The 118729-nt window shown below is 46.4% G+C and overlaps 3 protein-coding genes across 3 annotated transcripts; 2 read left to right on the top strand and 1 right to left on the bottom strand.

The window, feature by feature from the left end:
• Positions 1-2325: 2325 nt before the first annotated feature.
• FRMD4B (FERM domain containing 4B) lies at positions 2326-87443 on the top strand. Its single transcript, XM_074151241.1, has 23 exons — positions 2326-2487; positions 23926-23991; positions 24750-24844; positions 27028-27120; positions 31294-31378; positions 43367-43423; positions 44418-44440; positions 58511-58594; positions 59787-59852; positions 60899-60956; positions 61883-61969; positions 71510-71586; positions 72671-72809; positions 73339-73480; positions 74315-74448; positions 74537-74656; positions 75923-76151; positions 79371-79427; positions 80771-80918; positions 82119-82244; positions 83043-83848; positions 84432-84564; positions 85851-87443. Exons 1-23 carry the CDS (start codon positions 2326-2328, stop codon positions 85969-85971), a joined length of 3108 nt encoding a protein of 1035 aa, XP_074007342.1. The 3' UTR covers positions 85972-87443.
• Positions 87444-99535: 12092 nt separating this feature from the next.
• LMOD3 (leiomodin 3) lies at positions 99536-105649 on the top strand. Its single transcript, XM_074151967.1, has 3 exons — positions 99536-99988; positions 101901-103253; positions 105124-105649. Exons 1-3 carry the CDS (start codon positions 99698-99700, stop codon positions 105148-105150), a joined length of 1671 nt encoding a protein of 556 aa, XP_074008068.1. The 5' UTR covers positions 99536-99697; the 3' UTR covers positions 105151-105649.
• A 2263-nt stretch (positions 105650-107912) lies between these two features.
• ARL6IP5 (ARF like GTPase 6 interacting protein 5) lies at positions 107913-118164 on the bottom strand. The gene is made up of 3 exons (XM_074152184.1): positions 117842-118164; positions 109978-110195; positions 107913-109653 (listed from the first exon to the last, which is right to left on the bottom strand). The coding sequence occupies exons 1-3, from the start codon at positions 118015-118017 to the stop codon at positions 109481-109483; spliced, it is 567 nt and encodes a 188-aa protein (XP_074008285.1). The 5' UTR covers positions 118018-118164; the 3' UTR covers positions 107913-109480.
• Positions 118165-118729: the final 565 nt, after the last annotated feature.

Raw genomic sequence — 118729 nt, forward strand, 5'->3', positions numbered from 1 at the left:
GGCCGTTCCCTGCACTGTTTCTGTAATTACAAAGCTCCTTTTCTTTTTCTTTTAGAAATGGAACTTGAAAATTGGATTTTCTTTTTTTATCTCTGTGTTTAAATTTGGATATGACTTGACCATAATGCACAGATGCTGTTGGAGGTTTTCCTGGCTGGTCCTTCTCCAAGGCAGTGCTATCCGAGGGAATGGCAATTACCCGCTGCCAAGCCTGGTGCTGGTACTGGCTTAAGCTATTGCAATAACTCTCTACATACTTGGCACAGCTCTCTCCTGGTGGAAAACAGAAACTTTTTCCATTTTGTGTGTTCATGTTGACGTTAAAAGTCCTCTAAACACAGAACAGTGATGATGGGCAACACTGGAGGAGGAGGAAGGCTTCCTTGTGGCCACAGGCTCTAAGACAGCATTCAAAGTGGGGAATAAACCTTTTGGGATGGGTATATGGATGCTAGATTTCAATTGCAGAGCCCGAGTCTTTACTTGACTCTTGTTATAACAAGCTGTACCTCTCTCTGCACCGACTCACTTTGTAACAGCTTCTAATAACGTTTGAAATGTGGTTGTAATTGTTTTCCCCATGTGAAAACAAGTCTTGGAGAGATTTAAACTCCCTGGCAGCAGCACAGCCAGTAGATAGCAGCACTAAGAGGAGCAGAGCTGCTCTTGCTTCATTATACATAAGAGGAAAAAGTGTGATGCTTGGAGACACACAGGTCCAAAGCCTGTCAAAAACAGGCAGTCATCTGTCTACAGAACTACATCACCCCAACTACAACAGGGATTTGACTATGCATGGCCACAGGCTCTTGCAATATGAAGAAGATTAATATTGAATGAAACGGGTTTTGTGAATACTTGTGCTGCACTACAAGCATGTAGGGTTGTCTTCCTCTCATGAAGAGCATTTGGGACAACACTTCTGCAACTCTGGTGGAGGGGCTTTTGGCAGACAGTGCCCTTGGGGAAGCAGCACCAGCACCACCGTGGGATTTAGCTCTCCCATGCAGCCTTTATGCAAGCTGTTCCTGGTCCCTTCTGCTTTGTTTCATTGCACAAGAGAGTACTCTTAGAGAGACGTTGCCTTTGCTGATGGTTTTAGCCAAATATCTGCTCTTTGAGGAGTTCCTTCAGCAAGCTGTGGATAGTGACATGTGGGACCCCCTGTAGCTTCTGTCCCAAAAAGCTTAGGAAATGTCAAATCCTCTGAGGGGTCTTAAAAAGATTAACTGCCCTTTGACTCCCACCATCCCTTAGCTTTTAATAGCAAAGAGCTTCACAAATGAAAGGTGCGGCTTGTTGACATTGACAGTTTAAGCCCCAGAAGGGCAGGGTGCTGCTTAATTTTATACCGACTATCGAGGCAAGGCTGGAGTCTCTTGTGGGCTATTATTTCAGTGTTTATTTGCTGTGGGCTGTTTGTGAAGAGCTCAGCTAGAGCAGGCAGCTTTGTTTTTTCTCCTGCAGCAAGTGCTGCATTAACGGAGTTATGTTAGTTTAAGGAGTAGAGCAAAATCATCTGTTTAGCAGGTGTTGAGCATTTAATCGGTACAATGCAACAACCAAGGGGGGAGGCGTGGAGCAGGGAGATGGCTTTGTGCTGTGGGCATCCACCGTGATCTGAGCTGGAAGAGAAGTTAGTGCATCTATTTCTGCAGGACTATTTTGATCGGGGTGTTGTTTTTTTTTTCCCTTTCCTTTCCTCCACTTGCTGGCTCCTGGAGGTGCTTTTTTTTCTTTTTTAAAAAAAAATAGGATTTCTAGTGTATAATTTGAGCATGGGCTCAGCCGGGAGAAAACGATGACAGCTTTGTTCCCTGTGTGGCAGATAAGGAGGTGTCGGAGGCAGAGAGTGTCGGGTGTTCGGTGGGAGCTGTGTGCGAAGCGCCTGCCCGGCTTACCGACCTGCGGCGGCGATTAGTGCTTCCCTTCCCTTCCCACTGCCTCTAAATGGGGTTGTTGTCAGGGCATATGGCAAAAAGGGTTAAAATTTAATTAGAAAACATCGTGGTAGCTACCGGAGCTTAACGGAGATTTATATAAGCCGCTAAGAAGGACAAGGCTGCTGTGTGAGCTGCTGGTAGGGCTGAGCTACTGCAGCCGCTGGCTGGGCTTCAGGCGCCGGGGACATGCCTGGGAATCTGCCCAGGAAGCGCCGTGAAAGAGGAGTTTGTTTGAAGGCTTGACCCTGGCTCTGTGCAACACCCCTGCCCTCCGCCCGCCGTATAAAGCCGGGCTGCCGTCATGCCAGGCGTTTGAAGGAGGGAGGGAGAGCCAGCGGGAGCCAGCCAGGACGGGGATTTTGTTTCGCCGGCGGAGCGACTCATGGCTTCGGTGTTCATGTGCGGGGTGGAGGATCTGCTCTTCAGCGGCAGCCGCTTCGTCTGGACAGTGACGGTGGCAGCGCTGAGGAGATGGTACGCTGCCCGGCTGCGGGCTTGCCGGCAAGCCCTGCGAGCATGGTGTGGCCTCCGGGATGTCTACCAGGTAAAAAAAAACAACGAACCAACCCGGTATTTGCCCCAGGTTTTGTTAGAAAAACATCATTCCACCTGATGAACAAGTGCCTGCTCACCTGTGTGATGGCTCAGTGCGCACACCCCAGGTGAAGTGGCTGGGACGGGATGAGGTGAGGAGCATCGTGCCGGAGCCCCAGCTCACGTGAAGATACCCGGCAGGTTTATCTTTGCTTTTAAACAGCCAGTGCTGTGCAACTGTCTCAAATTCAGGGTTTGGGGGAGATATTTTCTATGTTAAATATGGTTTCTATCAGCCACTTTACTTAAAACTGGTTTGGCAGCCGAGTGCCCCCATATTGCTGGGAGCCCCTTTCGCTGCTGTCACTGTCCTTGCACTCAGGATCTGGGAGACAGATCTCTCAGCCTGCACTGCTGTCGGGCACTCAGGGCATGATGCTGCTGTGGAAGAGACCAGCTGTAGTTTTTCCTGCTGTTTGTGTCACTGAATAGCTACAGACTGTAATGGGAGAGTACTTCGTGTTGTAAAGGGATTACTGTCTGGGAGGGCTGCAAGTTTTAAAACAACTGTCAGGAGACTCTCCTTCCTGCAGGGAAAAAATACAGTGCCGTACTTGCAGTTACTGTGGTATCCAGTTGCAGTTCGTGTGGTGTCACTCTTTTTGGCATCTGTATTTATTTTTGTCTCGTGTAAACTTGCGCTGTGTGCCTGGTCGCAGTGTCATTGTGTGTGTCTGCTAGATTATATTGAATATTTCAAAGCTGCTTCTCCCCCCTCCCTGGTGTGTTGCAATACAGAGAGTGACACAGCTTGTAGCAAACAGCTCTCCAGAACCATTAGGATGTAACTTCCATGGGAAAGGAATGCTGAAATGATACCTGTGCCTACTTAATCCCAAAGAGATCTGTTGCTATTTAGCTTTAAGCTATGCCCAGGAGTTGGGAGACCAGCTTTACAGTGATAGAAGTGCTTCCATGTGCTCAAATGCATCTTGACGTCTTATACAGATGATGGATGTAAACACTTTGTGATATATGTGACACGTGTGTCACCAGGAATGTGGATCATGTATACTTAGGGATGCAGGAGTACAGGCATCATTGCTGCCCCCCCTTTGCTAACCTGAAGAAATGTGGGACACAGCCCTGGCTCCCTCCTTTCTCTGTAAATAAAATCCAGCTACACCTGTACTGTGGGTATGTTATTTCTGGAGTCTGTTCACATAAAGAGCATGGAGCTCAGGCTGCCTTCGCTCCCTGCTGCATCCCCATGGAGCATCTCCATCTCTCCAGGGTTGGGATAGTGGCTCAGTAAGGACCGGCTCTGACAACAGCTGTATTCAGCCTGTTCAGCTGAGATTCTCTGATGGTTGGCTCAAAGTGAAAAGAAATTTTTTTTTTCCAAAACAAAGCACAACTGTATCTCTGCCCAAACTTACTGTGTCCTAGTGGCTGTTGGTGTGGTCTGTCTTGCCTTTATGAAAAGCATCACTGACTTGTGCCTGCCTTCTAAAGTGGAGATGTGAAAATGGGTAAAAAGATTAGATTTGGTCCTCCTGTCATCTTTCCAGCCAGTCCTTGAGCCAGGGGGATGGATGGGCAGTGCCCCTTCCCTGCTCCCCTCTGCCTACAGCTTGTCACAGCCCCAAGGAGAGCACAGGCAGACTGCTGAGGACACGCAGTGAGTGACCTGTTGCTACATGCCTACTGCTCCAAGGGTCATCCCTGGGAAACGAAACAAGGCAGGAACAAGGTGACTCTCACATTTTAATGTCAGGAACTTCCTAGTGTGCTAATTTGGCGTGTATTAAAGAGAGATGGCTGAAAGAATGCCCTGCAGCTCTTCTTGGGTTGTGCAACGCTTTGCTTTTTGTGCTGAAGTCTTGGCTCTTCGCTGTTCAAACCACTGGTGGTATCCTGGTTGTGTCTGGTGGGCACAGGACTGAGCACACAGCATTACATGTCACCCATCTGTATGGATATCAGAGCTCTGTAAGAGTTTGAATTGAATATTATTTTTCTTCTCCATTTTTTAAACACTTCAAACTATGGGATCATTTAGGGACAGTAGCTGGATGACCCCTGCATGCAGAGATGTGCTCTGAGCCGTGCTGTGTTACCCTTGTTCACCTTCAGGCTCAGGGGAGGACAACACATAGTGCAGAGCTCTCTGAGGAGGTGGGTGTTGTAGTGTCTATGGGACCAGGCTCTAACCTTAAACATGAGATTCTGTGTCCCCTCACTACCATAGATCCTGCATTACCTTGGGCAAATTGTCTGCCTTCTCTGTGCCCCTCTTCTTTGTCTGTAAAATGGATATAACAGTGCTCTCCTACCTGCCAGGGATGCTATTTGTCTTCTCAGATTTTTACTGAGAAAAGTGCTGTAGTTAGTGCAGCCAGATGAAAGCATGGTTTTGCCTTGTGTTCTTATTAATATTGGCACCTGGACAGGTGCTTAACAAAATCCTTTCCCACCTTGGCTTCATCAAGAATGTTCATATTTCTGTAACTCTTTCATATTCTTATTCCAGCTGTGAAAAATACCACAGGTTGAATATAAAGGCTCTTTTGACTAAATGTGTGCTTTTTGCCCTCTCTGAGGCCTCCCTGGGCTGTGCCTGGTGTAATAAACCAGGAAACAGGTCAGAACTTTGAGCTACGTGCGAGGGACATGCAGGCAAGGGTGAGGTGACAGGTACTTATGCTGGTGGTCAGCCCCGGAGGCTTCAGTTCGCTTTCATCCATATTTGAGGTTCAAGTTATTTTGTGGCTCAGTGGCTATTTTTGGGCGAGTTGGACACTGCTAGCAGGTCTCTCTTTAATCATCAGTACGTTATTGTGGTGAAAGAAAAGCCAGCAGGATTGCTTCTCCCTGGGCTGCTAAGTTTGTTATTGTGGTGGTGGTGTTTTTTTGGTCGGTCTTTTTTAAATATAAAAATGCTTGCTAGCCTCATTGGAGACCTGAGCTTGAGTCCCAGCATGGAGAAGCCACTGACACCTTCATGCTTCTATGCAAGGCTCTCACCTATGTCTTCTGAAGCTGGCGGGTGCAGAGGTTGTCACGTGGGCAGAGCTGCCTGCCCAGGGGAGGCTGAAATCCTCTCTGCCAGCATAAAGCCTTTACCTGCCTTAGCAGCTTTGAGTACATAAAAACCCAATCAACAAGAACAAACCAGCCTTTGTCACTCACGTTCTCTTCAGCCTTCTTGTTTCTAGCATGTGTGTAGGAAACATCTTCCAAGTTCTTACTGGTGGCTGTTTCGCCCGGTCACTGGTGTGGGGACTTCAGCCCCAGCTCAGGTGCTTCCCCAAGATGGTCTCTCAGGGACCATCCTGAGGTGCTCGCCATCATCTGTCTCATCTGCCAAAGGAGAAGGAGTGTTCTATTTGCCCAGAGCTATTCATCTGGAGGAGTTTGTGAGCCAAAGTGCTGGTGGGGTGTCCCATTTCACTCTGAAATAACCTCAGAACCCCTGCGAAGGGAGGAGGGTTGTACAATATGCGGATTTATCCTCCCGGCGAGCGCTTGAGTTGTATGCCAGGGAACATTGTCTTGTCTGTGGCAGAGAGCATCTGAAAGCCTGTCCTAGAAAAACCAGAGACTTGCAGAGAGACCTTATGGAAGAGCTGGCACAGACCTTCTTTCTAACTACAGCAAGTCAATACAAGCTAATGCTATTAGGGCTTGGAATAAATCCTAGGTGAGAATTCAGCATAGATGCCTTCATGCAAGGTACCCGTTTCCTATGAGGGAAAGGAGCAAGGGCTGTGTTTTGTTGCAGAGATCTGGCACATAGTGCTCTGGCCTGCTGGCCAGGCTTTGGGATCTTCCCAGAGGCCGCCCCTGATGCCCACAGTGGGACAGTGGGGCTCTTCTGGGTGTCCTGATAGTTCTTCAAAAATAAAGCTTTTGGCAGGGCTCTCCACATGCTGGTTTTATAGGCCACCTGTCTTAAATCTAATTATAGGGTAGTAAAACAGAAAGTGAAAATTTTATACAAATGAGGTTCATAAGTAGCCACAAAGCCAAAATCTTTCAGGATGAACATCTATCCCATGTTCAGTTATTTGTGTTACCACTGGCCTGACTTTCATTGGGATATCAACATTACCATGCTCTGGTGCCCATTTTCTCCTGAGGTATGAGTACCAGTTCTCACCTATACGTCCCACATCAGTCATTCCTCATCAGCCCCTATGCTTTAAGCATGAAAGAAACGTTGCATCAAAGTCTGTTTGCTAATGAAACTAACTTTTTATAAATTCAAAACTGGTCAAGTGAATGCTTTAGAGTCAGGGTTAAAGTGCATGTCAGTCAGTCTGCTCACTGGGAAGGGGAAAAGAGAAACCAGGCAAACTGTCCCCAGACTCCCTGCGGAATACGATAACATCGTGATTAAAATCTGCTGGACGTGAAACCAGGTATGGAAGCATCTCTGCCATCAAGCTGTTCAGTTACACTGGTAGTTTGGCTAACAGTCTCTGGTGTAAAAGTGTTAATTGAATTCATGTGGGTTTTTTGGACAAAGTGCTTTTTAACCTCTGAAAGGTCATTTCCTCTGTGTGAAGTGAAAAAACTTTTGCTGATGAAGCACAATAAACAAAGCTTTGTATGTGTGTCCGTCCCATACGTACCTGGGGTGGAGAAGCGAGAGAGGAAGCAGCTGAGTTCTGTTTCCTATGGTGCTAACGTAGTTGGTTTGGATAGTGAGGACCACGTTTCCTTTGCTACCACACCTTAACTTTTCATTATGAAAAATGCTGACGACAAATTGGATATGTCTTTTTTTTTTTTTTTTTTTTTTTTTTTTTCTGTTTCCCTTCTCTTTTCACCATGATGAAAAGTGGTGCTGGAGGGCTGGGGGTGAGCACAAAGTCAGGGCAGAGCTTTCCTTCCTCCACACCGGACAGAACCCAGGAGTGATGCTCAGAGGAAGGATCTCAGGCATCCTTGTGGGTCAGGGCTTTCCAAAGGAAGCTTTAAGACCTTTTTAGAGGATGCTAAATGTGTGTCCCTTCAAACATTTAAACTTGGGAACTGGGCATTATCGGTTGCTCTGGAAAAGCTTTGCTCTGACTGCTTTCACCCAGTTGTTTTTCTTCTCGAAGGGATCTGATCTAATGCTGTGACACTGCTTGTACATCACCTGCAGAGCTTTGGTTCTGCTTGAAACCCCTCTCCCATCTGAACATGACATGCAGAGGCTTTCCCTGGGACTGGGGTTTTGGGGGAGCCTCTCGTGGAGCTGAGAACAGGACTGGCTCTGGGCACTGCCTCCTGACAGCTTAGAGTTAAACTTGGCTTTACACGCTTCCAAGAGCAGCTTTCCAAAGCTGTCTGCCAGACATATTTCCATTTGAGCTCATGATATAGCGGTTTCTGTCCGAGAGAGTTTATTCAAACAAAAATACGATTTTTCTACCGCTCCTCCCTCTTCCCAGCAGACAAACTTCACAACCAGACTGTGAACTTCATCTCATTTCCTTCAGGGTGTTGTGGTGCCAGTTTCAAACAGTGCCTTCTATTCACTACCCTCTTTGGCCTGTATAAATATTTTTTTTCAATATGACGCAGTTCACAAAATACGTTAGATTTCAAATGTCGCTGGCACCACTTTTCAGAACCAGGCTCCTGCACAAATGTGTTGCTGCCTGAACTTCCCTGGATAAGTCTCCATTCCAGTCTTGTGCAGAGACTGGCCAGCCTGCTCTGACTGGACAAGAGTCTTATGAAAAGGCAAGTTAAAGTGTTTCAGGCACATTCTGTTTTTTCCATACTTCATTTTTTGTCCTTCTGAGTGTTCAGCTTTCTGTCACTCCTTTTGCTAGCGCTGTTATTGCAGTTCTTTGCAGTCTTGGATGGACTGTCCATGTGCTTAAAATAACACTGCGCTATCTTTGTCTCCTCATTTTCTAAAAATCAGGCCACCCTTGTACAGTCTGCATTGCTCTTAAAACCTCTGAGTCATAATTAGTGATTAGTAATTCTACTAATCTTCTGTACAGATGGAGGGCAGTTCATTCTCAGAGACTGCAAAGAGGATAAAGCTATCAGTGCTGGAATATATTAGCTTAAATACCCTCCCACACACAAATACACATGTACGCTATTCCCTGCTAATTGGTCTGCCATTCATTTAAACATGCATCAACTCTGTGTGTTGGGGAAGGAGAGATGGGGAGCACAAGGGTCATCAAAACGCTGAGAATAGCCTGGATGTGCTGGTTTCTAGCCATTAAACCCCATCATTGACAGTCTAAGCAACATTAGATTTAAGACTCTGATGTTTCTGTGGTTGGTTTTCCTGATGTAGAATAGATGCTGTCCTCGTGATGGGTGCCCCCGTGTTCATCTTCCAGCTCCCCATCAGGCGCAAATGTGCGGTGCCAGAAAAACTGGGAGTGGTGATGGAGAAGTTACTGCATACAGCACTAATAACACGTAGCCACTGCTAATTATGTGCTGTTTTCTGAGCATCCTGGTTTTACCTTTCGTTGGGCCAGTGGTTTCTAGGTAGGGTGTTGTGGGCTGGGCGGAGGGTGTATGGTGTGGAGAAGGCCATGCTTGTTATCTCATGCAGGAGGTTACTGGCTTGTGTATGGGTAAGGATGGCAAAGGTCTGGAGGATGGGAGTGAAGAAGCTGGAAGAGCAGGAGAGGGCAGCATAAGAATTACATAGCGTGAAAAATCCAGGCTGTGCAAGCAAGGAAAGAGAGGGAAGAGACCAGGGAGTAAAAAAAGTAATCCTTCTGACCCCTTTCAGGTGTATGTCAAAACCTCCAATGTCCAAACTGAGCATGAACTTGCAAGACGGTGTGGGAAAACAAACAGGTAGGAAAAAAAGAGGCACCAGGAGTGAATAGGAAAGGAAAACTGAGGTTGTAGATAGACAGGGAAAAAAACTTCTCCAGAAAGGTGGCTGCCCTTGCAAAGAGGTCCCTGTCATGCTGAGTGTAGAGTTGTTTGGCTGATGCCGGACTGGACATGCTGTAGTTGTTTTGGGAGAGCAGGTATGTTGGTGTGGATGAAGTCCATCAGGAATCTGGTTGGGCAGGCGCATGTAGCAGGCATGTAAGTGGGTGTTTGCTAAGCCGTAGCGAAAGTGGGAGTGAGTAATTCCTCTCTAATATCAAGCACTTTGCATCTGTTCACCTCATTCAGAGAGGTTGGGGTGTGCCGTTCGCTGAAAGGCTGTGTACCCTTTGGCGAGGAGTCGCGGCGCTGCCATCCCTAAACCCCAGCTCAGAGCTCTTCTCGTGTCCTCTGAACTGCAGAGGCTTTTCCCTGCTCGATGCTCACTGCTCCAACAGCTTCCCAGCGCTGTAACTTCCTACGGGTATGCTGTATTTCCTTTAAATTCTTATTTTTCTTCTGTAGAAAAATTATCCGTGGCCCAGATCTGAGCCGAATTGCACAGCCCAGATCTGTATTTGTTTGGAAGCCCCGGATTCTCCGAGGAGCTGTGTTCTTCCCCTCCTCCAGCTATTCCTGTCCCTATGGTTATCCCAGCAGGGCAGGACTTGGCACCACCCAGGTAACCTTCACGTCATTTCTCTAAGGAAAAATGACTCACTGTCTATTTTCCATCTTATTTTGGGTCTTTGGAGTCTGTGTTTTGGAGACAAATGTAAGTTTGTTGCTCTGAAATACTCTCCCAAAACTGTCTCAGCTGCCACCCCTTAGGTTGCTGGTGCAGTCTGGACCAGCTGGCTGGATCTGACCTGGCATCCCCCTGCCTGATGTGGGGCCAGCTTATGTTTTTTTCATGAAACCTGTGGTATTGAGCATTGTGTGGAGAGCTTTTGTAGTCTCCTGACTATGAGAACGTTAGCTTTTACAAAGTGACTTTGGGGAAAAATAAAACCAAACTTTCTGTCTGCAGGTATTTAAAAGGTGGATATTTGATCAAAGCTAGATCCTCTGCATCAAACAAGAAGGGCGAGACACCTCTGGCACCTCACTGCACCCCAGGTGTCTGGGGTAGCTGGGGCGCATTGCCCTCTGGAGGTGTCTGGATTGCTGGTAATTCACGGAGGCAGCCCCAGGCGGGGGGAGCAGGGCTGACTCACGCTGTTTGATCCCGTGGCCCAGGCAGCCCTGCTTTTCTTCCCGGTAGCCTCAGTAAGGCTCTGGCTTTACGCAGGGCTCGATGTTGGCCCCATGTGCTTGGTACGTGGAGCCTCTTGTTTGGAGGAGTTTAGCTGGACCAAGAGGGCTTGGCACCTCTGAAAGGTGGGAACCATAAGTCTCTGATCATGCTTTCCAAAGTGTGCCCCTGAGGTTCCTGCTACCCATTTTGATAAAAGCAAGTTAGTTGGTTTCAGGTGTTGAACTTAACTTTTCTATTAAAATATATCCATGGATTATAAAAATTGGGGTGGAAAAGTCTTCATGGTTTGTCCTCTTTTAGCATAGTGACTGCTCAGTTGGGAGCATAAATTACCAAAGGAGAGCGTCCAGCTAATGGGAAGAGCTCGTTCTCGCTCCCAGGTGAGATTTTCTTGGTGTGTGTCCAGAGCTCTTCACAAAACGCTACCAGAGCAGGGATGTTCCCCCTGGTCTGTATCCTCCAGCCCATGTTAGATGCTGTGGTCCTGGGCTGTGTTGTTCCCTTGGCATCGGTCTTCCTATCAGAACTTATGCGGCCAGAGGATGAGTCAGTGGTGTGATTTAAAAGCTTGGGTACCCATACTCAAGTCACGTAAAAGGAGATTAATAATGCTGAGCTGTGTTTGTGAAGGAGGAACAGCCCTGTATTTTAGATTTTGAAGTAATTGCACGTGTGAATTTGAGATCCTGTGCCTCTTGTGTACCTGCCTGGAGGTCAGATTGGAGCTCCGAAAGTTATAGCCTCCTGGATTTGGGTGCACAGTTCTTCTGTTTTGTATTTTGTTTCTTCTGTTTTCAGTGAAAGCAGTGTTATATAGTCCTCTGACATTTCTTTTGGAGTAGAGCTCACTTTTTGTGCCTTTTTGTGATACCTGTGCTCTGTCTGACACAGTGTTGCTGTGGTGTGTGAAGCCTTGTAGGTCAATGCACCGGAGCAGCAGAGATCAGGGAGAGGAGCTGGATGTCCTTTGAGTATAACTTGATGTTTCATACTCTGAAAGCAGTCCTGTGACAAGAACAGCAGGTAGATGATTTTCTTCTAAACCTCTACCAGCAGCAAATTGCACTCCTGAAGACTAACCCTGATGCCAGAAGAAATTCAGATGGATGGCCAAGGGATTGTAAACTCTGTCCGCACTCCTGGTTCCCTCCCTGAAGTGCAGTAGCCCACACAGGGAGGCACTGGCCCGAAGTGTGGTTTGGAAAGGCGCTGGGGAAATCTAGTGAAACGCTGTCCCTGGGGGTACCGGTTACAGCAGGGGATATCTTCCTTTACCCGAAGATCTTCAGGTGGGTAGGTGAGCCTCCCTGCTGCTGTGGGGCTCAGCCTCTGCTCCCATGGGTCGAAAGTGGAGGCCACTTGAAGTCTTAGTGCTGTGCCAAGTTTTAGCATAAAGGTCCCTTCTGTCCCCCGGGAGGGGAGGAAGAGCCGGAGGGGGCGATGGCAGCTCCCAGCACGCTCATGGGGGTCCTCAGCTGGCTACCACGGCGAAGGGGGGTGGCAGGGACCCACAGTCCCACAGTGAGGTGTCTCGCTGCCCCATGGCTGACACCTTGTACTATGTCTTAGGTTGGTAACGGCTTTTTTTTTTTTTTAAACAAAAAAACACCTTGGTTTTGTTCCATAATAAAGGGGTTAATATTGCAAAGGAAAAAAGAAATAATTATAATGCTTTCCCAGCTCGCCTCCATTTTTAACAATCACGTTTCAACCTCTTGTGTCCCCTGACTCACGCTGGAAAGGCTTTTGTTTCTGAATCTGTAATCAAAGCAACAAATGTGAAGGTCATTTCCTTGAGATTATATAGCAACGGAAGAAGTCCGGGATCGTGTCTCCCTTCTTCCCCCAGCTTGAATGTACAGAAAACATGAAGGTTTAGTACATGCATGCTGTTGAGTACTTCTTGAGTTTCTCCAGTCCTTTTAAAACAGCAGGGCGTGTGACTTGGAGGTAAGAGGCTGTATTTTAATTTCTGATGCTTAGCAGTGACAGATGATATTGTTTAGTGCCGATAGGTTGTCTGCTGACCTCAACATTGAGCTGTGAGTGCAGGAGAGCCGGCAGCCAGAAAACAGCACGGAGCAAAGCGAATTTGCTTTGGGATACTTGGGAAGTGCAGGCTGAAACCTTTCTGCTTGCTCTTTTCTTTGCTCTGGAAGACCAGTCCATAAAAATTTCTCTGCATCTTTTGCACTCCATTGTGGAGATAAGGGGCTGTTCGTTTACTCCCGGCATTTACAGCTGCTTTTTCCTGTCTTTGTGGTAAGTGCTGCCTTAGGAAAGTGCTAAATCCGAGCTTGATTCTAGTAACTTTGCAGCTGGGGGGCAGATCTGTAATGTCTGATTACAGAGAAAACCCGTTTTCAGAGGTTATCCTTATGGGCTGCTCTGAGATACAATTTAAATGGAACAAAGCACAGATTCATAAGTCCTGAGAAAAGGCGGTCAGTGCCTGGTACAGTAGCTCCTTTCAGCATGTAACTATTAAATGTCTCATCAGTAGGGTCCCCACCCCTCTTGCCCAAAAAAAAACCTCTTCATGAAGTGGTTGGCACTGGAGATGGCAGCAGTGCACATGGAGCTCGTTAACGGCCGTGGAGAAAGAGCCTTTGATCCGAAGGGCTTATTTTTCTTTAAAAGTGGAGTGGTCCAAATCTGTCAGCCCCCCTACCCCCCCGCAAGTGCTGGCAAGGTGCTGGTGGCAGGACAGGCTGGCTCCTTGCCACAGAAACGCCGCTCAGCGCCTGGAGCAGCCAATACCTGCTATTTTGACTTCTTCCAAAGAGCTTAGGATTTCAGGCTTTGCTTGTTTTATTTGCTTTCTCTTCGCATTTTTTTTTAAGAGTTGCAGAAGTTATAGGTAATTCAGATGGACTTGGGATATAGCCCCCTTTTTTCTTTCTTTAATTATTTTTCATTGCCTGCTTACCTAATGTCTGTTCAAGGCTGGCATCTGGGTTTCCCAAGGGGCTGCTGCCAAGCATGAGAACACCTGGAAAAGTCCAGGGGGAGCATGGGGACAGGATGGGCGATGAGCTGGGTGCAAGGACCCCATCGGAGCAGAGAGGGAAGAGATGCAAGACACCCTCAGACGATGTGGTGCTGCCTGGAAAGGATGGCAGATATTTGGTCAAGGCTTGCTCTGGCTATATGTTCTGTCTCAGGAGTCTTCCCTGAAAAACCCAACCCGGGGGTGAGCAGGCGGGGTGGTGGAGAAGCAAGAAGTGTGGTGGAGGGGATGGAGGAGCAGCCTGTGAGAAGCCATCAAAGAGATGGGGGAGAGATTCAGGGCTGGGAAGAGGTAAAGAGACATCAAGGGCAGGGTGTGGGTCTCTAGGGATGAGAAACTCTTCTCTAAGGGGATTTTTTTTTTTGTTTACTGTAACTATTCCCGTAACAGGGAAAGCTGAGTTTCTGTGTCTGGAGTCAGGGATGGCTTCTGGGGTGGGGTAAAAAACACGAAAAGTTACCAGCAGCTCTGCACAGAGTATCTCCTGAGGTTCATGTTGAGACTTAAGCAAAGAAGCAGGAGCTTAACTGATTTGCCTGCAACCTCCTGGTTGAGGAGCGAAGGTCAGAGCAGGTTGCAGGAAGACAGCCCGGTCCTGCCCCATGGTGGGTACCACTCGTTCAAGGGCAGAGGGTGCTGCTGCCTCCACACGGTGGCCTTTCTGGGGCCGACACCGCATTTGTTCTGTTGAGTAGCGACAGGAAAGCTCTCTGATCCCACAGGATCTTTCTGCTGCCCTTGAGTTCCCAGGAGATTGGTCTGGAACAAAACATCACCATGGGCTCGGGTGCGGTAATGACCGGACTGTGGTGTCTCCACACTGCCGGTGATAAGCATGTCTCCACCAGACACTAATTTATTGGCTATGTTCTGCCAAGGAAAGCAGATGTTGGATGGAGTATTTCATTGACTTGATATTTGTGGCAGATTTGTACTGATTGTTTCCTATTAATTTTCCTGATTTTTAGGATTAGCTGTAGAGTTGCCTGCCTGTTATTTTCTTGCTGTTATTTTAAATACATTGTGAAGTGGTAGGAATGGCAACATCAGCACTCGTAGAGTGACATGACCTGTTTGAGAAACATTTCAGTTTTGAGTATGAGACACCTTTATTTACTATAAGGAGAATACTGATGCGACAAAGGGTGCTGTTCCTTCAAGAAGATGGCTGACCTCTCCCCCCTCTGTCAAAGGGACTCAGCAGCTACTGATAACTCCGTTGGCAAGATCCTGTGGCCTTTGGCAGTGTCAGGAGAGGTGAAATGCTGTCTGGATGCTGCTTGTCAGCTGGAAAGTGTGGGGCCAGCAGAGCCATGAACCAGTACATCCCACTGCCTCGTGCCATGGGAACTGATGCTGCCTGTGTTCTTGTCATCCACATGCTGGTGAACACCCCCTGCACCATCATGTGGCAGCACCAGTGGGTACGTGGGTACCACCATGGGTAGCATCAGGAAAGGCAGCCACACTGCAAAATTTTCTTGTGGGGAGGAGAGGGGTTAGTTTTGTACATTGCACGCTCCTGGTAGAGACCAAGAAGCAGCGACTCTCCTGTTTATATTTTGCTCCTGGCAAAAGGCCTTATCTCCTGGCTGGGATACTGTATTTGTTATTTTTGAGGAAGACAGAATTAGTTTGTTCCCTGGATTTTCATTTGTCATTGGTTTTGTTTTCGTTTGTTTTGTTTTGTTTTTTTAATCGGTGTGATCATCATTACTTCTGAGTATTGCATTTCAGCATTTTGGGGAAGGAGGATGAGATTTAGAGCCCCACGACCCGTTCCAGTGAGTGGGATCTTTCTAACGACCGCAAGAGGCTGTGCCTATTGTCCTGTACAAATCAGCAAACCATCAACAAAGTGAGTGAAAGAGCCCCTTAGATTTGCCATCCCCTGCAAGGACAAATAGTAGAATAAATGGGGAAAAGGAGAATCGCATGGAAAGTGTGTTGGCACTTGGCCCTGAAAAGTCACTGTGCCTGCAGTGAGGGAGAGCACTTGGGCTGTTGCTTTGCCAGATTTTTTTTACTGGCTCAGCTGGTGGGGCTTACATGAAAGTCAGTTGATGCTCTGCAGGAGCCAGGTTTTTTTTCATCGTATCTTCAGTTCATGTGGCTATTTTAGGAAGGTGCCATGCAACCCGGAGAGCCTCTCACAGCCCCCTGTTCCAGGCGCTGTGTTTTATCTCCAGCTCTGCCAAACTTCAGCAGAGCCAACATTTCCATGGAAAGCATCATCAAAGGGGCATTTGTACCAGCTCACGCTTAAGTAAGTTTTCTCTCATCTTAAAACATTATTTCTATGCATGTCATATTCAGTCTGGTCTTCAGGTGTCTGTCCCTGCCTGTCTGTTCCTGAGACAAGAAGCACAGGGACATCCTGAGGTCAGGAATGACTCTGTACAGTCCCTGCAATTGCTGTGGGTAAATACCCTATGAGTGTTGGGATGGGCCAGATGGGGCTCTGCAGCCTTTGGGAAGGACAGGGGGTGGCGCTTGGAGTCACCCTGGTGAGGTGAGATGGGTCCTACAATGTAGCTTGCCATAGCACGAAGGGTGGGAGACATGGCCAACCACTTCAGTACATCGCTGGCCATTTAACATTAAGCAGATACTGGCTTCTGTTAAGGTTAATAGCAAGATAATAAATGATTTAAGGCAAAATCCTGGCCCTATTAAAGTTAACGGCAAAATTCATTGACTACATTGGAGCCAGGACTTCAGCCAAAGGTTTCTTTATGACTTGAAGATGAGGAAGGAGAGGCAGTATGTCTGGAGACATCGTCTGCCCCTGTAAAGCTGGTGGAAGCTGCATGGTTGCCTTCGAAGGCGATCAGGGCAAGTTTATCGTGTCTACAGCAGCCAGGCTGTGGTGCAGGTCTGGGCTGGTGTGTGCAGAGACCGGGGGGAAACATGAGTTTTTGGACCCAGAGCCAACCCTTTGTGTTTTGCAGGAGGTATTGGGGAGTCCAGAAGACTTTGAGGGGCGGGCGACTATGCAGAAGAGACATCCCCTGGGGGCTTTTGTGCTGTACCCCTTGCTGGCAAAGGAGGTCATGGAGAGGTGCACAGTGGAATGTGATGTGGCAGTGGTGTGGGGGCATGGTTCCCTTCCCTAGATCTTCACCCGTGGGAAGGTGGAGCGTTTCCAAGCCCCCACCCATCCGTTTCCCCCTGAGCACCTCCCACCATGGGACACTCCATGATGGGCACTTACTCTGGGCCAGGGAAGACCCATGAGCTGCAGACAGGCTGACAACAGGTGTGCATCAAGGCGCTTCTGGAAACCTATAAAGATCCTTTAAAAAGCTTCCACAGAAATGCTGGTATAAAACCAAACTCCTGTTTGTTATTTTTCTGCTTATTCCTTAAAGGTTTGAGCAACTCCGAGTGCTGGAACATGACGAGGCTTTGCTCTCCCAACAGACACACCAGGAAACTCTGAGGTCATTTCAAGTATTATAGCTTTTTCCCTCTTCCCCCCAGCTGCATGCAGGCCCCTTCCTTCCAGAAGGACAGGCAAAGGCTTTTATTTTCCCGAGATGTGCCTAGTTAGGGCAGCTCCATATTGCAGTACATTCTTGCATCTTATTTCATATTTTTATCAAGCTGTGCACATTTACGGGCCAGGCATAAGCCAGCCGGTTGTATCAAAGTCAATGAAGCGATGCTGGTCTAAGGCAGCTGAGGATGTGATCCTAAATGCCTTCAGGACTGAAGGAAAAAACCCCACCTAAATGCTGATGAAAATCTGAGGTCAGTGTAGGGGCTTCAATATTAAAGCTTTGAGATCTCTTACAGGCTTATGAGTTACAGAAGAGGGGTTAGGGGAAAAAAAAAAACCCTTACAGGAAATTGCTGGTGATGCTTTATAGCTGGTTAACTGCAGCTCAGATAGGGATTTTGAGATGAAATTCTCTTTTAAGTGCAAGGCTGGTTCTCTGGGCTCCTCCACCTGCAAAGCAGCGCTGCTGCCTCTGAGTCACTGGTCAAAAGCAGGACAGCAGGATTTTGCTCCCCCCCGGCATTCCGCAGGCTTTGTGGAGGCTGGGTCTTTGTGGCGAAGGGACAGCATGTCCTAACTGACCACTGCACCTTGTGAGTGGGGATATTGCAATATTGCTCTTCTGGTTTTTGTTATCTTCGTGATTTTATTCAGCTCTCTGACTGAGTCACTGTGACGTGCCTGTTTCAGAAATAAATGAGACGGCTTTTACTATCTGTGTTCTAATGATGCGCTGCAGCCCAATTTTTCACTTTTAAAACTGCAGGTTTAAGGCTTTGTGTGCTGGTCATTTATCTAGTGAAAATGATTCCCCTTTCTCTCTCACCACTGGATGCATCCTGTAAAATATCTTCCGGAGCTTACTCACCTGCCAGTGAAGTTTAATTTCCCGTTGTTCCCCTGTGAGAAGCTTATGGAAATAACATGCACAGTTCTGTGCAGCTGGGACCAAATCCCTGGTGCCACATTCTGGTGTTTTCTGGGCAGAGCCCCTGCGGGTGCTCAGTAACACCCATACCCGAGCAAAAGAGTTTATCTGAGCAACCTGGTTTAGTGGGAGGTGTCCCTGCCCATGGCAGGGGGGTTGGAACTTAAAGATGATCTTTAAGGTCTTTTCCAATCCCAACTGTTCTATGATCTTGAGAGGAAAGGAAGAGGAGAGCTAGGGTAGGTGGTTTTCTATTTCCAAAAGATTTCTCATGGATCTTGGGGTATTAAACATGTGAAGCCTCATTGGATGGAGGGGTGGTTTTAAAACTTCCAGTATTTAGGTGGATGCAGGACCCTGTCACAACCGTCCTGTCCCTGGGCAGGTCACAGTTAGCCATCGGTGCAACGCGGTCGTGCCAGAAGCCTGTGGATGTGGGCTGCAGAAGCCCAAATTATGGCCCATCCCAAAGAAGAGCAGCTGGGATGCATGCACAGACCTCTGAGCACTTCGATGGTAGAAAGAGTTTCCAGTTTTGTCTCAATTATATGCATCTTATGTATAATTCTCTCTCTTCTCTTTGGCCACAGAATTGTTAGGGTTTGGGTTTTTTTTTGGCTTTCCCTGGTAGCAAAGACTCCAGGCCTTCTTAAAACAAAAAAGGCTTAAAAATAGGAGTGAGTGACAGATGCAGCCAGCTATGCCAAGCCATCCCTCTGTAATTTGCCCAGTTCTTGGAGGTGAAATCTGGTCTGGAGGGAGTGCAACACGTTTGGGTTTGCTTCTGACCCGAACCCTTCATGACTTCCCATTCCTATGATATACTTCAGGAGATATGGGATTCTGGCAGCTTATTTTTTTGGCGTGTGTTTTTTTTTTTTTTTTTTTTTGAGTTTCCTGTTTACACCCTGTCTAATTACTTTTTTTCTTTTTCTTATTTTTTCCTAACTGGATGACACACATGGATGTTTAAAAATACTGCATGTAACAACCAGCTTCGAATAAGGAGGATGTTTCTGCTGAAGAGAAATAGCATAAATATCCTGCATATGTTTGCTTTTTTTTTTTTTTCCCCCCAAGTAAACATCCAGGCTCAGGATATCACAGGGAATTGGTTTAAGTAGCCAAGAAATAGGCTTTTTGTGCTCTGCCTTGACCTTTTTTTTCTTTTTAAAAGGACTGATGTTTTGGAAAATGCCTTCATGACTTTAGGTGGAGAATTTGTCTTAATTTTTGTGTCGCAAGTGAGATGGAGGAAAAATTGGGTTTTTTCCAGCTATATGAAACTTTTCGGAGCATTTTAACCTGCTGCATGGAATTGCAGTCTCACCCTGTGCTTTGATTTCCACACACAGATTCTGAGAACTGTGCATTTCTCCTCCTTCGTTATCTTCCTTTTTCATTGAAGATCTGGGTAAATCACTTCTTGCTGAAAGCCTGCTGTCTGTAAGTTAGGAGGGCTGTAGAAATGCAGTGATACCAAAATATTACATTGGATGGTGTTTGTCCTCTTTTTCATTCCTCTCCATGTTTTGAGGTTTTACTGCTCACTTGTGCACAGAGCATAGAAGTGACTTTGGGATGCTGGATTCTTATTTTTTCCCAGTATCTCAGTATGATTTTGCTGAAAATGAGGCTGTGTGTTACGTTGCTCCGCTAATTCCTTATTGGGAACGAGATGCAGGGATACTTTATGAATTTTATGCTGCTACTTCTTTTACTGGATAATAGCTTCAATATTAGCAGGCTTTTGAAAACAACTGCTAAAAAGACCAGCTTGGGGACATGTTGCAAAAAATGACAAAACATTCATTTGTACAGACAATGCAAAATCAATGAAAATAAGCTGAAAACATAGATGTGTGCATATATATATATATATCTCAAGACTGCTCACGCTGCCTCTTAACTGAGCCAGACAGCTGTGCTCATTTCCTGATGGATTGGTCCAGCTACATAGAAAATCAATTATATTGTTCAGATTAGCGAGGCGTACTGAATTAAAGATGAAAATTTATCTGCAAGGGGCTCTTGGGCGTTGGGGCTCTGAGGAGGAGCCCAGCGCCCTGAGAGCTGGGGAGTCAGACACGGGTCCCTTCCCAGAGCCCAAGGAAACACCCTGGGAGTGGATGTGCTGTGGGGAAATAAATTACACCCGTGTCTTCGGGGGAGTTAAAAATGAGTGCTTTGCTGCTTCTGCTCCGGGAGCTCAGGGGCTCCGGTTGCTGAGCTGGAGGCGCTCTTCCATGGCCAAATATATCTCCTGTGATGCTGTGATGGTGGAGTCCTCTTTTTGAAGCTCCCCAGCTTTTCTTCTTCAGGCAAAAGGAGAGGACCAGACTGTTGATACCTGGGTTGGAGCATGTGACGTTGCTGCACCGCAGTCGTGTCACACCTCTGTGTCATTGCGCTGGAACAATATGGTGCTGATGGAAGGTGATTGATACACCAAAGTTTGAGGTGATCTTGCAGCTGGGATAGCCTCTGGAGCTTTTGGTTCTGCCCCCTGTACGAACGAGGCTTGGAAAATGTGAGTACTGTCTTGCATAGAGGAGCCCTGTCTGCACAGGGGGGCAGCTCCACGCGAGGAGAGAGTTGTCTCCTGGAGATGACCTCTCTAGTGGGTGACATTCCTGATGCAGGATGGGCTTGTGTTGCTCTGTGATAGTAATTGGGAGTGATTTGCTTCTGATTGTGTTTGTAAGTGTGGAGTAAGCCAAGTGAAGTGCTCTCTGCCCCATCAGGAATGGGGTGGGGATATCTGGAGTGAGCTATTCAACAGCTGCAGAAACCAGGGTGCTAGTTGTTTAAGCCTTGGGTCTGCGAGAGGAGGATAAGGGCTGATGTTTGGACTGTCCTAGTTAACACCGCTTTGTTTAAGGACTGGAGCCTGCGAACGCAAAGCTGGGAGTCGCCCTGGTGGATTTGCGTTCCTCAACCAGGCTGTGGTACCACACGGTGAGTATCCATGTTGTGCCCCTCAGCCCAGATGGAGAAGGCATCTTGGCAGGGATGTAGCTCTCAGGTGTTCATGCAGGGACTGGGGGATAAAGGAGGGGTAAAAGCAGCAAATAAAGGGCTCCAGAGACCTCCCCCTTCCTTGAGCTATAGTCAGCAGCTTATAGGCCTGGACATGGCCCTTCATGGCCCTGGACAATGCTGTCATGTCCCACCATGTGACAGAGTGTTCCTGGGGTGACACAAGCCCATCACCACATGGAGACGTGTGTGGGAGCTGACAGGTTTGTCCCAGGAATGGCATTTCACTGTGCTTTATCGCCAAACAGCCTGACTTCTTCTGCAACTTCTTGATTGAGTTTTCCAGTACTCTGGGAAGCAGCTGTATGATTTCTTCTCAGATGAGATTCCTGGAGACTCGGGTACTAAATGTTATCTGTATCTATATCTGTAAATCAGACTTTTAAGCTGTGTCCTTGTGTTTTCTCATCAATAAAATCAGGGATAATTATATCTTGCCTATCTTCAGGGGTGTCAGGAGGCTTAATTACTTTTAAGGTGCTTTGCAATTACCTTGGATAGCTGAATAGAAGCACAGATTATGGTTGGTATTTCTTTTATGTTTTAATCTTTCCGGCAACCTTCCTTTCTCCTCAGCACAAGGCTTTGTGGATGTGTTTGCTATAATAGAAACCTTTTTTACTTAACAATAGACAACTGAGGCAATTAAAAGAGTCAGAAGTGATTAATGTGATTTCACTGGGTGAAAGCTAAAGCAGCTAGCAATTAAATAATGGCAACCCTTGTGCTATCTCAGAGCAACAGATGGGGAATGATTTAAAAACACTATTGGATCAGACACTTCGCAACAGGGGCAGATTGGTAACAGTATGTCAGAGCCAGAAATATGCAGCACCTTGAAGGGTGCGCTGATGACATGATTAATTGATGGTAACGTGCGACTTATTTATGATGGTGTGATGGCAGACCTGCAGCTCTGGGGAACAAATGGACCCATGATCAGATCGTAATGGATTTAAGGGCTCCCGGTGGCGTGTTTCGTGAGCGGATAAATGGCAGGGAGGGTGCTGGAATCAGGACGTTGCAGGTTTGCTCCCAAAATCTGAGGAATAAAGCGCTAGAAGGTGGTACCCTGCTGGGAGCATGGGCCTGGGGCTGGTGCAGCTTTGGGCTCATGCCTCTTGGGGGTCCAGCACCATGGGGTGAGGCTGTGGGGACATCGCTGCCATCTCCCCAATGGTGCAGTCTCCGCTCTCTACCCCTGCACGCACAAGTCTCTCTTCATCTGGCCCTTCTCTAAAAATCCACGTTCACAGCAGTAGGAGAAATGAAGAGGAAGGGGTTTCTTCCAGCTGGACTCACTCGGCAAATGGTCCTTTTACCAGTAGTGCTGTTTTGATGAGTGATGTGATGGTATATGTTTGGTTAGTGCTGTGAGTAGCAGCGCTGCTGCCACAGATGCCATAACTGTGTCTTCCCAGATGCTAGACAGAGTTGTGCCCGCGGATGCTCTTCTCTGACCTGTTTGCAGAGCTCCTCAGGAGGGGACTCCCTCCTGGCTTTGGGTCAAAATGAGCTCAATTAGTTGAAACAATAAAGCTTTGTTGGTTTGGCTTCTTGCGGCTGACTGGTGACAGAAGAGGCTGTGTCTCGGCAGCCCTTGCTGTGCAAACAGCCCCGTATTGAAATGGGGGCAGCCCCGGGGGGAGGCGGGAGGTCTCCTTTCAGTTGTACTGCAATTGGGTATAAATTGTATTTATTTTTAAGTCTTTATAAGGTTTGTATGTGTGGCATCCTGGTGCAGGAGGTGATGAGGGGGTGCTGGTGGCAGTAGAGCTCAGCCCTGTCCTTGTCCCCATCCCTGCAGAGCCAGAGGGATGTGAAAGGAAAAAACACACTGTGTGTTGCTGTTTAATCCCTATGGGACCCCCTGTCTAAGCAAACCACCCTCGGCCTCTGCTCACAGATCAGAATTTATAGTCATCGAGAAGCTTGTGCTGTCGAGAAAATGAATTACTCTGAAGCTGGGAGAATAAATATAAAAGCCAGGTTTCCTTCACCAGTTCTTGCCTGGAGAGTGCTGCGAAGCCTGTCCTTGTTAAAGCTAGCAAGAAGTCCAGAATTAGAACAAATTTTAAATAATGTAAAATCTTTCATGGAAATGCATCAGATTTCAAAGGGCAGATATTAAAAGGGCCTAATGTGCAGCTATTTCTGAATTGCCGTCCTCTTAAAGAGAGAAAGATGCGTTGTTTGTGAGAGAGAAAAGCGACGTGGAATAAGTGGTCCAGATACAATGTCAGAGGTTGCAAAGCTCATCCGGTTCTTAATCATTCACTTCAAGCATCTGTCTTGGTGTGTGCAACCACCTAAATGCAAATCCTGTGGAGGCAATGATTTCTAATGCTTGTGAAAAGTTATCCAAGGGAGAGCATTAATGTGCTGGAAGAGACTCCAGCTAGACTAGAGGCCAGGTCTGTCAACAGACTAAATCTAGGCTGACCCATCTGCAGGGAGGGTTGAATAGATGGGGGGGTTTCATTGGGTCCCTGGTCATCTCTGCTCCCCACTGGGGCAAAAGGCCATTGCTGAAGTGGCTATGGTACTAGCCAGGCTCAAATTAATCCTCAAATTAAATTCTCGCAGCACTTATGTCAATTTTACCTGATCCTGAGTGCTGCTAAGCACCTTTAATTCTGGTTTGATGTTGATGGGAGCGGAGAGTGCTGAGGCAGCTTCCCAGGCCGAGTCCTTGGAGAAGGACGCTCAGCTCCGGTAGGGAGCCGATTCCCTTACCAGTGCAGATTAAACGCTTGCTACGCACTGTCCTTGCCCTGGGCTGCAGGTGGGCCACTGCAAGCCAGGAAAGTCGTGGGTCCTGCTGTTCCTCACGGGGCTGTGTTGCTGTCTTTGCAGATGACAGAGGGCCGGCACTGCCAGGTGCACCTCCTCGATGACAGGAACTTGGAGCTGCTGGTTCAGGTAAAGACACCCCTTTTTTTTTTTTGGGTACCGATAGCACAGTGCCAGATTTCTCCACTTATTTTCTTTAGCAGGGTGATTGGGGGCTGATGCGTAAGTCACCTTCGAGGAAAAGTTGTATCTCTTACTAGAGCAATTCATAGAAGAATCGGGCATGTGTTCAGGCACTCGCATCCCTCCTCAGACCTGAATTAGCGTGAGGGTTTCACTTGGATGTTGATGCACAGTGGGCAAAATATCTGCCATCAGTTCTGCATTCAGCTTTTCAGCTGCTTTTGCGAAAATTCGTAAGAAATATTAAACGCAGCCCTTGTGGTGGTGTGTTTTTGTAACTTAGAAGGGAAGAAAAGTCTGTATTTTTTGGGATGTGTTTTCTTCCCGTAACAGGACCCAAAGCATGAGATCTTCCAGTACACTCTATTTTCTTAACTGAAAAGTCCCTCCTGCTGTAAGCTCAGGAAAGCCTGAGCTTCCACATTTCTCCAAGAGGAGAAAAGCAGCGGTCGGTCCATGCACTTCAGCTTGATATAGTGGGTTAAGTACATAATTACCTCTTGGTGCTCCGCATGTCCTGCAGCTCCAGGGAGACACCGTATCCCACTGCCCTGGGTCTCATGGAGCCTCTTCGGTATCAAGTTGTACAACAGGGCTTTAACTTGGCTGTGTGTACTTAAATATCAGTATTTGCAGAGAAAATTTTTATTATATATGAAAAGCCTGGACTGAAATGCATTACATTATTTTTATTCTTTCAATAGCCCAAACTTTTATCTCGGGAGTTACTGGATCTGGTGGCCTCCCACTTCAACCTGAAAGAAAAGGAGTATTTTGGGATAACGTTTATAGATGATACGTAAGTATGTTCATTTATTTTGAACAGCTGTGTGATTATTGCAATGCAAAACCTTATCCCTGACACTGTGGCAGCTCAGTGTGATGGAAAAATGACTTTTGCTTTTGAAGAAGAAAGATTTTCCTACCTTGTGCTTGTGCTGCTTGGCTAAGGAAAGGGGAAGGCACAAAACAGAAAATATTTGGAAAATATCTTCTGGGCATAAACCAGAGAATATTTGGAAAATACCTTCCTGACGCTTTCACTTTTCATGTTTGTCTCACAAGGTGGAAAAAATTGATTCAGCAATAATTTCCCACGTGAACACCTTCAGCTTTTCCGACTCTGCGCTTTTGGTAACAACAAAAAGGTTTTGCATTTATTTTCGAAATGAATTGCTGCTATTGCTTTCCACTTTAATCTCAAATGTATTATTGAGTCTTTTAAATTCAAACTTCCCTAACAGCAGTGAAATATGAAGTTAGTCCTTCTCATAAACAGCCTTCCTCTAGCTTTCCTATTGCTTTTAGATATTCAAGCTGTTCTGCAGACTACCAGAAAGAGCTGCAAAAGCAGCAAATGCTCAAAATGCACAACCCTCCCTTCCCAGCAGCTGGATTAGTGCAAGTATGTGGCAGTGTTGGGTGCAGGTGTGTCACTGCCAGTGCCTGTCCCCTGCCACCGGGCTGGGTGAGATGCCGTGGCCAGGCTCTGGAGCGCCGTAAGAAATCTTCCGTGGGATTAACCTGGAGTTAGCTGGGTTAACTGAAATCTCAGCTGGTGTTTAGACTCATCAGTCAGCATTGCGCTGAAATGCTTCCCCATGTTGGCTGAGTGCAGGACCAGCGTCTCCAGAGGAGTCACCTTCAGCTCCCCAAAGAGCTGGAGCAGAGCTGCTTAGGGCCCTGAGGAAGTGGAGTTTGCATTAGTACAACCCCTAAATAAATCTCTTCTTGTCTAATGGGAATAATATTAGTCCCTGCTGCTCTCCGTTGCCACTTTTTACGGTGTCCTGGATGGAAGCCTTTACCTACAGATCACGTTGGAGCTGTGTTTGGGGCCCTGGCCAAGGCAGTTTCCCATCTGCAGGTGCAGGACTGGCCCCGGGGAAAGGGCTGGTGTTTATGGAGCTGATAGGAGCCGCTTGCTCCAGAGCACTGACCGCAGCAGTGTGTTGTTTTTACCAGCCACTCTCATCTTGAGCTCTCTCTAGAATATTTTTGCCACATCCTTGTCCTTTCAAGTGCTGGAAAATACTTTCTTCCAGCTCTCTGTAAAAATCCCTTGAGGATGCTGTTTGCACTTGGCTAATTTTTTTTACCCAGAAGAGCTGCCATGAAATTCTTCGGGAGGTTTTTGGTTGCTGGCACTCCCTCAAGGTGAGCTTTAAAGTGCTGCCAGGGGATTACCTGAAAGCTGTTGGCATCCCCAGAAACACCAGTGGGGATCCAGAGACTGCGCTGGGTGTACAGGGCAGGGCTGGGTGCTTGGAGTGAGCCTGTGGCCTCTGGAGGGCACCCATGCCCCAGTCTTTCGGGGCAGCCACAGGCTCCTGTGTGGCCCCAGGATCCTCAGGGAGGTTTTATTGGGGCTTGGAGGATTTTAGTTTTCTTTCTTGCTTCCTTCCCATTTCAACCAGAGAAGCCACTGCAAAGAGAACTGTGTTTTATACACCTACCTCATTTAATGAACATGCCTGTGGTAAATCCCTCTGCTCCGTAATGGGGGTTTATGTCTCGCTGGGACTGGGGATGATGCAGAACAGGAGTGGGGGTCACGGCCGCAGAGCTGTGCTGTCCCCATGCAGCAGAAGAGACCAGAGCCATTTCTGCTGCAGGCAAACATCCAGCCTCTGCTGCTGATCAGATCGCCCTGCCAGCCGTGAGAAGTCAATGGAAGCATCCCCATCTATAGCAAAGGAAGGTATATCAATAATATTTAGGTTTTCTGGGTGCTGTGCTATGACTTGTGTGCTGCAGCTGGAAACAGGACTGCAAAGAGCATTCTCTAATGTCCAAAAGTGAATTACATCAAAATCTCAAATTTAGGAAAAAAGGAAATAATTATACAAGATGCTTGTCTGCCTCAGAGCTGAATCTTGCACTTCTTAAAGTAACACTTGGAGTAAACACAAGCACTGAAACCAGCCCGTTTCTGTATTTCCTGTCCCAGTTTTTAACCACCTCCCCAACCTGTTTCCGCAGAGGTCAGAGTGTCTGGCTGCAGCTGGATCACCGAGTCCTGGACCATGACTTGCCCAAGAAACCGGGCCCGGCAACTTTGTACTTTGCCGTTAGGTGAGTAATTGTTTCCACAAAGAAAACATTACCACTTGGGTTTATTTATCACCGGGGGTTTTTGTTTAAAAGACCTGATTACGGATTTGATAAAGGAAATAAATGTCAAAGCGATATATTATTTTTAGAAGGAGATTGGATCCTGGATAAGTGCTGCTCTCTTTTGTATGTAACTATGGGGGAAAAAAAAGTAGTTTGGAACCTGCTACTTCTCAAACTGTTACTGGGACATTGTTCCTAACTTGTGGTTTGGGTTTTTTTTGTTTAAAACTCCATATTTTAAAGATCATCTTTGCCTGCCTTGTCTTTAATAGTGCTAAATTTTAATACAGTTTGTTTAAACAATCATACTTACTTTTTCTTCTTCTTTTGTTTACTTAAGGGTTGTCTGTACTTGAAAGGGATTGCCTGTGGCTTCTTTGCTCATGCAGCTTCAGCCAGTACCCAGGAGAGAATAAAATCCCTGGCAAAGTGATGATTTTGGCCAATGTAATTGCATTACTTCAGGGCTTTTGCTGGCAAAGCTCTGCTGGTTAAGGGCCCAAAAAAACCCATGTCCTACGAGACAGAGCTGTGCTGGCAGAAAAGACCAAGCATCATATTCTTAGTATTGTTGGAGTTTTTGTTTTCCTTACAGTCTATGAGGAGAATGAGAGCAGACTGACCTCATTCGCTTTTCATATCTCAGTAAATTTATGCCTTGTGTGCTTAATTATTTGAAGCACTTCCAAGGCAGAACCTTTGGTGTAGTTGGGTCAGTTGGCACTGTCGTCTCACCATGTCCTCCGCACCCTGGTCATTGAGGGAACGACTCAAACAAGCGGCACTTTGTTTTTGCTGAATATGTGTTTATCTGTGATGGAGTTCAGAGCTTCTTTTCCTTTCCCCACTTTTAAAAGACAGGGAAAAAAAAAAAATTAAAAGGGATGGTAGAATCTTACCATGGAAGGTAGGGACCTTAAAGATCATTGAGTTCCAACCCCTTGCGATGGGCAGGGATATCCCCCACTAGACCAGGTTGCTCAAAGCCCCATCCAGCCTGGCCTTGAACACTTCCAGGGATGGGGCATCCACAGCTTCTCTGAGCAACCTGTGCCAGTGTGGGGTCTTCAATATATTCACTGTGTTTGAGGATCTGGGAGGCTAAAATCTATGACTGTCCAAGAAAGCTGTGAAGGCTTATGACTTGAGCATTTCTTTGTTTGGGATTAATGCTGTTAGCTCATGATGTTCATTTTGGCCCTTTGTTGTGATATGGCCCTCTACAGGACAGGGTGTTCAGAGACCTGGGCAAGAGCTCATGTGTGATGAGTGGGCTTGGAGAAATGAACTTCTAGAAGTTATTTTTAAGCCTGACTACTCTGGGGTTGTGAGGTCCAAACCAAGCAATTAGGAGCTAAGGAGGTGGGCAGTGAGTGAGAAGCAGAGCAGGAGGAGGGAGGGTACAGAAATAGTTAGCAATATAGAAACTGTCTGACTTGTAGAAAATAGATATTCCAACAGAAAAGCCACTTCAAAACCTGCAGCACTCTGTCACAAAGTTTTGGATAAGTAAGCGATTCCAGGCCTTTGCTCTTACGCCTTGGTGGCCTTGCCATGGCCTGTGCCTTGGGTGGTTAGTTCAGACACTTATCTCGTGTGAACACATTTGCTTTGTCATAGCCTACTCCTTAAATAAAATCCCATGAGAGCAGCCGAAATACACAGTTGTAGCTGTGTGCGCCTGTGGCTTGAATGGAAAAGCATAGTCGGGCGTGGGGCAAGTGGGATGGAGGGGCTGGGCAAGGAGGCAGGGCATTGAGCTGCTCTTCTCATAAGTGGCAAATGTGCAGCAGCATCAGTTCTCAGTCTCTTTCAGCACTGCACCAGAGTGTTTCCAGTAGCAATACTGGAAATGGAGGGCATCACCAGATACCTGGTTATGACCCTCCTTTTGTTCACAGCTCCCCAGCCTTGAGGTCTTCTTGTTCAGTAATGAAACACACAATAAATGCTTTCAGGTTTTAATTATTTTTCTTCAGCTGGCATAAATAAAAATCCAGACAGTAAGTATGGTACTTGTAGCTGGTTTAGGATTTATAGACTTAGAACATGCAGGTTTAGGCCCTGTAAAAATGTTATTCTAGTCTTCAAGGATGCTGACAGCATCGGAAATAAAAGCAGAACATATACTTGATGGTGTTCCCGAACATGTCTGTCATCCCCTGAACATCCTTATCTCTGTGGTCCAGTGTTCCCCATCTGTACCGTGGTGATAAAAGCGTACAGCTTGTACCAGGGAAGAAGGAGAGCACACAGACCTGGCTGGAGTGGGGGCAACACCTCCCCAGTGCCCTCTCCCTAAATCCAGACTCTGTACCACCAGTGACTGGGAGCTACCTCTCTTTGGAGCCAGGGGTACTATCCTGCTTGTGAGGATAAGTCACCCACATCTGACTCTTAGTTGAAAGAAACTACAAATGCAAATGACGTCATTGGTTGAGGAAAATCATCTTTTTTTGGTGCAGCGGAGGGAGGAAGGATTTAGCAGGCTAAGGAAGGTCCATGCCATGAAGGGCCGGTCTGGCAGCAGGTTGGGAAAGGACAAAGAGTGAGGTTCCTGCCCCCTGATTTCTGGAGAGAAACACTCCAGGTGTACTTAAAGTGAAGTTTAGCAAAGCTGTTGAAAAAAAATTATACGGGTGTGATCAAGAGAGGGTGGAAATACCTGTGGTTCCTACAGTTCTCGGTGAAAGGTGAGTCACAGAAATATAAAATAGCCTTTCAAATGTCTGGGGCAGGCTGCTGGGCTTGGGTCTGCCCCTTGGACAGGCTGCATGTCTGTAACATGGGTAAATTATCTCCTTATCCTGCAGAGGCATTCTGGGGAGTGCTTTAAAATTAATTTGATGGAACATGCTGTAGGAATGCGAAATATTAAAACAATTACTGTTTAATGTATTGCTTGTCTCAAGTCACAACCTAAATACCACATACGTTCCTAACGTGTGGCAGGTGCTGGCTTTACTGCTTCCTACCACATGCTCCAAGCTGCTGCTGGGGACTTTTTCCCATGTCGTGCAAATCATTTTCACCAAGAGATCAGTGGCTGGTGCTTGAGGGGGTGAGGAGCCTTAGGAGCACCATGGGGCTGCGGGAGGGATTGGCCTGGTTCTGATAAACATAGTGGGCTGCATGCCCTGTGTAGACCATCCAACCCTCCTGCTATCATAGGCAAGACATTGAGAAGCCCTGGTGTGACCAAAACTGCTGTTGTGGTGGTGGCCCAAGTCTTTGCTTGGCTGGAAAAATACCTGTACCTGCTGTTTAGCATGGGATGGGAGAGTCTGGACCCAATGCATTCATCTTCCTTAAGGAGCTGGAGCACAGGTATCCTGGTTTTTCAGATTCAGCTAAAGGAGGATTGACAGGACCACGTTCACACAAATTTTTCTCTCTTTAAAGTGACTTGGCAGTTCCACGCTCCTCAAATTATAGACGTGTTTTCTCCGCTCCATTTAATGCATCTCAGCGCTGTGTGGTTTGATGCCCCGAGTGAGTCAGAAGCGCGCAGACGGGTTGTGTGTGATTTTGCAGAGTGCCAGTGGCATACATGATGTTTGGTGTAGCTCTATAACAAACTGGGACCCATCTGCTAACCTTGGCTGGGCCAGAGTAACCAGTAATGGGATTGCTTTTGTTGGTAGTGGGGAGAGGAGGCTGGGGAGGAAGGCAGCGAGCGCTGCAAGACTTGTGGCAGTTTGTAGCCCTTCCACGTAAACCCCTGGTTTTAGGGCTCCCGTCATCATGAGGATGATCGTTAGCACTGGCCTGGCTTCCCAACCTGCAACATACTGTTTGGCGTCACCTTTTCCACTTCTGTGTTTTTATCTGCATAGGAGGGATGGGCTTTGCTGCTTTAAAGTTCAACAGGGTTTTCAAATGAGATGAGAAGTCATCAGATATCTACGATCTAGCGAACAAAGAGTTTGTCATTCCCTGTGTGCTGTCGGCCTGTGATTTTCCGCTTGTTCCCTCCTAAAAGGCAGGAAATTAAGTGCAGTAGCTCATAGTTCCTCTGTGCTATTTTATTGCTAGAGAACAAAACATTGAGGAAATAAAATGATTTGGGAGGAAGATGAAACCTATTCAAGAAAGTAACTGTTTGGTGGTTTGGGTTTTTTTAATTTGCAGGTTCTACATTGAAAGCATTTCCTTTCTCAAGGACAAAACTACGGTCGAGCTGTTCTTTCTGAATGCCAAGTCCTGTGTGCACCAGGTAAGCCCCAGTGTTCCTTATTGTGCCTCTCCCATTTATTGCTCCTCTGCCACCTACATGGTCCTGCAAACTAACTAGGACCTGTGCCTAATTTCTAGATCTTATTGAACTATTGAAAACTCAGCGTACTTTCTCTCCTCCTTCATTTAAATGCTGATGCTCCAAGCAAATGGATAAGGATGATGGTTTCCTTGTCCTGTTTTCACAGCCCTGCTGTGTGCTCACTGCACTAGAGTAAGCCTTAAGTACTCAAAACCTTTTAAGTTGTTTGAAATCTGGGTTGTAACTTCACAGGTAGACTCTGTCTCAGTGGCATATCCTTCTGTACACTGCATAATAAACACTCAAGGCAAAAGCACCTCTTCACTCATCTCAAGTCAAACTTGTTTAAAGAACAAAAGCCCTGTGAGGAAGGTCCTACACTGTGAACTTGGTTCCTAGTTCCTTGATTTCCTGCCTTAACTCAGTGTAGTAGTAAAGTAATAAACCCTATAAAGTATTAATCAAAGCTACTTATAAAAATAATTTTAATATTTATTTTCTGGTTAAGAAGCTTCCACTGTTTTCTTGAAATGTTTGAATTGGTAGAACATATCTTTAAAAGTTACTTCATGATACAGTAGCCAAAAATCTTAAAAAAAAAATAAATATATATATATATATATAAAATAAATAAGGTTGATCTGTTGCAGATTCATCTTGCTCTGAAAAAAGGGCGATGTGGCAGCCACCTTCAGCATGGCCCTCATAACCAGTGGTGCAATAGCAGCTGCAGTTCAATGAACTTCACCTTAGCAATGCCTGATGTTTCTGGGATTTTCCAGTTAATGTCAAACTCAGGCATCTGGCTTTTTTTTTTTTTTTTTTTAGTTGAGGTTCAATCAGTCTAAAAGGGTCACTTGGTTCTTACAATCTTTTCTTGGAAAACAGTCTTGTATCGTTAGCTGATGGTGGAGCTCAATGTAGCCGGCCAAAGTTTTCACCTTTAATATGCTTCATATTTTAGAGGATTCTTATTCAATATCCAGTATTTGTTATTTTATGGTGGGATCAGAAACCTGACGTGCAAGTGGTTAATGGCAAAGTTGTGACTGCTTTGTACAGAAATTGCTTTCTAGGAGAGGGGAGGAAATTGGGGCCTTTTTACAGCATGCTAAAATTTTAAAGATGTTTGAAGAACTTGGGGCCTCACTGGTAAAGATTAATAAAAAGCAAATCTCCAGTTGGCGTATCTGCCATTTGAAATGAAGGGTCCTGGCAACTTGTCATCCTTTCAGGGAAAAATGGAGCACTTCAAACAGAAAGCGCAAATAACATTGGAATTGGAAAATGGGTTTGGTTTTTGACGGAATGTGAAAAATGGCACTGCTATTGAAAGAAATGCTGTCAGCACCAAAACATTTGGTGCAAGTACATGTATTTATGTGTGTGCATAAAGCATAAGAGAAAGCAAAGGAAGAGAGAAGCATAAAAAACCTTCTTTTGCCGATCCTAGACACGCATGTCATCAAACCAATAAGGAGTCACTTCTGGCCTGGATAAATATTATTATTCAAGCAGCATAACTTTGTATTACTGAAATGAAGTGCTGATAGCACGAGAAGCGCTGATGATGCACGGAGTGCTGCAATGAGCAGACTGTGCATTGAGCTCACAGCTTTGAGAGCTGGGAGAGGTTTGAACGAGGGCTGGTTTGTATTTTCCTTCCCCGTGGCTTTGCAAGGTGTGTGCTGTAATTGACAGCAACCCAAAGTGCCGGCTTCCCTGTTCCTGCCAGCAAAACTGCCAGAAGCAGAGAGGTTTTTCTGTCACGTCCAGTTTCTGTGGGCAGTGGAGGGATGGGAGCATCAGTTCCTCCCGAGAGCAGGATCTCTGCGGGCAGCGCCGAGCGATTCCACACGTAACGAAAGCCAAGAGTCCTCTCTGCCTGCGGCACTTTCTGTGCTGGGCAGCTTCAAGCCTGGCTTCAGCACAAGCCAGGTTATTTACTTTCAAGGTGACTTTGGTCCAGTGGCTTTTAACCTTCCAGTTAAGTCTTTTAAAAAATATTTTATCCTACTTGGTAAACTTACCGTCAGTCTCTAGGCTTCAAGTAGTGCATGAAGTGAATATGAGCAGATCCCCAGCTCCGGTGAAGCTGATGCTCACTGATGACAGTGAGGAATGTTCCCTGGCACTTCTCAGTTGCTAATCTAGCCCCAGGAGGTTAGACCTGCCTCAGTTTAGCTTTTTTTTTTTTTTTTCTCCTTCTTCTGTCTGCATTCAAGGAGTGAGGAAACCCCAGTGCCTCAAAAAGCAGCAACCTGACCCCAGCCCACGTGCTCGGGGGTGCTCCTCAATGCATAGGGTGTGCTGGAAGATGCCCTACCGTGGGGCCGTATCCTAACCTGGATCTTTGCATGAAGCTTCTGCTCTGTGTGGGCCGGGAATGTGGCTCGGAGGATAAATGCTGCAATACCTGGGGTGTGAGAAGACCTGCCTGGATAAGATTGCTTAAAAGCTAGTTGTGTTTTTTGTTTTTACAAAGCTGTTTCCAAAGTTTTCATGGTAGCTCGTTCCCCATAGGAAACATGGTGTGTGAAAAGCCCAAATCCAGGGTGGCACAGAGACTTGATGCTTGAAGGAGTTTGTACTCTTCTGACATTCCTGAGCGCTGGCATGTGTTGACAGCTCAGCAGTGTGTAGGTACCTGTGCTTTAAAGGAAAATGATGCTTTCCTGAGCAGAGGGTGAGCAGGTGACAGTGCCCTGCATGTGAGATGCTGCATATTGGTGCTCCTGCTGGCGTGTAGGATGCACCACGAGAGCCAGCTGAAGGCTTGGGCAAATACAGCCCATGCGTTGGCAAAGCTTCATGCCAGTCCCTCTTCTGGAGGGAGTTTATCTGTGGCTTAGCAGGTTCAGAGGCTGCCTCATAAATGTATTTACAGTATTCTTTGAGAGGTCTGCAGACGATCCTGTGTGTGAAATCCTGGAAGTGGCTGTACACCAAGAGAATGGTATCCCCTTAGTGAAGTCCAGCATCTCTGGGTTTAGGGTGGATCTGCTGGGCAGAGTGTGTTGGCCATCTTGCCCCAGATGACTCCAGAGAGGTTTTCCTCCTAGCTGAATAAAAATTCAGAATAAATATAATATATTAAAGACACTAATTATATAATATATCACAAAATACGGGCTTCTGAATAATATAATGGAATAAAAACCTGCATAAAAGTTCTCAAAACAGCAAAGGCTGGCTGTAGTGCACAGCCACCCTCTGCTCTTCCTCACCTTTCAGCTCAACATTTCCTTCCTGCAAATATCTCTGCTCCTTTCTGCAAATCAGGTACCACTTTCTGCTGCCAAGGGTTGGAGGAATCTGGGGCTTGAGCATTTTGCGATATCTGTAGACGTTTTGGCAAGGAAGGAGTGAATGAACAGACAATAAAATCTCTGCTGCCAAAAATGTATTTCTTTCTGCTCCCCACCCACTCTCCTACCTCTGTGCTCTTCAGTACAGTCAAAGCTCTTTTGTGCCTGTGGGACCTTTGCTGCCACATGCCAGGTTTGTTCATCAACCTGTGGTGTTCTCAGTGCAGTCTCCCCTTCTGCCTTGCCCTCATCCCCTGTGAGCAGCTGGGGATCCAGAGGGGTTCCCTTTGCCCAAAGCACAAGAGAGCTGTAACCTTATTTTTACTTTCATAAATCATAGAGTGGTTTGAATTGGAAGGGGCCTTAAAGATCATCTTGTTCCTCTTGTGTCCCTGCCATGGGCAGGGACACCTCCCACTAGACCAGGTTGCTCAAAGCCCCATCCAACCTGGCCTTGAACACCTCTGGGAATGGGGCAGCCACAGCATCTCTGGACAGCCTGTTCCAGTGTCTCAGCATCCTCACAGCAAAGAATTTCTTCCTAATATCTAATCTAAATCTCCACTCTTTCAGTTGAAACCCTTACCCCTCATCCTGTCGCTACAATCCCGCATAAAGAGTCCCTCCCCACCTCTCCTGCAGTGTCTGTGACTGCTCCTTTCCACTGCACCCCATCTTAACCCACCACCGCATCAGCACCGGCATCTTTCTTCTGCACAGTGTACCATAACACTGCTTTACACGCCTGGAGAATAGACCTCCTCTGTTGGATGTGCCAACACGACCCGTTCAGCATTTTCTGGCCTTGCCCTCCCCATGTCTCCTTGCACGTGAACTGAATGCAACATTTGCTGTTACGCTTGTAAGAGTGCACGGTGTTTCCTTGCCACTGGTGTGTGCACAAACCTTGGCCTCCAGCTGATATCACAAATGCTGCCAGTGCTCTCACCCTACTCTCCTTTCATTTTCAGCTGCCTGTTTTTTTTCCCCTGGTCTGATGCTGCAGTCCCCAGGCCCTCTCAGTCCTGTGTGGTCCAGACAGCTGCCTAGCTCTTGCTCTCCAGCATCCATGCTGTTTGGGCTGGAGCTTGGAAAAGCCACATCCACTGCCAGGAACAGCTTGGGCCACTGAGCAGGAGGTGGGAGCTGGTAAAACTTAGGTCCCCAGGTCTATGGAAGGACCTTCCAGTTGACTTGTTTATCTACGTGTATTTTGGGAGAATGCAATGACTGGAGGAAGGCCTTGTGTATGTCTGACCTGTTTTCTTACGAGCCTCTCTCTTCAAGGCTTTGAGAACTGCTGCCTGAAAACCTTTAGTGGTGACAACTTCAATTTAAAAGCTTTCTTTCCTGTCACTGAATGTAAGAAGCTGGGTTTAGATTTATAACACTCTCTAAAATCTACTGTACAGCTGGAATTTAAAATAGTGGAAACCTAGGACTTAGTTTCAGGTGAAATGAGTATCTCAGAATTGACATGTTCGCACAGGGCGAGGGGAGCTTTGTAACGTGTTCAGTGTGTTATTGCACAGCCCATGACCACAGTTGGAATACTATTAAGGAGGTGGGTCGGAACTGGTCACGCACATGTTGATGATAAATTTTGAAAGATAAATTAGTCTTTTCTTCTTTGAAAACAGCCAAGTTTGGAAAAATAACACCCTACTTGGCGAGCAAAGCACTGTCAAGTTTATTATGCATTAGAGCTAACCTCCATATAGCTCTGCAGCCATACCGTTGACTCTTTGCCAGTCCTTAAAAATATGTTCTGTAAACTAAGATCTTGGTCAAGTTGGCTGTGTTCCCCTTGTCCTCTCTATATTTGGGTGTTGGGGGGGTTATTTATTTAATTTCCCATTTGTTTCAAGGACCCTCATGAATTCCTTTAAGAAAGGAAAAAGAAAAATGTTAAAGGAAATGGAAGTTTTCGGAGGGGTCTGTAACCATGATAGCTTCGTGAATGGCCACGCTTGTGAGCACTTGGCAGCCTGAAGACTAGCGCTTACCAAGAAGAGCTGTTGAAACAGACCCCTGGTGTGAGCATAAAGCCTGGCTGGCTTCCAGCTCGTGGAGAGTGAAGTGGTCGTATATCAGAGAGCTCTCGAAAGCTTTATAACAGATATTTCCTAATTCTCCCCCGTCTCTAGGGAGAGAGGAACGTTCCCATGCAGCCTTGTAACACTGTGTAGTCTGATCCTAGCCAAGGTTGTTAAACTGCGCTCTATCCGTTGCCTGTATTTGCTGTTCTACTCCTGAAGAGCACGTGTAAAGCCCAAGACAAGAATCAGGAGGACCAGCTGGCCTTCTGCACCTTCAGGGCTGTTGTCTTCCATGGGTGCTGGCAGCCACCTTCCTGGCCCAAATTGATATGAGCAGCACATCAGCAGATGAGAAGGATGGAGAAGTTTATGTCTGTGAGCAAAATGTGACAGAGGATGAGGTAGGATGCCCATGCTGATGTAAGCTGGCAGATCTCCATGGGGCCTCCCTACTCATTTACCGCACAAGGCCTCACATGGGGCTGCACTGGTGGCTTGGGGAGGGACTTGGCCATGGTGTGGGTATAGTCAAGGGACTCTACACCGCACCTCTGTTGCGGTTTGTCCAAGGCTGCCTGCTGTAAAGGCTGATGTTGCCCCAGGGACCTGTAGAGACCCTTCCCAGGGGAGGCTTCAGTTGTGTCCTAGCTGGGCTGGCCCATTGCGTGTGAAGGCTTAATTGGTTTGCAGATAAAGTTTCGTACCTCGTGTCTCTTGATGCAGTCCCCTCCTCCTGGGTCTAACTACTGGTGTTAATTGCAACGGAGAGGTTTGCACCTTTGATCTCCTGGCCACAGGGTAAAGATGCTGTGACAGGTCTGTTGTTGGTGTGGTGCACTGTGGTGCTGCGGTAGGAAAGCGAAAGGCTGTGATTATACATTGAGTCTAATGACACTTGCCATATTCCCTGGCTTGTAAACAGGGAAGTCATTGTCCTTCCCCTGTTCTCTGCTTTTACTCTTATATTAATGCAAAAGGAGCAGAACTAAATGTGCTCCTGTTGCTCTGAACTGTGTAGACAAGTCTCAGAGTAGCTCCTCCTGGAGTTTCATGTAAGTGTTGGCTGAAGCACAAAATGCAAGCAAGGGAGAGGGATGAGGGTGGCTGGCAGAGACAGCAAAATAAAGGATGTAACAGAGAAACCTGAAGCTTTTGCTCACCACGAGTCGCTACCAGCTTTTCTTCTGGCTGCATTGGCCAAAGCAGCAGGTCCTGCCAGGAGAGAACCACGGTGGCTGCTGCACGTGTGCTAAGCTGTGTTCAGTCTCAGGTCAGGCTCTCTCATGTGAGTAGGAAGGGCTGTGGGGCTTAGTAGATGAAATGAAAGATGTCATGGACCATCTAAATGCTGTGTGGCCTCCTGAGCCATCCAGGCTGTGCTCCCCATCGGGTAAATGCAGCATGAGTGCAAATCTGAAATGCCCTTTTGAGAAGGGTCAGAAGGACCAGCCTTTAATTTACTTTTATCAGGGCTTGTATTCTATGTCTCCTGCTGGTTTAGTGCTTTACTTTCCCTCCCTAATGTGCTGCAGGCAGACGCTTACTTTGCTGTGCTTTTTCTCAGCCCAGTGTTTCTGTCTTTGGGAAATTGGTCCCAGTTGAGATGCTCGATAAAGTTTGAAGTTCCTGATGCAGAAGGGAATGGGGTGGGGTGTCCTGCGCATCGCAGGGCAGCGTGAACAGCAGGAGACACCACCGGGACTGAGATGTAGGTGTGAATGCCGGTAACCGGTACGGATGCTTTAAAGTTGGAGGGTTATTCGTTTGCTGTTATTGTTTGTCTCCTTGGTTTAATTACCCAGCGCAGCCACACCGACAGAGCGAGTTGTTGAATTGCCTGACCTAGTTCCTCCCGTGCTGCTCGACTTGTGTCGCGTAACAGGTTGTGGCCAACAACCCCTCCCTCCCCAGCCGGTCCCAGGAGCTCAGGCCACCTTTGTGCAGCCTCTGCTCCCAAAAAAACCTTCAATGCTGAAAAGCTGGTAAGCTGTCTGTACTGCGGGGCCCTGCCCCTGCATCCTCTGGCTGTCGGGGCACATGGTGGGGATGCTGGATCTCTTGTGGGAAGTCACGGCAGTCCTGGGTAAGGGCACGGGCGCTGGCATCGCTTTCTTCACTTGTCCACACCCAACTAATTGCCTCCCTCGGTTTAAACATCATGTCGTACGCATTCGGATCCTTCCTTTCCCTCTGCCTAATTGCACCCTTCTGTCTCTCAGCTTTTTTAAATCACCTTTCGGTCATCACGGGTAATTATATTCAATGTTGTGGCTGTCTTGAGGCTACTCAATCATAGTGTGTGTATTTGGGGGTGTCTTTGGTTAATATACATTTTTAAAGGGGTTGGTTTGAGGGAAGAGGTGTGTTAGTATCTTCTCAAATCTCCATGTGAAATGTTTTTGTTAGTCTTTAACCTCTGGAGGTTATGTGTGGTTTGAACAAACCATATCAGTTTTCATGTCTTGCTCTGGCTCTAAAGAGTTAAAGATGACAGTTCCTGTGTGTTGCTCACTTTTTTTTTTAAATCTGCTTTAATCGGAGTTTACAGTCTAAAGATTTGCTTAGCACGGTTAATGCTCATCTGATGATCGTCACTCTTGATCTGTGTTTTCGTCAGGGTTTCAGACTTGTATCTCTGTGACAGTAAATTCTAGTGTTGTTGCTGTGTCTAATGAGGGTTCACTGCTCTATTCATGACCGAGCTTGTGATTTTTATCACATTCATAAGTCTATGTCTGTGCAGCAAAAGACTTGAGCTCTTGAGATCTGAATCAGGGGCTAAATTCTGCCCGTGGGCACTGAAGGCAGGAGTTGGTCTTTACTGGCTGCTGAGATAGTGACCTGTTCCTGCTCTGCGGTAATTGCCACCCGGTTTGGACATCTGCTGCAACCTTTTACTATTCTGATGTTTGTCAGTATGACAGAAGCCACCACCTGAATCTGCTGGACCAAATGCAGTGTTTAGATAAGCCAGTGGCCTTTTGGAGAGCTACACAAGAGGCTGAATCTGTCTCGCTGGTTAAAATGATTGGTCCCAGTACAAACCCTAATTGAAAAATACCAGTTGCATCCCGTCCCTGGAGCTGCACCCGCTAGTCTGTTTAAACTTATTTGCATCTAAAATGTAGAAGACTCAGATTCCATTATCTGAATTACATCCATCTACTTAACCTCGTGCTAGTGACCTTGTTCCCACTTGGGATAAATCTAGGAAAACCTTCCATCTTCATCTTCAACACACGGCCATGAGGGCACTCGCTGCCCTGGCTCCCAGGGTCCCCCTCCTGCTCGCTGAAGTCTCTGCTTAAATTAGCCCAGCAATTGCAGGCATTGGGAATGAATCTTCTTATAGCCAGTTCTCCCCATCTATTTTTGAAATCTGACCTTGCTGTTAAAGTGATGCTAAAAGAGACCCCCATTTACCGGCCTTGGGGCTGAAGGGTGGTTATAAAATCAAAATTGCCTGAGTGAGTGGGAATAGCCATGGTCCTGTGCTCCTGAGTGACACGTATCACTATATGGATTTGTGTCAAGCCAAGGGCTGTCCAAACTCCTTGACAGCCCAGGGCAGGGCTGGATTACGTTATAGCTATGGCCAATTGGGGAACCAGATGGCAAATAATTTTATATTACGATGGAAAATAATTCCAGGCTCCGAGGAGAATTGTCCAAGAGACTGTCACTTGTATATAGCATGAGTCTGTTAGATAAAGGCTGGGCTGGGCTTTGCCATCCCGTGCTTCAAGTCCTCACTCTGCTACTTAGAGCTGTGTGACCTCAGGACAGTCCTTTCACCTCCCTGCATCTCTTTTCTTCCTGGATTTTTTTAGCCCCTTTTAGAAGGTAGAGGTTCTCCTGATTTGCTCTTTGGGTGTTTTGGTGGGTTTTTTTGGTGCAGAGCCTCCCTCAGAGTGGACCCAGTCTCCTGCCACTGTTATTGTATGGTGATATGTGGCAATAATTAGGACTGGTCTGCCCTGTTCTGAGGTTTGCAACAGCTGGAGAGCCGTGGTGGCAGCCCTGCACCTGGGGTGTCCTGTTTGCCCCCTTTAAAGGTCAAAGACACCTTATGTGTCTCGTTTGAGAGAGGTCGAGGTTAGGGAGGACCTTCTTACCTGTTTGCTCCTCCGTACAGCTTCTAAGCAACCCTGTTCAAAACTGAGACCATTGCCACAGCAAAACCCTCGCTATGAAAGCAAGGACTGAAACTTCGTCATCTGAAGAAGGCAGTCCCCCGTCAGCCTGTTTGGTCTCCCAAAACCCTAAATGAAGTAGTTTGTGGGATCACTTTTAACATTTGTGGCAATGCCACAGCAGCCTAGTAAACTGACCAGAGGTTCTTAAATGCTTGTATTTAAGGACCAAGTAAATAAACACAGAAAAGCAGCCTGGTAATTACTATTGCTAATTAGTTAATGGCTGTGAGGTGCTTTGAAGATGAAAAGTGAAGAGGTGCTGGGTTATTAAACCCCCAACACCCCTGTAAGGCCAGGAGCAGCTATTGCTATGGGTCAGCAGAGACTCACTGAAGCAGTAGCTCACCCAGTTTTCCTTGGAGCCAGTAACAAAGAGAAGAGGGCCTTTGATGTGAGAATTGCATTTAGATATTTAAATCTAGATGAGTTTCTTGTATGCGTAAAAGGTGATGAGCTGCATGTAGCTGATTCTGCCTTGGAGCAGGGAGATGGTCTTGATGAGCATTTAAGGTCCTTCTGGCCCCGTTTTCCCTGATTTTGTGGTCCAGGGATGGCTTTGCTGAACTAGAGCCCGTCTTTCCTGCTGAGCAGAGGTTCCCTGCGATGGCATTTTCTCATGCCTGGGTTCCCCGCCTGCCGGTGCAGCAGAGCACAGTGCTGGAGTGACCTGGTGTCCTGTAATCCTTCCACTGCCACAGTTGGCCTCAGAGGCTGTTTGAGCAGATGCAATTTAAGCTAAAAAAAAGGCAGCTCAGATGTGCATGACAAAGACTAACCTCATACGGACCTGGAAGTAACGAACTGCCTTAAAGTTGTAACGACATGAAGAGTTTCTGGGCTTCAATCCTTGCCTTTTCTCTTAAGCATCAACATGAAAGAGATCTGAAGGAAGGATGAACTCAAGGCTCTTTTTTTCTTCCCCTCCTAATTTGTGATGTGCCCCTCCTCCTCTTCTAGTAAAATATGTCTGGGAATGCTTTGGAGGCTACTTCTGCATAGCTGTTGCCACACCTGTTGGGAAGGGGAAATTCCTTGTAGTCTGCCATTGCGGAGCAGCCCGGGGGAGTGCTGCTGCTGGAATGTTTTATTGATGACAAAGCTGGCAAAAAAAAAAAAAAAAACCAAAACCAAACTTCCTTTCCATGAAAATTGAATTATTTGTTTGGTAGCTTTTGAATTTAGTCTCTGTGGGGCAGACCTGCAGCTGTGGTAAATTAGCTCAGCTCCAGATGTGCCCTATATATTTTGAGATGTCATTTGCCTCTCTACGGAATTCTGTAGATCTTCCCGCTACCTTGGTTTTGGCACTATTTCAGCTTTCGGTCTGCTTTGTCCCCTCAAAGACTTGGTACGACGTCTACTCTCTTTGCTTGCAGAAGGTCAATAATTAAAAAAAAATAAAAATCTCTGTGTTTGTGGGCTGGTTCATGCGCTCAGTTTTGTCCCTTATACACAGTTTGCAGGGTGCAGCAGGTGTAAGGGGTAGCTTCGATAATCCAAGAGTCCAACTGTAAGCGCATCTCCTCTACTCTTCCAGTGCTACTGCTGGTCCCAGTGTAGAACAAGGACCAGGGTTTTTGCTTCTAAGAAACTAAGATTGCGCTTAAGCTTGCGAGCAGGAAAAAAAGGATCCTTTTAGTAGTTTTGATGGTTTTAGCATTTATCAACCGAACACCTCTGAAGTCACCGAGTGCAGGACTGGTTTTGGAGTGGGGTTAGCGGGGAGATGTCCAGCATGGGGGTTCATGCAGTTTTTCTGGACGTAGTATTACAACTCCAATTTACTTGCAAGAACTGGAGGCTGTGAAATCCAGGCTCTGTGGGGCAAAGGAAGCTTAGTTCTGCTATTCTTCTGATTAATAAGTATTACTTATCTAGCATCAGGGGTGTGCATACCACCATCGCAAGGAAGAACTGCCCTCCCTGCCCTGAAGAGGTGCTTCAAGCCATAAAAATACCTTTCCTTCAACCCTGCCTCCCTGCTCCATGGCCAGTTTTTCGTGGTGTTTTTTTTGTTTTTTTTTTTTTTTTTTGCGGCGTGCTGGATCAGGTCCCTGATGGGACGCGCTGTCAGATGCGATAATGCGACCCAGCGTTCAGCAAAACGCAGTAAAAGAAAGATTTGTAAAGAAAACACGCGAGGGGGAGAAAAGCGGGAGGGGAGGTAGAGGGGAGTTTGGTGAGGAGGAGGAGGAGGAAGGGCGATGTCACGGTGTGTTTGTGTGTCCACGCTGACAAAAGGGGGTGGATGCCGAGGGGATGCGGGGAGGGGACTGGGGGCGGCACTGCCTTTCCGGGAGCCGCCTCCCGGAGCCCCGCGCCGGACCGGGGCTGTGCGGTGCGGTGCGGTGCAGGGGACACACACAGAGACAAGCTTCATGTCCTTCTCTTTCCCTGCAACAGGGGCAGATTGAAGTGGAGAGTGAGACCGTCTTCAAGTTGGCAGCTCTGATTTTGCAGGTAAGCGGCTCTTCCTCCTGTCATTTGGTGGGTTTTCTGATAACCGCTAACTTGGACTTCTTTTAGCTCAGCTGCCCGCTGCTTTTCTGGGGTTTTTTTTTCCCCTCTTTATAAAGACAAAACCATGCAGCGTTGTTTACAGTCTCTGCAGTTGGGAGGATGGGGAGCTAAAAAAGTTGGGAGCTGTTTTTCCTTATAGGCAAGTAAGAGAAATGTCTATTTTGGGAATTTTAAATTGAAAGAGAGAAGAGGAAAAACTCACCAAGGGAAGTCCTTGGCAGGTTTCTGCCTAATCTATCACTTACTCTAATTTAAGTATGTTCCGGAGATCTGGGAAGCAGGGAGTATAGTACTGTAGCTCAAGTTGCTATATTGTGCCTGTGAATCTTTCAGAGCATGTGGTTTTGATACTTCTGTTATGTTGAAATATATTATGCCAGGTTTTCGTTTTCTTAATCAAGATTTGTTGTACTCAAACTCTGGTTATTTACCACTTTGTAAGAAATAAAATTCTACCTTTAAAATGTCGGGGGGGGTCTCTCCCAGTGAGAGTTTCTCAGTGACAAAATGCCACCGCAAAGCTGCAGTGGCTTGATCTGCCTGAACTGTTGTTTTCATCTCGAGTGAGCACAATTCCTCTCAAGTGCTGACCTGTTTGTAAAGCCGCCCTTTAGCTGGATGCGGTCGGCCGGAGAGAGAATTGTATTTCACTTCTCGTACAGTAAAAGTGACATTTGATTTGCAATGGGAAATTAATCTCCATTCTGGAAGCGGTTTTATTTATGCCATAGGTGGATAATCTACAGCTGGAAGTGTTAAAGGGACGGGTTCTCTTCTTGAATATATGCAGGCAAGCCCCATGCTTTGCACGGGGTGTAGCTGGGGTCAGGATCTGGCCGTGGAGCTGTGGGAGTGGGGAAGTGAACAATGCTGGGAAAATCGAGGACTTTTGAAGAGATCATGTTTTAATTCTGTCACTGTTTTTCAATTGTAGGAAGCTAAAGGGGACTATTCCAGGTAATAACGTTTTCCTTTCTAATACTGCTGTGCTTGATGGATGTGTTTTTCTGGGTTGGCATTGTATTGCAAACAATCAGAAATGGGGGTAAAGTCCAGCCGCGAGCAGTGGCTGAAGAAAGTGATATGTGCTGCTGGGCTGGATAAAATCTGAGTCTGCAGGGTGAGTAATGCCTTTTGTGAGCAGGCTCTGAGTCAAAACAGGGTTTTCTTTTCAGGCCATGCCGCTTTGCTCCCCTTCCCAAACACTGAAGTGGGACGGGGAGAAAGCTCCCACTCTTTCCTATCAGAAAGCCTGTGCACTGTGGCTCGCGTCCATTGGGGTGACCTTGCCCATGACCCTGCCCATACAGTGACAGCATGTTTGGAGGGACACGGAGCCCGTCAGCTGCGTGTGCTGGACATCAATGAGTTGCTTTCTTCTGCAGCTGCCCTGGGGGCCTGTCCCTTCCCACACTTGACCCCGCGGTTGTGTTGTAGCTGGTGTGTGACCCGGTTGCTGGGGCTTTAGCTGCCTGAAGCTGCATCATCAAGCTGGGCTTACCCTTGGAAACCACTTTTTACCATGCACTGGTTATGATGACCAGCTGGGGGGAGGAGGTGGGGTCGCACTCGGACCTGTTAGCCAGGGGAAAAGACCTTCAATTAGAAACAGCTCACTAAGCAAATAGAAATTCAGAAGGTTGGCTTTGCTCACGTTAATATTTTACTACTTGCTGAGTTTCCATGTGGGAAGAGAGGTGTGTTTACGCTTTAGCTACAACAGCTTTCAAGAACCGTGCTTTGGAAATGCTCAGTAAAGAGCTGTCTGCTCAAACGCAGGGAGCAAGTCACGTCCGACTGCCAAAGCCTTTGGCAGCGACATACTCTGCTTTTCCTTCAGTGCCCACTTGTCAAGTAAGTGCCAGTGCTGCTGCCCAAGACCCCTTCTTCTCCAAATGCCATCCCTTCTCCACTGAGGGACACGCTCTGTGAAGTCCATCACAACCTCTTCCTCCTCCTCCTTTTTATTGGCGTGCTCTTATGCCCGCAGGGAGGAAAAGATGTCCTTGTGACTAAGATCAACTGGATGGGCTGGCTGTACAGACAATTTCTGTTCCTGGTCATTCTGTAGAACTGCTTTGTGACCCACTGTATATTGCTTATAGTCTGTGTGCTGCTTTTTTCTCTAGAAAGACCGCTCGTCTTGCCTGATTTCACAGGGACACCCTAAGAGACCCTAAACTTAACTGAGTTTAGGCACAGATAACCAGAGAACGCCTTTCACCGGACAAGAAGTAACTTGTTAAGCTGTAGCAACTGGTGGCATGTGCTCTTAATTCTCAAGAAAAGGGGTTAAGGTTAAAAACTATCTTTGTGGTGAAAGCCCTCCCTAATGTGGTTTAAACTTCACGCTGACTCCTTATCATTTGCCATAAATAGGTTTGTAAGCATTGCTTCGCATGCCCGAGAACTGCGTCTGTGGTTATTTTCCATGCCTCCGCGGACGTGTTGCAAGGAGTGGATTGCCCGTGGTTACCTTGAAAAATATTTAAAGAAAACTGGAGGAAGAATACTGCGCTACAAGACTGATTTCCCAAGTGCAGCTCTTCCCTGAACAGTTGCATGAAAATAGCTGCAGCAATTGTTTCCTCTCTTAAACAAAACATATGTTGTGCCTCCACAGCACATGAGCACGGCCAGCTGTCCCAGGCCCAGCGAGCGCGCCAGAAGTGAAGGAATTTCATCTTACATATCACAAGTGGTCGTTTGGACCACTGCTGATAAAGCACTAGCTTAATTACCAGCGTATCTTAAAGATAGTGCGGGACTGGTCTCCCCTGCCAAACTGGCCCGTGATACAAAGGGTACGTCCTTGCAGCGGTGCCTCCGTTTGCAGTGTCTTGGGTTTGGCATGTTCGATGTCGTTTGGCAATTCCACTTTTGAATCATTTTCTGGAATGTGGCTCTTACACCATTTCTGCTTACGTGAGAACACAGGGGTTAATTTTTTTTTTTTTTTTTTAAATATAGGATTAGTGCTGAATGGATGCGGGTAAATACAGGAATTGCCTGAAGTCCTAGAGATTAGCTTTCTGGAAGTGAAAAATGGGCCAGTCCAGACAACGCTGGTGATCTCTGCCTGGCTGAGTTTTCACGCATACTGTAGGGAGCTTTTCCATGGGGACGGATCCTGTGGAGAGGTCTGTGTGACATTCCCACTGACTTCAGCTGGGAACAGACAGATCAGTACCAGGGTCCGAACGCTTCAGACTCCTGCGGCTCTGCAGTAACCCCTCTCCCAACCCACCGCTCAAATTCTCAGATAACGTCTCGATGGCAGAGAGCAGCAATCTCCCCAGAAACACCCTCCCCTGCCCCGTGCTGAGTGGGTGAGCACATTCTTTTGAAATCTGTTTATTTTCAGGGAGTGCACCTGACGTGTGGGCGCTTGGAGAAAGTAAAAACTTTAGATTTCTGCACCTGAAGGGTCACTTCGGAGGGGATTTGAAGTCCGGTAACACTGACAGTGTGAAAATATCAGGCTTTTTGGGGTTTGGCCCTTGCAGGTGGTTTGTAGCTGGACCCCCGGGGTCCTGGGCTGGGCTGTTAGGACAAGGATATGAGCCTTATCATCTGGAGAGAGGCTTTACGTGAGATAAACCACCCAAGTCCCACTTTGAGAGGACTCTGGCTTTTAAGATATCTTGATAAAGCTTAAATACATGCTTCAAAATTGCACCCGCAGCATGTCCATTACCTGTTGTGGGCAGCTCTGGTTTCTCAAGGGCAGTCTAAAATGACTGTGGGCCACAGGAGGAATGTTTAAGTAAGATGACAACGGACCATGATCAGTGTAGCTCACCGCACGCCCAGTTCCTTTTCCTGTTTACCAAACTGGTGATCCCAGGCAAGATAATTCCCCCCTGTGTGTGATGAAGAGCGTGTCGCAGGGGTGCTGGGTGAGCTCTTCCTCTTCCCCTTCCATGGGACGGTGTCAGGGCTGCCACGGTTCTTCCCGAGAGTCCTGCAGCTGCGATGTTCCCAGCAAGTCTGAGATGCTGCAGATCCCTGTCCCTCTGCTTTCCTGTCCAATGAGCGGGAATGTTTTGCTCGAGAGGAGGGATGTAACGCTTTGTGTTTGCTTCTCACGACTCATCTATGGTTTCCAGTTGACTGCTTCTCTGTTCAAATTGAATTTCCGTCAGTTTTTCTCCGGCTCCTGTAATAAGAACCCAAAGCAAAGTATTAGTCATTAATAGGAGTTTTGAAACACTATCACTAGTTAATTGTACTCTTCCACTCTTACATTTGCAAATGAAACAGAAAAAGCTGCAAGCCTGGTTTTACAAAGTCTTGGTTTTTAAACTCTATGCAAAGGTTTTTAAAAAGAATCTGATTGAAGTTGCAGCTTCTGGCATGATTCAGTTTTGGGAGAAAAAAGTCCATATTCTGTTTCTTTTAGACGTTTTATTTAAATTTTAAAGAAAGCTAATGTCTTGGCAGGCATGCGAAATAATAGATTGGTCTGGTAATTATCATCATGTAAACATGGAACATAGTCTTGCCTCCTTGGGAAATAAGTGTTTTAGTTGTATTTAGTTTACAGGCTAAGCATCTGCCCTCAAAAATGCTGTACAATAGTATATAGTATTATTTTTCTTCGTAGCTTGACAGAAAGAGACAGAGATGTCCTAGATGCTGTCTTTCTAATGTTAGAAAAACGTTTATTAAAATCAGATTAGCTACAGGGACTATATAAGAAAAGTAGCTTTTTTTAAAAAAAGTTTATTTTCTGCCTGATAATCTTGGATCATGTTTTCCCCAGAAACGTTTCCAGGACTGAAACCCAGCTATGCTCCCTGAAAGTTAATTAAATTGCTGGAGGAGGGCTCCCATTTTCTTTAAATAGCTGACGCATTCGGTTTTGATTCTGGCCTGTGGGCTGCAAAGATAACTCCCGACTGGTATAACATAACACAGACAAAATAATGAATTCCTGATAGCTGACATGTGCGAGGCACCGGGGTTTATCATTACAGGGGTGATAAACGCAGTTTGTAAAAGGAAGAGGTTTGTGTGAAAGATACTCCTGCGAACCGCGGCTGTGGAGTCATTGGTTCAGAAACTCCTGAGTTTAAAAGTTTACTGAAGGGAGGAAAAAAAAAAAAAAAATATGAAGTGCTTGGTCTAGGTGCAGAAAACTGGTATTAACAATTTGCTCCTAATGAAGAGTGAGTGCTCACTATTAGATTTTTGGGTAGAGTTTGCTTGGGAAGGTGACTATCTTGCCAGACAAACTGCAAAATCTCTTGGTAGAAAAGAATGTGGAGGGGATAACGTGGGCAGTGCTAGAAATTAGCTGCTTGAAAGAAGTTAATAATTGTCTGATAGCAAAGCACCTGTTCACTGTGTTGCTTACCCCATGGTTAAGGCAGCTTCAGAAATGGGACACACCTGAGGTTTGTTCGAGGCAGCTCGCCCAGCCTGTTTTTGGAAATCTCACCATGTTCATATGACCAAAACTCCAGGTGTGGCCATGTGCAGGACCGGGATCGGAGCAGAAACACAGATTTGGGGCAAATCTCCCAGTTGTTTCTACCCTCCTCTCCCAGGCTTGCATCCTGAAGAGGTCTTGGAGACCTTGGAGACCAAAGTGGGTCCGTGTGGCATGGATGGAGCCCACCTCGTGTGTGCCAGCCACTGGCAGGTGATCAGGCTGTGGGGCCAGGCTAGAGCTGGCCTGAAGAAAGTCCTGAAATGGGTACGGTGTGGGTGTCAGATCACCAGCGCAAACCCTGTTGCTCCACACACCTGCTCCTCTTAGTTGTGCTGTTGGGGAAGGAGGCCTGTTCTGAATTGTTCACTGGAAGCTCTTTTCCAGGGCCACTGGGATTGTGGATGGGTTACCAGGGGACATTTGTGCTGGCCTCATGTGGAGACCTAAGACCAGAGCAGAGTCTGGATGCCTCTTTCAGACCCTGGGGTTTTCCTTCCACGTGTGTCGGTGGGTGACACAACAGAGCTGGTGGATCACCATAGGATTCACCCTCAGGGCATCCATCTGGTGCCTGCCATAGGCAGCGCTGTGGTTTACTTTTTGATTTTCTTTTCCGTGCAAGTGCACTCTTTAAATGCCCGTGCACTGATGTTTGCAGAGGCTTTCTCCAGCGTGACCCACCGCTCCCCGTGGGCTGTGATTCCTCGCTGGAAATCAGTGCTCAGCGCTGGCTCTGCCTGCGGTTGTGCTCCTTGTGCTCCGTGGCAGCTTGTTTGCCGAGTTGAGTCATTGTGTATTTTGCCTTTCAGCTGCCACTCTGCACGCTTTTTCTTTAAATACCTTGCTGGGCACTTGCTCATGAACCATTAACTCTGTCTGGGTCAAACCCAGCCATGTGCTTTCCTGAGCTCGCTCTTTTGCAGTAACTAACTTATTTTGAAACAAGATGAGCAAAGATCTATTAACTTAGAGCCTGTTTGCTGAGGGGGTTGATTATTTATTTCGCTGTATTTGGGAACATCTAATGAACCAAGCTAGTTAATAAGCAAGTTTAGGGAAAATCATGTTTGATGTGTACTTCATACAATGATAATAATTCCCCTACTTGACAGGCATTGGATACCCACTTCCCCAAAGAGCTGTTTGCTTAATTGAATTTTATGCCTTCTTCAAAGAAAAGCTGGTCGAAAACTGTTGTAATTTTTTCTACAGCAGTGTGCAGGTCTTGCTTTTCTTGGTGAGTCACTGCAGTTTGGTTTTGGGGTCCTACACCTCGGTGTAGCATGGGGAACGGGTAGCTGAGGGAAGGCAGCCTGCGAAGGGGAGACGAGCAGGAAGGTGCTGAGCTCCATCTCCCAGAGGACTTAGGCAGCAGTTTTAAGATGAAAACGTTGTTCTCTCCTGGTGTTTTATTTTTCAATAAAAAGTGGAAATTCACTGTGTAAAACAGGTGTAATTACAAAAAAATATGTAACCAAGACCCAAATTTTCTGCTAGACTTTTAACAACAAGGGTTTTTTTTCTACTAGTGTAGATTCATACAGTTCAGGGCAGACCAAAGCATACATCATCTCTGCTATGGTGTAATTTTAATGGTTTTTTACAGTTTCCTACTTTAAAGCAGTTCTCCAAGGGCTAACAAGGAATTTGTATAGTGTGCTTATTATGCAGCAGATGAATTAGGCCGAATTAGGTGGAAGCGCTGTGGGTGAAATGAGCAAAGAATTACATGGAGAGAAAAAAAGAGGTTGTTTTGAGTAATTTAATAACCTGATCTCAGGGGATTTACTACTTGCATATGGCAGTGTAACTTTAATATTTACATAAATTACGGCAGTTTGGTAAGGAACGTGCGTTTTTATATTTCATACGCATGATGTTCATACAGTTTCCTGATGGGTGGCAAAGGGATATTTTGTCCTTTTTAAGTGCCCCTCCACAGAGTCTGTTTTTTTTCTTTTTCTTTTTTTTTTTTTTTTCTTTAAGGCACTTTAACTCAGAGGAGTGGTGCTACAGTGGGTGCAACCCAGCAACCTAGGGAGGGTTTTCGTGTGTGCTGTGCATCCGAAGTGGATGAGAGACGAGGCAAGCATGAGGCCAGAAAAAGTTCACCACCCCCAAAGATGTCCCCCCACACAGGGGACGAGTTAGACATGTTGCTGTCGTAGCTGTTGGCCTTGGAGTAGCATCATGGTGAAGCTCCACAGTCTTAGGTGAAAGATGCCCCTGCCTTGTCCCTAGAAATTCCCACAGCATTAAAGGACATTGCCTTTTCCTGTGGAAAATTAGATTTCATGGCTTTTGCACTATAATTTATTTATTCACCTCCCTTCTGTTGCGTATCTGGAAAACTTTGCCAGGTCTACAGAGTGTTTCTCCAATCTTTCACTGTCAGCTGTGGGCAGGACTTTGGGCTCTGATCTGACTCAGAACATCTTCACTTTTAAAAAAGCAAAAAAAAATAAATACCTCTTTTGCTTTTCCTCCCTGTGATGGTTGGGATGTATCATGTAGGGTGTATTTTGTGCTTTGAGGAAATGGAATGACAGCTTTTCAGCCTCAGCTTTTTTGCTTTTGCAGATTTGTCAGGTCTTTATCGTTATTTTGATACTTTATTTTTCTTGTGGTTCCATGTATCTCTGTATCAGCACACAGGGCTGTGATAACAAGCTTTAAACTTTGCTGCTGTACTCAGACATGCTAAAAACCCACAACTAATATGGCTAATCTGACTTTTGTGTGAACAGGAAGACAGTGTGGATGTTAGAAATAACAGTCTGTTGTTGTGAGGAAGGGTTTGGGATCCTTCAAGCATTGTATGAACTGTGAATAGTCATCTTTCAATCTGCAGTAAAGCCCCAGGTAGAGCAGGGCTGCTCTGCTTCCCGTCTGGGCTGACAGAAGCACTGGGAACACGTGCTGTCGGTATGGCCAAGCAACATTTTCAATGTGGATGTCCTGCCCCAGTTTCCATGGGACCAGGAACCATCAGCAGTGGTAGGTGTGGTGTTGAAGGACTAAAGGGTTTGTCTTCAGAATATTCCTATTTCACATCAAAAGCTGTAAAAGAACTGAGCATTTAGAGCAGGTTCAGGTCACAGATTTTTTTTTTTTTTTTTTTTTTTTTTTCCCCAGCTGAGGAGAACTGCTTCCTTGACATCCCGTTCCTTGTCTGCAAAATGGAAATACGAACGGTGCCTCATCCACCAAGATGGCTCTGGGAGCAGCCCATGCTCTTGTCCCCATGTTCTCTGGTAGAGAGGTGCATGCATATAGCTGATAAGAGAAATGTTGCTTTTGCTGTGGTGCTCTTGGTCCATCTTCCAAAACCCAGTGAGTAGGGTCACTAAACTCCCATGAGATCCATGGATGCTGCTGCTGCTTTTTCAGAGAGTCAGGCAGGGCTGGGGAAGTGAAGGAATTTGCCTAAAGGAGCAGATCTGGAGCTGGAGGTCAGGCCCGGAGGTCCAAGGCTGTGGTCCAGCCTGTGCTAAGTGTGGGGAAGGGTTGCCCAGCCCCAGCCACGCGTTGTGTTTGGTGCAGGTTCCTCTCGAGCTGTGAAACTAAAGCTGTTGCTGCAGCACAGCGAGGGAATCCACAGCACAGCCACAGCGTAGACGTATGACAATCCAGGTGCTGAAAAAAGCCTTCTGCACTGCTTATCATGTTCTTTTTCACATACAGAGTTTGGAAGGCTCTTAGAAATGCTCCTTCAAATACCTTTCTGAGCAGGCGGTTCCTATCAGGTATTCAAGTGGCAGACTGTGCAGCCCAGCCCCAGGCCAAGCTCCCCGCTGGGTGGGGGTTAAGATTGGGCTCTGGATGTCCTGTGCCAACGGGAGCCCCTTGTTCATGGCCTTTCCGGATCCTGGTCTTCCTTCAATAGAAAAATAACTTTCTTGAATGTGCCAGCAGACCATAAACTGTAAAGCTGGGAAGTGATGGGAAACGTCTGGCATTTGTCACAAAAGAGGATTTGTCAGAGAGCGCATTTCAGAGTCCTGCTGCCAAGATCCTGCTGCTCTGACATACTCGAAAGCTGCTAAATCCATCGGCTCTGCCCGTACCTTCCCCACTCTGTCTTCCTTCCCCCCCTTTTTTTCTCTTGCTCTTTTAACCCTGCTCATTTTTTTCCCCTCCATTGCCCTGCCGCTTCCTCCTCTCACCTGCTTCTCATGGTACCTTGAAAGGCAGAGCAACCTCCACGGGAGCACGAGGTTGCCATGCTCTGCCCTTCCATTTATTTTGGAAGAAAACAAAAGCCTACAGAAAAGGCACCTGTTGGTGAAGTGGTCCAGCTGTGGTGCAATGGTCCGTGTTGACGGCTCTCACCTGTGAACATGTGAAAAGGAGCACCCTAGAGACCTTGGTGACGCTACCCTAGGTCTGGTCACCTTAGAAGGTCACCTTAGGACCAGGCTGAGGTCACCTTAGGATCAGGCTGAGGTGTGGGCAGCAGCAAGGGATGTTCTCGTACTGTTACAGCATTGCTTGTAATCATGTAGCAAAGGAATGCAGTGCTTATTCGCAAGAAATGGGACCATCACTATATCATCTGAGTAACCTGTCCAGCCCTCTGAAAACTTAGATTGTCAGCTTTTAAGTATCAAATCTAATTGTGTGCTGTTTCTATTTGTTTTGCTGGCTCTAAATATCTTGAACAGGATAAGAAGAAAAATCCTAATGGAAGGTTTTTGAAGTATCTTCATGATGCAGGGTAATAATGTATTGCCCTTCTGCTGTGAAGCTCCACGTTTCCTTGTAGCTCACCTGCAGTTCTCAGAAGTGTCTGCTGATTTTTAGGTGTCCACGAAATAACTTTCAGGTTAATTTTAGAGATCAGTCAGTATTTTCTAAAAACAAGGCCACTCTAAATGCTACCTGTGGTGTGCCTAAAATTCATTTCAAGAATTAACCGAACATGAAATAGTGACATTCAGAAAGACCCAGGAGCTGACTTAGTCTAGTGGTCACATAGCAACACAAGAGTAAGTATTTATGTGAGGTCAAGAGGCTTTGAGAACAGAGAAAAGTCACTATACAATGCACTTTCCCAGGTGATAAATTCCTACTTTATAAAGTGTTATCAACACAATTCAGCAGAGGCAGGCACACCTGCCATCACTTTAGTCAGTTAAAAGTTGTCTGAAGTCCCATCCTTATCTAGCTGTTAATATTTACAAAGATGATGACGGCTGATAAGCTTTTATGTTGTAGTCCAGTATATTGCTTTTGCTGCTCTGGGTGTGTCTATTGCTTTTCACGTTTTATGCTAATCTCATTAACCACATCTTATTGCATCTTAGCTCTTACCTGCGTTAACAACAGGCATAAGCTGGTTTTGACAGTGGGCGCAGGGAAAAGCCTGGACAGCCATTGACAAATGGTCCTAATTAGCACAGTTCTGTAACGCTTTGCCTAGCAGGGAGTATCGTATCACTTGATTAGAAGCTGTGAAGATGCACTTTCTGGGAGCATAAATATGTAAGTCTCTTTTTAATTTTCAGTAATGTGGGTTAGGCAGGGCGTGCTATGATAATTTGGCTTGGTTCCTTCCCAGATTTCTGGTGGAGTTTTAGCAAGATGCCTAAAATTTCACTGTAACATCAGTGGGTTGTGGGAAGCACGTGGGATTGGTCCTGGTTTGCTGCTAGAGTTAGTGAGTTTGAATGCGGGAACTCCTATTCATAGTACGGTACGTAGTTAAATACTGCTATTGCTTATTTTAGAGACAAGCTGCCCTTCCTTCTCCATAGAGCTGGCACTGGTAAGCAGGGTGTGCTGCTGGGGACAGCATCTTGCCCAGTGTTTGCTCATGTTGGGACAGAAAATTAAATAGGAACAGTACCAAGGAAGAAGCTGAAGTTCGACATGCAGAGGGTCCGATGTAGATTTTCATTTACACTGCCCGGATCGATTCAAGTTCTGCTCGATGTCTGCCAGAGAGAAATTTCCCATTTGGAGGGTGGAATGGGAAGGAAAGGGTCCATCTGCTGGTTTTCTTTAATTCTTCTCCGTAGTGGAAAAATACTTCAGATGATTTTCCTATATTCTCCTCCTGGGGAATAAACAAACCTTTTGCCAAAAATACTCAATCCCGTTGACTCTGGGCGGTTTAAGTTTATGTATTGAAATGATGCCAAGAACCACCAGTCAAGAAGCCCCCTCCATAGCAGAGGTCAGATTAAATGCAAGTGGGCCTCTCCGTCCCGACAGCCTAGTCCTCCTCCTGCCCTGATGAGAACCGACCGTGGACATGCCAGATACAACACTGGTGTGTTTGGCTGGTAGATAGTGTAGACGGTTGGACATCTGGAGCCGGGGCCGTCTGCCCTGTGAGTCCTGTATCGCCTTGTGATCGTTGTGAAACCAAACAGGAACAGGTAATAATTCAAACCGTCGCTCCTGCTATCTGGAGTTGTCACCTCTGGGGAGCGGCTGGGTCTTGGAGGGCTTGGGAAAGTGATCCTGAAGGTCAAGGGGAGACGTGCTTGGGCTCCTCGGTGCAGATGAAGTGATAATGAACCTTGTGGAAGGAGGGGGAGGACGATTTGAGGCTTTTATTATCCCCAAAGCCATGAATCATCCTAAATGCTAATCCTTGGGCGCACAGTCAGCAGATCTGGGCTGCTGCGTGCCAGCCTGTGCTGTCTGAAGGCACCCAGCGTGTGAGGAGCTGTGCCCTGTTTCTCCCAGGTCTTTTACATTTTCCTAGGTTTGTTTCATGCTTTCTCTTAGAATTATGCAGGCCAAAAAAATGAAATGCTCATGTTGCTTCTCAGAGACTTTCAGGCGTTATAAGCCTATTTGGATGCACTCCCTCCAGCTGCAGATGGATGGGACGTGTGTCTGAGCCTTGGGGTATGAGGTTGGGTCCCTTCAGGAAGCCAAGTCCCAAAGGCACACTTTGCCTCATAAAAGTGTATTCTCCGCTACTGCGAGAAGTTGGATGGGTTTCTAGGTTGGCAGAAGAACAGAGAAGGTTTCAGCTCTGCTGTTAGTCTCTGGACTCTGCCTTCTAACAAACTGCACCAGGTCAGTGCTGGAGGGACGTGCCCCGTGTCATGGCACAGACACGATGGCAACCATTTGGTCGCTATATGTCCCAGATCAGAGCCTATAATACTTGGGGAGGTGGGTGTGCTGGCTGGCTGGTGTTCGGTTTAAATTCAGTGGTAGACATTTCCATATTGATGAGCTGCTACTCATCACGCAAGCTTAACTAGCACACTGGTTTTGACGTTTGATGGGGGTGAAGTAAGTAGCTACTCAACCTGGTCCAGAGGTGAGGGGCCCAACAACTGAATGGGAAGGTAGGTAGCTCCACTGGAGGCCACACATTGTGCAAAAGGTTTCAGAGCATGGTGGACGCAGCTGCCAGGATTTGAGGCATTTCTGCAGAATCTCAGTGATGAGGAAGCTACTGGCCCCATGATGGTTGGCAAAGGAGAGCTTGGGACCTCTCCACCCAGCTGCGGTGGTGACAGCTGGGGTGTCACCTGTCCCCCCTGCCCAGCTGCCTCTGCCAGAACTCAGCTCTTGCCTCCTGGCACCAGCCTTGTTAGTGCTTCAGCCCTTACTTGGGCGTTTTGTTGTTTGCTGGCAACGAGGTTTCTAAATAGGGGTTTAGAGACCAGCCCTTAAGCCTCTGATTATGAATATTGTGGGTTGAGAATCTATATTTAGAGGAACAGCCCTTTCGTTTGGTAAAAATGAGCTTTTTTGTTATTGCTTCCTTCCAAAATCTCTCCTACTTCACTGCATTTCCCTGCCAACCTTGGCTGCTACAGCAGCCATTGCACTTATGAGTCAGGCTTAAAAATAGGAGGAAATTTTTATTTTAATAATCAATTATACTGTGAGGTCTGTGACTTAAGTTGGAAGGGACCTCAGGAGATTGTCTGGCCAAACCTCCTGCTCCAAGAACATCAGCGGTGACATCAGGCCAGGTTGCTCAGGGCTTGGTTTTTTTGGTTTGGGGTTGTTTTTATTTTCTACTCTGGCTTCTGCAGCCTCAGGAGGGTGTGCTCTGTCTGCATTTTCACGTGTCCCTACGAACCGCTGGTAATCTACCTTCTCATTGCAAGCCGAGATGTCCTATAGCCTTTTGATCCCATCAAAATGGGCTTTTAAGAGGTGAATAAAACCCCCTCAGTTCTTGTGAGCTTTGGGAGGAGAGATCCTGATTTTTTTTTTTTACCCAGATGTCCCCGTTTGTGGCACTTGGGTGCTGGCCAGCCTGCAAAGAAAAGTGCATATTCCTGGCGGAGGAGCCCTGGCCTGGCCCGGCAAAGCTCGGCAGCAGCAACAGCTCCTCGGCGCTAATTGACCTCCTTCTTGGCAACTTCATCAAAGACGCTAGAGAATAAATAGGCTGTTGATTGAACTGTTTCCTTGTCCTCAGAGGTGGTCCCCCTTAGTCAGGGTTGAGGCACATTGTCAGGGTTGGGGAAGGAGCTTGTAGAGCGATTAGCCCGTGCTCACAGAGGAACAAAAAGCTTTAATTTACTGCGCCTTCCATGTGACATCTGCTGGGTGAGACGGAAACGTGGTGGGGGTTTGCTGTCTCCTCCATCTGCAGAGGTTGATCTGCTGTGGCCACGGAGCAGACTTCAGCGCTCTGGACCACTCTAGTGATGGACGGGGTGCTCATTTTGGGGGACGAGAGGGTACGTAGCTCAGATGGAATCTCTAAGAGTGGAATCTGGTGAAAACAGAGGTCAGGAGCAGGAAAACACCATCAAGGAAAGGCTGGATGCAGAGGTCGAGGCGGATGCGGATGGACGTGACTGATGCATTCCGTACATAGAAAAGTCGTGTTCGTGCTTGTTGGCGCCGCTGCGAAGGCACGCAGAAATCCTGCAGAAATGAGGTGTGCAAGTTTCAGCTGATTAATTAATGGAGCATATAAGGAGAAAATATTAACCATTTTACTGATGCCTGTAAATAGGTTTTTAAATACTCTGCTGGGTTGGTTTTTTTTGTGACAAAGTGCAGTCACATACTTCATACTTCAGCTCCTTTTATTTTGTTCCAGGCTGGGCCTGGAGTCCAAAATATTTGAACTTTCTGTAGAATGAGCAGTCCAGGAAAACTATTTTCAGTGAAAATATCTTAAAGTATATGAACTGAAACCCTTTGTTTTGAATCAGGTCGGTGTTGAACTCTTGAGATTTGACAAATACCATGCCGCTTCGTGAAATGTATTGTCTAGAGGTAGGATTTTAAAGCAAAAATGAACACTGCAAGCCTTGCTTTTGGGCAGAGGCTTTCCTTCTGCAGCTGTTTCAGGGCTCATTCTTCACTTGGCAAATAGAGTGAGTGTGTGCAAAGTAAACACTGATACGGTGCTCCCACCGCAGTGGCCTGAGAATCACATGTCTGTATAATGAGTTACACCGTGAGTCTGCGTGACACCATATACATCGCTGTCATGTGAGAGGGCCTATAGAGTTACGTTGCTATGACAGCCTGATATGGGGCAACGCACCACGTTCTTGGGTAGCAAATACAGCCCTTTCCTTCTGCTGAAACTAATGATCGTGCCTATGATTCGCTAGCAGTGACGCTGTGCCATTTTTGTTTTTTAGTGATGAAAACACTAGAAAAGACCTGAAGACACTGCCTGTCTTTCCCACCAAGACGCTGCAGGAACATCCATCACTCGCTTACTGGTGAGCTATTTAATTTAAAATGTAAATCATTGCTATGAATGGTAATGACGAGATCACTTTTAAACAGTTTTGCAAACTCTTTAAAAAGTTTTCAGCTTGTACGACGAGTTAATAGCTCGTGTTCAAGCATTTCCAGTTTTTAGAAGGTTATAAATTATGCAAGATCTGATGCAAATCCCTCATTGAGAATTTGCTCAAATTAAATTGCTGGATCAGGAGCTGCTGGATCGGAATATGTGGGGACCAGGCATTAGAAAGAGCTGAAATCTGAACTCCAGCCAAGCCTGGGTTTGCAAAGAGCATCTTGCTCTTCAGCTCTTCAGTAGAGCCTCGGTGGTGGGTTGACCTTGGCCGGCTGCCAGATGCCCACCCAGCCGCTCTCCTCAACAGGACGCCGGGAGAAAATGAGGTGGAAAAGCTGGAAACGGAAAGGCAGGTTTCAATGTTGTGGCTTGAATCTGCTGTAAAGGAACACAGCATTTGGGGTGAATCAACGATATTGTTTCCTTGGAATTGATGCCCTTTGTGCAAGTTTGACTCCCTCATATGTTTGAGGTTTTTTTGTGTGTACCTGATGGATTTTCAAGTATACCAGTACTTGCTTATGATTTGGGTTTTTTTCAGAATGAATACTGCTGGGTTTTTTCTTTGCTTTCAAGCATCTGAGACTTAAATGCATATTTTATTTCACATTCTGCTAAAACAAAATGTTGAAATACATAACAGGAAAAATGCAAAAAGGTCGTTGCTGACAAATTTGTATTTCTTCACCTATGAAATGTCAGGGGGAAATACACCGGAAGGAAAACATTTCTGGTTTAACTTCTTCTGTCTTACATATGGAGCATTAACCATCCTTTGAAGTTTTGGTCCTTTAGAATGTGAAAATGAATTTATACAATTGGTACCATTATTCTGCAGCAGCATCTGCAGCAGGGCAGGCAGATCCGAAATGATTCATTAATTAGTCTGGAAGGCGGCATGCGATGGCAGGGATCAGTCAGGCAGCTCCACGCTGCTTAATGAAGGGTGGGAAAGAAATCAGTAAGAAACAGAATGTAAAACCCGAGCGAGAAATGTACAGAGGGACACTTCTCTGCATGCTGAGCAGCCATCGGAATTTCGACAGATGCCGTCACACATGAAAAAAGTCACTGAGCCTCTAAATTGGGTTTTGTGCTTGTTTTTGCAGTGAGGACAGAGTAATTGAGCATTATACACAAATTAAAGGTCTGACCAGAGGACAAGCCATTGTTCAGTGAGTATGACACTTGTTAATTTGTGATGATGATATTTTTACTTTCTTTTTTTTTTTTTTTGAGAAGTGGCAAATGCCAGCTGTTTTGGTCATTATTGATAGCAAACTTTACCGTTTGTATCTACCAGGTTCTTTTTTATTGAGTTATATTCCAAAGTTAAATTATTTGAAGTTTCAGATTTCACAAGCTTCCAGTTAAGCTTATGTTTCCTCATATCTAAAATTAATTATTTGGACCTTACTTTATTGGAAGACTCTTCTCCATACCCGGCTTGCCATCAATTAGTTGTCACACCAAACTCTGAAGGGCGAGTGTTACCTTACTTAGGTCCTGTAAAAAAAACCTAATGTGTGTTTGTTGAAAAGTTCAGAATTTGACTTTCAAAAGAGCAAGATCTACACAGAGCCTGTGGAATTTTATTCTTAATTTACTGTTAATATTACTGTATTTCCTACAGGCAGATGCAGTGGGGTGTGTTAGAAACCACGAAGTTTGAGATGATTGCTGTGGTTGCATGATGTAGACAACTTGTAGTGTTTCTCACGGACCTCAATGCCTGTAGTTCTGTCTCAATAATTCAGGGGCTTCTTTCAGTAGGGAAGAAATTGTCTGTTCAGCGGTTGTCTGAATTGCCTCATGAAACAGTTGTACAACTGCGTAAACGCTTTCATTTGGAGCTTATCCATTGTAACCAAAGCACCATAATGGAATAATTATAGGCAGGTCTTTACCGCCAACGTTTCCCAAAAGGCTCACATGTTCAGTTTAGAATTTTTACTTTCAGTTCTCTGACCTTCTGATAAGAGATTGAATGTTTTGTTGTATGAGAGATTTTCCATTTGCTTTAGCTGGGCCAAAATACCACATCTTTCCCTGAGCCAGGATGCTGAGTTTTTTACTGAAAACATGGGCCTTCAATTATTAAGACCTTCAAAAAATGCAAATGATAAATGACATGTCCTGAATGTATGTGTGAAAAAAATATGTTAATAGATATTATTCCCTCCAGAGAAAATCATCTGATACGCTATAAATCTGTCTACAGGTACATGAAAGTGGTAGAAGCTTTGCCAACATATGGAGTTCATTACTATGGAGTAAAGGTTAGTAAATGCCCATGATAATGTGATTGCTTAGCTTATTACGTGTGATTACATTCCTATAGGAGTAGTTTGATTCAGTATTCTTCTATCAGAATTAAACCCCCCATTTTTCAACCTCTATAATTTTTCCCCCTTCGCTGTTCTTTAAAAATTGTTTCCAGAGAGCAGCAGAGCGTTATGTGCTACAGAAGACAGAAAGGAGTCTTTGTAAAACCTTCTGTAATCCTATGAGGAACTAAATTCGTATCAGCTTAATTAAACTGGCTATTACTTCTAGATCCAAAGCAGTTAATAGTTTCCCCAGAGACATTTCTAATCAGTAGGAAAAAAATACAACGTAGAAGAGACTACTTCTAAGTGGCCAGTGATTAGTGGGTGCATACTTGGAGTAGGGAAATGCTGAGAAATATTTTTGGAGGATGATGGAAATACACCGTTTATTCCCATTTGTAGGGCAGAGCCTGGGCCAAAGTGTTTTGTGCAGAAGAGCTCAGCAGAGATGATGTCTCCTTACTTTTGGGTCATGGCCATGACTGTGGTACCTGAGAAGCTGATGTCTTTTGCTGTTCTCTCCTCCTGCGGCCATCCATGCCTGAGTTTAGTGGATGCAGTCACTGGCCACAGTTTTTTTTGGTCCCATATACCCCGGCACTTCCTGCAATGAGTGACACCCCCTTGTTTCAGCAGCACTGTTGCTTTTTTTTGTCCACTTTGCACAACCACCACCTGGTTTCTTGCCTCTGCCTAAGAAGGCAGGGGAAGAAAGTTTCGACATTCGCTCCAGCATTCCACTTCACATCGATTTGTTTGCAAAAATGTCTTTGTTCTGTACCTACTCGTACTTGTCACAGAATGCAATGGGCTGTAATCTTGGAATTGCTTAATTCTTAAGTAGCTCTTGGTTCATGTAGACTTCCATTTTTCAGGATAAACAAGGAATCCCGTGGTGGCTTGGAATAAGTTACAAAGGAATAGGCCAGTACGACTTACAAGACAAAGTAAAGCCCAGAAAAGTAAGTTTTTTGCTCCTCGTTTTTTTCAGGGGGGAGGCGGGATGGTGTTACGTGTCAGAATATACTTTTTAAGCTGTTGCTTATTAGACTAGTGAGCAAAAGGGCAAGGGTTGGAGGCAGAAGGAGAATTCTGCTGGCACTTGAGGCAGTAAAACTCTCCCTCTCACAGTGGAAACCCTGTTTTGGAGCTTTGGCTTGTGCGTCGTCTTGAGTCTGGTGGTCTCAGAACAGCCTGGATGGGAATTTTGGCAGCCTCCAGGGATTGCTACAGAAGTATGAAACAATTGGGTTATTGGGTTTCTGCAGGTCCCAAACTAAAGGCCTTGTGCTTGAGCAGTGTTTTCACTTGGCTTTTGTAGGTGTTTTTTGTGTGTGAAGTGATTGATAAAAGGTTCCACTGATATCTCTGAAATACGAGGGGGAGTGCGTGAAACTGCAGGCCTCTTTAGGCAACTGAACGTTTCCATGATGCAGTGAATTGTAAGGGGGGGGATTGAGAGTAAATGCCAAAAACTGGAGGTTGTCCTTCTCTTTTTTCCACCCCCCTGCTCCCCAGTATGTCTCCCACAGAGCGAGCTCTGCCGGCAGCCTCCCTTGTTGTTTAAAGAGGGGAGAGGGTCCCTGGCTCCCTCAAAGGCCCTATCAGCCAGCCCCAACGGGCTCTTCTGCCCATGGCCTTGGAAGCCCATCATCCAGCCCAAGCACACGATATGTTGGGAGCTTGCCCAGCCCCACAGCCACATACGTCTTCCTGCGACGGGACTGAGCCCTGAAAGTCTTTGAAGAGTTATTTAGCACTCTTGGCTGGGGAAACAAGCCAGGACTGCACATCAGGGGCCGCACTGTTGGGTTGGGTGTGTGTGGTTTCTTTCTGGTCATGTCTTCGTTGGAACATCTGAGCTGTGAGGAGATGGAGACCTGGAGTCTTGCTGTTCTCCTTCCCCGGGAATGATCTGGGCAGGAGTTCACATGAAGTGTGTGCTTCCTGCCAGGGAGTTTTACATTTGCAAAATGATACTGTTTAGTGTATTTGTGCCAAAAAACACAGCTTAACAAAACTTCCTTGTTAAGAGTAATTCCCCTTCAAGCTCCCAACATGATTCTTCTCTTTTTCCAGAGGAGGCTATGACTTGGTTTCTTTTGGGGTATTTTTATATACCTGGGTGCCCAAGGTTGAACTCGTACATCCTTCTTTTGCTTTGTTTAGTCAAGCACTTAGTTCAGCCCCAGATCTCCTTACCATGCCTGTTCTAAGATGACAGTGACACAAGAGGAACCCTGGAAAATCAAATCAGTGTTAATGCAGCTATTGCTGGTCAAAGGAGAGCATCAAGCAGCTCCTCTTGATCTTGAGCACTTCCCTGTTTTTAGGCAACATCTACAAGATTATCTGGTCAGGTCAAACACGGATCATTCTCTAGCCAAGATGTCCAGCTGTGACCAGCAACGCTCTCCAAGAAAATAGTCTGCCTGGCTAGAAGCATTGCTTCGTCAAGCAATTTTTATGCTTGTGGGATTTCAGTTTACAACATCAACCAGGCAGATTAAGAAAACTTTTTAAGGTCAGCAGGGCCCAGATACCAAGTCACACCCTGCTACAGTCAGTTATGAGGCGTTGCCTTTGAATGCAGCAGGAGTTGTGTTTAAGAAAAATAAAATAAAATAAAAAGCAGAGATCACCTCTGCAGTGGAAGTGTTACAATGGGAATGATAGTAGTTGTCTGCTTTACTGTAATGATAATTATACAACAGATGGTAGAGATTAAAAGGGGAAGGTGGGAGAGAGGAGCTGATATGCAGAGGGGAAAGTTTAATGCCAATAAGATGATTGGAAAAGTGGGGATGGATATGGCTTGTAGTATCCTTATGGATTTGTGTCTGGTGTTAATAGGAGGGGACAAAAATGACTTAAGCCACAGCTTGTCCTATCTCATGGCTACTTTTAATGTGTGGCTAAATATGCAAACAGTTTCTTCATACAGAAAGTGTTCCAGGGTTTGAAATACAAAGTGCATTTCTGATGTGGTCCGTGGAAGTAATTGGAATCAGATTGCTTTTGGGGGGGTGAGAGGGGAAAAGCAGATGCTGAGTCTAGAGAGGCACCCACGTCCAAACTTGGGTTTGGAGTTAAAAAGTGAAGATCCTGCTGTTTATTTCAGTGTAGTTGTAGCCTTGCTGCCTGTGATGCAGCAGGCAGAAGTTTCCTTTTAACCAGTATTGTTGGTTGTTCATATTTATGAATGTACCAGAACATATTTCAGAGAGAGAAGCGTTTGTATGGCTTGCCTGAATCTCTGAGGAGTCAGCATGCACAGTCCTTCCCAAAGCAGCAGGCAAGAGGAGAGTGGGCATGTAAACTATGCCTGTCTTTTGGAGCAGAGGTGCTAGTTTTGCTGGATTTAGCAGAATTTTCTTGCTTTGCTTTTCAGGATGGAGCCAAACTCACAAACTACCGTGTGCTGGCGTTACGTGGCTGTTTATTCTGTGAATCAAAAGTGCTGTTGTGTTTATCCCGAGCCATTTGGGAAAGAGCATCCTTATTGCGCTCCACTTTTCCAGTTAGTGATGTTCAAATATACACGCAGCTGATTAACTCAATAAAAGGGAAAGGCTGAGTCCAAGTCTAATGAAGCTGACCTTTCCCAATTTCAAAGATACAAGTGATCCCTAGGTGTTCAAACCTCTCTGATACCTCTCTGATGCAGTGGGAAAGCTCCTGGATTTCGGGTGGGAGGCTTTGAACTGGAATTGGTGCCTGTGCTCTGGCTGAATTTCACACCAGGGGGGTTTATTCCGCTCCCTGTGTCTTTTCTGCCATGCTAATGGCTGCTGTCACAAGTAGCTGCATTTGTTTAATGTGTTCATCGTAGGCACCTGGTAAGAGCCAAGTTCACATTCAAAATAAAATTTTAAAAATAATAATAAAATAATATATATCAAATTAACTGCACCCATTAATGTAGTGTCAATTAAATCCCAACAAATACAACCATCCTCCTTAAAAAGTGAAATCTTTTGGCTTTATCCAAGTAGGTCTTTAGGCAGAGAGACCTAAATATGAGCCTTGGAGCACAGTGGTTATCCCACAATTTTGTTGTTGGATCAACACTGTTGCGTGAAGTCCAGGGCTGAGAACTCTTCACAGGAAACGACTTGCACGCCAGACCTGGCTATGAAGCAATCTCCAGATCCCTATCGCCCAGCCTTGCCAACGCTTGCGCATGTCCCGTCAGTCATCCGTGGGGGGAGCGTGTGGAGAGGACCGTGTGTAACTCAGGGCTGGACCAGGAGAACCTGCTGTGTCTGTCTCTCCGTGTGAAGCTGGCTGGGGAGGTTTGAGTCCGGCTATTAATATTTTGCTGGTTGTGCCGAGATGGTTTGGAGAAAGGAGTTTCGTTGCTGTAAGTCGCTCCTGAGAGCTGGTATTGCTTTGGAAGAAGCGGTTTGTAGCGCAGCAGGCGCAGGTTTTACCCCTTTCCTGGGACTGGGAGCAGATGGGAACCAAGGGGAGCACTGCTCCAGCACTGTAATAGGCTGAAAATGGAGAATTATTTTTTGTTATTTATGAAAATTGTCTTTGTAGATAAAAGCAGCGGCTCCACACTGGCTGGAGGTTACACTGGGCTCGGTTGATTATAATCCTGAAGTCTCACAGGGCATAAAAAACCCTGGGTTTGGCAACCCGTGTTCAGATTTCAGCTCGGACCTGGGATTAACTCTGCAGTCCTGCTGCTTCTCAAACACAGTCTCCCTTCAGCTGCAGTTAATACCGAGAGATGCCTCCTGCTTGCTGTGGGATGGCACGCCAAGATCCTGTCCCCAGTCTCCTCTGAATCAATTAGGAAAAGCATAAAATGGGTCCCAGGACTTCATATGCCATTTCAAAACAGAATAGACCTCCCTTTTATCTCTACCCCAGTTCTTCTCGCTGGTGAGATAAACAATGCTTTGTCTTGTTTATGGAATGTGTATTATGGTCTGAGTTTATTCTGCGTTCAGCCAATACGTGGTGATCCTCTGAGGGACGGGAATTGGAGAAGGCAGCTTGCTGGCTTTTTGACTTGTTCTCCCACTTCATTGTGTTTCTGTGGGTGACTCCCTGGTGATAAATGAGCTATGATGTCGGAGGAGAACAACTAATCTTGCTATGGTATTGTTTCAAATCTGCAAGAATTTTCATTCTAATGCTGGTTGTCTTGAATACATTATGTTCTCAGTGTTTTTTATTAGCGTATACTAGTTTTGAAATGGGTAATATTTATGATATTTTTATTTTAATTCAACATATACTAAGAGCTGATGCTGAAAGTTTTCCCTTGCAGGACATTTCCATAATGTAAATTTGCTGTCCTGCTTTGCTGAATGGTTCAGAAGACAACAGCATTCGTACAGGCTTCTCAGCAGGCGGATCTAATTAGGCAGAGATTTCTTTTATGGTGTTTATTTCTCACCAAGTAGAAGCCATTGATTTAGACATAAGACACTAAGCTCGAGTAATTATTTAAAATAAACACATAGCTCAGTGCCTTCCAGATGTGTGGAAAGTTCCTTGACTGTCATCTGCCCCAAACATGCATTTTGGGACACTTTGGTGCTGAGACATCTCTGATTTTTGTTAATGCCAATGCTAGTGAGAACTGAGCAAGGATGGACTGTAACGAATTAGGAAAAAAAATGTGATTGAAGAGGTTTTTTAGAGGAATGGCTTAATATGTAAGAGATGAAGGATGCCTCCAGGTGAGCTCTGCCAATTTATACTGGCGCAGGTGGAAGCTGTCTGCCGCCTCCTCTCAGGAGCTGCTGCAGGTGGGGCAGTTTGGCTCTCCTGCCGTCTCCTCCAGTGCCTTCCTCCATGGCCAGGGCACAGCAATTTAAAACAAAAAAAAAAAGATTTCAGTTGAAGGTAGTGTGTCAGACACCAAATCGGAGCAGAAGGGCTGAAACGCAGCCCTTTTTCCAGTGTTGCCGGCAGGGCGGTGATTTCCTTCATCGGGGTGGGGTGCATTCCTGTGGGCAGAAATCTTTTCTATTTCCTTGGTCTGAATTGCTAGATTTGTCTGGAGATCGCCGTTCCCAGCCAGTTCCTGGGATGCTGGTTGCTGAACCCCCTTACAGGTATCGCACGTACCACGAGGTGCTTTGAATGTGCTTCCCGAGGGAAAGGCAAATGCTGCAGCGTGGTTCGCACTTCCACGTGGACCTTAACCCAAGGGTCCTTTGGGTCTAAAATCAAAGATCTGGGTAATTTAGCTCTTGGTTGGAATTTGCCATCAACCTTGGAAACATCCCGGGTGCAGCCCTGGCACATGCTGTGCCTGGGGTTGGTGCAGCAGTGGTTGGACACGCAACCCAGATTTTCACCCCCCTGCAAAGAAAAGATAATTTTTAAAGTCTTTTCTTAAACAAAATGTGTTAGGCTAGTAGGAATATTAAGCAAAGGGCCCCTGAGAAGCTCTCTTGCACGTTTCTCAGGTGGGAGCTCTGCCGGCTCCTGCCTGCGATCCTGATAGGGCCGTTTTTCGAGCCAGCGAGTTCCTGCTGTTGGGCACAGACAAACTTGCATTTTATTCAAAACTGAATGCAAGATTGGCCAGGTAAAAAAAAACCCAGCTGCTTCTTTTGTTAAGTTGTCTCACAACTTAAGCAGCCTGTGTCTGCTTTGTGCCTCGTTAGATTACAGTTACACCTCTCTTTGTAGGAGAAAGAGGGTTGAGAGGACGGTATCTTTTTGTTCTGTGCTTCTGCAGTATCTGAAAGAGAATTGCAGCAGAAATTCAGGAAGCTTAAACTCATGGGCCTGGAAAAGCATCATCTGGGTGGTAGGAGTCTGGCTGGTGCAGAGAGGTGCCTGATTAATGAGCTGTGATTGGGAAGATTTGCACCTCCACCTTATCTAAAAAGACCCAGGAAACAAACCTTGACCAAACTGGGCCAAATTCTGCTTGTGGAGTCCGACAGGCAGCCCCTGCTATGCCCAATGGGAGTTTTCAGGAGCCTTTAAGAATCTGGCAATCTAAATTGATGGGAAGGCTATTGAGAAAACATTCATTAGCTCAGGTGGACCTAATCATCTGGTTAAAGGGAAACATACATTGCAAAATGTCCACAAAAACATTTTAATTATTCCTAATTGTACTTCCAGCCCTCAAAAACCAGTTTCAGATTTCCAGATTTTTTTTTTTTACAGCTCTTTTGTCTTTTAATATGCATGTAGTTTAGGTAAGATTGAAATTAGGGATGATTTAGAAACATGTCTGTACAGAGTTAGGGTGTACTTGAAGGGAGCAGGAAAACTCTAGTGCAGCAACAGTTTCCCGAGTATAGCCTTTTGACCACAATTTAGGAAAAATTTATTTGAAGGCGTATATAGAATTTCATTTGGTTTACTCTGGTTTATTCTTTATTACTTTTTTTCTTTTGCCCTTGTTTTTTTGAGGCCTTTTGTTTCCTCTTGTCTTCACGAATCCAGACAAGTTAGGCAGAAACTCATTGATACATTCATTCATGATTATTTTTAAGTGCACCTATATAAATATTACTAGTTCACAACTTATTCTGAAGCTACTCGTATAATCACTGGTCTTTTTTTTTTTTTTAAGGACCTGACTGCAGGAGTTTGTCAGAGGAATTGATTGCTAAGAGCTTGTATTGTTCTTATGTGAGATAGCTTAAGGACAGGGCACTTTTCAGTCCCTAAGAGCAAAAGTATATCCTGCATGGAGCATTTCCAACGCTGCTTCCCCATCTCCTCTGCAGTGGAGCAGCAGAGGGGGGAGCCGGAGTTGTCCCAGTCCTGTGTGTCCTTGGGCAAGGAGGCAAATGTCTTTGTGCTGAATGTACCCGGCTGCAAATGCTTGGGGCGCCCGTCAGCTCCTTCTTGGGCTGGGATGGATCTCGCAGGGTGGGGAGGAAATGGGGCAAAGCTCTACCCACATCCCGAGGCAATTCCGTGCAGGTTTCCTTACAAATGCAAAGGCTTTTTTTTTTTTTTTTTTCCCCCTCCCCCCTTTCTTGCACCATAGATGGTCAGGGATTCATCTCATGAGGGGCTGGTACTGGATTTGCACAGGCAGCTCCCCATGGAAGGGTCTACCCAGACCCCTGGAGTGCTGGTATGACCCTTGCCTGGGCAGGAGGCTCCTCAAGGTGGTGGGACAGCTGCGTTTTGTCCCCCTCTGCCAAATGTGACCCTCTTCACCCCTGCTGCCCATGGGCCAGGTGACCCCTTCTCCAGCAGCCCTGGGGAATGCCGAGCACGTCCGGAGGGGAAAAAACCCAGAGGAAGTGATGAAGGGGACGGGGGAGTCATCACCCTCAACCGATAAGAGACAGAGAGGCAGTTTTTTTTCCAGAGGTTGTGTTTCAAGCACGCCCATCGTGTTTTACGAGCGTGGGAGCGGGGCGGCCGGGAACACAACGTGATGCTTCTGGTCCAACCTGTTGCCTCTCGGGTGTGATTCCATGGTGGTGGGGCCAGGGCTCGGCCACCTCAGCCCCCTGTCCAGGCTTGCTCCCACCTCAGCCCCCCACCGGGCCTTGGGGGGGCTCCGAAGGTGTGCAGCCCCCCCAGTAGAAACCCTCTCCTCTTCCCTCCTGGGCTCGGTTTTCCCTTTATCGGAGGGAAAAGGGTGGGTCGGGGAGGCAACGCTGCCGGGAGAGGCGGGTGATGTCAGGCGTGTGTCAGCAGTGGGAGGTGAAGCCGGCGGGAGCGGAGCGGGGAAGGATGGCAGGACGACGGCTGCCGCTCGCCCTGCTCTTCCCATGTTGCCCTTAACACTGTCCGGAGGGGCCGGGGAGAAGAGGATGATGCTGTGGGGAGGTGAGTGCAGGGACACGGGGGCTGTGTGGGGACACGGGGGTGGCCAAGCCACCGGGGCTGAGCTGGGGAAACCTGTGTGCCGGAGCGCCCACGGGTGCTATTGCTCAATGCCCTCACATACTCTGTGAGCTCTGTTCTCTTGGATTTTCTTTTTTCTTTTTTAATGTATTTATTTAAAAGTTCGATGGCAAGGTATAGAGAGGACACTTCTGAAAGTAGCGTGACCGGTCAGGGTGCCTTTAATACAAAGATAAACTTAGTTAAGCAGCAGAGTAAAACTTCCAAGATCTTTTAGAAAGTGACTTATTAGTCCAAGTAAATGACATTTCCCCTCGCTACATTTTTCATCTAGCAGGATCTAATAATAAATTGTAGTACTAGAAAGGAAAGCTTTAACTAAACAGAGGGAAAGGTCGCTGGAAGAGCTGGAGTTTTCCCCACAAACATGTGCACTGAGTTATGCTTCATTTACGATCCGTGTTAAGAATGTCTCAAATGCAGCATGGCGCAATACAGAATTTTTTTGCAAAACTTGAAGGTCCTCCATCATCAGAGCACAGTGCGTCAGGCTCTGGCAGAGGTCAGGGGGGAATGTCCTGTGTCCTGGGGACTCCTAGTGTGGTGGCTGCACCCGTGGAGGCTTTGGAAAAACTGTGGGGAGGGAGGGGGTCGCTGTGGTGACCCCAGTGCCTCGGTGGATCACTGGTTTTGCAAGCTGATCTCTCCCACTTGATGCTGGCCCTGCCTGCCCGGCCTGGGTGGAAGCACCTCACGTACCCCTGCCTGGGCTCCAGCTCCGGGAAGGTGGCTGGTTGGGAACTACAGCCTGTGCTGCTGCTCTGGTGCACCCCGTCATCTTCAGGTGACATCCTTGAGGACAGCCATATAGGTCTCTGTGTGTGCCCAGGCACCTGGGCACTGCTGGAGAAGGGGACAGGAGGTGGTACCACAGAACCCTGCACCCAGGGGAACGGCTCGGCCAAAGCTGGGCTGAGAAGATGCAGCCTCCGATGGATCATCCCCGGAGGGTGGGTAATGCTGGTGCAAAGGGAGAGCAGATTCGTATGAAATTCTGATCCCACGGGTGCAGCTGCCAAGCCCTGCTTGACTTTGATCTCTTTTCCCAGCTGGCACTTTGCAGGAAATCTGTGGTTTCCTTACAGAAGTATGTGTTGTGGGGTGGCTTTCTCCTGTAGCTGCTCTTTCTCTCTACATGTTGTACCCCTGCTCCAAAATGTCATGCTGAATCTCTCACCCCTTACCTACCAAGAGTAAGGTCTTAGTTTTCCCCCAGCTGCTGCCGTTCGCTGGGGATGTTCTGACTGAGGGAAGAGACCATAGGTGTCTATGCAATTACTTTGTATAGAGATTTTGCCATTTAATCAGAGAGAAAAGGACTTCAGCTGCCCTCCCAAGATCTGCCCTTTCTTCTAGTGGTGAAAATAAATGTGCCATTGGTGGAAACAGATGTTGTCACAGGCAAAATCCTCAATTTGCAATGCATTGTCTGTAAGAGTGTGACATTACTTGAGGGGCATCCTATACATTTCTATTTACGTGCTTATTTTAATTGATGTTATGAATGTTGTTATTGCTGAGTCCGTGCCAATAGCTGAAGATACACAGGAATTGTAATTTGCTGAAATGACATAACCTTGCGGGGAAAAGACTGGTGATTCTTGTAGTGACAGTGTTCTGCTTCTCTCTCCCTATTCCCCTAGCTATTTCAATGGAAACAGCTGGAAAATCTCTACTTCCGTGAAAAGAAGTTTGCTGTGGAAGTACACGATCCCCGCAGGTAAGGCTGGAGGAGGCGGTTGTAGCAGTGGGATGGTTCTTTGCCCAGACTGGGGATTTGTCATCTTGTGTTAGGGGATGGGGATGGGAGGTGCCTCTCAGCTTACTCTGGGCTGTGTGACACTGAGCCCGATCCTGCGTTCGGCAGGACAGACTGGGGCTGGATCCGGGCTGTGGGTGATGGACAAGTGGTGCAGTGATGTTGCAGAGGAAAGGTCACAGCCACAGTGAGCAACCTGGAGCAACTGTTGGTGTGTGACAGCTCTGGGTGTCCTTCTCTTGAACTGCCTGTCATGTTCCCCAAGGGAATTCTTGGAGCAGAGGGAGGACAATTTGTCGTGGCCACGTTTGCTCACTTTAAAAAACCCTTCCCTGAGAGGCTGCTGTAACCTGCCTGTGCAGCAGGAGACCTAGGAATGCAGCCTGCAGGACCCAGATGTGACTTTCTTGCTCACCTTCTACCCTCCCTCTCCTCCCGTGGAGGCGGTGCTCCCTCCTCTGAGCTTGAGCCTGCAGGGGCCCGAAGGAGCACCACCGGTTGGGGTGGGAGCTCACCTGCAGGCTGCTTTCCCGTGCCTTCCCCTCAGGATCCCTCCCAAGAAGAAAGAGATTTTGCCCAGGGTGAATTTCTGACTCCACCTTCCTTTTTGCTTCTCCTGCTGCCATCCTTTCTACCTCTGGCACAGGACCGCTGTGCCTCTCAGCTGGGCCAGGAGGAGCTGCAAGATGCTCTGCTGCCTCATCCTGCCTGATCTCTCCTTTCAGGATCCCATGGCAGGCTGCTCGCTCTTTCTAGGTTATAGTGTACCCAAACATTGTACCACAATTGTGCTGCTGAACTAAAAGGCACAGCAGTTGCTGCTGCTCAGTGTTGTAAAGTTCGACCAGGAGGGACTTTAACTTTATAAAATTAAAGGCAGGTTAGGAGGGAGGAAAGGCAGCAGCACAGGGTGGTGGGGAGAAGGAAATCGGAGTTTTCACATCTCTAAAATAAAGGCTGAGCCTTGCCTGGTTGAGAGGGAGGCATTTGGGACTTTGAACCTCAAAGACCTGTCTTGAAATTGCATTTCTTTTCACTTCCTCAGAATTTCAGTGTCAAGAAGGACCTTTGGCCAGAGTGGACTGGTAGTGCAAACCTGGTATGCAAACACTTCCCTGATCAAATCCATCTGGGTGATGGCAATCAGTCAACACCAGTTTTACTTGGACAGAAAGCAAAGCAAAGTAAGTTATAAGACATTTTACTGCGAGCATAAGTTTCAACACCTTTCCCATATATCCTCAAGTGTATGTTTTTTTTATGGATGAACTGCTCTCCAGAGAAAAAGTGCAAATTGTTTTTGTCAGCTTTTTGAGCAGTCTATTAGCGACAGTATTGTTATTCAATCCATTTTAGTCTGCCTGCAATTAAAGGCTATGGAAGCTTAATCACAGAAGAGGGAATTCCCACCTCCCAGTGTTTAATCTGCTTTTTCTTTTGCCTCCTTCTCGTGTTCGTTTTGAACATAGTGCAAACAGCAAAGAGATTTTGGGTTTTGAGATGGTTCAGGCTTTGGGGGCAGAGGGGAAGAGGAATGCCAGCACAGCCCTGTGCACCACCAGCTCCTGCATGATTCTTTTGCTTTAGCCCTTGATTTTGTGGGAGATGGGGTATGAAACATCATCTTCTGTGACCCCGTGTTCTGAAGTTAATTAGAGGTAACTCAATGAGGCTGGGGTTTTTATTTATTTATTTATTTATAAACTGCCTCAGGCAAAAATTCCTTCAGCCAGAAGTTTGGATGATATCGCCATGGATCTGACAGAGATGGGAACACCAAAGGTTTCAAAGCTGGTGACTCTGGAGGCAAAGAACCAGCTTATTATGGCCAGCAATGGCAGTTTGATCTCATCAGGTAATACTGTTTGGAAATTCGAGGTTGTGAAGTACCGCGGGGCTTGAGTATGTTAAAAGGGAAAATGAGGCCAGATGACGATAAATAGTGACATATGCGAAGGCAGGTATTAGTTATGTATCTGAAACAGTAGCATCAATGGTATAATCTGCTGTTTCCCTCCGTAACTAAATAAGGAAATAAAAATATCCTAGATGGATAAGCACCCATATACTCTTGGTGCGTGAATAATTTGATATTAGTTTACCAGTGAGTCCTTGAATGGCTGAAAGTCTCATCAAAGTCTGAGGGAGATTTCATCCAGGCTAATTTTAAGCACTTGTTCTAGGAGTTGAATTGCCCTGAACTTCCTCAAAAAGGAGCAAAGATAAATGCTTCCAAATAAAGCTCAGCTCTGGAGTGGACTTTAGATCTGTCCCTTGGCTGTGGAGGAGGGGTAACAGGGGGGAGGTAAAAGCCTGGCTGCTGCATGCAGATGCCTCCAGGAGAAGGCCAAGCAAGGAGCCTCGGCATCTGCCTCGAAAGCAAAGTCCAAGTCCAAATATCAAGTATATTGTAGATACTGCTAATGCAATGATTTTTACTTGAGGTGGTGGGGTTTTGGGGTGTATGCTTAGGTCTTACTATGCAAGTATATACATTGGGGGTTTGAAAAAGTGCAGCTTTCCGAAAAGCCTCCTTGCTGGATGAGACAAGAGCTGGATGTTATGCTTGGAATAATGTGTTGTTTTGCTGGGCTGGACTGCTTTGGGGAGATCTCAGCTTACTTGACCAGAAAAAAAAAAAAAGGGCTTTTACCTGCAAATCCTCTGATATAGAGAGTGTATTTTTCAGGCTCTCAGGATTCAGAGGTCAGTGAAGAACAAAAGAAGGAGAAAATTACGGAACTAAAGAAGAAAGAGAAACTTCTTCAGGAAAAACTGCTTCAGAAGGTTGAGGAGCTGAAAAAAATCTGCCTGCGAGAGGCGGTGAGAACTGCACCTTATGCTGGGGTCAGGGTGGGTGAGAGCCCTTCTCTCCCTCCAGACCTTCACGTGGAGCCCTCTCTTTCCCCAGGAGCTGACGGGCAAGATGCCCAAGGAGTATCCTCTGAGTGCTGGAGAGGAGCCTCCCCAGGTGAGAAGACGTGTTGGCACAGCCTTCAAGCTGGATGACAACCTGCTCCCCAGTGAAGAGGTGAGCACTGCAGTTTGTTTTCACAGCAGAGGTGGGGTGGCCAGACCAGTGGCCAAAGCCACTTGTAAATAATCCAGCTCTTCCCTGATTGTTTAAGAGGAGGCAGCTGGGACAGTCACTTGCATGGGCTGGGGAATTTAGACAGGTCCCACCCCTATTTCAGCTGTGCTGCTTTTGAAATGACCAGGAAGTTGGCCATTTCAAAAGGCCTTAAAATCCCCTGAGCTGAACCCCTGATTGGGCCATGCTTCTTGAATTTTAATGGACATTTTGCTGCTAATTAGAGCAGAGCAGGTGCATAAACGCCATTTGGCCAACCCATGGCTGTGAGCTTTTCTCAAGCATTGGTTTGCATCGGGTTGAGATTGTGCTTGAACCCAGAATGTGGCAGGGGCGTGCACTGTCCCCTTGCAAAATCATCTGCCCGTAAGCATAGTTATGTGACAGGTGACAGCAGGAGGAGATTTATCTCCGGCTTAATGCAAGTTCCACCTAAATAAAAGCTCTCTATATTGCTCAAGAAGCTAATACAAACTTTGCTGGCAGAGCCTGACCCGGGAGATACGGTAATTCAGATACATGCAGTTTCTGGACACATACCATTCCCCCTCGATCCTTGTGAGATTTGTTAACAAGCTTTTTCATCCAAGTAGTAAGCAGGCGTTGGGCACTCTGCATCTGTCTTTCACCAAAAACTCGCTGCCCTGGCTTACAGGACTGGTGCAATCCATGTCTGCAGCAAACTGATTTTATGTAGACGGCTTAAAAGCTATTGAAACAAAATCCTGCTGACCACATTTAATAATGCGTTGCTTAGCACTGCGGCAGTGCCTTTCATCTGAGCATCTCAAAGCTGTTGACAAACAATTAATTAAAGCCTCCAACTCCCTGTTACGTAGGTACGGTGGCATCAATTTCCACTTCTGTTTTCTCCAAAGTACAGAGAGATTTTTGAATGGATGTTTTCAGGCCTGGACTCGGAGCAAGAGGCTTAGTGGTGTAAATCTGAATTTAAGTGTCTACCTTATGGTACCCAGGCTTGAGAACTTTGGACCTTTCTCAAGAGATCTCATAACCTTACACTAGTCATAGAAATAAGATCTAAGAGTTTCATATGCTGAGATTGTCTTCGGGATAAACTTTGGTATTTCTGTGTTTTGTGCTCAAGATTTCATTTCATTAGCACAAAAGTAGATCTAATCAATAACTTTCATTGATAAGTTCTACCCAGAATACAAGCATATAACTTATCTCGCAAATTTGCAGGATCCCGCTTTGCAGGACTTGGAGAGCAATTTTATCATACAGCAAAAGCTGGTGGAAGCTGCGAAGAAACTTGCCAGTGAGCCAGACCTCTGCAAAAATGTGAAAAAGAAAAGAAAGCAGGACTATACTGATGCTGTAAAAAAGCTGCAAGAGATTGAAAATTCCATAAATGAGTATAGAATCAAGTGCGGCAAAAAACCAACCCAGAAATCAGCTCTTACTCTACCAGGTAAACAAGAGAATTCCCCGAATTCTGATGAAAACAGGAAGAAAGAAGTAATTTGGCTCACTTACAAGATTTGTTTACATCTCCTCTATGTGATTTTTATCTTCTCCAAGGCAGTTAAGTAAGAAAAAAAGAGATGCAATTGCTGCATCTGATAGGATAAGCGCACTGCTTATAGGCTGAGGGCAGAATGAGCTGCAGTTTGAGGAACAAGTGGAGACTCGTTCCAGCACCAGGTATGGACGGAAGGTGCTATACTTAGAAAGGCTGGCAGGAGCATCTCAGCTGAAACTGGTGTGGTCTCTTAATTCTTAGCGTGTTGAGAGCAGTTGTGTGTCTGAGCTGCCACGTGCGAGATCTCTCTCCCTTTCCTTCTGAAATGTGACAGTTCGAGCAAAAATAGGGTGTGAGGTTTTTCTACAAAGATCAAGGAAATAAGGATCAAAGACTTTGCTGCTGGATTAAAAATTACTGATTTCCAGGAAGACGTAGGCAAAGTTCAAGAGGTTATGAGTGCAAATAGTAGCAAACGGATTTTTTGACTAAAGGCATTTTCCACTGATGAGCACAATGAATGCAAATACACTTGGTCCCTCCATTCTGAAAGTGTGATTTTTCCTAAAGGAGGTAAGATGTTTTGCTGCTTCATAGGATAAAGCATGGAAACTTGCTAGTATCCATGCCAACTGAAGGAGTTTGGGAGTAGTCAAAGCTCATAGGTATTGCAGGCTCTTCCAGTTTCCACAGTGATTAACAGTTTTAGGACATGTTTTACTTCTCCCATCTGTGGAAAATTTATATGGATAATTGTTAATGTTTAGTTGATTTCTTTTTTCCTCTTTATCCCAGAGGAAATGCTGTTTTGTGAGGTTAGTGGGGTTTTTTCCTGGGAATTGGAAGGTAGGAAAGAAAAAGCAAGATTTTTATGCTGTTATATTGATACCCTCTTACTGACCCTTGAGATGAGACCTCTTGCCAGCATGTATTTTCCCTGGAGGAGAACCTGTGCGCTCTGAGGTTTCTGTTGGGGAAACCTTTGCCATGTCCCATTCCTGTTGAGAGCTTGGTTTGGATTCTTACCCAGCACAAACCACGGCAGCACTGGGCCTTCCATCATCACCTGAAAGTGATGCTCATTCTGAAAGCTCATTCTGAAAGGCTGATGATCGCTACTTAATGTGGCCCAGCTAGTTCCTGATTGACAGAGATGAGGGAAACATCTGTTTTTCCAGTCTCTTGCTCACCAATCTGGATACTAATTGTGGGAGGTCCTGTATTACCTGGGGCATGTGATGTGTAGTGACGACCAGGAAGCTGCTGGAGACCCGTGAGGCAGCATCCGTGCACAGTCACCGCTCTTTGTTGCAGGCAGTTTCTTGTCCTGTTGTGCAAACAAGCAACTTAGGAGTTGGTCCTTATACATTTAGCCCATCATTTTGCAATATCTGGTACGTGACATCCTTGCTTGCTGTCTGGGAAGGTGGACACGCCAGAAGGGACTAGATTTTGTGTCTCAGAGGGTCTCGCTGCAGGTGGGGACTGCAAGATGGCAAATACTTAGCCAGCAAAGCAAGCTACGTTCCCTTCCTGTTCCTGGCTCTTGTATTGCACCATGTATATATTTACCTGAAGCAGAACTGTCGTCTGCTTCAGTAATTGATTTTCATGTGTAACCTTTTCGCTGTCGCTGACGATACTCTCGGGCTCAAGGTACAGGGTTTCAGAAGGCTAAGCAGTGATGAGTCACTTGCGTCTGTAAATTTGGGGAATGACTCGTTGGAAAGGACGTGTTAAATAGTAACATGGATTTATTGAATCAAACCATAGCTATTTTCATCCCAGCCCCCAAGGGACGGGAGGTGAAGGACGTACTGGACTACCTACTGCTTCCCATATTCCACTTTCCCTTTCCTTTATTTCCTCTGTAGCCCAGAGTTTCTTCCGCTTTTGCAGGATTTAGGATTTAAATTCAGAGCTCCCCCATACGTCAGCATTGCAGACCCCACAGGAATCCAGCGGTGTAGCTTTAGACTGGCTTTTTAATACTTTTTTTTTCCCCTAGGTGGTTTTTTTTCCTCCTCGCACTGGGCCCAGTTCCATATTTCACCACTGTGTGGTCAAATTTGTGTGAATAAGGTCCCCTGAAGCTTTTCCCAGAGTGAGGTTGCAAGCAGAGCTGCAGCCCATCCTCAGTGGTCTGACAAGTCCCCCCGTGGCAGGGGCCAGCCCTGATATTTTGCTGTTCTTGGAAAGCTGCTCTGGTTTACCAGATTCTTGTAACCAGACCTTTCCTCGCAGCAAAGCGTGACACCAAGGGAGCAACGTACGTTGCATATGCTCATGATGAGTGATGGAGGAAGCAGGTGTCATACACAAAGTGGCTGCCACCTTCTTCTTTTGTTGCTTACTCTCACTCTTGCGTGGAGGTTCGTGTAGACTTTTTAGCCCACCAGCACCGTGTCTTGCCAGAAATGGTCTAGGAACAGATTTTTCTCTGGGTTAATTATCTCTTGTGCTGCCTTTTATCACCAGCCTAATTTCTCTGCCACTGGTGATCTGTGCTAAACCTTAGCAAGGAATATCAAGGTGAGAGGACAGGCAGGTACAGTAAAGCACTTGGAATAAATAACAAAATGTAGAAGAAACAGGAAAAAAAATTGCAATGCCTGTACAACAGTTCCTGCTCTCTGTGTTGTTGGAAGTTGCAGTAACTTGATTGAAATCGGTGGAATTATTCTAGATCGATATTAATTTAATTGAAACTGAATTTGTATGCTGATAAAACATTCAGAAGTGAATGCCAGATTTCAAAAGGCACCTACCTGGTGGGATTTCAGGTGTACCTGGAGGAGATTAGATGCTCGCAGCCAAGATCTACATGCCTCTGTAGGCTCCTGACTCCTATTGAAGCACCAAAGCACCCTATGAGATCTGTTGGAAGTTGGGTGGAAAACACCTTTGTAAACCTTGGCCTGATTCCCACTGCAGTTGAAAAAAAAAAAATCTCCTTTAGGTAGGCAGGTTGCTGAACTGCAGTGAGCACAACTAGGTCATGACATACTCCAAAGTAGGTATGTCTTCAGACTCTTGAGTGCTAAAGCATACAGATTGTAGTGTTAGAAGTAGCAGCTGTCTCTGAAGCTGTAGAAAATAAACTGTATGTGATATTTGGAAATTAATGGTGGGTCTTCCATGCTTAAAGTAACTTGTTTTCATTCACAGATGATATAATTCCATCTGAGAGCAGCTCCCTGTCTGATACAACCACCTATGATGATGGTATGTTGCTTATTCTTTTTCTTCCTATGAAGTGTGCCCGTTCAGAGACATTCCTTTGACTTAATGCCCTCTAGCCTACTGCTTTCATGGCGTTCGATGACAAATTACTTCATAGCGGAGGAGAAAAGAGCTTAACCAGGAATGTCTGTCTTCATATTGTGTTAATTATTGAAAGTGTCTGCTCTGTGAGCTGATCTCAGTTGTCTTTAGAGAAGGCGATCGGTTTTAATGTGACCAACCTGCGAGCTGGAAGGCTTTAAATTTTGAACAAATACTTCATCCCTAGGACCTGGCCAGAGGCGGATGTGGCTGGAGGAATTACGAGCTGGGAGGATTTGCCCAGCCCTTCTGTCCTCACAGCCACTATAAAACTTACCAAAAAAAAAAAAGTAGAATAGGCACAAATATTAGTGATCTGTTTACGTTTCTCTGTTACTTGGTGAGCCTGCATCTTGCATGGGTATGGTGTTTGCTCAGCTTACTCATTTCACACCCACACCCACAGACACACACATTCACGCCCTGTTCCACAAGGTGGAAAGGACTTGGCTTGCCTCTCCCTTAAACTGGATAATCATCATCTGGGGACAAACATTATCTAAATTAGTACTCGCTTTTCAGTTAGGACCTGATTCTGATCTCAGTTTGTCCCAGTTTTAGACTTGTACGACCCAGCTTGTGCTTTAAAATGGAGTTACACCTGATTCCTGCTTGCAGAAGTAGAAGTAGAGCCACGGCTTTGGCTTCTGAAAGTGTTCTCTGTGATGCTCATCCTGCATTTAAATGTATTAGTTGGAGTTTCCTCTTGGCTCTGATGGGACCTGGGTTGTGCCCTAAGCAAAGCGAGAACAAGGATCAAACCAGCGTCTTCCTGATTGCCTTCAGCCAAACCTGTCTGTCAGTTGCCTTTGCTCATTCAGTCGCTTTTGAAGTCAGTCCCTTTTAGGTTGTATTCCAAAACTAATCCTTAAAATGTCATTTTCAAGGAAAGAGCTGGAAGATGAGGGAGAGGAACGGGCTTTTGCAGAGGCTGAGCTTGCCTGCTCGGCTCCGGGGAGGGATCGCACTGCAAACAGGTGTTTTCCCAAGGAAGTTTGACTTTGATCTGGTGCAGCCCCAAGCTGGGTGTAGTAACTGTAGGAGTCAGTGCTGCCGAGATTTGTATGAGCTTCCACGATGTCCTCTCTGCGTGGAGAAGAGCTTGGTGCAGGCAAGAGAAAACTTTCGAGATTCACAACTTGTCTCTGTAGTGCAAAGTGTTTCTGCTTAGGGGGCCACGGATTTGCATAGAGGGCAAAAATATCAAGGAGTTTGCTAACAAAATGCATGTTCCTTTTCAACAGTCAGTGAATCGGTTCCAATGCCAGCACAGAGACCCAGCTCTGCGCAGCTTTCTCCGAGGCTTCCCCCACCGAAGTCCCTTGGGGTGGAGAGAATTCATCTCAGAAAGTCATCCATAAACGAGCAGCTCTTGGAAACCAGACACTCCAGGTAGGGCTCATCTCGCTGCCGCTGCGCTCTCCACCTTGCTGCCATGTGCTCCGTCCTGCCCCTGCCAAGATTTCTGTTACTATGGGCTCTCCAACGGAGCCTGCTGCCTCCACACTCCTCTGCCGTTTGGTGACGGGAGCTAAATTTCATGTTTAGTAACAAAAGTGGGGATAAGTGTGTATAAATAGTTGCCATGGTCTCTGAAACTGTAGGGTAGTGTAGTCTTTGTGAAGAGGTTCGAGACGGGTGAGAAATTTAATAGCCAGGGCTGTATTTAAGGAATTGCTTGTGCCCACCAGTACTGTCGCTCTTTGTCTCCATTTCTGTGGTTTGTTTTTAGTATTAATTAAACAACTTGTAGTTTTCCTGATGACTGTGCTTAATGGCTACAATTAACACCAAACCATACCCATCCCTCCTGATGGTATCGGTATTTCAGCGGGTACATTGTCAAAGCGTACAGAATTCGTGTTAAGTCCTGATGGGCAATTCTCCATGTAAGAGCAGAGTTACTGGGATTCAACCAGCTACCATCAGTAGTGCCAGCTGCAGTGACTGGCTGAGGTTTTCATATATATCCATGGGATTTGGGCACTTTCTGAGCTAGAAGAGTAGTTCCATGGGGCGCATCGATAGCAGTAGCTCTGCTGATGCTTGTGTGATAAGGTTCTGATGGTCTGATCTGGTGCTGGTTGTTCTCTGTGTGAGGATTCCCACTGATCCTGATATTTCTTGGCCTGTGTCTGGCTTGAGCAAGCTGCTGAAAGCAAACTGAAATATTTTTGAAGTTTTGGGCATTGTCATGTCATTGCATTTTTCTCAGCTGTCCCTCAAGGTAAGCAGAACAGTCCTCCACATGACGTCTAGAAGTTGAGTTACAGACATATGTAACCCTTTCGCTGTGATGTGCTTCATTTTAAAACCCGACTCCTTTGCTTCTCTGTTACCTGCTCTGTCCCTCTGCTTTGTACTTCTGTCCTTTGGCAGCAGCCTTTCCTACCAGTCGTCCTTGAACCACAAGAAGGGGTTGAATTTTTCTTCCCTGTATAACAAATCTGTTCTTTATACCGAAAGCATGTCCTGTTAAACCCTTATCTGCTTTTTCTGCACTTTGTTTCTTCAAGACTTAGGGCGTGCATATTCTGTGTGCTGTGACTTGCATGGTGTTTAACCTCACTGGGGTTGTCCCCTTCATTACAGGGACCCTCTTTCGACTCACAGCAGTCCTTACCGAACCCTGGACCGGCCGCCCCAGCCCCATGGAGGGAGAAGCATGCCCACAACCCCCGTGCTCACACGCAATGCCTACAGTAGCAGCCACTTACAGTAAGAGGACTTTGTTTTAAGTGCGATGTCCATCTTAGGCAGCAGCAGAAGACTTTTAAGATAGTCAGAATTTATTTTACGTTTCCCTTGTAGCCTCATTTTCTAACAAAGTGAGGCTTGTGAAGTTGTATTGTCCGTCAGCTAGTGGTCTCCCCACAAAAACTTTTTCAGGAGCTGACGGATGTCTGCTGTGGATTGTTTCCTACAAGCCTCCTGAAAAAACAAAGGGCCAGATAGAGGCGAGACATCCCAATTTGTGCCCTTACTGTGGGAAGAGAGCTGCAACGTGATCTCACCTGTGTTATTAGACAGCTGAGAATCCGCACTGGGGCAGGAGAGATGCTGTAAATCTTACAGTGCTATGAAGAGCTCATGGTTTATTTGGCTGGGGTAATGCAGTCTTGAGAGACAGAGCCCCAGGAAACCCATCTTGCTATGCTGCTCCTAGCTCAGTTCCTTGTGTAGACTTTACCTACTTAAAAACTGAGAGCCTTCCTGTAAATCACTACAGAATGTGAGTTTATGAGCTTCGCTGCATGCGTCCCTGTCACAGATTAACCTCGCTTACCATGATAGACTTTTATATGAGGGATCTCCTACTGTTGCAGCAAATCTAAAATTCAGCCACGCTGGATTTCTTGCGATGTAGATATTCTGTGTGGAAAGAAAAGACAGGGTTTTTGTTGTGCTTTGGTTGGGGAGGCTGCGTGCTTGACTTGCCTGTGCGTGCTTTCTCCAGCTCTGTGTGTGTGTTTGCCTGTGACTGCCTTTGACCAACCAACATCTGTGTTGTTTCAGGCCAGATGTTTCCCCGCACCATTGCCGGCAGCGCAGCGGAAGCCTGGAATCCCAAACCCACCTGCTGTCTGAGACTCCTGCTGACAAGGCAGCCTTCACCCTCTCCAAGTCCCAGCGAAGCAGCAGCACAGAGATCCTCGATGATGGATCATCCTACACCAGCCAGTCAAGCGCAGAATATTACTGCGTGACGCCTACTCCCAACCCATATTATACTACTCAGACGCTCGACAACAGGACCAGGGGTCGAAGACGGTCAAAGAAACACAACATTTCTGCTGCAAATTCAGGAAGTATGCCAAACCTTGCCCAAAAGGATGTCCGCAACGGTGTCTACCACAAAAGTCAGGAGCAGCCTTCCTCTAGTTACTATATTTCCGGATATTCCCCATACACCGAATCTGATGCTTATTACAATGGAGGATATGTTTATGAGAGTGATACGGAGGGACAGTACAGTGTCAATCCTTCCTATCGCTCATCGGCACATTACGGATATGACCGTTACAGGGAATTCAGGTCTTACCATGAGGACGAAGTGGACAGAGTACCGCACAACCCATATGCAACCCTACGGCTTCCAAGGAAGCAAGTTGCTAAAACGGAGCATATAACCAAAAACATTCACAAGGCCTTAGTAGCAGAGCATCTCCGGGGTTGGTACCAACGTGCCTCCAGTCAAAAGGAACAGAGTCATAGCCTGCAGGCAGGCTTTGAGTCTGACAGAGGATCTCAAAGGAGTTTGGGCTTTGCTGGTCTGCAGGTGCCGTGCTCTCCTACCAGTCGGGTGTCATCTTTCTCTTCGGGTAATGTCTGATTTCTTCTCTGCTTAAATGTTTTTGTAAGTCCCTGCTGTGCATCAAATTCTGGCCACCCTCCGCTGCCGTCAGCAGAGTAGAAGCCAGGCTAGAGCTCTGCCCTGAAAGGTAGATGAGGAACTAGACAGGATCTTGTTCTTTGCTTGGGAAGGAAGACTTGCTCGTTGCCTTCTCCAGTGGGTAAAACTGCCTTTTACTCTCTGTAAGCGCAGTAGTCCAAAGAAGCACTAAAAGGCTTCAAACAGGTGCGTTTACCAGCTAGAAGCAGCGTGCAAACCTTCATGCCATGTAAATGTGGTTGCCGTGATGGCTTCCAAAATACACTGTAATGAGCATTGCTGAACGGGTCAGAAAGTCTTTTTAAAAAGATTCCCTACCTCCAAAATACCACCCTCACAGTGTTTTCCTCCCTACGGGGCCTGTAAATCGTATTTTGTGTTTGCACTGTCTGCTTGTGTGTCCCGCAGAAACCCATAGAGATCGCTAATGAGAATTGTTTCATTTGTCTTAGCTGATTTAGCCAGCGAAAGATCTAATTTGCTCTAATATTTTTTTTTTTTTTTAATTCCAGCATCTTCTGCAAACACTGCTGGGAACTGGCGAAACCCACTTGCACTGGGACTTTCAGACTACGATTCGTTATCTCATTCCTCTTATTCCAGCTGTTATGGGAATGTTTATGGCAACCTTCCTTTGCAGAGCAGGTGAGTAGAGTAATATCAAGAATTTCTGCCCTTCGTCCTGCAATTCACAGGCTGTTAAAACTTCTGAGGAAACCAGCTTGATTTCAAAGGGCCAGGGTGAAGAATAATTATAAAATTGTCCTTTTGAGAGCAAGCCCTCTGTGGAGGAGATCAGCTGTACCACCACTAACTCTACCACTGATACTTGAGGAAGCGGGGAACGATCATAATGAAGGATGAGCTCGTTTCTTGCACAGCCTTTGCCTCTGGCTGGTGCTGGACCATCTAAGATCTTGTACCCCCTGGTAGCTGTGATAATCGGAGCAGTGCTGAGTCCCTCTTAGCCCCTGTGACAGCAGGTCTCTCCTGAACCCCATCAGCAGTCTGGCAGGACACAGTCCTGTTGTATTTCTGATGCTGTAGAGCCTGTGCTGATAAACTGGGAAAACGAGGAAAGGAAACATCTCTCTTCAACGTCCTCTCTGAGTGCAATACCCCATCTGCTGAGCACATCTCACTTGCATGTTCCTGGTTCCCAGTGGGAACCAGGTGCTGCTTGAGGGGCTCTCCCAAGGACTGCAGGGAGCCCAGGGACTGCTTGGTGCTTGCAGAAATTCCTCCGGCTCTCTTAATGCCACCATGTTTAAGGATGGTTGTGCTAAGTGTAGCCAGCTGTATAAGTACCCCACATCTCTGCCTCCTGCTTCATGGGCTGCAGCTTGCGCTTGCTGCCAGGCTGACTTGCATGAAATTGCTGAATTTTTAATTTTGTTTGGTTTAAAATAAATGAAAGCATAAGGAAAGATACAAAAGCTTCTGCTAGATCCTCATTTCTAAGATAAATGCCATGGGCTTTTTATTATCGCAGTGATTTAAAAGATCTACAGTAACAGTGTTTAAAAATACCGGTTCTGCTAAATTCTTACAATTAGGCTTTGGAAACTCTGCTTATTTTGGCAGCTTTTTCTGTATAAGGTTTATTAGCTATTAATTTTCCATATTGTGAATCACTTGTTTGATCGTTCATCTGTTTTATTTTCTATTTAAATGGGATTATGGCAAACGAGCAATCAACACGCTCTAAGAAGTCTTGACAATTTTGAGCAGCTGAGATCCTGCGGCAGACAATTTTTCTGATTGCAGCACCAAAACTGGGTTTGTGTTTGGATGCTAATCACGCTGGGGTGAAGTCACAATAACTGATGTTACTTAAAGCCCGAGGGGGCTGTGTGAGTGTGTGCAGTTTGGGGGTCTGGGGAAGCCCCTGGGCTCTGGCCGGTCCCTGATGCCGTGTCTCTCTCTTACAGAGCCTACGGGGAGACGAGCCAGTTGGGTGGCGAGGACGAGAGCCGGTTGGAAGACGACTTGCACAGCAACGAGCAGAGGTTATTCTGGCATGAGGATTCCAAGCCTGGGACGCTCGTGTAAGACCGACGGCGGCCCCGCGTCCGTACCCTTGCATGCCTTGCACCAAACGCTGTGACGCCGAGGCAGACCTCGGCCCGGGGGGGGAACTTCCAAACTGAACAAGAAAAGGAAGCAGGCTGTTTTGCTGGGAAGAGGGACTGCAGCAAAAGGACTAAGTCTTACCACGAATGGCGTTTCTTTCTGAATCCAGATGGCCTACACGAGCAAGGGCAAGCCACAGTTTATCTATGACTAGATGCAGCACTTGGTTGAAGTATTTATATTTAGCAAGCACTTTTTTGGAAGATTGGAAGATGTTGAAGGCAAACCTCAGAGGGGAAAAAAAAAAATGTGAAAAGGAGACTCTTACGGAAAAACCGGGAATTTTAGGAGCACAATTCTGATGTCTGAAAGAAGAAGAAATGAAAATTTATTCTGCCATGGCTTATGGTGACCTGGAAGGACATTCATAAGCTTGTGAAGGATAGATACTGTGTGCGTGTGAGGCAAAGGGTCACTTAATCAGTATTGGAACATTACTTGAAGGAAGGCTGGATTATTTTTTTTTTTTTTATTATGGAGGTTTGAGTGAGTTTATCCGTTTTTTGGGGTGTTGTTAAGAGTGTTTGTTAGCACCACAAGCAAGTTCTGGAAAGAGAAGAATTTGCTGACACAGTGTGTCTTGTAAAACTCGAGGCAGTTGTGGATTTTTGGAAACAGAAGCAGTGAACTTTGAACTCTTTTCCATGATAAAGTGTAATTAATAACCTCCCATTTAATGACCTTTTTCCATGGTACAACTTCACTGTGCAGAGGAGTAGGCAAATTTTCATGGTGGCTGTACAGTGACCCCTGCTCATCGGGTGACGGTGACATTGGTGACACTTTGCTCTGCCACAGTGCATCGAGGACCCGCAGAGGGGAGCTCGGGTGATCACCCGGCGAACAATCAGATTGTGACGGCCAGTATTTTAAGGTGGGATGAAAAACACAAACAGCCAAGTGGGTGCCTTAAAATGAGGGGCATTAGGATTGTACCGCGAGTCATCTGAACTGCCAGGTGCGTTGCGAAGTCACTAAGTGACAGAACAGCATTTTCACGAAACCATTTGTGTAGGGAAAGAAAAAAAAAAAAACAAAAAACAAAAAGTGCGACTGCAGTCTTGATGTAAGAGGGATAAACCTACCTCACGTCGTAGGAACAAATTGGCATGGGTTATCTTGTGTGATTTCCGACAAGTCGTTTGCATTCGGTAAAATCTCTCTCGTTTCTCAGCTGTACTGTGCTTCAGGATTCCATAAATGGTGCTCTTTTTCTTTTATACAAAGGATTAGTTACACCTTGTTCATATTGTGAATAGAAAAGTTTCTGATAAACTTTTTTGACGTTTTTTTACCAATATTCCAGAGCATGTAATATATACAGAAGAACACACTTGTTAAGCTGGTACTTAGTCGTTTGTATTATTAGAGTCGCGATTTGGAATTAAACGAACAAAAACAAAATAAAAAATAACTTATTTCCTTGTTTTTTGCATATTTGTATAGCCTACTAGAAACGCGAAAGCTCTTTTTGCTTATTCTTTTACTACTCCTGAATTTTTTAGACCTATTATTTTGTATAGGTCAATAAACTAAAAAGTGTGCTTACCAAAACCACTTCAGCATTCCTCCTGTTTCTACTTGAGTGCTTGGAAAAGTGCAGTGTGTGTTATTTCAGGGCTTTAAAGTTAAGAAGGAAGTAAATCACCAGGCTCTGATTTCTCTTGGCCTGCGGTGTTAGGTTGGGTGCAGAGCGTCAGTGGCCTCGGCTGGGGGAAGCTTGGCCCAGGGCAGTTCAGACCCTCCCAAAATCTGTCTAAATCTGAATTTCCGAGGGTGGAAGGGGGAGGGAGGAGCGGTGCTCGGTGCCTTTGCAGGGGCCTCTCTGGCACAGCTGCCCCAAGGGAGCTGAGCTGGGCTCATCCAGCATCCCCAGGGGAAGGGTCACTGTCCCTGGACCTGCTGCCCAGCCTCGTCTTAGCAGCCATGCACAGACAGAGGTGGCCTCGTGTTTCTGGAAACACGTTGTCCTCGTCTATCCTTGCACCTCAAAATTGCTGCAGCCTTTCCATTTGGAGCATGGCTCCTGGCATTTGTGTTGCTTATCTGCTGGGTCCTCTTTCGGGCTTGTGCCCTCTGAGATGTCCACCTTTCTGGAAGAGCGATTTGGCTTCTAGATGTACAACTCCTCCTGCACCCTGGTCATCAGGCAGTTGAGGTTATTACATCCCGCTCTCATCTCTTCAGAGTCATTTGTCGTTTCCCACTTTTTGTGGCCGCCCATAAGCTTCACCACCACCACTGAACGTTACGCTTATTTCCAGGTTGCTGTGGTAGCAAGAACTTGCAGAGGTGCCCACTAGAAATACCACCGTGTCGTCATAGTTTTCCCTTTCTCCAAGTAGTTTTTTGAGGTTTGTCTGTTCGCAAGTTCTTCATTCGTTGAATCATGCGTAGGGCTGTTATAAACCGTTGGTGTTTTGAGCAGGAAACCGGGTGGTACGGAGTCCAGTGCCTTACCCAGAACTAATGGTATCGGTGCAGGCTGGCGGTTATTTATCAGCGCTCTTAAAGCTTTTCATTTAAAAAAGGAAACGAGGTGTGTAACAAGGTCTGTGCCCCATTTAAAGCGTTGTTTGCATTCCTTTTGTTTTAGTGCCGTAGCCATTGAGTTTTGTATTGGCTTTTCCGTTGGCGGTCAGGATTTAGCTCAGTCTGACACATCCGTGTTGGCACAACAGTGGCACTTGGCCTGACCTCCCGGCTTGCTTGGACAGGACCAGGACAGTTTTGGATGATGTTGTTGAGAAGGTGGGAACATGAGGTGGGTTTGGGTTGAGGATGTTTTGCTGTATTTGGGAATAGCGGGAATAAAACCTCCAGGACCAGAACCTGATTTCCAGCTTCCAGTAGGCAAGAGCTCAGCTGCCGAAGAGCTGGAAATCCAAGAGGGGGAGTGTGACAAGTGCAGCACTTGTCACTCCTCTTGTCGTTCTCCGCATGCCTGGCCCTGCAAGAGCTGTGCTCTTAGAAACTTCTGTGAAGGGTGGAGGTACAGAGCGACGGAGGAGGCCCAGAAGAGGAGAGAATAAGAAGATCTGACTTCTTTCCCGGGTGTTGCCTGGGACAGGTAGCAAAGGGCTGGGGTCGGCCTTGGGTGGCACAGGGAGGGAGAGGGAGGGCACAACGTTCCCGTGGGACCCCCTGCCTATCCAGGACCCTTAACTTTGCCTTTTGCAGATCTCCAGCTGATGTTGCTGCGTTTCTGGAGCGATGCTTTGATCCACGTGCATGGCTGTTCACCAGGTCTGGATAATGGAGCTGAAGAGGTAATAAAGACATACTTGTAACTATTATCATATTTGTTCACAGTTGAAATACAAATTACCTGTGCTTGCTTTGGATTGCTACCTCATCCGCGCTTCCTGCTGTTTTAACAGCAGCCCAGGACTAGTGAGGACATCTAGTGACTGACCAGCAGAAGTGAAGAGCCTTCTTGCCTCCCATATCCTCTGAAATCCTTCCTGCCCCTTCCAGTTCGAAGAAATACTTAGAAATTCTTTTTCAGTGCGATCCAGAACAAGGCCAAGAGGTGAAAAACGTGAAACACCAGTGTAACACACCCACAAACCCACAGGGAACAATTTTACAGTGTCACAAACGTCTGTCTCTTCAGAAGGTAGAAGATGCTGCTGCTGAGATGAGTGTGTGGAGGGGAAATAAAAACCCACATAAAACCGTACGTAATGGAGCATTTCTGAGTGAGCTTTTTAGTTGAGGGATGAAGAAGAAAAACCAATCCTTGCCAGGAATCCTTAAAAAGGCATTGGGGCACTGTGCTAAAATAAGCCATGCCTGATGTTTTTAATTGCTGCTTGCTTTTTTTCTCTGCTGTTTTGAACAGAAATACTCTGAGATGTGGGAGGACAAACTCCCGTGGGAGCTGCCGCAAGCCCCGTGGGAGGCTGGTGTGGGACATTCCTGCGGCACAGGGACTGAGGAGGGACCCACAGCTCCCTCCCCGAGCACAGGCAGATCCTTCAAATCAAAAATCTTTAACGTGCACCCGAGTACACTTATGTGAAACTTGCTGGCTAAGGTGACTCCATACACGATATGGCTCTTCCAGGTCTCTGCTGACTTTTCATTTATGATCTTGGGCTTGTTCAGCTTCAATGTGAGTGACGCTGGGGTGATGTTTTGTACACAGCAAGGCTGCCCGGCTCCTGGGTGGGTGAGAAGCCTCCACCGTGGCCCAGCAAGTCCCCAGATGTTTGTAGGAAATCTTTTAAGGCTGAAGGTTTGCTCCATCTCCTGGGCTTTGGGGATTAATGCAGGAGAGCTGCTTCTGCAGGCGGCTGCCGAGCCTGGGGAGAAGCTCCCTGTCTCACTGCGCTTGCCTGGCAATTTCTGGGTAAGTTCACACCTTTCCTAGGAAGACTTCTGCTTTCCACACCGTTCTTCCATCTCCTTTGTGCTTTTCTGTCATATTTAATAAATTTCTAAGGTAGAAAGCTGAGAATTTCAGCTATAGCAGGGCCTCACACAAATGCTGAAATCTGTCAAGTTAAAGGAAATAGGACCAAACTTTTAATTGGGTTTATTTTATTAAATGGTTTTTAACTTAAGTCCAATTATCTATTTTCCATGGACTTTTCTTTTTCCTGGGGAATCTTGTGCCAGAGGAAAATCTCTGCGTCCTTCGTAATGTTTTATCTTGTTGGTAACAGAAACTTCCTGGAGTGTTTTTCAAATTCCTTCTGTCACTTTTTGCAGCTGCTTGAGATAAACATGGTGGGGGAAAAAAAAAGATCTTATTTTGCAAACGCATGAAGCCATAAACAGTTCTGGGGGCTTATTCTCACTGCGCTGTGCTGGGCATCGTGTCTCCCTGCTCTTGCCTTTGTTCTTCTCCTGCTGAAGGCACCAGGATGCTGGCACCGACTGCAGGGAAAGCCCCGCGTTGTTCCTCGGATCAGCCTGGGATAATCTGTCTTTCCAATCCAATGAAACACTGACCATGGCATTTGTATAGAGCAGGGGAAGGGGACCTACAGCTCCAATCTGGGGGCAGCCCGCATTTTCCCACATAATGCAGCCTTCATTAGAATCAATTAGCATTTGCATTTATGTAATTTGGGTAACTCTGCAAATATGGATGTTTGCTGTTTTACCAAGCAGTGAGAAAATGGACCTTCATCCTGGCATGGAAGATGTTGCCGGGGGAAGGAATGAGGTTGCAGATGTGGCATCTGTTCGTGTTTTCAGGTATGAGCTTTGTACGGTGGATTTCGTGGTGGCTGGTGGTTCCAGAACTGGTCCGTGCCCACACCAAGGCATGGTTGGTACTTTGAAGACTCTGGTCTCTCTCTAAACCTGACCCCAGCATTGGGTCCTACAGGGTGGGACCTCAGAGCTGATCCCCCACTAGGCCTGGACAGAGGAAGAGGAGGCAGTTGTATGTTTGCTGAGTTGTCATCCACCTTCTTTCCCTCCTGTTTAATTCTCTCCTCCACCTGCCCTGTCCTGTCACAAACTGGCCAGGTGCCCTTGTGTGTCAGGACAGCGTGTCCGCAATGTCTGGCTGAGCTTTCCAAAGAAAACACTTTCTCCCGTTCCCAGCATCGCTGTGATGCCCACACTACCAGTGGGTAAGGGTAGCGACACCCTGACTGATGCACAACCCTTCCCTTGTCTGGCCGGACCTTCCCCTTCTCGTTGTAGCTGTTAGACGCAGATTCAGGACCACATGGATCATCTCCCGAGGCAGAATTTATCATCAAAGACAATTACCCCAAGCTCTAACGCAGCAAGTCAAACCTGATGTGATGCTTCCTCCTTGGAAGAGTTGTGAGAGGTGCTGGTAGCCCAGGAGGACACAGGACACAGATGTCAGGGCCTTCATGAAAGAGAAGCAAGACCTTTAATCAAGCAGCAGCTCCTTGTCATCCATCCAACTTCGTTATCCTTGTCTGACCCTCATGAAGGGAATTGCCATAAATCCTTCAGCAAGTCCTTGACTGCAGAGGGATGTGCTCTGTCTTCCAGGGCATCTCCAGCCCATCTTAAATACAGCAGGCATGAGTCTCAATTTATATTTAATCGTTAGAGTGTCATCAAAGAGCTGTGGATGGAGAAGAGTTTGCAGCCAGACGGGGCTCAGCTGGAGTAACTCTAGAAGAAACCCTTCCACCTGTTCCCAGGATGAGGTTAGGGAAGGACGTGCCTCACGCATACGTAACGAAATCGCCACGTGGCCTTGACGGCATCATTGCCCACGGGCACGTTTTAGAGGCAGGATGATACGAGGTACGGGGCTTGTGATAGGCTTAAACGTGGGGTGTCTCCTTCTTTCATAGCGTTCAGTGTGAAAGGTGACATTGTTTCCTAGAATGACTCCGTTTCTTACCACATCTGATCTGGCTTGTGCTGAATTCAGTGTTTCATATAAATGTGGAGACTATCACTCATTCAGAAGGTTATGGTGACGATTGTTGCTCTTCCAAGAGTCCTTGGTGTCATGTCATAACAGTTCTGATTTAACACTACTGCCACGAGGGAGGCTATAAATTTGGCTGAAAAGGAGAGAGGACATTTTAAAGTTTAATTCTAGCTACTGGTTTCAGTGTGAGGCTTTTGTCGCTCCTGAGGCTCTGCCATGCAAGCCCAGAGCATCAATCAATCGTAAGAATAAAGGTAGAGTTAATAGTAAATAACTGCTAAATTGGATATGGAGCCACAGATAGGTTCTTATGCAGACTGTGTGGAGAATGAATGTCTTCTCTGAGGGTCCGAGCTTGTATTTCTGATGCAAAGTATTTTGTTTCCGAGCCTGTCTTGCACACAGATTTGGGATAATAAGCCCGTGGTTAAGAATAGTCAATATTTGGGTAAGTGCCCTGTGTGATGCCCATGGGTAGTGTGTGATCGAGCATTGTATCTGCCTGTGCTGCCTTGTGCTTGGGGCAAGCTGCGGCCATCAGTCAGGAGCCAGCGCTGCCCCGGGCCGGCCGTGGGTCTCCATCCCCAGTCAGTCCCTGCCGCAAGGGGGTTGGTGTCCCCCTTGAAAGCTACAACCAGCCTCCGCTCTGTCCCAGACCAGGAGAAGCCACGTCGGGGCAGCTCAGGGGGCTTTTTGCCTTTGCCTGTTGGCAAAAAGCCTCGGGCAGAGCCGTAGCTGGGTCCCTGAAGTCGTGGTCAGACATTCAACATCCCCTCACGAATCGCCTGTTCCCCATAAAATAACAAAATTGCTCGCCGTCTCTCACAGACCCATTTTCATTCACCGCAGGCCGGTTTTCATTTGTTTGGCAGCTGTTAGTGCTGTGCTTCAGGAAGACGAGGCGACGAGCCACCCCCCAGGGATGAAAATGTCCAGGTCTTTGGACGTGCTTTGCCAAGGTCACGTAAATAACACGAGCTGGGAAAGTGAAATACTGAGTTAGCAGGGATGTAACGAGTGCTGAGCGTTTCAGTGGTTTGCCCATGATATAAATGATATCTGGGAGTAGAAACTCCCTCCCGTAGCCGCAGACCTGCTGCTTTGGAAATGAGCACGGTGCAAAGAGGCATCGCGTGTCTCCTCTGTGCTGGGAGTGCTGCTCAAACCACGTAAAAACACGATCATTAAAAAAAAAAAAAGCCCATCTGTGTCGGCTGGGGGGATGGTGGGCGAGGCGTAGCTTTGTTCGTTGGCAGGTGAGCACAGAAACTCGGGCTTTGAGGGTAAAACTTGGCTCTGAATATGGGGCAAAGGTTTGCCCTGGGTCAGCCCAGAGCCCCAGGACAGGCTCCATCCTGCTCGGTGCCATCCCTAACACCCCCCGTTCCTCCCCCACAGTGAAACGTCGCTGTCGACATGCATATGTTGAGCTGTCTCCTGCCCCAAAATCATGGGGGTCAGCGTGACCTTTTAAAAATGGTTTTATACACTTGAAATGGTTTAGAAATCCATCAGCAAATTATTTAACCCTTCTTGATGCAAACCAAGACGTACACATCTGACTCGCCCGTCCTTCTCCCTGCGGGGTTTCTTTGGACACACCAGTGGGGGGGTCAATACCCTGCCCCAGGCAGAAATTTTCTCTCCTTAATTTCTCATGTGACCAGAGTCCTGTCACAAGTGGGGTCCCCCAGGGATCGATACTGGGCCCAAAGCTGTTTAATATCTTTATGAGTGATCTGGATGGTGGGATCAAATGTACCTTGATGAAGTTTGCTGGTGACACTGAACTGAGTGGGGAAGCGGACTCTTCAGAAGGGAGAGCCACCCTGCGGGAAGAGCTGGAGAGGCTGGAAGAGTGGGTTGACAAGAACTTATGAAGTTCAACAAAGACAGGAGTAAGATCTTGTACCTGGGGAAAACAGAACCCAGGAGCGCAGCACAGGTTGGGACCTACTCAGCTGGGGAGCAGCTCTGTGGAAGGGGATGTGGGGGTCCTGGTGGACAACAAGCTCGATATGAGTGAAGACTCTGCTGCGGCAGTAAAGAAAGGCAACAGGATACTGGGTTGCATCAGCAAGGGCATCACCAGCAGAGATAAAGAAGTCATTATCCCACGCTACTCGGCACTTGCCAGGCCACACCTGGAATCCTGCGCTCAGTTTTGGTCCCCGCAATACAAAAAAGCTGTGGACAGGCTGGAGAGGGTCCAGAGAAGGGCACACAAAGGACTGGGAAGCCTGACGTATGAGCAAAGGCTGAGACAACTGGGTTTGTTCAGCCTTGAGAAAAGAGGCTGAGGTGAGACCTATTCACCATGTTCCAGTATTTAAAGGGTGGCTACAAAGAAGATGGAGACTCCCTTTTTACAAGGACTCACATGGAAAAGATGAGGGGTGATGGGTACAAGTTACTCCTGGCGGGATTCTGATTGGACACAAGAGGAAAATGTTTCACAATGAGAACAATCAGCCATCGGAATAATCTCCCCAGGGAAGTGATGGATTCCCCAGCACTGGACGCTTTTAAGATTCAGCTGGACAGGGTGCTGGGCCGTCTCGTCTAGACTGTGCTTTTGCTGGGAAAGGTTGGACCAGATGTTCCTTGAGGTCCCTTCCAACCTGGTATTCTATGATTCCCTCCCATGCTCCCCATTCTCTCTATGCTTTTTAGTGTTTTCATCTCCTTGTAATAAGGAATGCGGATGATGACAGAGGTGGTTTCCCAGCACATAGGGAGGACCCAGTGTAGCTGCTCAGACTTATCTGAAAATGGAAACTGAAAAAAAAAAAAAAAATCACTATGTTCTTTTTTTGGGCCAGATTAGAGGCATCCAGGTCTCACTGAAACAGGAGACACAGCTCCACTTGCTTCTCTTGGAGCTGAAGGAAACCATCAGACCCCAACCCAGTGAGATGTGGTGATTTGGTGACCGCAGGGGTAAGGAGCTCATGTCTCTGTTCCCACGCCAGCCACCCACCGTGCCTGCTGCTTTGCACCGGGGCTTGACTTTGCAGCTCCCTGCCAGGCAACTTGGGCAAATACCTCGAAAGTCAGATGTCCTTACTCTATTTAAGCAACAAACTTAATCTGATATATTTATTTCTGTAACGGTTTGGAGGTGCGGTGGGTTGGTTTTTTTTTCCTCCGAGATGATCCCTGGTGTTTTTCCCACAGGGTGTCCCTCTGTGATTGCTCTCGTTACTTGGCGGTTGTTATTGTTAAGATCCCATCATCTGACCCTTTATAATCCACATATTGCGTTACACTGCGTTGCTGGACATACTTGGTGTATGCTACTGTTGGTCAATTTTAGACTGCCCCATCAAGCCCATGAGTTTCTTAAAAGTGGTGCAAGTTTGTTACACGTTCTCCAGTTCGTTCCAGTTAATGTCTTGGCCTTTGGAAATGCCGTGGTTTGGTAGTAAAGGGAAATAAATATGAGGGTTTTATAAGAAAAAAAAAAAAGAAAGCCAACATTGCAGGAATTGCTCTCAAGTATTTGGCATCAGCATGTGTCCCATCAATTATCTTAAATATAGAACACGTGTTAGGCACTCGAAGCATGGTTTGATGGCCTGCCTCGGCTCAGATGGTGACACAGGAGCCAGCCCTTCTTGATATTTGAGTTAAAAACTTGCCAACCCTTTTGCTTTCGAGAAAGGCAGGTTGGAAGTTTTGAAGAAAATGCACAAATGAGAAAAATCAATGAAGCGAAACGATCCTGCACGAGAGCCTGCTGGGTTTCATGCAAGAGGTCATCCACACGCAAGTACCTGCCTTGGAAACAGCGAGCAGTAGGTATGAATTGTTCATTACCCAGGGCAGACCTTTTCTTCTGTCAGTCTGCTCCTAAAGTGCTTTCATTTAACACTTGTTAGGTACCTACTTACCGTTAATTTTGAGCTGTTACCCATAGGGATCACCTTGTGATCTTCTCCTCACGCTTTGAGCGTAGCTGCTGGCACAGCTCTGCCGTTTGGTAACAGGGCACCTGGTGCAGCAGCTCATTAGTCCGGGGATTCCTGAGCAAGTGTCAAATTGGCGTGAAAATAGCAAGTGCTACCCAGGGAAGTGGCTTTCCTGTCTTCATGAAGGTTGAGGAATGGGCGATTGTTTTGGAAAGCTCCAAGGGGAGTACCTGCAAATGTTGTTGGAAAGAACATGGGAGTTTTGCCTTGGAAAAGACTTCTAGATTTGGCCGTGAGCGTGTCCCCAGCCTGGAGGGTGTTGTTTGTTGCCTTAACGTGCTGTTTCCAGCACACCAAAGTGTTAGAAAAGGAAGTGAATTCTATACTCAAGGTAATTTATGGACACCTAAAGTAGGCAAAATGTGATACCCACCTTGGAAATCGGTGGGATTAGCACCCGTGTCACCAGGAGAGGTGTCACCGGGCAGCCCTTCGCTCTGTGCCTGATGGAGGAGGCATCAGTCCCAGAAGTATAGGGTTTCCTAATCGTGGTATCGACCAGTGATATATTTCTACTTAGAAGAAAAATTGCTTTCCAAATACCTGATAGTCTTCTCAGTATCCCTGTTTTCCTTCTCGAGAGGACTTCATGGGTTTGACCCTACTTAGTTTAGCAGATCTGACAAGACCATGGCCCAAGATGGCCTGGCTGAAGATCATGGAAATCTAAGAAGGTGGCCAGGGGCTTTATTTACAGTCAAGAAATTAGCAAGTGATAAGTAACCACTTGAATAGACAGCTTCCGTGACCCAAACAGCATGGTTTGGGAGAATAACATACCAGCTACCGAAGAGCATTGATTTATTTGATAACATCAGGAAACCATTTATGGACTCCGTTATGGACAGCAATTGCTGGGGGTTAAAACTGCTAGACCAAGATAGATTGATGTGTGGGTCTGCTGTTGTGCTTGCTACTGCATAATATAAGATAAGGATGTCCCCTGAAATACCAAAGGGGCAAATGGAGCCATTATGTTCTTGGCTTGGGTTTTTGTTACTTTTTTTTCCTTTACCGCTTATTTCGTTCTTAAATTTTTGCTCTCTGCCCTGCTGTGTAACACCGTAAATTAAATGAGGACGTTTGGTTTTACGGCTTTTTAATAGAGGTTAACAGGACTCTTGCACACCGTGTTTCTTGTTACAAAGCAGCGAAGAGAGACCATCATCGTGCAGAGACTATTTTGCTGCTGGCAGACTCCAGCAGAGCGTGGTTGAGACCGTAACGAGAAATATGGCTTCAAAATCGGTGGGGCTTGGTTTCGCAGCCGCTCGCCCGTGGGTTGCTTTCCTATGAAAGACGGATTCGCAGTTGCAAGACGAGGATTTGATTCGGTACCCCCTGCAAAGAATATTTGAATTTATGAGAGGAAATCTTCCTAACCAAATAAACGGTCCAAACTGCGACGTCCTGAAATTGGGCTGTAGCGGAAAAATTGCCCGCCCGCGTTACTCTGCTTTCACGCAGCAGCCATGAGCCCGGCGGTGTCGGAGATACGGCTTTCTGGTTTGCCATGTAAATTTAGCAGCCTATGAAATACTCTGAACAAAGGAAGAGGTATTTCTTAGCTGGAATGTGCTCTTAATGAAAAAAAAAAAAAAAAAAAGAAGATTTCAGGTAATCTCCTATAGTTAGATCAGTTCTACAAATATTAGAAGTGAATCTTAGTAGTTGCTTAATAATTCAGTAAAAAAAAATAAATAAAAATGTTGAAAAGGGTGAACTGGAGACGAACTTCCAGCCAAGATCTATTGATGGTGCAAATAACGTCCATGATAGAGAGAGGCCAGTCAAGAAACAGGGCACTGGCATTGCCCCTGGGCAGACTGGGTGGGAGCAGGACATGGATGTGCTGCGGGAAATGCTCCGCGTGGGACTGCTCAGGCTGGTTCAAAGGGCTGGTGCCTGTCCCCGCATGGACCCCTGTCCCCAGGCACAAGGTGTGTGTTGTACCAACTGTTCACCTGCCTTTTGCCATCTTGGAGGATTTTACCTTAACCAGGATCTGGCATTTGGGAGAGCTCATTGACTGCACGATGGCTGTGTGTCCTGGTTTGAGCAACACAGGACTAAGTTCTCTTCTAATGCTTGGGAAAACTGCACTTTTAGAAGACTCCAGCGTCTGAATTCCTGAAAAATATTTATTTTATCTATGCTATGTGGTATTCAAGGTCTCAGTGTCGTTGAGCTCACCAGGTGTGGGGACGAGAAGGAGCAAGACCCGGGCACTTGACCCAAGCTGCCAACAGGATTATTTCATACCACGAATGTCCCATTGACTCTAAATTAGAAAGTTTTCTGGATAGTTCTCTCTCTCCCTGGATGGCGGTGGTCCAGAGAACTCCTTGCCCCTGTGCCGGAGCCCGTCCCTTCCTCCCGAAGCCGCAGCGCTCGCAGGGTCCCACATCGGCTGTCCCCGCTTGGGAGCGCACGGCTTCCTGCTGATGAAATGGGCTGAGTGTAGCCCTTGTCTGTTTTATATTGGTATCGGGATCAATACTAGTTCTTTAGTATTATTAATGCTAATTAATTTAGTCTTATCCTATTAAATCTATTTATATTTCAACCCTTGGGTTTCCTTGTCTTTCCCCGATTCCCCTTCCCAGGCGGGGAGGGGTCATCAGGTGACAGAATAATTGCCTAAATGCCAATAAATTGTTGTGGGTTTCTCAAACCGTAGCACTGTGCTCACACCAAGACCACCTGCAGCAATATCTAGTCAGGGTTTAGAGCTGGCTAAAGGCAGCGAGAAGCGTGAAAATCCTCAGCTCTGTTGAGACATCTGAGACATTACGGATACGGAGACCTTGTGGACCTTTGCGCTGGTTCTTCCCGTGGTGTGGGATTTCACCCCCACACCTTGCAGGTACCGTTAACGTCAGGGCACCCACCTGCGGTGGTTCCCGCTCAGGGTGCAGCACTGGAAGCTGTAGAGAATCCCTGGGAATCCTCTAGAAAACGGTGCCTCCCACCTTCCTCAATGGGGGGGAGGCACCAGCTGCACTGAAATGTCAGAAGGGTTTGGGCAGCTGACAGGTTGCTGAAAATGGAGCACGGCAGCATCGCCATAAATTCTCTTTACCCAGCCAAGTGCAGCTTAATATAGACTTAGCCCCACGGTCTGTCTCCCGCACTGAGACCGAGAGCTGCCACAGCTCATGACCAAAACATGAAGTTGTTGATTTAACCAAGTGAACTACTGCTAGTGAGGGGGGAAAAAAAAATAAATCCTTTGAAATTTATCTTTCTCTTTAGGTTTACAAAGTTATAGAGGAAGGAGAGAAGAAAGAACATGTCTGAACTCAGCCAAAACTCTGACGAAGAAGTGTGTCCCGAGGACATCGATGAAGATGAAATCCTGGCAAACCTGTCGCCTGAGGAGCTAAAGGAGCTGCAGAGTGAGATGGAAGTCATGGCCCCGGACCCCCAGCTCCCAACGGGGATGATACAGAGGGATCAGACGGAGAAACCCCCTACGGGGAGCTTCGACCACAGGTCCCTGGTGGACTACCTGTACTGGCAGAAGGCGTCCAGACGCATGCTCGAGGACGAGAGAGTTCCCGTCACCCTCTTGCCCTCTGAGGTAACAAGCAAAAAATCACAAATATTTATTATGGATCTGCTGCGGGATCTGGTTTATAGCTTTAATACCCTAACCTGCCTCTGCTTCCGTCCCTTACGTACGGTAGGGTACAAACAAACTTAAATTCATCCTAAAAGCCTCAGCAATGTCAGGATCCAGCTCGGACTGACATCAGGGTTAGTCATTTTTTAATTGCTTTTCCTGAATATTTACTTAAGCTTTTTAATATAGGAAAAATCCTAATTCTGTTTTATTAAAGCAAATCACTGAGAAATTGCCATAAAGTCAGTTTGGAGGATGTAACTCAAATTTGTTTGGCTTTGCGTTTGGAACAACACCGCATTGCTTTTCCATACAAGACTACATTAATCATATGTATTAAACTAGTTAATTGACAGAATTTAATGTCGCGCTGGACAAAAGCCCAAACCACTGCATTTTAACAATGTGAAACATTTACTAACGCCCAAGCATGCAAATTCCATGAACTAGTCCAACCCTTTTCAATACAGTACTTTAAGTTTATTCTACTATCCCTATGACTTTGAAATAAAGTTAAGGTCAGTCTTAGATATTTTTCAGGATGAGGGCCACACTTAAAAATAGGTTAATAGAATGGAAACTTGGCCAGATGAAAGACATCCATACCTGACCCTAAGTGAATTTGAGGTAACAGATTTTTATTTTTTATTTTAAACACGAGCGGGTTTGCTAATACACAGCAGCACAGCACATCACGGACTTCCCAGGGCAGGTTTCATGGGCTGCCTCTGGAGAAGGGGAGAAATCTGTGGGTTTTTTCCCTCCTGCAACACTCTTACCCTGAAAGGAACATTTTTTTTTTTTTAACGCTTCTGAGGTTAAATCTGGAATTTGAGCTCAGAGCCGCCTGCTGCATTGACAACTGGTCAAGCGATCCCCGTACTAAACCCATCCGCTACCACAGCAAATAGGAACCACGTCCCCGAGGGCAGAAGTGACTTTGTGACCATTTTGTCTGCCTTTCGGTGAAGCGCAAGCCATGGCACCGCCCTGCCTGAACTGCTCCAAATCTTTTAGGAAAACATCTTGATCTTTATTAGCGCTTTATTAGCATTTCTCAGTGAGGGAGGATCCACTTGCAAAAGCACGCTTGAAAAAACAGTATCTCGGCTTAGGAGTGTCTCTGGAGATGGTGGAAGTTTGCAACTAAATATATTAGATTATAGATATATATAGATATATAGATTATAGATATATAAACTAAATATATTAGAAGCCCCACTGCCTTGCAACAGCTGGGTGCAGGGTCCAGTTTCCTCTCTCTGGACCCAAAATAAAACTGAGCTAATGTTTTGCTCATCAGTGACGTGCTTCCTTCGCTGGGATGCTCTGGCAGGTACCAGAGCAGGTGGCCTTGTTGTCCCATGTGCTGGGTGACCCCACCGTTCTTACGATGTGGCCTTTTCACTCCTCCTTGAGCTGAGCAAACAGTCAGGGGTTAACATGGATTTCCAAGGGTTTGTGGCACTCAAAATAAACTTTCTCTTTTGTCAAGGAACCGGTAAAAATTACCAATTACCAAAATTACCAAAAATCCAGAAAGAGATTTTGTATCAGAGACATTTAACCCCTAGAAGGGTTTGAGGACCACCTTAACATAGCATTAAATATGCACGGGATTTAATTGTCAGTGAGCTTAATAGGCAAAGATGAGAAACTGGTTTGCAGCCACTTTAAGAGCAATCGTTCCTGTGTTCCCCAGCAAGCCAGCACAGCCCTGACTTACAGGCAATGACACTCTTAAGGATTAGTCTATAAAGTGTGGGCACAGAGGTATCTAAATCCAGTTGCTACGTGTTTATTTTATCAGAAAGTTAGTGTAACAAAGCCACGTTCAATTATTTCAGCTGTGGGTTTTTGTCTTCCCCAGAGAAGTGCCGCGGAGGAGGCAGCCGGCGGGAAGGTGCCAGGAGCAGAGGAAAGAGAGAGACATTACCAAAATGAGCGCTTGTCCAACTCCGGAACACAATCTGGGGAGACAAACAACGATGGAAGTGATAAAGAGAGAGAAGAGGAGGAGGATGAGGAAGAAGAAGCAGAGGAAGAAGAGGAAGATGACGAAGAAGAGGAGGAAGGGGAAGATGAGACTGAACTAGAAACAAAGGAGACTTACACCAATGAAAAACCTCCCAGCAATCTGGTAAGTAAGAAACCTGGGACAGAATCAGGAGAAAACATAGAAAAGCCAAATGAAAATGAAAAGAAAATATCAAAATTGAACATCCCCAAAAAGTTAGCACTGGACACCAGCTTCATGAAGCTGAGTGCCCGGCCTTCAGGAAATCAAACCAATTTAGAAGAGAGTTTGGAGAAAGTCCGAAAAAACAACCCGGACGTGAAAGAGGTCAACCTGAACAACATAGAAAACGTCCCCAAAGAAATGCTGATAGACTTTGTCAATGCCATGAAAAAGAATAAGAACGTAAAAACGTTCAGTTTGGCCAATGTGGGGGCTGACGACAACGTGGCGTTCGCGTTGGCCAACATGCTGCGGGAGAACAGGAGCATCACCACCTTGAACATCGATTCCAATTTCATCTCTGGCAAAGGGATCGTTGCCATCATGAGATGCCTGCAGTACAATGAGACGCTGACGGAGCTCCGCTTCCACAACCAGCGGAGCATGCTGGGCCACCAGGCAGAAATGGAGATCGCCAGGCTGCTGAAAGCCAACGCCACCCTCCTTAAAATGGGGTACCACTTCGAACTGCCGGGGCCCAGGATGGTGGTGACCAACCTGCTCAGCAGAAACCTGGACAAGCAGAGGCAAAAGAGGCAAGAGGAGCAGAGGCAGCAGCAAATGAAAGAGCAGAGGGAGTTGATAGCGATGCTGGAAAATGGACTTGGGTTGCCCCCTGGGATGTGGGAAATGCTGGGAGGACCGCTGCCCCAGCCGAGGATGCAGGAACCCCCTCAAGCCCCAAAACCACCTGTCCCTGCGGCTGTGTCTCTGAACAAAAGGCAGGAGAGGGTGAGGCAGCCGGCCCCTGAGGAGCCACGTGGAAAGGAGCCCGTCAACTTCAGGGTGGTCAAGCTGAAGAAGATTCAGCGCAAACCCGCCGTGCCGGAGTACGTGGAACCCACCGAGAAAACCAACCTCAAAGACGTCATCAAAACTCTTAAGCCAGTTCCCAGGAGAAGGCCGCCTCCCCTCGTCGAAATAACCCCCAGAGATCAGCTACTAAATGACATTCGTCAGAGTAACGTCGCTTATCTTAAACCGGTAAGTGCTCAGCGATGGCCACGAGGGGAGGGACTCGCACCCACCTCCGGCATCCCTGTCTGCATCCATAAAGGTAAAAGACATGAAATTCTCTCGGGAGGTACACAAAACCCACAGAAACTCAACATTAGTGTAATAGTAATAGTGTATTAGACTCATAGAATCATCTAGGTTGGAAGGGACCTTTAAGATCATGGACTCCCACCATTGTTAGTTATGATAGACAAATGCTATTTTAAGATGTTTGCTTCAGGAGAGCAACAGGCTTTATTTTTTTTTTTTTCCACATTAGCCTGTCCTCAGTCCCCCGTAAAAACCGTGTTTCTCTTTTTGGCAGCCCTGTTTTTCTTTACCTCTCATTTTAGACAAGAAAGTACCAGCACTTAGCTCCTTCGATGAAGGTTAAACTGAAAGACAGGCAACAAAATAACTTACCCAAGGTCACTTCAGAAAGGTCTGGGGCTGCCTTTGGTTGGTCTGGTTTAAATGAAATGAAAAGCTTTTGTGTGAGGGGGAAGTCCCAAACTGTGACAACCGCCTCTTGGTGATGCTCTTACTTGGGTACCAAAATCACGGGCCACTTCTCAAAATGCTGGCTGTCAGATTTAACCTCTTGCTTCCCTGAAGTGTTATGTTTCTTTGTGTTGTACCGTTATTTAAGCAATACCAAAAGCTGACTGATCTAGTGGTAGCTAGTGATGTGGATGCGTCTGTCTGTGTTGCTAAGGCTAGAGGAAGAGGACAGAAAATCCTTCGCAATTAAAAATGGTCAAGTAGTATTTTGTAATTCATGTTTTGTTTAATAATTGACATTTTTATGCAGTGGGCCACATTTTGCTTGCTTTTATACCTACACAGAAATAATTATTCCCTCAGAAATTCCAGAGAGAGTAGTTTGTCCCAAAATTTTGGCAGCGGCAGGTCCTGCAGTGACCCTGGTCCATGTTTAATGTGACCGTTCTGCCCCCAAACCAGGTGGTCTCTGCTGGCCAGTCCGACCTGGCTGCAGCCGGGGCCTCTCCTCGGGGCCTTTCTAGATCTCAGTCTATGCTTTGCGTTTTGGTTCCATGTCTGAGACGACAAGACCTGCTCTTGTAAAGGTCATGGTTTATCTGCAGACGCTCCGACGGTGCTGGTGATGGCAGGTTGGTCCATCATTGGGGAGGGATCTGCTGCCTCCTCACCTCTCAGGACGATGGATGATGATGGTGCTGGTGCTCTGTTGGGTACAGCCCTCGCTTCGCACAGCGATGATTAAGAAACCCAGGTGCCAGGCGGACAATAGTGAACCCCAGCCATTCCCCCCAAAATCCTCTGGAGGTTTTCATAAATGGGGGCTGTGGGGTTTGGGGCAGAGGGATCAATTCATGGTTCATCCTAAACGGGCCAGATAACAATTGCTATCATAGCCCATGGAAAGATGAAGCAACAGACACGTGTTGGGGTTTTGGGGTGGTTTTTTGGTGTTTGGTGTTTTTTATTTTGGTTCTCTGTCATTGAGCCAAAGGGCTTGGATTTGGGGCATTAGGGTTTTATTCTCACCTGCCTGTGTGATCTTGGTGACTCCTTATTTGCCTCAATATCCTCAGCTTCATCTCTAAATTCGTGTTTTGCTGCTTGAGCCGAGCTGTGTGTGTGTTCGCTCGTGCTGGGACTCATTGCTTGCAAATTGATTTCCTGGGCATTAAGAATTGCAAACAGCAAGTGGGGAACTACAAACAAAAGAAATTCCCAACCAGAGCTCCTTGGGGCTCCCAGCTGTTATATTTTTGGTCTTGTTACCGTTTCTGAAGGTTTGTATTAAACTAAATGGGTTTGGGAAATAAGACTGAGAAATTTCCTCCTAGTGATATTCGCTGTCCTTGTCCAGGTGCCGTTGCCGAAGCAGCTGGAGTGAGAGACCAGTCTGACCTGAAGAAAACAACTTGGAATAAAGACTATTCAAGTTTTGCTTACGACTGTTTCAGCAGATGTTTTCTGCAGAACCCGGGTGGTGTATACGACTCTTTGGGAACAAAGCCTGCCATGCGCACTTCTCTAAGTGTGGTGAAAACGGCTGGCATGGGAAAAGTCAGCGCTGAGCGTTTCCATCAGGTTTCAAACACTCCTGGTGCCAGCTGTCTGCCAAGCGGATTTGAGGCTCAAGTTTGCTGTGGGAGTATTTTCTCAGAGGCATCAACAACCTTGTCTTCCTAGTTTGCCAGCAAACTATTTTGCTTCCACGTTGTCCTTCTGCCACCAGATTCTGCAGGAACACGCTGTGCTTTATCTTATCTTTCCTTTCACACACACGCGCCTTTATTATTCTCTTGCCCATGGGGAATGTATTTAGTTTCCATGAATACAGCTTCATTTTTTAGGCTAAGGCAACAGAAATGAAATAAAGCTCTCTCCGTAAGATGTGTGTGGCGCTTCCATGGCTAACGAGGCGCTCACAGAACAGAACAACTGCTCCGGCACTTCAAACACCTCGGCTTGATGGTTTTAAGCTTCCTCTATCGCAGAGCACAGTTCAGTGGGTACCGTACCTGATCAGCATATAAAAAGTGACGTCGTGCTCTGTTTTGAGGGCTGTGATCTTCATTGCCCACAATTTGCCTCTGTCCTTGACGTAATCCTTAACGACAGCCACCTTGGAGGGCACTGAAATGCCACTTCAGGTCTCTCCACGCTACTCTTAAGTGGCAGGAGGCCGAGCCTTACCCTTCTCTTTGCCAGGGGTTTAAGAAACTCATCGTTGCTCCTAGTTCAGGGTGCGAATAGCATGTTGCACCGACCAGCGCTGGGTGTGATGGGGTTAAACCTGCATATACACAACTTAGTTTTCCCCTAATACTTTTGTGAATTTTTTTCTCCTCCCCCTTTTTTAATCGCATCAGATTTTTTTTGCAGCAAGCCTTTTTTGTGAAGCAGCTACAGGTAAGTCATGCTCTTGGGGAAGACAACCACAAGAGACCGGTTGGTTTTGGTGGGTTTTTTTTGTTTGTTTGTTTGGTGCTTTTCTTTTTTAAAATAAAGCCATGTAAAGTTATAAGGCCTAGGGAAAGAACAAAGTCTTTCCCTTTGCCCACATGCAGCTCCCCCGCCTGTGGCTGATAGGCTTGCTCAAAAAGCAGAGCTTTGCAGTTTTGGGCAGGATTTCCCTCAGGTGAGTCTCTCCTTGCTCCTGCTCGTGACTCTGAGCATCCTTCCCTGGCAGCTAAATCCTAGTCCCACCCTGCTCCCCCTCCCCGCATTTATTATAATAGTCTCACAGTATCAGCAATGCCCAGGACCTCTTCGGCTCCAAGGTAGTCTCCACCATCATTGCTTCAAGTTTTCATTTATCCTTGTTCTTCTTGTATCTATCACCTAGAATCACAGAATGGTTAGAGTTGGGACCTTAAGGATCATCGAGTTCCAACCCTGCCCATGGGCAGGGACACCTCCCATTAGACCAGGTTGCTCAAAGCTCCATCCTGCCTGCCCTTGAACCCCTCCAGGGATGGGGCAGCCACAGCTTCTCTGGGCAACCTGGGCCAGTGTCTCACCATCCTCACAGTAAAGAACTTCTTTCTAGTATCTAATCTGTATCTCCCCTATATCAATTTAAAACCACTACCCCTCGTCCTATCACTACATTCCCTGATAAAGAATCCCACCTGGTCTCTTTCAAATCCTCCATCTTCCAAACTAGTGAAGCTCCCTCTCAGCTCTCGTTCTGTCCGCAACTGTAATGCCACAGAGTTGGGAAACCTGGTTGAGGTATTGCCCAAACACAGCAAGCAGTTTCTATCATGTGAAGGGGAGGGGAGAGCCACTTCTGCACGGCAGAGACGTAAAAAAAGGAAGTACCATTTTCACTGCTCTCATCTCATACAGCCCTCTCTTTTGATGAAGGATAAAAGCAGGAAAGGGAAAGAACCTGATACTTTTAACCGAGCCCTCGCTTGGGGCACAGCAGCACATGACAAGTACAAAAAGCAACTCCCCCAGAAAGCTGCTGGGGCATGGTGCATGCTGCTCAAAGGCCAGGCCACTGCAGCCAAGACTTCAGCAGCTGCGATGGGGAAGCACAAAGGAAAAATATATTACAGTGTTTTACAGTCTCCATCAAGCTGCCAGATGCAAGTTACTGCTACACCCAGAAGCAGCCAACACCTATTACCAAGGTAGGTACGGCAGGACCTGTGGAGCCCTGCTCTGATCCGTGTTCTCCCACTGGCCAGCCTTGAGCGATCGCAGGAGGAGGGAGGCAGCCAGATACAGATGCACCACAGAGTTGGCTTCCCAGCACTGCTCAAAGCACAGCTCCCAGTAATCCTAGAGGCAGAAATCCCTCTCAGGTAATTAAAAGAAATGCAAAATCCCCGTTAAGTAAAGTGGAGTTATACAAGAGCCTGAAACAGCATGAACAAGTGCTCAAGTCCTCCAGCTCCGTAGAGAAGCCTTTGTAAGGACGCAAGAGCAAGGCCCTAACATTCCCACAGCTCAGAGGTCCCTCGTGCCTCAACAAAGTTAATACAGACACAGAGCCTGCAGAGCCAGCAGCCGTCACGAGAATGGGCTTGCAGCACCAGCTGCAGGGTGACAGACCTCCCGCCACCCCCCTAGGGAGTCCCACCAAGAGAAACAAGCTCAAGTTTCCAACCACTTTTCCCAAACTGAAACAAATGCACTCAATAATCACCATTAGAATTTATTTTTCTTCATAACTGTGCAGTTTTTAAAATTCTACAGTAATGATGAAGTCATAGGCTACCACGTTCTTTAAGTGTGGAAATAGTTTTCAAAAAACAAAGACCATGCGCTATGAGTGAGGAACAGGCCATTGACTCTTCAGCTGGAATATACAGACAATTTCAATAAATACTGATCACTTTAACACTTAAATGGAATGACATGTTCAGATTTCTACACAGTCCACTATGAAAACAGCATGGTAAGTTTTACATAAAAGCTTCAACTTTAAGGATCCTTGCTTTTTTGTTAAATTAATTACTTTGTTAGAAAAGAGAAATGCAGGAGTATCTGAAATGGAGTGTCACCTGGACAACTTTTTCCCCCCCTTATTGTTGGTAAGCTCCTGTTATCAAGATAATTCCATCAGAGCTGGCAGTTAAGTTAAAATACATATAAAAGAATCCCACACACCATTTTCAGGAGTTGTTACAGGCAAGTATCTTCATGAATTTGGAATGGGTTTTCAGGAACTGTATCTTGACATTTATTGCTTTTATTTGTAAACCTGAAATCCAGTTTATTCCTTTGAAGAGTGTCAGAAGTAGAGAGTCAGTGAGATGCATGTTTTACTTATACCTTTGCATTCTGGTTAAGAAGAAAGAAAAAGATGGCCCATGCTCGAGAACACACGTAACACCTCCATCTACAAAACAGCCTATACAGACTAAAGCGGAACAAGGTAAGTCCTAAAGTAGCAGTATTTAAAAAACATCAATAGGGTAGAAACTTAGCTCATATAACGCATCTGAAAACTTTTCTTTCCCTCCCATGCTTGGCCATAGTTTAGCTGCTACGTAAGGAAGTCTGGCTCTCCTGCAGAGAGGAGCAGTTTCTACAGATCAAGATTTCAGAGAGGGGGTCAAGGTGCGTTTTACTGTGACTGACAGAGGCACAGTATATATTCTTCATGTTTACATCTATTTAGACTGCTTCCCAGCTGCTGAAGGAGGAAAGTGAGGTGAGGACAGGAACCCATATTCATGACAAATATTGCACAGTTTTACCGCTTGTCATTTAAGCCATCGACATCACCTCTGTACAGACCACTCAAGTGGAAGATTTGGAGGATGCAAGAGAGACCTACTTTTGATACATTCCACCTCACCTTGAACATCGCCAGCCTGAGCATGCTACCCAGCATCTTGTAGAACTGAGATGAAAGGGGTGTTACTAAGAGACAAATTTGCTACAAGACAGTTTGAGAGACTGCATTCCGTAGGTTTCCATCTCTTCCTCTTCTACCCCCCAGAAGAAGAGACAAGCAAACACGTTTAAATTAGTATGTATTTGTGTAAACACCAGAACATTTTGCTATATGATAGAAAAAAAGTTGCTGCTCTTATGTTCTTAGAGGAGCCCTGAAGACCTTGGAATACCTGTATCCTGCAACTATTACTCTGTACCACGTGCATTTGCTGTTTTGTACACAAACTGAAAGCAAGCTTGAACAATAGTAAATAGCGACTACACTCCTGCAACAGGTAAAAACACCACGTTGCAGCTGCTTACTCCTTCGCTTTAGATATGTAGTCAGCCAGTTTGTTGATGCTATCCTCTTGCTGTTCTAGAGCATCCAGTATGATGCCCATCGGGGTCTTCTTCAAGCCTATTCCTTCCATCTTGTTCTCCAGCTTGTTCTTTATGTTCCGGAGCCTCAGAGAAGCATGGACAAACATCACTGTATGACAGAAACACACGTATTAATTGTTAATGCCCAAGGAATGCATGGTTCTTGCAGCATTCACCTGAAGACACACTCCAACGCTATGACATCACTGGAAGAAGAAGTCTCAATGACCACTTAAGTAACCACAGGTAACCATTTAATAACAACATTAAAGACAGCTTGTGCTGTTTTGTGTCCCTTTCCTCCCCAGTTTTGTTTTGGGATTATTTAAATAGAGATAGTAAAGGCAACAGCCAATTTAGACTCTACATACTTATTTGAGAAAGCTCAAGTCACACACCTCTACCCCCTCAAGAGAAGAGGAAAAATACTTACAGAGGAGAGGAAGCGTGATCCCAAACATGAACACCATGACATCTCCCAGATAGGAGATCAAGAAGTAGCTAGACAGCATGATGACCACTACAAACGAGGTTGGGTACTGCTTCTTCAGCCTGCGGAGTATATCCTTGTTGTGTGATACCCACACAAAGCCCATGAACACCAGCACCACCACAGTACCGCCAATGAGCATATTCAAGGGACTCAGAAATCTGGAGAGAAGATGGGAAAGAAAAGAAGAAAGTGTTACTTACTAGGGGGGTAAGGCAATAAGAAGTCAGTTGCTGCTGTCAAGACCTTTATCAACCACTGATCTTTAGGCAAAAGCAACAAGTGTAACTCGACAAGCAACACGTAGCAGTGAGTTTAGATAATCTTTATGTTCTCTTCCTGAGCATAGCTAAGACTAATGAGAGCTTCTGCAGCACCTCACTGAAAGAAGCACTTACCATCAGGACCCCTTCTACCTGTGCAATCAACACATTCACTTGATACCAGACCCAGAATTAGCAAATCCCAAGAGCTGATGGAGCCAACAATCAGTTGCCCAAGAGACTGATCTTTTCCTTACACCAAAAAGCAGGCTCAGCCTAGGCTTTCAGATGAACTAGATTTTCATATTATCTTGTCTAGGTTTGCAAAATGGGAAAGGTAGGAGAACACTGAGTAAAGGAAGTTACTTCACTATTTCTTATTTCTGAATAAATCTTCTTATTGGTTTACATGCAAACAAAATAATTTTATGAACCTGCAGAAGGAGCTTACTACCATCAGCACAATGGGCAGGAGCCCAGTCCCAAGCAAGCATGCCTGAGAGTCAGAAGGAATCCAAGTACGGGATAAAGGTCTTGCAGGAAGAAGAGCCAGCCCTGGCAAGAGGGTCACTCTGAGGTTTGCGTTCTATTATTGTTATTGGAGTTACCAAGCAAACCAAGCCATGGAGTGGATCAGCTTTGGGCTATAAACAGCAAGTCCCTTTTTTTGGACCAGGCAAGAACATCACCTGCTCAAACCACTTTCCCAAGTATTTAGAGCTTGTTTAGAGTCAAGCTTACAGCAATGACTTCGCTTAGCTTGTTTCTGTACTCACACAAATTCCAGGCTCTATTATATTTCACTTACATAGTAATAAGCTATGTCATTCCACATGCATTCTGATTGACTTGCCTGCATGTGCACTGATCTAATTACAGAGCAGCTGAGGGCTCTGAGCTGCTACAACTGTGACAGCAGCATAACACTGCTCCAATAAAGCCAGATGTAGTCAAGATTTCCTCTTGTAGACTTTGCAGCCAGTCTTACTGTTCCAAAGCTAACAGGCACAGTGACTCACCACTCCACCCCACTGCTGAAAAGGATGCTATGGTTTGTGGTCTGTGCTTCATATCCGGCACAGGCAGAAGAAATCTGTTGCTGGAGCTGTTGACTTGTATGGCAACACTCTACCTGCAGTGCCAGAGAGCATTTTCCTAGAGAAGGAAGAACCCCCCCAAGAATTATTTCAGAGCAGAGACCAGCTCTTGATTCTTTAAGTCAGTTGTGCCAAGAGGCGACAGGAAGACTGGATGGAAAGAGATTAAAATTCAGACTGGTTCCCCACCTGCTTCTGCTACTCATGCTGAAAAGCCAACAGGGCTTTTTGGAAGTGGTGATAGGGAAGACTTGCTTGTTGCATGTGAGTCACTCCCTGTAGCCAGCCAGATTATTTTTAGCTCTGAATTGTCCGTCTTAAGTTTCCAGGCTGGAAAAAGTGAACAGCATCGCTCTGGAAAGAAGTCAGTTTCATCTGTGCTCCTTTGCAGCAGGAGGAGGAGGATGACTCATGACTGGACCACACCAGTGCCTGGTTTATATACATACTACTGGACACACGAGATTCTTAAAGTAGAAATCACTTCCACATCACAGCTAGCTTGGAGCAGTAATGGCCAAACTTACTCTGACAACTCACAGCAATCTATTTTTTGTTCACAAAAATCTACAGAGAAGATAATCCTGGAAACAACAAAGGGCTAGGCAGAGTTCCACTCTATATTTTCCATGTGTAAGGTAAATACTCTCAAAGCTTTATCTTCCCTACCTTTCCCTCTACTCTCATTACGACTTCAGAAACCGGTGATGAAGAGCAATCCCTCCATATTTATAAGGAAGAGACCAAAGACTTTTCTGGTCTACACTTCTTTCTGGTATTACACAAGTTCTGTATTAACTGACTGGCTGTAAGGGATGTGAAGAAAAAAAAAAAAAAGAACGCTTCAAAAGATCCCACCTTCCTGAGGAAAGTTATTTGAATTACATGTTTTCTGAAGTGGGCTGCATTTCAACGCATACAGTGAACATAAGTATCAAATGAAGTCATTCAGAGCCACAGGAAAACAGATGGGGAAAGCAGTTGCTGCTAAAAACTGGATTATAGTACTGGATAGGGTATCATATGCCAAGCTTCCCTTTGCTGCTAGACTTGCCCACAGTGTAATATACAGCACTACCTAAGATTCTCCTAGAAATCTGTACATAGAAACTTCTTCTCCAAGCAATGGCATTTTTTGGGGAAGGCAGAACTCCATTACCCAGTTTTGCTCAGATCTGTTGGCACATTGCTCTCTGTAACACAATAGCTGAAGACTAAAAAGGAAAAAACATGGCCATGTTATTTTAGAACACCAGCGCCTGGGGAAAAGAAAGCTGTATAACAGCCCTAGAAGTCACTTTATAGCTGAACCACCAACACTGATATTAGCCTTATTTATAAAGAGATCAGAACACAATATGCCAAATTCAGGCTCAGGAAAGAAGGCCAAAAGTCTTTCAAAGCTGCAGAGACAAGGTAAGTGACCAGCCACTAAGTACGTTACAAGATACTTTCTAAATATTATTCCCTTTAGTAGGGATTTACGAGACTCTCAAATACCTAAAAATGTAATGCATGGAACTATTAGCACAGCAGTGGTGTGGTAACTTGAGTTTACACTGCTCAGATGACTTAGGGGAAGAAAAACTTTTTTAAGGTTGGAGAAGAAACCACTAACTTTCACAACCTTGAAAGGAATCAGCGCAGCAGGACTAAATAGCATCTGGGGGTGCTAACAGCCCAGAGCACCCTAGCCGGGTGATCTTCTGCACTGCTCTCTGTGGTGGACAAGGTACAACCCTGGTAGGATGCTGTCACCTCCAGTACAGCTGGGACAAACTGGCAAGGAAGAGCTGTCACCTAGATTCAGTTCCAGCAGTGCTGCATGGCAACTTGCAATTGCACTCCTGCTGCCCTTCAGCGACAGGGTTTCCTTCAGCATCCGTTTCAATACAAAGAGATTGGAAAAATAAATAAAGTAAAAGAAACATCCTGCTTGGCTGCAGGGACAAAGGCATTGTCCTGTGCCAAGTAGCGCTGTGGAACACTTTGCATTTGTGGAAATATTATCAGAAGACAGCAGAGATGCAGCAGCTGGGGGTGCAGTTACATGGGAAGAAGTACTGGTAACTAAGCAGCTACTTCTGGCCAGCAAGAAAAGATTAAGATCAGAGAATTCTTTTTTCTCCTGGATTCGTATTTCTAGACTCTGCCCTACGTGCATCATAAGACAGGTTAGATTTCCCATATAGCTGTAGGAAAGCCCAAAGAGCTCTGCTTTCAGTGACTTACATCACCTGTTGACAGGTTATTTTGTATCTGCACACTTGTGCACAGACTTATGGCAGGAGAGGTGAGCACTTCTTGGAGAAGACATAGCTATAGCATAGGGAAAAAAGAGGTAGGCAAGATGCATCCTTTATGCAAGGCAAGAAGCCTCCAGCAGCAGGACCCCAGAAATAGGACAGGCCACATAAAAAGCAAAAGCAGCTAGCTCCATCCTTAAACCATCCCAATTTTGGCTGTCTCAGGGTGATTATTCAGCAGTTGCTGTCACATCTGTTTCTTTTGCATGTGACCAGGCCAGCCTGAACAAAGGCACTGAGACAGTCATGGAGAACAACATCTTTTTACGTAGAGCAGCTCAGTTAGGCCATTACATCAAATAAGCAGGAAAATTCCCTTTTAGAAGACCTTTTGCTCCACCATGTTCCAAGTGGTGGGCAGGTGAGAGCACTTAAATGTGTCCTTCCTCATTTGTATGAACTCAAACAATACTAAAGATAAAGTTCTGGTTCCTCTTTCTACTTATTGCTTCAATGAGGCTATATAGCTGTAACTAAAGGTAGCACGTAAAACTACGTATGGTATGTTGTCCCAGGTGATAACTCTCAGCATCCACAGATTTAGCAATGCTTTTTTACTTAGTGTTGCTCACTTATATTGCTTTAAGAGCAGAAGACAGACTCCTTTCTGCAGAACTGCCAGGCTGTTATGAAGTTAAGTACTAATATTATTAGGCGTCGTATGTTTAGAGCAATGTGCGTTGTTCACTCAATCTTTCATTAAGCCTTGGAGAAACTAGGCATTTTGCTGCTCTGGAGTCTTCGTTTTGGCAAGGGAATCACTAGAAGGATGTCAGCTAAGGTAGTGGTCTGGGGATGAGAAAAAAAAAGAAGAAAAAAGATACACACTCATTGCTTGCTAAGGGTTGTGCAGATGGACAATAGATGTTTTAGGGAAGAAGTGGTAAAGGAAAGAGGTATTGAACCCCAGGCTGCAAGGAAGACATTATGCCAGAAAAGAATGAAGGCTCTCTTAGATGCAGCACTCTGAAATATAGTGCACCTTTTAATACTGTCAGATTTAGAAACTAATTTTTACCAAGTACATGGCAACAAAAGCCTAGAAAAAATTACATCAATTTAAGCAGTTAAGTTTGAACCGCAATACAGAGAAGCCTTGTTGGAGTAGGTGAAAGCACAGACAAATTCCACTTATTAACCAGACTGATTGTTTGAGGGAGAATTGCAGGCTGTTGTGGGAGGCACTAATTTTAATAAATATCTGTATAGCGCTCACAATGACAGAGCCCTGGCTCAGGGTAAGAATGGGCAGTCCAGTTCCTAAACAACTGGGAGAAAGGGCATGATTTGATTTAGTAAAGAACTTGTTTTTTTATCAGCAGTCTATTGCAACAGAGTTGTAGGGAAAAAAAAACCACCAACAGTACTAGTCCAGATTAATTCTTAAATGAATTTGCAGGGCAGGGAGGGTGGAAGAGACAAGCTGCTACCACCAGCCTGTATTAGTAGAGCGGCACTAATTCAGTAGTTTTAGTTTCTTGTTCACTGATTTATTATTTTTCTACTTAGTCCTGCAGGCTGGAAGTAAAATTTACATGATTACAAAGCACAGAACTTCATTTACATGTAACAGTAGCCATCAGAGAAGACAAATGGAGGGGGAAAGGCAGGGAAATGACGCAATAGAGACCATTAAAATTCTGCTACACTGACAGAAAGGTTATTCCATACCTTGCAGGGAGAGGGCAAAGCACTGGAGAGGTCAACTTTGTTGTACGAGAGGCAGTAAACTGAAGCTGTAGCAATAAGCACCGTACTTCCAGTATCAAGAAAGCTCTAGGCTACAGTTTCCACGTCAGCCCAGCACCACCACAGCTACCATGTACTACAACAGCTGAAAATATCACCTCTGCATTACAAGTCCGTCTATATAATTAGATGGTTTAAGAACAGGTAGAGCTGGTCATGGGCTAAGTTTAGTTTTGATCACAGGAAGACCACTGCATTCCTTAGCAGTTTCAATAACCCTGCCCCTAGGCCTGCATACAGCCCTGGAGTTCCTAAAAAGCCGTGATTCATCATTTATCACTCAGGGATTCCTGCCCATTACAGAATGAAGTGCAAGACAACAACTTAGTCATCAATTTAAATTTATCAGGAGAACTTTCTTTACCTTTCTCCCAAAGCCACACTCTGGCCAAGCAAAAAGTGTTTTTAATAAAAGAAATTGATAGTTTTCCTCTACTGAAGTGTTATCCTGTTTTCTTTAGAGTTCTTCTCCCATCCTCTTTTACTTCAGTGTTAGAAGAATCAAATTTGTCAGCTACCAAAGGCTTTAAGACACACCAAAAAACCCCAAAAATATTCAAGATCAAAATCCCACTCTAGGTGTTCCTCATCCATAAGTTTTCAACTCAGAGGCTTACCATTCAATATTAACATATTAGAATTGCAGTTCTGATATTAATCTCTATCTCCTGCAGCTCTCTTCCTCCTCCACCTCCTCCCCCTGCAAAATAGTGGGAAATAAGCGGGAGATGTATCACCCCTGATCTGAAGGACAGAGATCAGAGTTCAAAAGCAGGAAGGAATTTAGGAGACTGAGTAAAAGTTACTGCCATCCCAGTTTTCCAACAAGAGAGATCAAAACTGTTTACTTTTCTTTTTCCCTCCTTCTTGGGAAAGAGAGCAGTCCCCCTGCTTTCCAGGGCCACTGTGATTTACTTACTCATTTAGAGCTGGCCACAACATCACCCTGGTAAACAAGGGTAGATGAACACAGAAGTTTAGAACAAGGTGTTATAAGACAGCAAGACCACAGAAGTCACATTTTACCGGTCTAGTAATCTATTAAACTGACTGCAACATATCCCCATCAAAATTAAGAAGAAAGCCTATGCCACTATGCCAAATCTTTAACCATCATATGCATCAAGAAGAAAAAGCTGGGCTCTCAGCTCCCTCCCTTCACAAAGCGCAGCCAAAACTCTCTGCAATCGAGAGAATCTTCATCAACTTCGATGGTGGGTCAACAGCTTCAGAAGCCCTAACAAGATGCAGACTGCTTAACAAAAAAAAATAATAATATGGATTTAGGGGTAGAATTTTAAGCCTCTGCAACACACAAGACAAGATACACTTCAGCAAAACCACTCTGACCTAGTGGCTGGGCAATTCTCCAATTTAAGCATTTGCGCATTGTTTGTTGCGATGAGTGGAGTATTCCAGTTTCCATATTAAAAGCTTAATCATCAGCTTCTGCTGCATGTCTTAAGAGCTTTCTGACCAAAGACCCTAGAGCAACACTTAAAGAAGAGTCACATAAGCTTTGACTAAAAAGATGATTATGAGTATAAGGTTATTTCCCAATTCTCTTCTGGAAAGGTGGGCCTGACAGAACATCATAACAGCAGATGGTCCTGCCTCAAAGGTCTCAGTCCTGCCTACCAAAATGAAATTAATGGGTACCTTATTGATTTTATACTAAAGGTTTTTCAGTATGAGCTAGCTCAGAAAAGACTTGCTCTGTCCCCTAGACATAAGCTTAGAACTGTAACAGAGAGCAGATTATTATTTTTTTTTTTATTCAAAGTGAAGCTTATCTCAGCTGGAGCAGTCACACTGGATAGATTTAGTGATGCGCAGGATGCAGCTCCGTTTTTCAGAGCAGGGTGACATCAGGCACACAAACCCATCGCTGCTTTCTACGGTCACAGGGTGCCCCATCACAGGCTGGGTGCCTGGAGCCAATCCCTTGGGCAAAGGCCCGCGGACAAGACAAAAAGAGGGAGTCAGATCTGTTAGACCCCCATCAATAAATAAATAAATTCTAAACCCTGCTCCTAAGCTAACAGACCCCCCCGCCCCCCCAGAAGGAAGGCTGTAACCAGGCCTTCATTTTTTAGGGGACAGCAGGTAAATCCGAGATTTAAGGAAAGGCAGAGAAAGGGAAAAAGCAGCTTCCCGGCCCCTGCACCCCCACCGTCCCTCCCACCCGTCAGCGCCGCGCCCCGGGCCGGGCCGGACCCTTTCCCATGGCACCGGGCCGAGACGCAGCGCTGCCCACCGGGGAACGGGGCCACCCATCCACCCCCCGGGCCGGCCACCCCACCGGGCAACGCGGCCACCCATCCACCCCCTAGGCCGGCCACCCCTCCGGGGAACCGGGCCCGCCCGGTGAGGGTAAGGGCCGCACACTGACCCCACAATGGAGACGACGGCGGCGGCCACCATCAGGTAGTTGGTCTGGTAGTAGAGCAGGTTGCTGACCACCCGGTTGTTCCATTTCGAGATGTCCTTGAAGTCGGGCCGGGCGAAGCGGTCCGAGCCGGGGAAGAAATCGTCCCAGGCCCGCAGCGGCGCCACCTGCACCTCCATGGCTGCCGCCACCCCCCGCCCCGCCGACGCGCAGGCCTAAGAGCGACGCGGCACCGCCCCGGGGCGGCTCCCGGCCGGCGGGGCCGACACCGACACCGACCGGCCCTGCCACCGCCGCCGCACGGTCACGGTCACCGCCACCGCCCTGCCCTCCACACGCCCGGGGAAGGCAGCGGGGCAGGAGCGTAGCGCTGCCGCTGCTGCCAACGGCCGCTGTGTGATTATTTCCCCAGTGAAAGATGATGTTTATTTAATATCCCCTGTGAAACAGGGAATCGGGGATGGCGGAGGGGGCACGAAGCGGCCGCCTCAGGCGAGGAGTCACAGGGGGCGTGCGGCCGTGGTGGGGAGACCCTGCCAGTGAGACGACTGCGCCCCAAGCCCTCACTTTGAGGGGAAGCCTGGGGCCAGTAGCCATGGTGGTTTGACCCCCAGCAGCGCCTGTGAGAGCGGGACAGCGAGAGGCTCTTTCAGCCCTTCCCTGTGGCTCCCATGCAGGCTGTCCCTGTGCCGCCATGCTGGGCAGCGAAGCCCTGCCCAAAACGGAGGCCAGCAGCCAGCCAGCTGTTCCCGCGGTGCCAGGGCTTGGCAGCTCCTTCCCACCTCCATCTGTGGAGGGTTTAAACCCCTAAAGTTTGGGAACCTGAGGGCTGAGGCAGAACCCCGCCAAGCCCTGTGCTCGCCTGCGTCCTGCCCTGCCTGAGGTGAAGCC

This window comes from Numenius arquata, chromosome 8, assembly GCF_964106895.1.
Source record: "Numenius arquata chromosome 8, bNumArq3.hap1.1, whole genome shotgun sequence".
Lineage (NCBI taxonomy): Eukaryota > Metazoa > Chordata > Aves > Charadriiformes > Scolopacidae > Numenius > Numenius arquata.

What these genes read in the sequence shown, in the direction of transcription:
- FRMD4B (XM_074151241.1), top strand. Translation starts at nt 2,326, where the DNA reads ATGGCTTCGGTGTTCATGTGCGGGGTGGAGGATCTGCTCTTCAGCGGC. An exon ending in ACTTGGAGCTGCTGGTTCAG is followed by an intron (nt 23,992 to 24,749) that starts GTAAAGACACCC and finishes TTCTTTCAATAG; the next exon opens with CCCAAACTTTTATCTCGGGA. An exon ending in GCTAAAGGGGACTATTCCAG is followed by an intron (nt 44,441 to 58,510) that starts GTAATAACGTTT and finishes TTTGTTTTTTAG; the next exon opens with TGATGAAAACACTAGAAAAG.
- LMOD3 (XM_074151967.1), top strand. Translation starts at nt 99,698, where the DNA reads ATGTCTGAACTCAGCCAAAACTCTGACGAAGAAGTGTGTCCCGAGGAC. An exon ending in TCACCCTCTTGCCCTCTGAG is followed by an intron (nt 99,989 to 101,900) that starts GTAACAAGCAAA and finishes TGTCTTCCCCAG; the next exon opens with AGAAGTGCCGCGGAGGAGGC. An exon ending in ACGTCGCTTATCTTAAACCG is followed by an intron (nt 103,254 to 105,123) that starts GTAAGTGCTCAG and finishes GTCCTTGTCCAG; the next exon opens with GTGCCGTTGCCGAAGCAGCT.
- ARL6IP5 (XM_074152184.1), bottom strand. Translation starts at nt 118,017, where the DNA reads ATGGAGGTGCAGGTGGCGCCGCTGCGGGCCTGGGACGATTTCTTCCCC. An exon ending in GCCGTCGTCTCCATTGTGGG is followed by an intron (nt 110,196 to 117,841) that starts GTCAGTGTGCGG and finishes TCTTCTCTCCAG; the next exon opens with ATTTCTGAGTCCCTTGAATA. An exon ending in GATCACGCTTCCTCTCCTCT is followed by an intron (nt 109,654 to 109,977) that starts GTAAGTATTTTT and finishes TCTGTCATACAG; the next exon opens with TGATGTTTGTCCATGCTTCT.